Here is a 144,179-nt window from a genome sequence, read left to right as displayed (position 1 = left end):
ATGCAATGGTGTGTCGAGTTTGCGTAGCAGGGACAAATTTGTACATGTAAGTAACAGAGACCCATCAGATCTTTTCTACATTTGTAATGAATAATCATCACCAATCCCTTTAAAATGATAACTCTCGTAATGTTGCAACTCATGTGGAGGTACAGGTATTTCATAAAAATCATTCATAAAAATAAAATTACAGTAAGATGAGCTGACAAAATAAAATCTAAATCTCTTTGCTTTCCCCAGGTCTCAGAGACAGAAACCAAGTTCTAGTTCCAGAACTACACTCTCAGATGTCAGTATTTTAAGGGTTCTTCGGTTGTCCCTTTCCACAGATGGTTCTACATGGAACCCAAAGGAGTTCTACCTGGAACCAAAAAGGGTTATATTTGGAACCAAAAAGGGTTCTCCTATGGGGACAGCTGAAGAACCCTTTTGGAACAACTTTTCTAAGAGTGTAGTGATGTGTACAGTACTTTCCTTTCCTGGGATGGCATGCATTTCCTGTGATCGCTGTGCTTTCTGGTGATAATTGACATAAGGACACATGATGCTGTCCTAAAATGGACACCATACAGTAACCATATGTACACAGGACACCACTTATTGAGCTAATAATTGTACATAAAATATATTTGAATGTTTTTGTACTGTTTAACAGATACTCAATGGCAAGTGTATTATGAGACTTTGAAAGAAATATCAGAAAATGTCATTCATATCATTTATTTATTTTCAAAAACATTTTTAAATAGCTTGACAATGTTGCATTTTATACGTGTACATAGGGATTTTATAGGAATGTTATCTTTGATGTATTTTATATGTAAAATAAATGTACTTCTTAGCACAAATTATTTCCGCCAGCAAGAAATGAAGCAATATTAGCAGTACGGTATTTGGAAATCTGAACGTCCTGTAACTGAGATATTGAGTTATATTGAGTTATAGGATGACTAACGTGGTTTTGATATATTGGTCACAGATAAAGCCCTGATAAGAGATGATTAAGTAGAGATCTTTGACAAACTGTTCTGGGGATACAACAGTAACCCTGATTGATTAAGTTGGTGGAGGTTAGTATGGGGTATTTCCAGTATTTCCAGGTGGCAAGACCTCAATGGATCCAAAAGAGCACTTTCATTGTGGTTATAATAGTGATAAGAGATGAGGACTGATGAGTGTCTCAACGTTTACGTACCCTAAAGCCACTGATCCATTTGCCTGGTTTGGATCCCACATATTGTTCTAGAAATGCCATTGTGAATCCTACACAGTAGATATATATGTCATGAAGGTAAAAAAATATATAAACATTTTCAGATGAGGTGAATAACTCTCAAACAGTGATGCAGATAAGCAGAGTATGTTTGGTTTGATTTTGATTTATTAGGATCCCCATCAAAAATACATTACAGACAAAATACATTACAATGTTCATACGTTTAAAAACATGAATATGTAGTGTGTGTGTGTGTGTGTGCATCTATCAGTTGCACATACATGTCAGTACAGTACATACACACAACAAGTAGGTCACATGGGGTTTATCATTTTACATTTTGAGATGATGCTTCATTCTTTTGCTAAAGAAATTCATCAATGAATTCAAAGTTCCCGTTGCGTGTCTTGTGGTGTAGAAGCCATTGTTAGTAAGAAGAAGAACTGAAGAAGTACAGTATAAACTTGGCACAGACCATGAAGGAATCATCATCCTGATCTCTGTTAATGATTAGATACACTGAGTGTTCCATGACATAGAATGACCAGGTGGATCTAGGTGAAAACTACTAAACCTTATTGATGTCACCTGTTAAATCCACTTCAATCAGTGTCGATGATTGGGGAGGAGACAAGTTGAATAAGGATTTTTAAGCCTTGAGACAATTGAGACATGGATTGTGTACTGTATGTGTGCCATTCAGAGGGTGAATGGGCAAGACAAAATATTTAAGTGCCTTTGAATGGGGTATGGTAGTAGGTGCCAGGCGTACCTGTTTGTGTGTCAAGAACTGCAAAAACATTTCACACTCAACAGTTTCCCGTGTGTATCAAGAATGGTCCACCGCCCAAAGAACATCCAGCCAACTTGACACAACTGTGGGAAACATTGGAGCATCCCTGTGGAATGCTTTCGACACCTTGTAGAAAGGGAAAGGGGGATACCTAGTCAAACATGCCCTGAAGAATTGAGGCTGTTCTGAGGGCAAAAAGTGTTCCTAATGTTTTGTAAACTCAGTGTATGACTTTAATTTTCCAAGACAAATTTCCTCTTAGGGATAATAAAGCTTATCATATCCTATAAGATGAAGTGACAGTAGATCTCAGACCGTCTTTGGACTTTATACTGTAAAAAATGAAATTCAGTCCATATTATCTGCCTTATCAGGTCATTCAATTGGAGATGAAGTCTGCTGGATGTTTTTATTGAGTACATTAGTCATATGGATACTCCCCTCAGTAAAACAACCTTGGAGTTTAAGGACAGTTTGTTCGGGGACCTTTCATGTAACTGGCAGTAGGAGTTCTGATTCTGAAGAAATGGAATTGAAGAAGTGAAACTGGATCAATTGTAGTCTCCTATTTTTCTATTCTTAAAGTAAATTAAATATAATGATCTGATAAACCTAAAAGAGAAGAGCGGCAAACTATAGATAGTTTACATTCAATCCTACAGGAAATGGATGATTTGAAGTGTGTGTTCCTAAAGTCACTGGAATATCAAGCCAGTGTTTATCAATAATGTACAGCAAAATTTGCAACAAAGTGGAAGTTGTTTGTATATTCTATCACATAGTACTGTAATACAGTGTCCATAGCCGTGGGAAGTAGGGGTGCTAGGTGGTTAAATTACATACATTTGTGTCGTTGCAATAAAAAATCAAATAAAAAAATCCCGTTGCATTATTGATCTAAATGACATGGGATTGGAGTCGGGGAGAGAAAAACATGGGTTTTTATATACGGGCAAACAAAGAGGTGCAATAGGTTTGCACTCAAAAATATGTCGTATGACGCTTACTTCATTATTCAATGTGTTGTTTTTTTTTACTGCATCAGGGATAGCAGAACAGAATGAAACGAAACACTTGCGAACTGGTTTAATTAACCTTCACAAAAGTTTGGACAGTCTAGATTGCAGCAATTACCAAGAAAGGCTACCGTACCCAACAAATTACTAATGATATTTGCAATATGCTAATGATATTTATTTTACTAAAGGCCTACTTATAACCTATCTTAAACTAAATATGGAGCACACAATTAAAAAGACTGGCCCGAACTTAATTTAGCCAACAAAAATGTCTCAATAGAATGAAACAAAACACGTTTTGCATATTTAAAGAACTGGTTTAGAATAATAAATAGGCTACATTAATAACAATAATGTACAATAATAATAATGATTAAAAAACAGAATTAAAAAACAATTTTGGACTGACCAATGTAGATATTTTCAAATCCATGCAACTTAAAAGTGACTTATCACAACATTTCCAGTTAAAATCTTTTGGACATCAGAGCAACGTTGAGGTTATCTTATTTGGGTCAGAAAAGGATATTCATATGATAGGTAAGATATACAAAACCTTGTAGAGAGCATATCCAACTGACAATCTCCTAGAAAAAAATATCACCTATTGGAATCAAGACTTAAAAATAACTGATGTTGACACAAGATGGAGGGAATGTTGGAGCATAACTACCGAAAATACAGTTAACAAAAATGTACGCAGAATCCAGTATAAACTAATTCACAAATTCTACAGCACAACGGCAGTCATATCTTAGGTGTAAAACTAAAAATAAGTCAATAATCCATGTGTCACGCCAGCTTTGGCTCCCCCTCCTGTACAGCTCAGGCGTTCTGCGTCGCCGAATCTGCTGCTGGCAAACGCCCTACACTCCTCAACCCCAGACTTGCCTCATCATCATTACACACATCTGGTTCCAATCCTCACTCTATCCCTGTATATATACTCCCTCTGTCATTTGTCTTTGTCGGTCATTGTAAATGTTGCTTGTTTTCCTGAGAGGAATCGCTACTACTATTTCCTGAGCACTTTATTATTTTGCACTTTGGGTTTCATCCCGCTTTTATACACTGCTCAAAAAAATAAAGGGAACACTTAAACAACACAATGTAACTCCAAGTCAATCACACTTCTGTGAAATCAAACTGTCCACTTAGGAAGCAACACTGATTGACAATACATTTCACATGCTGTTGTGCAAATGGAATAGACAAAAGGTGGAAATTATAGGCAATTAGCAAGACACCCCCAATAAAGGAGTGATTCTGCAGGTGGTGACCACAGACCACTTCTCAGTTCCTATGCTTCCTGGCTGATGTTTTGGTCACTTTTGAATGCTGGCGGTGCTCTCACTCTAGTGGTAGCATGAGACGGAGTCTACAACCCACACAAGTGGCTCAGGTAGTGCAGCTCATCCAGGATGGCACATCAATGCGAGCTGTGGCAAGAAGGTTTGCTGTGTCTGTCAGCGTAGTGTCCAGAGCATGGAGGCGCTACCAGGAGACAGGCCAGTACATCAGGAGATGTGGAGGAGGCCGTAGGAGGGCAACAACCCAGCAGCAGGACCGCTACCTCCGCCTTTGAGCAGGAGGAGCACTGCCAGAGCCCTGCAAAATGACCTCCAGCAGGCCACAAATGTGCATGTGTCAGCATATGGTCTCTGAGGCTCTGAGGATCTCATCTCGGTACCTAATGGCAGTCAGGCTACCTCTGGCGAGCACATGGAGGGCTGTGCGGCCCCACAAAGAAATGCCACCCCACACCATGACTGACCCACCGCCAAACCGGTCATGCTGGAGGACGTTGCAGGCAGCAGAACGTTCTCCACGGCGTCTCCAGACTCTGTCACGTCTGTCACAGGTGCTCATGTGCTCAGTGTGAACCTGCTTTCATCTGTGAAGAGCACAGGGCGCCAGTGGCGAGTTTGCCAATCTTGGTGTTCTCTGGCAAATGCCAAACGTCCTGCACGGTGTTGGGCTGTAAGCACAACCCCCACCTGTGGACGTCGGGCCCTCATACCACCCTCATGGAGTCTTTTTCTGACCGTTTGAGCAGACACATGCACATTTGTGGCCTGCTGGAGGTCATTTTGCAGGGCTCTGGCAGTGCTCCTCCTGCTCAAAGGCGGAGGTAGCGGTCCTGCTGCTGGGTTGTTGCCCTCCTACGGCCTCCTCCACATCTCCTGATGTACTGGCCTGTCTCCTGGTAGCGCCTCCATGCTCTGGACACTACGCTGACAGACACAGCAAACCTTCTTGCCACAGCTCGCATTGATGTGCCATCCTGGATGAGCTGCACTACCTGAGCCACTTGTGTGGGTTGTAGACTCCGTCTCATGCTACCACTAGAGTGAGAGCACCGCCAGCATTCAAAAGTGACCAAAACATCAGCCAGGAAGCATAGGAACTGAGAAGTGGTCTGTGGTCACCACCTGCAGAATCACTCCTTTAGTGGGGGTGTCTTGCTAATTGCCTATAATTTCCACCTTTTGTCTATTCCATTTGCACAACAGCATGTGAAATGTATTGTCAATCAGTGTTGCTTCCTAAGTAGACAGTTTGATTTCACAGAAGTGTGATTGACTTGGAGTTACATTGTGTTGTTTAAGTGTTCCCTTTATTTTTTTGAGCAGTGTATATATAGTGCGTTAATAAACTCAGAAGTTCTAAACTTGCGGCTGCCTACCCCTCTCTACATTTGTGACACCATGCTTTCAGGGAATGCTATCAAGTCAAAATATTATGGGTGACGCTAGAAAGTTGGCTGTCAGAAGTATTACAATGTAAATGTCCCTTTAATCAGTCGGTCTGCAAATTTCAAGACATGGCATACGAGGTGTTGTGAGATACACAATCGTCTGATACACAACCTCTTCTCATCACTTTGGGTAGAGCAGACATTTCCCTATATTTGTGTTAGCTGCATGTGTGAAATAACTCCACCAGTCCTATTTATGATAACATTTGAAAAGATTATAACTTTTTAAAATTGTTATCAAAAAGTAATGTTTTTCTTTATCAGCTTCATGTACTTTGATGATGTGATGAAGACGTCCATGTTCTTCCGCACTTCATTACGCCATGCTACTGGAGAAACAGCCAGATCATTCAAAGGACATTCAGAAGATAAAGCAGGAACCTCAAGCATAACATATTACTTAACAATATGTAGCGTCAATGACACATTAGGGAATTGTGTGTACAGTCGTGGCCAAAAGTTCTGAGAATGACACAAATATTAATTTCCACAAAGTTTGCTGCTTCAGTGTCTGTAGATATTTTTGTCAGATGTTACTATGGAATACTGACGTATAATTACAAGCATTTCATAAGTGTCAAAGGCTTTTATTGACAATTACATGAAGTTGATGCAAAGAGTCAATATTTGCAGTGTTGACCCTTCTTTTTCAAGACCTCTGCAATCCGCCCTGGCATGCTGTCAATTAACTTCTGGGCCACATCCTGACTGATGGCAGCCCATTCTTGCATAATCAATGCTTGGAGTTTGTCAGAATTTGTGGGTTTTTGTTTGTCCACCCGCCTCTTGAGGATTGACCACAAGTTCTCAATGGGATTAAGGTCTGGGGAGTTTCCTGGCCATGGACCCAAAATATCGATGTTTTGTTCCCCGAGCCACTTATTTATCACTTTTTCCTTATGGCAAGGTGCTCCATCATGCTGGAAAAGGCATTGTTCGTCACCAAATTGTTCCTGGATGGTTGGGAGAAGTTGCTTTCGGTGGATGTGTTGGTACCATTCTTTATTCATGGCTGTGTTCTTAGGCAAAATTGTGAGTGAGCCCACTCCCTTGGCTGAGAAGCAACCCCACACATGAATAGTCTCAGGATGCTTTACTGTTGGCATGACACAGGACTGATGGTAGCGCTCACCTTGTCTTCTCCGGACAAGCTTTTTTCCGGATGCCCCAAGCAATCGGAAAGGTGATTCATCAGAGAAAATGACTTTACCCCAGTCCTCAGCAGCCCAATCCCTGTACCTTTTGCAGAATATCAGTCTGTCCCTGATGTTTTTCCTGGAGAGAAGTGGCTTCTTTGCTGCGCTTCTTGACACCAGGCCATCCTCCAAAAGTCTTCGCCTCACTGTGCGTGCAGATGCACTCACACCTGCCTGCTGCCATTCTTGAGCAAGCTCTGTACTGGTGGTGCCCCGATCCCGCAGCTGAATCAACTTTAGGAGACGGTCCTGGCGCTTGCTGGACTTTCTTGGGCGCCCTGAAGCCTTCTTCACTACAATTTAACTGCTCTCCTTGAAGTTCTTGATGATCCGATAAATGGTTGATTTAGGTGCAATCTTACTGGCAGCAATATCCTTGCCTGTGAAGCCCTTTTTGTGCAAAGCAATGATGACTGCACGTGTTTCCTTGCAGGTAACCATGTTTGACAGAGGAAGAACGATGATTCCAAGGACCACCCTCCTTTTGAAGCTTCCAGTCTGTTAATCAAACTCAATCAGCATGACAGAGTGATCTCCAGCCTTGTCCTCGTCAACACTCACACCTGTGTTTAACGAGAGAATCACTGACATGATGTCAGCTGGTCCTTTTGTGGCAGGGCTGAAATGCAGTGGAAATGTTTTTTTGGGGATTCAGTTCATTTGCATGGCAAAGAGGGACTTTGCAATTCATTGCAATTCATCTGATCACTCTTCATAACATTCTGGAGTATATGCAAATTGCCATCATACAAACTGAGGCAGCAGACTGTGAAAATTAATATTTGTGTTGTTCTCAAAACTTTTGGCCACGACTGTACACAAAGGTCTTAGTGTCACACTATGTTCAGACTCTTTGTCATTCAGGTAACAGACTGAAGGGTCTGGAGATGTCAGAGCTCATAGTTTGTTGCCCCCGAAGCAATTTAATGTAATTAGAGGCATATAGGTAGATCTTAATGGTTAATAATGACAAGTAATAATCAAAGACTAATGTGCTAATGTAGTGAGTAATGATTGGACTGGCTTGTAACCCAAGATCTCATAAAGGATAGGCTAAATATGCACGACATGCTTGATATGATGATGTGCTGATATTGGACTGCTAATACCTGTATACACGCCTTTTGTATGTTTTCTTCTATACCGAATAAAAATAAAACGCAACATGCAACAATTTCAAATATTTTGCTGAGTTACAGTTCATATAAGGAAATCAATCCATTTAAAATTTAAATAAATAAATTAGGCCCTAATCTATGGATTTCACATGACTAGGCAGGGGCGCAGCCATGGGTGGGCCTGGGAGGGCACAGGTCCACCCACTTGGGAGCCATGCCGACCCACTAGGGAGCCAGGCCCATCCAATTAGAATGAGTTTTTCCCCACAAAAGGGCTTTATTACGGCAGAATTACTCCTTCGTGGTTTGCAGTTGTGAAGCCGGTTGGAAGTACTGCCAACTTCTCTAAAAGGATGTTGACGGCGGCTTATTGAAGAGAAATTAACATTAAATTCTCTGACAACAGCTCTGGTGGACATTCCTGCAGTCAACATGCCAATTGTATGCTCCCTCAAAACTTGAGACATCTGTGGCATTGTGTTGTATGACAAAACTGCACATTTTGAAGTGGCCTTTTACTGTCCCCAGCACAAGGTACACCTGTGTAATGATCAAGCGGTTTCATCAGTTTCTTGATATGCCACACCTGTCAAGTGAATGGATTATCTTCGTAAAGGAGAAATGCTCACTAACAGTGATGTCAACAAATTTTTGAGAAATAAGCTTTTTGTACGTATGGAATATTTCTGGGATCTTTTATTTCAACTCATTAAACACATTACATGTTGCGTTAAAATTTTTGTTCATTGTAAATACCAGACACACATGTAGTTTTACTACTCTTGATAAATTCAAACCTGTATAATCCACTTGTTTACTCGGTTATATAGTTGAAGTCGGAAGTTTACATACACTTTGGTTGGAGTCATTTAAACTCGTTTATCAACCACTCCACAAATTTCTTGTTAACAAACTATCGTTTTGGCAGGTCGGTTAGGACATCTACCTTGTGCATGACACAAGTAATTTTTCCAACAATTGTTTACAGACAAATTATTTCACTTATAATTCACTGTATCACAATTCAGGTGGGTCAGAAGTTTACATACACTAAGTTGACTGTGCCTTTAAACAGCTTGGAAAATTCCAGAAAATTATGTCATGGCTTTAGAAGCTTCTGATAGGCTAATTGACATAATTTGAGTCAATTGGAGGTGTAGCTGTGGATCTATTTCAAGGCCTACCTTCAAACTCAGTGCCTCTTTGATTGACATCATGGGAAAATCAAAAGAGATCAGCCAAGACCTCAGAAAAAGAATCGTAGACCTCTACAAGTCTGGTTCATCCTTAGGAGCAATTTCCAAAAGCCTTAAGGTACCACGTTCATCTGTACAAACAACAGTATGCAAGTATAAACACCATGGGACCACGCAGCCATCATACCGCTCAGGAAGGAGACGCGTTCTGTCTCCTAGAGATGAACGTACTTTGGTGCGAAAAGTGCAAATCAATCCCAGAACAACAGCAAAGGACCTTGTGAAGATGCTGGAGGAAACAGGTACAAAAGTATTTATATCCACAGTAAAACGAGTCCTATATGGACATAACCTGAAAGGCTGCTCAGCAAGGAAGAAGCCACTGCTCCAAAACCGCCATAAAAAAAGCCAGACTACGGTTTGCAACTGTACATGGCGTCATGAAGTTGGCCTATTTGGGTATAGCAAGCCCCATCCCCCTCTACCTGCCTCCCCCTTGCCTCCTTCAACTAGGCTGCTGTGGTCAGAGAAAGGTCGTAAATTCCTGAGGAGAAGACCCTGCCACATGGCCACACAGTATAAGAGGCAGAGTAAGCTTTCATAGAAAACAAAGGAATTTCTTCCACCTCACAGAACTTGAGGTATGAACAAATTTCATGTTCCGGAGAAAGTATAAAAGATCGGTGAAGAATCCAGCTTCGAACTGGTCCGTTTGTTACAACTTGGGGAAGCTCATGGGAGACGGTGTGGCCACATTACCATAACGCTGTTTATATAATAGCCTCAGATATGAGGTTTACATCTAATTGTTGTATAAGATGAATGAGTGAGTATGATACTGTTTACACAATTTTACAATGTGATTTTGGACTGTTTAATGAAGGAAACTCCAATTCCCTTTTGAGTTGAACTAAATCAGAGGGCCGCCCCTGAGCCCAGTTAGGGTCAGGCATCCTGGGACAGCCCTTTTTCGGCCTTCCGAATAAAACCCCCACTCGGGTTTTCTATCACCAGACCATGTTTCTCTCAATCACGGGAGTACAAAGGATGCAGACCATTGCTGAATCTTTTAACCATACCACGTGGTTAAACTCTTAGACTATCGATACCGACAAAATAATAACAAGTCTTTGATATTAATTACTAGTCTGCAGCTAGAAATTCAGTATCATTGAACATGAAGAACAACAACCGCCGAAACATCCATTCTACAACAACACGAATGAATGTCACTCTGAACTATCCACTCTAACCTACGACAGAGAGAGAGAGAGAGGACGGAAACTCTCCAACAGAAACTAACTTTTCAACAGCGATCAAGATGACACACTGAGCGTAAATATATATATTGATTGCAATTGTTCCCGAATGAGTGAGTGTTCATGTGCAAAGGATTAGCATTTCAATTGTTATAATTATTAACTCTGTAGTGACTTCTCAGTCGACCCCCACTTCCCTTTGGTCTAACAAGCCGCCATGCCGGTCTAGCCCACTAGGGCACATTCTCCTATCATTTCTTGTAACCATATTTACTTTGTTTGTTTGTTTATGCATTTCTGTGAATTACTTAGTTAGTAATAAATAAATGATTTAAGAAAATTGATGTATGGATGACTCATAGTGAAGACTGGGTTCGTGCAGATAACCAACAGCTTACGACGTTTGGAATGAGACTAACGTGAGATAAAGTAAATAATTCATTAATTAAGAAGACTATGGATCAGATATGAAAATATCTGAAAAGTTATTTTAGGAAATGATAACTTTGTGATCTGAATATTTTCCTTGGTGCCCCGACTTCCTAGTTAATTACGGTTACATGATTAATCAGTCTAATCGCGTAATACTAATTTACAGAGAATCTTTGATAAAACTAAGTCTTCAATTTAATGATAGTAAAGACACGACAATGGGGACAAAGATCTTACTTTTTGGAGAAATGTCCTCTGGTCTGATGAAACAAAAATAGAACTGTTTGGCCATAATGACCATCATTATGTTTTGAGGAAAAAGGGAAGCTTGCAAGCCGAAGAACACCATCCCAACCGTGAAGCACGGGGGTGGCAGCATCATGTTGTGGGGGTGCTTTGCTGCAGGAGGGACTGGTGCATTTCACAAAATAGATGGCATCATGAGAGAGGAAAATGATGTGGATATATTGAAGCAACATCTCAAGACATCAGTCAGTAAAGCTTGGTCGCAAATGGGTCTTCCAAATGGACAATGACCCCAAGCATACTTCCAAAGTTGTGGAAAAATGGCTTAAGGACGACAAAGTCAAGGTATTGGAGTGGCCATCACAAAGCCCTGACCTCAATCCTATAGAAAATTTGTGGGCAGAACTGAAAAAGCGTGTGCGAGCAAGAAGGCCTACAAGTGGGCCTCCCAGGTGGCGCAGTAGTCTAAGGCACTGCATCGCAGAGATTCTGGGTTCGAGCCCAGGCTCTGTCGCAGCAGACCGCTACCGGGAGGCCCATGGGGCGAGGCACAATTGGCCCAGCGTCGTCCGGGTTAGGGAGGGTTTGGCCGGCAGGGATATCCTTGTCTCGTCGCGCACTCGCGACTCCTGTGGCGGGCCGGGCGCAGTGCACGCTGACCAGGTCGCCAGGTGTACGGTGTTTCCTCCGACACATTGGTGCGGCTGGCTTCCAGGTTGGATGTGCATTGTGTCAAGAAGCAGTGCGGCTAGGTTGTGTTTAGGAGGACGCATGGCTCTCGACCGTCACCTCTCCCGAGGCCGTATGGGAGTTGCAGCGATGAGACAAGACTGTAACTACTACCAATTGGACACCATGACATTGGGGAGAAAAAAGGGGTAAAAAAATGTATATAAAAAAAGAAGGCCTACAAACCTGACTCCGTTACACCAGCTCTGGAGGAATGGGCCAAAAGGAATGGGCCAAAATTCACCCAACTTATTGTGGCAAGCTTGTGGAAGGCTACCTGAAGTGTTTGACCCAAGTTAAACAATTTAAAGGCAATGCTACCAAATACTAATTGAGTGTATGTAAACTTCTGACCCACTGGAAATGTGATGAAAGAAAGAAAAGCTGAAATAAATCATTCTCTCTACTATTATTCTGACATTTCACATTCTTAAAATAAAGTGGTGATCCTAACTAACCTAAGACCGGGAACTTTTACTAGGATTAAATGTCAGGAATTGTGAAAAACTGAGTTTAAATGTATTTGGCTAAGGTGTATGTAAACTTCCGACTTCACCTGTAACTCTGCTGGATTTCTCAGTGGAAAGGTACAAAACGATACAGTGAACTTCAGTTAAGGAGCGTTGGGCCAGTAACTGAAAGGTTGTAGGATTGAATCACCGAGCTGACAAAGTAAAATCCCTAATTTCTCTGTCAATGTCTGATCCCTTGGCTGTGGCCCCACTCTCGGTGGGAGTGTAATATGCAAAAAATCTATTTCACACCTGTGCAGGTTACCCACTTGTACATACAGTGAAACAGGACTATATAAGCAGCCCCTAATTACTAACTTTTGATTGAACAAAAGAGTCTGTCTGTGAATGAAGTCATCTGCAGGTATCCAACATGAATTGGAAGTTCTATCCTCTGGCTGGGGACAAGCTTGATAACAGGGTCTACTCTCCTGCGAACCGGGAGTCATGGAACTTCGGGAGGGAAGATCTGACAGAGAACACATTATTTTAGCAATAATAAGGTTCCCAAATTATCTTTTGTCCAAGGTCAAAGTGATGCAAACAAGTATGCTGTAATGGTCGATTTGAAACCCAAAACCTGTTACTTTTTGTCATATAGCTCTCTTATCCAGATTGACTTACAGTAGTGAGTGCATACATTTTAATACTAGTCCCCCATTGGAATCAAACCCCCAACCCTGGTGTTGCAAGCACCATGCTCTACCAACAGAGCCACCCTCTTATAGGCTGATTCCAGATGTTTTATGTTTATTAATAATGTGAAGACCAATCAGTGTCAAGTATTGGTGTCAACATGAGCCAGCACCCCTGTGGAATGCTTGACACCTTGTAGAGTTCATGCCATGAGAAATTGAGGCTGTTCTGAGGGCAAAGGGGGGTACACTCAATATTAGGAAGGTGTTCCTAATGTTTTTTTACACTCAGTGTATACTTGTGTAGCAAAGCCATTTTTTTATGAACACACAATAAAGTTGCTTATTTTCAAATAGCCTCAACAATCCTTGGAATCAACAAAGCAAATAGTCCACAGCAAAACACTACTAGTAGCTTGATATAATTTTAGTAGCAAAATAATCCCCTGAAGCATTTGCTAGGGAGGGTGACATCAAATTGCACACCGCAACACAGTTGATAAGTCATAAATGTGAAATACTTTTTAATAAAGTAATCTTGGTGTTTTGTCCTTGACATAATTACAGGGCCACCCCTCTCAAAATGTATTTATTTTCTCCCAGCAGCTATATTCATTTATCGCACATAACTAGGGCCATGTTTAGGCCAATCATTGGATTTTAAAATGTTATTTTAAGCCTTTTCCAGAAATGAGAATTAGAAGGAAAAAATTACGCATTGTCTGAAGGATGGTGCTGGACCATCTGACATAAAAATGGGGAAGTTTGATGAAAAAGCTTTAAATAAAGTTTCAAATCCAGGTCATGTGATAAACCAAAACACAGGGCTCCCTACACAAACAATGTCAAATGTTAGATTATACACCGCCCCCTATTGATATGGATGAAACAGTTTCCATAACTAATAATATTGAGAACATTTTTTGATTTAACTTGGTTAGAAAATATTTATTGAGACGTCATCAAACCAAAAATGTTCAAGATACAATGTCCATTAGAGACCAATACAGGAGCGATTCAAATGTATCACTGCTCATTTGACAGCCCAAAAGGTTCATATCAATAAAAGTGAACAGCTACATACATACATTCACCATAGACTAGTCTCTTAAGTGTTTCCATAGAAATGACAGTCATACAGAACCCAGAGACTCATGTTCACATTATTCAAACCAGTGAAGAGGAATAGGGACAAGTCAAACAATGCCCCTGACTTTGTGGGGTGTTGAGTTTACTGATAATAAGGGCGGTAGCGGGACTGATCGGGGTGATGGGGTCCAGGCATCTGGCCCTGAGGTGGAGGGCCCTGCATCCTTGGAGGAGGAGGCCCTCTAGGGGCAGGCCACATCCCAGGGCTCAGACCCCCTTGCTGGTTAAAAGGGGGACTAAGTGTGCCCTGGTCCTCAGGGAACTGCTGCATTGGGTTAGGGTTGTAGTGGTGGGGAGGGGGGGCGTTGACTGGAGGACCACCGTGTTGAGGTGGGGGGCCTGGAGGAGGGTGGTTCATGTAGGGGGGCATCTGACCCATGATGTGTCCTGGAGGGGGGGTAATGGGAGGGGGTGCGTTGGACATAGGCGGGGGAGGGCCGGCCTGGTTGTACACCATGTGGGGTGTCCCAGAGCCCTGGGGTGGGTGCTGCATGGGGTGGTTGATGGGTGGAGGGGGAGGAGGCGGAGGGCCATAGTGCTGTTGCGGTGGCGCCATCATGTGGTGGGGGTGGGACACTACAGGCTGACCAGGGTAGTCAGGGTGGTGGTGTGGGGGTGGAGCAGGGCCCGGGCCAGGAGGGAGAGGGTCACGGGAGGAAGAGGTGGAGGAAGAACCGGAGTCATCCTGGATTGGCACGGTGATGAGGTTGCTGCGTGCTCGTGTAGTTACCGTGGCGATGCGGAAGGTCTCCTGGGAAAGAGGAGGTGCATCATGGGAAGCCGGTGGTGGCTGACCGTAGGGGTCATGACCCCCGTGTTGGAGGGAGGGCGGGAGATGCCCTTGGGTCTTGGGCAGGTGAGGCGGGGGCACACGGAAACGGTCAGGCACCTCTGTGGATGGGGGAAGGTGCAGGGCGTCCTGGCGGCTTGCCAAGGCCTTGGCTGCCCTCATGTGGCGGTGGTTGATGTGGGCCTGCAGGTCACGCTGGGAAAGGTAGGTGCGCTTGCAGCCTTGCACGATGCTGCACATGTAGAGGGAGCCCCGCAGACACTGTTCGATGCGCTGGACCGGGTCTGTGCAGCTGAAGAGCTGCATACTAAACAACACAAAGGTTTAGTTAGTAAGTGCAGTCAGCAATCACACATAGATAGTATATTTTTATTTTATTTATTTAACCAGGCAAGTCAGTTATGAACAAATTATATTTTACAATGACGGCCTACCCCGGCCAAAACCTAACCCGGACGACACTGGGCCAATTGTGCGCTACCCTATGGGACTCCCAATCACGGCCGGTTGTGATACAGCCTGGAATCAAACTAGTGTCTGTAGTGACGCCTCTAGCACTGAGATGCAGCGCCTTAGACCGCTGCGCCACTCAGGAGCCCTGCATATGGACAGTTGAATACACTAGTGCAGCGATTCTCAACTGGTGGGACATTTTGAATGGGGAAACATTTCCTGCCAATTGTGTAGAAAATAGGTTCATTACGCAAGGATTTGATCAACACAGTGTACACTAGTGGCACCTAATGGTCAAAAGAATTTAGAACAGACAAATTGGTATACATGACATCACACACGCCTTCACGCTTGGTCTTCTACCAAAACCAATCAGGTGGTTGTTCGACAAAACGAAGTGCCGGACGTCATTGATCACGTGCTTCTGATAAAGTGATACAAGCCTAGGCACACTGTTTAGAAGCAAACTGCTTATCGATTTCGATGCATGCCCCGGGGCTCCGGTATCAAAATTAACATCACTAGGCGCGGCTGTCTTGATTAAAGAAAATGTATAAACACTCCAGTCAGAACTTAAACAATTACAACCAGTTAGAACGTGTGTAGAAATAATAATGAACCTACCTTTTTATTTTATTTTATTTGTATTTTTTTTAAATCTTTTTTCTATTTTTGTTCAATCACCGTATTTTTTATATCGCTATTAGCAGAGCTATTTTGCGGATCTGGTTGATTTTGTGGTCTCAAACCAGTGAGCTCACTAACATTCTTTGTCAATAATACATTTTTCCCATATTCTTGATAATGAAAAATGTGGGAATGTCTTTCCCTTGTCATATAATTTCTACCTTTACTATCAATACAGCATTCAAGATATTTTTCCAGGTTGCATTTGGGATATTTTTGTTTCACAATGCGAATATTGTGTTGCGAATGAGACAACCTGGTTCAATTTGGGTCCAGAGGCAAAACCAGTTGAGAACCACTGCACTAGTGGGTAGGTTAAAAATAAAAGTCAAGAGCTTACCCTGGGCACATCTTGTCTCCCTTCTTCTCGTGGAGCAAAGCACACTCATAACAGAACACATGTTTGCATGGAATCTGGTGAGTAAATACAGATAATAACATAAGCTGCTGCACTCATAGCCTCTTACTATAAAAACATTTTAAGAGACACATAACACACTATGTAAAACGTGATCGAAGAGACATACCATGCGTCCATAGATCCTTATGGGCAGACCACACTTGTCACAAAAGTGTGCTGGAATGTCATCCTTTTCACCTATCAAATTCAACTGTGGGGGAAAGACCAAGAGGTCTATGACACAGTAATGATGTAGGTGGAATGCATTTTTCCCACCAACGATAGATATTGAAACACTACCTTAAAGTCCCAAAACATTTGCTGGGGGAACCTCCGTTGACTTGCAAACACATCCCCAGCCTTGGTACCACAGTCGAACCTCTCCTCTTGCTTGAAGCTAAAACTCTCTAGAAACACAGATATGTTGCCTTACAGTAGTTCCATATGAAAGCTTGCTTCTATGACCTAGCAACAGGTTTCCCTATCCCAAACCTAGCCCATGGGAATTAAAACTGAGAAAATGAGAAAGCACTTGTGGCTGGCTAACCTTCATCCCCAGCCTGGGGTTTGGAGGGCTGCCTGCCCATGGGTCTTTGTGTCCGGGGAGCAGGTTTGCTCCTGATGGTTGGTTTGGAGATGAGTTTGATGGGGATGCGTCTGCGGACATCAGGGCCCCCAAGACTCCCCGAGCCGTCCGTGCCTTGCAGGTCATTGTCTGTGGGGGAACGATGGATCATTCAAAACGTCAGTGACCTGAGTCAGTCATTAGCTACCAAGCAAACATTTACATGATACTTGCTACTAGCAATGACACTATAAGTTGACAATCCTTAGGTGATCAAAACCATGATAAATAGTTTAGTAAAGCGCTAGTGTTTCATTTTAGCCAACGCTAACACTGCCTGGAGTTGCAGAAATTGATGGAGAATGCAGACCTTAGCTAACACTTAGTCTAAGCTACAAACATCGCATTATTTATTCTGAATATTTTGTGAAGGTTAGAGTACTGTCCTGACAATTTAAGTTATTAGCTTTGCAATGGCAGATCAACTCCAACCGTCACTTTATTCTAAAAAGTATAGCTAGCTAGCTATTACTGTAGCAACACAGATCTGCGGAAACTAATGTTAGCAATATAACGTTATTAGCAATTTAGCTAGCAGTGGGCTGGCAACGAGAGGTTGCTACAAGGCCTCAATTTGTGTACTTTAAACACTCCACTGATAATACTTGTAAAGTATAATTGAACATGAATAAGTTTACAAATTAAATCTATTTCGCTGTGTATCAAGTTAAATCTACTGATACACAAATAAAACTAAAATACAGCTGAAACTGGAGAGTAATTTGTCGCTTACCACTTTGGTCCATAATTCACCGCAATGCTGTATGGGAAGGTATAATAAAGGGGGAGGAGTTGAGTTCAACCACCCATCAGTGGTGGTTTCCTCTAGTTATTACAGCCACAAAGTCAAAATAGACTATATCGTAAATATGAATGAAAACAGAAATGTGCTTTCTGGGTTAGGCATAAGGTTAGCAGTGTGGTTAGGTTTAAAATCAGATTTTAAGAAGGTCAATTGTAGAAATGGGCGGGTTTTATGACTTTGTGGCTGTGGTAACTGGTGACGACCCCTCAGGTAAAGAACGAGAGTTCAACCAAAGACAGTACAATATGAAGATAGGCAGAAACTGCTTCTCTAATAGAAATCCCCGAGCACGCTTGTCGGCGATGTCATTGTGACGTTGGCTAGCTAAAGGCTGCGTTTCAAACTCATTAAAGACACACCCTCGCTTTATGCCCTTGGGGGAATCCCCGCGGACATATTTGTTGTCGGTTCAAATGATAAACCCTCAGCTCTCGTTTTTAATGGAGTTTGCGAGTGTACAATTATGTTCACTTCGGGCCTGAAACGCCACATAATTCAAATCGCGATGATTTTACATCCTCATTGACAATATAGAGTCAACATACAAGTGTAAATAAGTTTGAAATTGTGCTACTAATGCACAAACACATCTCGTAAAAGTAATGATGTTTTTATTTGGTTAGCTTTTGAAAATTGTAGATTTTATTTTTTTTCCTTCTTCAGAAATAACAGGCTAACATTAGTTAGCTAATTAATTTGCTAGCTATCATACAGTAGGTGTATATTAATAATTATATAGTTAATATTAGTAGACATGCAATCATAATTGACTAGCCATATAAAGCACCCAAAAGCGACCGGTGGCTGAAAACACAACCATTGAGTGACGGATTTCTGGGCGGTCCATTTAAAATGAATTCCTTCCTCCCCCTTTTTCAATTTTTTATTACATTTTAATTAATTCATTCCTCCCTCGCACTGCAAATGTAAACTCGTCAGACATCATAATACGTCATCGGCTTTTAAGTGTTTGGAATGCAGCCAAACTCATGTGCAGAAACAAACTGCCAACTCAAAGGCACTCCTTCAATATTAAGTCGTTTTTGACGAAAATGAAAACGTGTCAGTTTTTGACTTTGTCGAGGTTGTAGTTATAACATCTTTAGCTACTAAAGACATTGGCTCAAATGAAGATTTTAAGAAAATTGACAACTAAGGAAGATTTTTTCACTTCTATTGACTTCTCAAACCACAAACCCCGACCTGGTCTGTTTAGCAAGCGTTCACGAAAGTCACCTGATGTTGCATCTCTGGGTTTAAAAACTCTGTGGTTCAATGCAGCGTCTCCTTTCTTCGTGTGACTTTTCCGGGAAGACTAGACGCTTCGTTGTGTATTGCTGCTTTTCACAGTTCGGAAAGTGCATTGCACATTTGTTCACAAATGGTCACATTTGATGTCGAGAGTCTATATACCAGCATTCCCCATGTTGGCATCACTAGCACACTATTTGGGAGACAGAGATACTAACGAATATCCACCAACAAACTTTATTCTAGAGCCGGCTGAATATGTTTTGACGTATAACTATTTCAGGTTTGATGATGAATACTCCCTCCAAACGAATGGAACATCGATGAGCTCCACATTCGCTCCGAGCTATGCTAACCTTTATGTGGGTATTTTTGAAGAACGTTTTGTTAATAATGAAAACGAAAATCCATTTTTGAATTAAGGTCCTGAAGTGGTATCGATATATTGACTACATTTTTTACATATTGGAAGGAACGGAAAAAGAGCTGTCAGGTTTTATGGCACTACTCAATGACATTGACCCCAATCTCAAATTCACGATTGAATGTGACATTCAACGTGTTCATTACTTCGAAATGTGGATTGAGAAATCAAATGGAACCCTGTTTACAACTCTGTATAGAAAAGAAACGGACGGTAATACTCTATTACAGGGGGACAGCTTCCATCCCGAGCCATTAAAAAGAGGACTTCCAAGAAGCCAGTTTTTCAGACTGCGCCGTATATGCCACTCCAACGAGGATTATCTAGAAAAAGCAGCGGAGATGCGCATTAGGTTTCTTAGAGGCTATTCGCCACAATGTGTGGACGAAGCTCTTAATTTGGCATTGGGAAAAACAGGAGATGAACTTCTACAAAAAAATACCCGCTAAAGAACACTCCGTAATGTTCACATCCACATATACTTTGAACTCGCGAAAAGTGGGAGATGTGGTCAAAAAACACTGGCATATTTTATTTACATTATTAAATGTTCATGTGGGCTCTTCTCTGTCGGGAAAACCTCTCGAGAATTAGTGAGCATTAAAGTTCAATCAGGAGAAACGAAAGGGATTATCCCTTTTTATTGACCTAAAGCATGACATTTCTACCTTTAGATTTTGTGGCATAGAGAAAGTAAAGATATCAGACAGGGGAGGTGATAATAATACTTTGAGTAAAAGAGAATGTTTTGGGATTTTAACCCTCCAGACATTATTTCCTAAAGGACTTAATGATGAAATGCTTATGTATGCTATGTTGTGAATTTGAACATGAATTATGTCCCTATTTAAGATTACTCTGATGTTTTTCGTACGATGTACCCAATGATTAATGAAAACTTGCTATGTCCTCATTGTGGTTTTACAGACGTGTTTAATACGTCTTATTTAGACACTATTCGGATATTTATTAAATGCATATTGTTATATTTGGTAGCGCTTATTTGTTTTTCCTTCGCCTCCAACCTCTTTCGATGCGTGGAACGGATGTGGGTGGGGCTAGGTCTACATAAAGGTGCTACATTTTTTTTATTTATTCACAAAATCTCTGACGAGGTGGTGAGGCCGATACGTAAGCTTATTTAAGATCAGTGATACTATCAAGAGCAGTGTGCGGTTTCCTTTTTTCTTCATCTTGTTCAACTGTTGCCATGCACCTGCAAAAAAGATTGCTCAGATGTGCGAGTGCCCTTTGAATTTTAAAAATTTGTTCACAAAAAAAAGGATATGGGGGAAAAAGGAAAATGCACCATCATCTAACCAGATACTGTATATATCCGTTTTTGGTCTCCAGAGTGGCTCAGCGTCTAAGGCACTGCATCTCAGTGCAAGAGGCTGTCACTAGAGTCCCTGGTTTGACATCCGGCCATGATTGGTAGTCCCATAGGGCGGCGCACAATTGGCCCAGCGTCGTCTGGGTTTGGCCGGGGTAGGCCTTCATTGTAAGTAAGAATTTGTTCTTAACTGACTTGCCTACTTAAATAAACATTTTAAAAATACCACTATCCCCAACACACCCCACCATCCCTTCCCACTACTTTGGCTGTAACCCCTTCTCTCAAAACCCCCTTTAGTTCTTCTGCACTAAAATCTTTGACACCCAAAAACATCTCTGCTGCTGCTACTACGAGTTCAATCTTCTGGAATTTTCTTTTCATCTGTGCAGTACAATTAATGACCATAGCAATAAACACCAAGAAGCCACCTTAGTAAAGCACAAACTGTTCGGGTCACTTTGTATTGGCCTACTACTAACAGGGATCCTCTCAGGCTTCCTCACCCTTTGCTCTCCATCCTCTACTTTCATCACTGCCTCAGCAACTGACACTTTGTGCAGTGCTCTCACCCTGGAAACATCAACCTGTCTCACTTGCATAGGACATTTCTGATCCCAAGCAACATGGCCACCCCCCAATTGAAGCATTCCACCTTTTCCACCAAACCTACACACTCTCCCATGCCCTCCTACACACTTCGGAATCTCCCTCCTACGTACTGCTGCAACATAACCATAAACTTGGCACCTGAAACACCATAGTGGGTTTGAAACAAAAGCTCTCACGGATGTAACACAAATGTGGAAAAAGTCAAGGTGTGTGAATGCATAAAAACTTAGAAGGACAGGCAGGGTCTCCTCAGGCTTGCGCTTGCCACCGGGTCTGCAACAGTCGATCCACCTCAACACTACCCCAGTTATCACTCCTTTCAGCAGGGCTCTACTCCGGAGAGCAAAGCAGGACACAGCTCTCATCCCGAGTCGCATAGCGCAGCCTCTCCCTCTGGGCAGCAGACACACCAAAAATCTACTCAAGTCCACTTATGGATACTTTGACTGAATTGACAAGAACCAACTCCTTCTTCACACAGCCTGATACCACAAACGGGTCGGCCAAAAGGCATGGATCTACTTTCTCCAAGAATTGTACTCCCACTGGGCTAGAGTCATCTCGGCCATTTTCCTGATCATTAGGGTGAGGCTCGGAAGCCTTCACATCACCTGTCGGTGTAGGTTCTTCCTTTTCACTTCTGTCAGGTTCAATTTCTGAGAGTTCACCATCTGTTGACTGCTCAGGGTTTTCAGGCGCGTAATTATCTCTTCTGTACTTGACTCAAAGGAGAAAGTCCTGTGCTTGTATTTCGCAGATGTTGGTTTGGGTTTGAACCTCATGCTCTTCTTTCAGCCTCGCTTCATCTCGCCATGCGCCATGAATTCCATCTTCCGCATTTCATCCCAGCATCTAACAAGTATAATAAAATATGCAAATATAACAAATATAATAAAGTCAATATCTTTATCATACATACTAACTGAGTTGCAAATGTAACACATTGTGTTTGTGCAGAAAAATGTATGTTTGTGCTGGAGTGTGTGGTCAATCACAGTTTACATTAGCTCTACATGTATAAAGGGAAACAAACTGATTAACATAAATCCACCTACCTAACTGTACTATTAAGAACATATAAAAGAGCCCTACTAACTTCTAACAGACCCTTCCCCATCCTTTCCAAATTCGTCCAACCTCAATGACAAACCAGGCATGCCAACCAGATGTAATGACGCGTTCAATGTACAATGTCCTAGACACAACTGAGCAAACACCACCTCTTCCTTCATTATCAGACCTTTGAATCTTGGTCTGTCTACCTTTTTGGCGCAAGGACTTCAGAGAGAGACGAGGAATAAACTATAAATCTTTGCATCTGTTCCCTGTCGAGACTGTTGATTTATCAAACAATATAATTTCCATTATTACATTATGATTGGGATGAACAGTTTATATTAAAAAAAAAGTATATATTCACCAGGTCCTGGCTGCATGCATGAGGAATTGTATGTCTGTCTACTACAGTTTTCAATACATTGGGACCAGGTTGGGGCTTAATTGGATTGTTGACAACAAGCTGCATATTAATGTAAATAATCACAAATATATATGACATTTCCTGTCTGCGACATTACTGTCTAGGATAGTGGACCTAATGGTCTTGGCCTGCTCCTTTGATAAGGCCTTTTTCCACTAGATTAGACTAGAGGTCTTCGATAATTCCATCAAAAGACAATCAAGTGATTTACCACTAATTACCAGTTGAATACAGAAATGACCATGCATCATCTGCACTGTGCATGGAATAACTTTTATTTTTCATGTATGCCTACAGATCTAATACAATGTTCAGTAGGTGGCAGCATGCACCTTAAAGTCTGTGGTTTAAAAGCGGGTGGTTTGATTAAATAAGATAATGATAATGGACCTTTTTACACAGTTTCTTGACTGTGTCCAGTTTGCTAATAATCACAGAAATTCAAGTTAGACTGTCAAGGAGTATGTACTTTAACATGACTCACTGAACAAAAATATAAACACAACATGTAAATTGTTAGTCCCAAAATGTGTTTACATTCCTGTTAGTGAGCATTTTTCCTTTGCCAAGATAATCCATCCACCTGTGTAACGGTTGTCGTCGGTGGAAGGAGAGGACCAAAGCGCAGCGTGGTTAGTGTTCATCTTATTTAATAATAAACCAAAACTGAACACTTCAAATACAAAACAACAAAGTGAAAACCGAAACAGTTCTATCTGGTGCAGACACACAAAGACTGAAAACAACCACCCACAAAACCCAACAGAAAACAGCCTACCTAAATATGGTTCCCAATCAGGGACAACGATTGACAGCTGCCTCTGATTGAGAACCATATCAGGCCAAACACAGAAAACCATTACAGAAATAGAAAACATAGATTACCCACCCAACTCACGCCCTGACCACACTAAAACAAAGAAAATACAAAAAAACTATGGTCAGAACGTGACAGTACCTCCAAGGTGCGGACTCCGGCCGAAAAACCTGAACCTATAGGGGAGGGTCTGGGTGGGCATCTCTCCGCGGTGGCAGCTCTGGCGCAGGACGTGGACCCCACTCCACCATAGTCTTTGTCCGCTTTAGTGGCCTCCTAGGAACGGCGACCCTAGCCGCCGACCTTGGCCTGGGAACCCAACTAAAGGGCCCCACTGGACTGAGGGGCGCCTCCGGACTGAGGGGCGGCTCTGGACTGAAGGGCGGCTCCGGACTGAAGGGCGGCTCCGGGCAGACGGGCGGCTCCGGACAGACGGGCGGCTCTGGCGGCTCAGGACAGACGGGCGGCTCTGGCGGCTCAGGACAGACGGGCGGCTCTGGCGGCTCAGGACAGACGGGCGGCTCTGGCGGCGCTGGACAGACGGGCGGCTCTGGCGGCGCTGGACAGACGGGCGGCTCTGGCGGCGCTGGACAGACGGGCGGCTCTGGCGGCGCTGGACAGACGGGCGGCTCTGGCGGCGCTGGACAGACGGGCGGCTCTGGCGGCGCTGGACAGACGGGCGGCTCAGGCGGCGCTGGACAGACAGTAGGCCACAGCAGGCCTGGTGCGTGGTGCCGGAACTGGTGGTACCGGGCTGGGGACACGCACCTCTGGGCGAGTGCGGGGAGCAGGGACAGGGAGTACTGGACCCTGGAGACGCACTGGATGCCTGGTGCGTGGTACCGGCACTGATGGTACCGGGCTGAGGACACGCACTTCAGGGCGAGTGCGGGGAGCAGGAACAGGGAGTACAGGGCTCTGGAGACGCACAGGAAGCCTGGTGCGTGGTGTTGGCACTGGTGGTACTGGACTGGTGCGAGGGGCTGCCACAGGCGGACTGGTGCGTGGAGAAGGCACCGGATAGACCGGACTGTGGAGGCGCACTACAGGTCTTGAGCACCGAGCCTGCCCAACCCTACCTGGCTGAATGCTCCCCGTAGCCAGGCCAGTGCGGCCAGGTGGAATAGCCCGCACTGGGCTGTGCTGGCGAACCGGGGACACCATGCGTAGGGCTGGTGCCATGTACACCGGCCCGAGGAGACGCACTGGAGACCAGATGCGTAGAGCCGGCTTCATGGCACCTGGCTCGATGCCCACTCTAGCCCGGCCGATACAAGGTGCTGCTATGTACCGCACCGGGCTATGCCTGCCTACCGGGGACACCGTGCGCATCTCTGCATAACACGGTGCCTGCCCGGTCGCTCTCTCTCCACGGTAAGCACGGGGAGTTGGCTCAGGTCTCCTACCTGGCTTAGCCACACTCCCTGTGTGCCCCCCCCAATAATTTTTTTGGGGCTGCCTCTCTGGCTTCCATCCGCTCTTTCTTGATCGCCGTGCCAACTCCATTCTCCGGTAACCCTCCTCACATTGTTCCATAGAATCCCAGGCGGGCTCCGGCACTCTCCCTGGGTCGACCGACCACCTCTCTATTTCGTCCCAAGTTGTAAAATAGTCCTGCGATCGCTGCTGCCCGATACCACGCTGCTTGGTCCTTTTTTGGTGGGTGGTTCTGTAACGGTTGTCGTCGGTGGAAGGAGAGGACCAAAGCACAGCGTGGTTAGTGTTCATCTTATTTAATAATAAACCAAAACTGAACACTTCAAATACAAAACAACAAAGTGAAAACCGAAACAGTTCTATCTGGTGCAGACACACAAAGACTGAAAACAACCACCCACAAAACCCAACAGAAAACAGCCTACCTAAATATGGTTCCCAATCAGGGACAACGATTGACAGCTGCCTCTGATTGAGAACCATATCAGGCCAAACACAGAAAACCAACACAGAAATAGAAAACATAGATTACCCACCCAACTCACGCCCTGACCACACTAAAACAAAGAAAATACAAAAAACTATGGTCAGAACGTGACAACCTGACAGGTATGGCATATTAATTAATTAACTACATCCAATGGAGTTTTAGAGAATTTGGCAGTATGTCCAACCAGCTTCACAACCGCAGACCACGTGTATTGCGTCGTGTGGGCGAGCGGTTTGCTAATGTCAACATTGTGAACAGAGTGCCCCATGGTGGCGGTGGGGTTATGGTATGGGCAGGCATAAGCATGATAATGCACGGGGCGGCAGGTAGCATAGTGGTTAGAGTGTTGGAATAGTAACCGAAAGGTTGCAAGAACGAATCCCTGAGCTGACAAGGTAAAAATTGTGGGACAACATTCCACAAGCCACAATCAACAGTCTGATCAACTTTATGCGAAGGAAATGTGTTGCGCTGCATGAGGCAAATGGTGGTCACACCAGATACTAACTGGTTTTCTGATCCACGCCCCTACCTCTAAAAAAAAAAGTTCTCTGTGACCAACGGGTGCATATCTGTATTCCCAGATGTGAAATCCATAGATTAGGGCCTAATGAATTTATTTAAATTGACTGATTTCCTGATATGAATTGTAACTCAGTAAAATCTTTGAAATAGTTGCATTAATATTTTTGATCAGTATACTTTAAAATGACTAAAACCAACTCGAAACTGTGTAGAAAATGATAATGGACCTTTTTTATACAGTTTATTGAATGTGTCCAGCTCCCTAATAATTATGGAAATTAAAGGTAGACAAGGTATTCCAAAAACGATGGATAGAGGACTATATTTTGCAAATGTAGATGGTGAGGCACAGTAACATTACCAATTTTCAGTGCGGCCCTCCGGACCTAGTTGGAGACCGAATGTGGCCGCGGGGCAAAATTTGTTTGACACCCCGGCCATAGAAGAAGTCAATGCGCACCCCCCTGCGCGCCTCCGCGAGAATATTCGCCATTTTGATTCGGAAATATGACCGAGTTTTTCCTGCTTTGCATGCTTGAGCTGGGAAGAGGCTAGCTTATGAATTTATGTACTGTAGAAGATATAAATATATATTACGCGTAATAATATTGAATATACAAGGTACAAATGTGAGGGCTGTCCGTTGCCACGCCACAAGAGACAAATATCCGTGTTACCAGGTTGACAGATACTTTGCTCATACTGCTCGTCAGACTGACCCATCAAAACAAATCACGTTTGGCTAGTTCGCTAACTAACGTTAGCTATTAGCTAACGAAGGTAGGTAGCGTAGCCATACAGACGAGTGGATTGCAAACTTTGAACAAAACGGTAAGTTTCTCAGGACCAACGTTGGCTAGCTAAAACTGGTGAGTTATAATTGTGCTTGGCGACTTTAACTACCTGGTTAAGCTATCAGTACCTAGTTAGCTAAAGAGGGTTAGCTAGCTTTTGCCATTTTAGCCAGCTAAAGTTATGCTGATGTTAGTTAACGTTAGATGCTAGTTATCGGACTCCGAAAGAAACTAACGCCGACAACTAGCCCTGTAACTAACTAGCGACAAAGTTGATGATAATTTGCTCAACTCCTTGTGCTAACGCTAACTAAATTGTATGGCAACGTTAAGTTAGCTATGTTAGCTAACTACCTGGATAACTAGCGGCTCAGGATTCTCTACGCCTTTAACTGTGTCGAATCCCTCTGGTTTAGCCAATCTATTTTGCTAACTGAATTCGGTAGTTATCTCGCTTGCTAATGTGTCCTAGCTAGCTAACGTTAATACTAACTGACGTTAGCTGCTGTTAAGACATTCGACGATAGCAAGACCAAAAAGAGAAGTGAAGTTCGTTCAAGATAATGTTTCGGTTGCAAGAAAGGTTAACTACCTAACATGTTACTTCCTACATTCGTGAAGAAATACTTGTTGCGGAAAATTCCACACCGTTGTAAAATTATAGTTGTCTAGAAGCAAATCGACGGTCTTGGAATTTCTATCCATTGAACAAACAAACTCAACCCCGTTTCCAACTGCAGGGCAAGGGTTTGGCACTGGCAGCGTTACCTTATAAATAATCAGATGTCAAATCTCCAAGTAGTGAATAGAAGTAGCCAGCAAGTACTACTGTAGTGACTTGAAGTAAACAGAAATGTGAGCTTCCAACACTCAGCAGTTGATGTGCATTTCTTGCCTAGGCCACCACCATATAATTTTACAGTTCTACAGAGCACTTGTTCCTGCATTGTCAGACAAGGAGGGATAGTAGACCCTAAATGGTTCCTCATCTTGCAAATTTATTTTCAGAGAAATTATCAACATGTAAAAGTAGAATTTTGGGGGGTTGCTGTGAATAAAACAATATAAAAAATAATATATACATGTTTAGCTGAGACAATACTACAAATAATAATATACACTTTGACAACTGTAGCAATGTATACAATGTCCATTGGAGAGTGGGCGGCAGGGTAAGTATACTGTCCACATCTAAATAATGGAAGTGGGGAGAACAGGCTGAGGTCCTTGATAGGCTTACAGACAACAAAATGGTCATGTTCGTAAAAGCAATTATCCAAAACCAACCACATCTTGAATCCTAGGTATAAGGTGGCAACAAGAAAGAGCATCTTAAATACTTTTGTTAGCAACTCATGGAGAAGCACACCTGCAGGTGCTGAGCAGTGCAGGCAACTGAGACCGATAAGCACCTAATTAGGAAATGGGAGAGCCTGGCTATGTCCCAATTATCTTCAATAGCCTCCTTTCCCTATCAACTCTCCTTCATAACCACTGATCGTAGTAGACTTAATTAGTTTCCACCATCTTGCTTTTGCCTATCTAATTAGTGGTCATGAATGTGAAGAGCCAAGGAAAGGAAGCCATCTAAGGTTTGTGACAAAGCCTGCCCTCTGATTGCTCTCTCTATGCCACATTCACGTGCTATCAGAAATTCCTAGTTCCGACTGGGGAAGTTTCACTTAAACGACCCTCCAAATCTGAATTACAAGTGGGAAACTGGAGAAAATTGTTGTGACGTTATTGACATCTATAACCTTATGAATATGGATGATGTAGCTAGATTGACCATATTCTCAATGTTAAGCAAGCTAGCAAACTATTATTATTAGCAACGTTAGCTAGCTTATCAAGATAACAAATCTTGTTGGTTGACGAATTGTTCCATGCATGAAACAGCCGTATATCCGACATCACAACTAAGAAATAGGAGGTTCCGACGAGCATGTGAACGAACACAGCGTTACTACTCTGCCCCATAAGCCACTTGCTTTGCTTAATGACAGGCTACTGTTAGGTCATAGCATCCAGTTGATTGCTCTTCAACCATTGTTCCTCTTTTCATCATTTATTATATTAGCCTAGTGGACTGTTTTGTTGAAGATGCCCCTGGGGAGTTCTATTTTAGATGAGAAGTCAAGTTTTTTAGCTTTTTCCTGTGTAGCGTTCACGGGGGAGCACTCTAGGGGTTATTGTTGCACTAGTGTGCTCTGTGTAAATGTATGCCAGATGGACGCTCCCACACGTGCAGGATTGTCCAAATAAGAGGAAAAAGTAGGAAACACTTTGATTTCCTTTTTCAGACCCATTCTTGTGTTGTGTGGGCGGCCAGCCAGTGTTGTATTGCACAGGCCAGCACATTTGTCTTTTGTTGACTAAGCAAGTTAGTTTGACTTTGTCCCTTCTAACATGCCTGAATAATGGTCTTGATAGGCTAGTTAGTGTGTTTATTATAGCAACCATAGACAACAGATTATTCTAAACTATTCTCATTTCCTGTCTGTAGTTGTGGTTGCCTAGGCTATAGCTTATAGCTAGGTTGTTTAGTGTGAGATGCTGACGTCAAGAACAGTGAAGTAGCTAGAGCTAACCACAACCTTTTCACATTAGTGATGTATGCGTGAGGGTCCAGGAAAGGGTAGTGTGCACTAGATGCATTTACTATAGCATATATTTTAAAACATACAGGTAATAATATTAATTGTAGTAGCTAGGCAGCAAACCCTGGTAGTCAGCCCAGTGTTCATACATTAGACTTAAGACAAAATACTCATGAATTTGACTAATTGGTAGCCTATGCAAGCCTATAATCCATTTAAAAATGCTTGTCTCATTTCATAAAGCATTTGCATAGGCCTAACAAGACCCGAAGCATGTATCTGGAATTTTGTTTAAGATTTTCCAGCCTGCATCTTAGTTGATGGCATGCCCATTTTTCTGTGTGAGCCTGTCCATTGTTGGCCTAAATACCATTCACTACTGTCTTCAAGTAATTAAGTTAGCTGGAGTTCTTTTATTGTTTGTGTGCTTGACAACACAACACTAAGGGTTGCACATTTCACCGTTGTTAGGCTGATATATAACGTTAGTCTAGGCCTTGTTCTCTTTTTTTATAAGCCACAAGGCAAGTCAGGGCAGGCTGTTTGCACATCAGTTCATTGTCTCATTCATAAAACTGAGAGCAAAGAATTCTATAGAAGCAGGTTGACTTAGGGTTCAGCTACCCTAGGCTAAGATTTCAAAAGTCAAACCCCGCTACAGCTTTCTCACTAGCAGTCTACTAACTAGAAGGCTAGGTCATGACCCTATAACTAATGGCAGCCAGACAAACGTCTTTCTTGAAAAGCTCTGTTCAGAATCCTCCTTGTGATGTCGAGTAAATCTGATGCAACACATGCATCTTGTGTTTAAAGATGACTATGTAAATAATACTGCTGCTGACTAATAATAGATGACTTTGCGATCTGATGCAAGGTCCTATGTGAATTTAATTATAAATTATTGTAACCCCCATCCCCTTGTCTCTCTCAGGTTATGGTGAGCCTTTCAGTGTGTTGTGTACTAAGGATGCCCGTGTTCTAAGAGGAGACCCATGCTGATAAATGCCAGGCCTCGCCACGCTCTCTGCTGTCTGCACAAACACAAATGCCTGCCTGTCTGAGGGAGGTCTGATTAAAGATACCCACATTTAATCTGCTGGTAAGCACAATTACTGGATGTTACATCTCAAATGATATCTGTAATGAGTTTGTTGTTCATGTGTGGACCGAGTCAGTGACTGTGTTTGATGTTTTTAGATGTTCCTGCTTCATTGTTTTCATCTGTGTTTCTTTGTGTATTTCCCCTGTTACTCTCCCCACCATGCATGAACCTCAGCTCTTTTAATCTCCTCCTTTTTCTTCCTCATTCATTTATTAGATTTCTTTTAATCTCAAAGCGCTTCAAAATCAAAAAACAAGCAATATCATGAGTAGCCTAGCTATAGTTGGCTAGGTCAACCAATACGTCATCATCATGAGTAGCCTAACTCTAGTTGGCTAGTTCAAACAATAGAGGCCAAGTCTTTAAGTGCATGCATCCTTTAAAGATGGAGAGGGACAGTTCATGGATTGCTCAGAGGAATGTAGTCAGGGAGATGGTGATGATCTTGTAGAGGGCTACATAACCACCAGAAATGTGCAGCAAAACTCAATGTTATAAAAACGGGTGATTAAAAAAAGAAATAAATTAAAACCAATATTTAAAGGAGCTCTCTGCTTAGTATGCTACAAGGGCGCCGTGCCAACATTGCGTCCCTCTCTCTCTCTGACTCTCTCCTTCCTTCTAGGGCTGTGCCCCCTGTCCAAGCGGCCACCATGTTCTGGAAGTTTGACCTGCACACCACGTCCCACATCGACCAGCTGCTGGACCGGGAGGACGTGACTTTGCGGGAGCTCATGGAGGAGGATGATGTCCTGCAGGAGTGCAAGGCCCAGAACCGCCGGCTGCTGCTCTTCCTCTCCCAGGACCACTGCATGACAGAGCTGGTCAACCTCATCACCACAGAGCCCCCTGCTGACCTAGAGGAGAAGAGCCGCTTTAAGTGAGAGAAAAGGGTCACCCCAGGGGGAAGAGGGATGTGTATTGAGCGGCCACATTCAGCCCATGTATACTATGTCATTATTGTAAGAGAATCGGTGCTTAACAAAGAATAGTTTTAAATAAATATTCAAATACACCCTATGCTTAAGCCATCACGGACTGACCTTTCCTCTAAAGACCAGTTGTACAAAATGAAAGGGGCTTGTCCTTAACATGCTCTGACATGGCCTGGGTTCTATTCTCAGTGGATAAGTACCAACTGCCAAGTTTCAACCTAAGACCAGCCTGCATACACTCTATTACGTTCTTTGTTTTCCTGTGATTCTCAATGTCAAACAAACGGAGAGATCCTTGTCTAGAGCAAAAGAGCTTGTGGCTGTGGGGTCTAGTCTTCGCCTTGTAACCGAGAGGTTGAGTTCAAATCCAGTTATGTCTGCGGAGTTGTCATCTGCAGAGTTGGTTGAAGGGCAGCTGCGATGATTGGAGGAGGTTAAAGGGTCCGGTGCACCATGGCCACTTGATATTTAAATACAGATTTTGCCTATAAAAACTAAAGCCTTGTTCACATTGGCAGTTTGAAGTGACTCATCATACTTTTTTTGCATATCTGTTTCGAATCTGTTCTTTTTCTTGCAGTGTGAACAGCCAGAAAGCACAAGGAAGCAGATATTTCAAGCCACATTACAAACCACATTCGTAGGTGGTTTGAAATTGGATACAAATCCGATTCATGGCCATGCAACTTGTATGAACAGTCAATTCTGACTTATTTACCCTCAAATAGTTTACTGTTATTTGGCATATCTTGTCGCTTGCTAGCTACTCAGTTTTGCTAGCTGTTTTGACAAGAACAGGTGGTAGCTATCTAGCTTGTTAATTGTTTAGAAATGAGTGAATGTGCTAGAAAGCTAGCTAGTTGAGTGCTGTGGCTTGCTACAAAGGACTCGTTTTGAAAGTTGTATCATGTTATCCTTTGAGGCTTTAAAATTGTTATTTTAAGACTTCTAACATTCAAAGCAGCTGGGACACATCCATGGGCAACATTGTGCTCACCTTAGCTTGATGCATAACTTTGAGTGCTAGGAAGCACGAACACCACCACCAATCAACCTATACCACTGTGCACACACCCATTGTTACTAACTAGTGAGCTAATGACTGTCTGAACACACACCAGATTTGGTCACTTGTAACTTGCTGTTTGTTTGGACAGTCAGTATTCCAAAACTGATTTGAGCATTAAGGCCTGCAGTGTCCACTTTTTGGGGTTTTATGTCCCATAATCACCAATGTTCAGTGTTATGGAGGGGGGGTTTATTCCATCTGCTCATCACTCCCTTCCAACATCACTGCCCTCCATTTTTTTGTGGCAGCCACTCCCCAAGAACATGAATAAAACCACCAGAGTTAGAGTTGAACCCATAACCATCAGAGGAAAGGTTCTTACCCCAGAGCCATAACTCCTTCACACTAAAAAGGCATATGTTTGACATTGAGAAAGCACAACCAGTTCGATTTGAACCCATAGCCATCAGTATGGGTTCTTACCCTAGAGCCACAACACCTTCACAGTTCATACGTGCTTCTGCATATGATTGACATTGAGAATTGTGAAAGCACAAACAAACACAACCAGTTAGCTTTAACCCCACTACCATCAGTTTGAGGCAAGGTTCTTACTCCAGAGCCACTGACTACTTCACTACACATGTTCTCTTTACACAGTTGAGGTTGAGTCGAACAAACAAGCACAACCAGCTAGATTCAAACCTTTTACCCAATGCTTAAGGCAATGGTCTTACCTCATACTCCCCCAAAAATACAGTTCTCTTTGAATATTTGATGTTAAGAATTGTTTAAACAATAACACAGCCTGCTAGATTTGAACCCACAAATGTAGACATGTGAAGCCAGGTTGTTACCTCTCACCCACTGTCTCCTCCAGAATGTGACATTTCTTTTAAAATGTTAAATATAAAAGTTGGGATTCAATCCCTATATAATAGGCATTGTGGCTTTTTAAAGGCAATTTCCATTGAGCAGACATTACATTATTGCATCTCCGTGCAAGAGGCGTCACTACAGTCCCTGGTTTGAATCCAGGCTGTATCACATCCGGCCGTGATTGGGAGTCCCATAGGGCGGTGCATAATTGCCCCAGCGTCCGGGTTTGGCTGGGGTAGGCAGTCATTGTAAATAAGAATTTGTTCTTAACTGACTTACCTAGTTAGATAAAGGTTACCGTGAATGGGATCTCTGCAAAAATGGGAACATAGCCTTTAAAAGCCACAATGCCTATAACTCGTAATTGGATTGAATCCTGAATTTAGTGGGAGCCTAGATACGTTTTTGAAGGCTTTTCTATGATTGAAGACTGATAATTGACAGTAGAAACACTGTTTTGAACTCACAATGTCATGAACTGGGAACAGAACTACCAGTGCCATGATGGATGCCTTTAAATGAGTTAATGTTTTTAGGTTGCTCCTTCTAATGTAACAGAAGAGTACAACAGGTGGCGTTGGGTTTGAAACATGCCCAGAGATCATGGCTCCTATTACATTACTATTCTAATTCCTAATTGTATGCATGCCCTCTTGTGGACAACATCTCACCCTCTAAAGTAGCTTACAAGACACAAAGAACACCAAATAGGCCCTGTTTCCCAAAAGCATCTTAAGGCTGAGTTAGGATAGGATCCTATGGTTCTAACGAAGAACTTAGCCATAAGATACTTTTGGGAAACTGGGCCCTGGTCTTGATTGGGTCTGTTAACATAGCATACACAATGTGGTCTTCAGCATACTCAGTCCAATAAACATGAATTCAGAATTGACAATGAACGTTGTCAGAATATTTCCAAACATCATACAAGTAATATTTCAAGAATTAATACAGACTACAACTCCCTCCCACAGGTTCCCTAACATCGCTTGTGAGCTCTTGACATCAGACGTGTCCCTCATCAACGACAAGTTGGGCGGGGACGAGTCACTCCTGGAGACTCTCTACCACTTCCTGGAGCAGGACCCGCCCCTCAACCCGCTACTAGCCAGCTTCTTCAGCAAGACCATCGGCAACCTCATCGCAAGGAAAACAGAACAGGTAACCTCAATGCCCAAGAAGTTATAAAGGTGGATAAAGAAAGTGTAAGGACCTACCTGGAGCTCACCAAACGTCTTTTGCTCCAGGTAATCTCCTTCCTGAGGAAAAAGGATGGCTTCATCGGCCTGGTGCTGAAACACATTGACGCTTCCGCCATGATGGACCTGCTGCTTCGCCTCATCAGCTGTGTGGAGCCTGCCCCCTTGAGACAAGAGGTCCTCAATGTAAGCTGCCACTGTCTGCCAGCCATTCCTGTTCTCATAAATGTTGTGTTCAATTAGAAATATAATTTCTCAACGTCTTGTATTTCTCTCATTCGTTCCCTGTCATACTTTCTCTTTCCTCATCTCAGTGGCTGAGCGAAGAGAAGCTGATTCAGAGACTCACAGAGCTCATCCATACAGGCAAAGACGAGGAAGTGAGTTATAGACCTTAGTCTGATATTGCAGTATTCTCCTGGACAAGGCATGGCAGTTGATATTAACTATCTGGTCAGAAGTATGAATCCTGATTTGCATGAATCTTTATTTCTTTTCAGAGACAATCAAATGCGTCTCAGACGCTTTGTGACATCATCCGCCTTAGTCGAGACCAGGCCAATCAGATGCAGGAGAATGTCGAGACCGACCCCTTATTGGCTGTTCTAGAGTCGCGGGAGAGCGTAGCGGGGCTCCTGAAGACCATGTTTGAGGGGGAGAGGAGTGAGGCCTCCATTGTTAACGGAACTCAAGTGCTACTTACCTTACTGGAGACCAGGAGGTCCGGGTGAGTGGAACAACTATTCTATCTCATATGTACTCTCCCTCCCTCATATCTCTTTCCATTGCCATCTTAAAAGGATATGATAGATTTAAGCAATATGGTAATCCACCTTGCCTTCCGATAGGCTGTCTGGATTTATCAACACAAATGCTTAAGGCAGGGGCTAGAGGTTGTTCCTAGACAGGGACCATCTCTCCAGCATGTGAACACCCTCGTTCTCTCTCTCCGTCAGGTTGGAGGGGCTGATGGATCTCTATTCTCAGGGATATGAAAGGTCTTACACTGTCAACAGCAGTATTCTACATGCCATTGAGCCCCATCTAAAGGACTTCCAGCAGCTTCTCCTGAATCCCCCCAAGGTAAGACCGTATGGCTGTGGCTGATCAATTTTCAGTGTTCAGTGGGTACGAGAGACTGTCATGAAACATACAAATAATACTTTTTTTTTTATTATGTTGGAGGCCAACAGACTGCAAAAAAATTCCGGGCATAATTTTATACAAACTGTTCAGGGGGTTTACCAACCATTAACACACAATTGAATCAACTTGTTCTTCCTGTATACGATGGACTGTTTAGTAATTGAATTGAACTGAACATGGTGGGTGTTTGTGTGTAGAAAAGTGCAATACTGACGACCGTTGGCCTTCTGGAGGAGCCGCTGGGGAACGCCCGCCTTCACGTGGCCCGGCTGGTGGCCGCCCTGCTGCAGACCAGCGCCCCCAGTGTCTGTCAGGAGCTCTGCAAGCTCACCACCATGGACCAGCTACTGGTGTGTCTGCACCGCCGGGTCTCATCAACTTGTCATTATCTCTCACTCTTTCGCATTCATTCATTTGTTCACTCTGGCACTTTTATTTTATTCACCTCTCCTTTCTGTCGTTCACATTCTTGTTCTGTCCATCGGTCACAACGGTTCTCTCGCTCTTTGCTCTCCACAGGACCTGTTCTTCAAGTACTCATGGAATAACTTCTTGCACTTCCAAGTGGAGCTGTGTGTGGCGTCCATCCTGAACCACTCTGTCCCAGAGGAGCGGCCCATCCCGGGCCTCCAGAACCACGAGGAGAAGCCCCCAGCAGGCCCAGAGAACCAGGGGGAGGCAGGAGGTGAAGCTGGGGAGCCAGCCAAGGCCAGTGACTCAGTGGAGGAGACCACCCTTCACAACACCCTGGTGGCACATGTAGGTGACTTAGACAGACACAGAGCTACCATGTGCAGTAATAGCCAGGTGTAAAACATTTTATTTGCTTATGAGCCCTTCCCTACTATGCAGAGTTTACAACAAAAAAATAGTAACATAAGAGAAATAAAATCAATGTGCAGAGGTTCAAGGTATTTGAGGTAGACTGTCTGTACATAAAGGCAGGGTGAAGTGACTAGGCATCAGGATATGAACAGAGTAACAGCAGCAAATTATGAGTGTTAAAATGGGTGTGGGTTTTGTCAATGTAGTGCAGGGGTATTCAACTCTTACCCTACGAAGTCTGGAGCCTGCTGGTTTTCTGTTCTACCGGATTATTAATTGCACCCACCTGGTGTCCCAGGTCTAAATCAGTCCCTGATTAGAGGGGAACAATGAAAAAACAGTGGAACTGGCTTTGAGGTACAGAGTTGAGTTTGAGGGGTCTAGTGAGTGTGCGTAGAGTCAGTGCAGATAGTTTGGGTACCTTTAATTGACTATTTAGGGGGTAGAAGCCGTCTCGGAGCCTGTTGGTCCGAGAGTGTTAAACGCAAGTTGTTTTTATATTGTCTCTGAAATTATGACTTCCTCAGCTCTTCCAGAAGTGTCGGTTGGTACAGAGGATCCTGGACGCCTGGGAGGAGAACGATCAAATACAGTAAGACATGTCAGACACTCAAATCTGGGGAACAACTGCTTTTGCTATTGTCCAGTATTGTTTCACTACAATGGTGGTATCTAACATGATAGTAGTGTCTGTTAGAGGCCATTAACCGGTGTGTGGTTTTGTCTCTCAGGGCGGAGGGCGGCGCTAGGAGAGGTAACATGGGTCACCTGACCAGGATGGCCAACATGGTGGTACAGAACCTAGAGAAAGGACCAGTCCAGTCCCAGATCAGTGACCTCATCAAAGGTATGTGTGTTTTCTTGAGCTGCCAGATTAACACTTATGTATTCAGCAAAGAATGTTACTCTGCCTGGGTGAGTGCTTAGTTAGAACTGGTCTGTGATATTGCAGAGTTGCCAGAGGACTGCAGAGGACGCTGGGAGAGCTTTGTGGATGAGACTCTGAGAGAGACCAACAGGAGAAACACAGTGGAACTGGTATCAACCATCTCTGTGTCTCTCCAACACACAAATAGACACTTCTTGCTCAATCACACAAGCATTCCCTTCTATACATTCTGTCATTTCCTCACTCTAATTCTCTGTCTGTCCTGTGTGTCTCAGGTGAGCACCCATAACCTGCACTCCTCCAGTGAAGATGATGATATGGAGAGTCCCTTCCCCAACGATCTGTCACTCCAACAGGTAGGAAGCCACAGCGCCACATTTGTCTGCCCATGAGGAAAGATAATTATTTTGAAAGGACTAATTTATTTTTCCCCCCCCAGGCTTTCTCAGACTATCAGATCCAGCAGATGACTGCCAACTTTGTGGATCAGTTTGGGTTCAACGATGAGGAGTTCAGTGAGCATGATGAAAACATCAAGTGAGTTTAGTTATCCGTTCCAATAACCAGAAATCAGCTTTGAAACAGACTGTACAGCAGTTTGCTATGACAAAGACCTGAGGGGGCTAACAGCTGCTATTTTGTTTCCTTCCTTTCCTAAGTGCCACATTTGACCGGATTGCAGAAATAAACTTCAATCTAGATGCTGATGATAATAGTGTAAGTTGTATTGTTCTGTAATGTCTACCAGCTTCATTGTGTGTGTAGTGAAAGTTAAATGTTTACATGCGTTTCCCTCTCCCTGTGTTGAATGCAGGCCAACGCTACTGCCTTTGAGGCCTGCTGTAAAGAGAGGATACGTCAGTTTGATGATGCTGAAGAGGAGGAGGACATTTGGGAGGAGAAGGAGATTAACTATGCAACACAAGTCAAATCCAGAACAAGGTTGGTAAAAATTCAAGATCCAAAAACAAAGTAGGGGATGTTATGTCAATGTGCAGCTCTCTCGATTTCTTTTTCTCATCAAACCGCTCTTCTCTTTCTCTCCCGTGTGTGTGTGTCAGGTTTGGGGTGTCCCACACCTCAGAGAGCAGTCTGGAGAACGGGGGTCGGGAGCGGGACCGCGGGTCGGGTTCTGACGAGGACGACGACTCCATACAGAGCGCCTCAGATCCAGGCAGCCTGGAGGAGAGCAAGGACAACACTCCCAGTACTCCTGGCAATCAATCAGCTACTTGTAAACTATGCTTATTACCCATTTTTACTCAACCAATTAGACAATCATGAATTGTCTCCACTTTGCGAAAACCATTATTGTAGACTTTTTCCTCTTACCATGTTATCATGTGAAGGTCCAAGCTGGACAGCGCGTTTCGGGGAAGCTGGGGGTAACTCGTCCTCTCCGGGTCCTGCAGGCTGGGATTCCCCAGGGGGGAGTGGAGGAGACAAACAGGAGGCAGGTTGGGCCAACTTCACGGAGTTCCAACCTTTCAGCAGGTGGGAACCAAACGCTCTCCATACAATTTTATATACATTTGATGTTAGTGTCTGGGATATTGTAACTGGTCAATTTATCATGTTTTTAGTAAGCCCTTTTAAATCACCAACATAAGACGTTTTTCATTGTGTGACATACCTAGTGGTGTGTTGTCAGTTCTCGTTACCTGAAGCTTACCTCCTCTCCCTGCAGCCCAGAGGCTGGCCCCAGATGCAGCTCTCCTGTAGGCAGCAGTGACACAGACAAACAAGTCAAACTGGGTCTGGACAAGAGTGGTGAGTGTGGGATGGGAGGTTTCAGCCACCTGACATTTGACCTAGCTCCCGCTTGTGGAGACAGTCACTATTGCATTGAGAACAATAAAACATTTTACAAGGCTTTCATTACCTAATGCACAAGCCAAAGCGATAAAGTGATTGTGTGTCCAGGTGCGAGCCCCTCTCCCGGTGGTGAGTGGCCAGTGGGTGAGGGTAGGAAGGCTCCCCTCGTAGCCTCAGATAGCAGCTCCGACAGCGAGGACGATGACAAGACTGCCGCCGCCGCTGCCGCCACGGAAACCACCAGCTCAGACGCCAACAAGAAAGCTGAAGTCAAAAGGTTGGTTTAACAAGAGTTAGACAGTCAATGCTAAATCATTTTCTGTTGAAGTCCACTCAAGCCTTAGTACCCATGTAAATAAACATCTATATTTGAAACCTAACTACCACATTGAAGTAATTATACACTGGACTTGAACTGAAATTACTGGATTCAGAGTTTGGAAATCCAGGGAGCTTCCCATGAACTATGAACGTACTTTACTGGAGAGGAAGAATCACTAGCATAAAAAATAAAATAAAAAGTGTGAGTGGTGTAGCTACCAAAATATAGTTGAACAACACTTCACCTGTTTATTTTCTACACACACTTCTGTTGAAGACTGACTAACAAGCAACCTTTCCTCTGCTACAGTGAGGAGAACCCCATCCCTCTGGAAAAACTGTCCCTCACAGACACTCTCAAGTCCCCCCCAAAGGCACAGCTTGCAGCAGACACACCGCCAGCCTCGGCCCCCACCCCTCAGACAGACAAGTAGGTGCCAGCCCGTGTGTGTACAAATAATGCATGCTTGCACGTATACAACACATGCATGTGTAGAGATCCCAGGCAAAAAAATATTCTAGCAACCCGGTTTCCTTTTCTAAGCCAGAGCCAAGACACATCTGGATGTTGAACAATAGCATTGCGCGCCTGTAGAAGTATTTACTGAGAAGGAGAGGTGGTCTGCAATGTAGGATTATGTTATCACCCTCTCACTTTGTCGCCCATCTTCTCTCTCCCCTTCTATACACCATCTTCTACCCCCCTCCAGAGAGAATCCACCCCAGTGCTCAGAGATGCCAGCAGTCAACGGGCCTGTCTGAGTGGCAGACAGTCCTAAACCCCAGACTGGTGTGACAGACTGTGCCATTTCCAGGGAGACCACCCCCTCCCAAATAACCTCACTGCAACCTACAGTGTTTTTAATGAATCACGCTGCCATGTTATTGGACCTGGACACTGCCAATCAACACCAATAATGGGGAAACGGGACATGTAAAAGCAACCAATCATCCCAACCAACAGGCAGAACAGTGTAGAGGAAATTGTCTTCAAAGCCTTTTCTGATGTTGCACATAAATACGTGTGGTTTTATTGTAGCAGTGATCTCTTTTAAACAACCGAAATCTGAAAGGAGTAAAGTTTTTTTCTGAAGGATTTGTTCTCGTACTCTTTTCAAACGGTTGGACCTGAGTAGTAAGGAGCAGATAGCACAGGTTAACTTAACGAAATGATGCCTCAACAATAAATACCTTACTGAAAGTTTTCCTTGAGCTTAAAAGGCACTTATGCAGCCATTTTTACTGTACATTATAGGACAATGTTAAGTGTTCTACCCTCAGCTCTGATAGCCATCTTGTCTCGCTCTCAGATCAAGGTTTTTACCAAACCTGTTGTTTTTTTTGTCATGGAAAAACATCTATTCTTGTACCTCACCAGTTCTGAATGTTTTAAAGTGTCCAAGGAAAAGGGTGGGTCAAACACAGTTCTATAGTATTAGTCTTCTGATCATGTGCAATAATGACAATTAGCCATTTTATTTAAATCAACTTTTAGTGTTGTTGAAAGGAAGACTCATTCGGTATAGTTATGGGCCAACTAATTTGGATAAACTGAACAAGGTTTTGATTTGTTATGTTACTGCATGTATAACCGGTTCTCCGTTGACCTAGCTAGTGAGCTGATTGTATTTGACTTTGTTATTGCTATCCCCCTTAAAATCAACCAAACATGATCTACCTATATTCAAATATCTACATTTTAAAGTAAATTTTACAAGCAATCTTGATCACTGTGTTAATGTTCCATTTTTCCTAAACACTTACAGGGCAGGAACTGCCTTTGCACCAGATGGGGTGAAACACGATTTGAGAGGGTCAACGTTGGGTTCTGCTAAATACTTGACCTCTAGTGCAGTGGTTCCCAACCAGGGTATACTTAACTCATGACACCATAGGTCTACTGGTAAAATTCACATGGGAGGGTACTCTGGGCAGAGCAAAATTCAGGTGGTACAGCAACCGAAAAAGGTTAAGAACCACTGCAGTAGTGTACTTAATCATTTGACAATTAGTGTGTCGTTGTCCACATGAATAGCAAAGTACTTAAATGCATCCTTCCTTTGAGATTTCACTGATCCAACCGAATTGGCTGGATGACAACCATAGTCCTTTCACTCATGTATGGTTACCTTCAGGCAGAGGGGAAGGATTTTGGTTCCCCCCAACACACTCCTTTTGGGACTGTGGCCAGAATGGAGGTGAGTCAAAATGCCAACTTATTTAAAGTGTGGAACAAATTATTATGCTTTGTTAACAGGTTAATTGTCATAGCTTTGGCTTGTGATTCATCCTTAACTTACTTGTGAAAGCATCAGCTTTCCTCACTCTCATATCTCCATCATTTTGTGAACATCAGTATGTCACCGACAGTTATCTTGCTTTGGTTAAGTTTAGGGTTGAATGGTGAAATGAGTAGATTCTAACTTGTGTTTCTCCTGCCAAGTCTAACGACAGTGGCTTCAGGAAGGCTATATAAAGAGTTCAGAATGGTGATCCCTGCCCACTAACTACTCCCAACAGGGTGGGGCCCCTCTGGACACAACCATCCAGCACATGCATAGATACAGAATTAATAGATTGATCATAACCCTCTATTCTTCAGACTGGTGCTATGTCTTTGTACTCATGTAGTGCTAAAATTGAGAGCTTCATAACTGATCAGAGATTATCACCCAAAGCAACTGATCTGTTAATCTTGGACTAAATAAAGACTCGAGAAGAAAGAGACAAACCTACACCAAAACAGTGACGTTTAAACCCACAGTGTTTTTGTTTTAATTCTAAAAAATATATTACATGATTGACAGACCCAGCTCAAGGAAATTTCTAATTAGAGAAAAAAAACTAAATAAATAAGGTTATATTGTACTGATTAACGTTGTGGATATAATCTACCCAAATCAGGAGAGATAAGTAGACTGCAGTAAATGGGGTGAGCTGGGTTTTAAGTGTGTGAGGTGGGTGGGTGTGACATTAACACCCCACCTGTGCAGCTAAGCAACTTAATGAGATTCCATAACTCTATTCCAGAAAACCCACCTTAACTAGGGAGGCTAGTTCTTGCTCATACAAACACACCAATTTCCACTCTGCTTAGGGATTGATATTGGGGAAGGACAACAATGTAAAAAAAGAAGACATTGAGGATTTACTTATACAACACATTTTCCAAAAAGTAGTAGCATTAGTCACGTTAACACAGAAAAACAAATGGCACATTGGATTCCTAATTTTAAAAAGTGGTAATTGAGGAACTTTTCTTACCGAGGACACAAAGTTAAATAAATTACTACCATAAACGTTACATACAAATCTGAGTAGTATATACAAAGAGTTAGACACAAATCTACTGTTCAAGACAGCAGTATAACCATATTTTACACAGCAATGTGTTTAAACGAGGAGTATGTGTCCGTTTTCGTAACTTGGGGGCTCAAAATGAGGGCTAAACGATACTGCTCTGTAGCGTAAAAAAACGAACAAGTGACTTAATTGCAATCTCACAAATTCCAGCTAAACATATTCTCTACAAGACATTGACTCCTATGTACAGGCTTAAGAACAGAATGTACCAGCCTCTAGCTAAAAACACTGGTTTAGACAGAGGAGCAGCGGCGAGAAAGTTGGGACTCGCTGAAGTATTACTGTTCAGAAGCCAAGCTGTGACTCACAGACCACCAAACAAAGGCTGAGTAAGGTAAACAGCACAGAGAGTGATATCTTATGCTCAGACACATGCTTTTGAAACGCTATTAATTGGCTGTAATTATTGTTGGAAATTCTAATGTATTATTCTAAGTGCCTTGATCACTAACGCCCCCCTCTGGTTAAGAACTGTATTACATGGATATTTTTTTTTACTTGTTTAGAGCATATTCCAATCCAACTGTCTAATACGTGTCACATGTTAAAATCCACTGGCACTTGTATAACTGATACCATTTGTCCAACATTAAACCTGACCATAGAAACAGAGGGGGGGGGGGGGTCGTATCCAGGAAGTCTGTCATGTTAGTCAGATCCAGTCTCAGCACTGCCATGTAAACAGACCAGAACATCACCTTTGAACTTTGTTTTATAATTTTGTGCATAAATTAATCTTCACAAAAACATGTTCCTTCAGCATCCCTTAACATTCTGAACTGTAATAGTGGTTATTTGTTTTTGATAAATATAGAGGAAGAACTTTAGCTTCTTGTGTAAACACTAATATTGTTCTGCAGACAGACTCCCGAACCGGCGGATTTAGAATCTCCAACTGCCATTCTCCTGGTTTGATCACGAGGGCTAATATCACCAGCTGCTCTGGGGGTGATAACTAGGAGGACTGATATATCTCTGACACAATTGAGTGACCCAAAAATTAAACAGATAAGCTGTAAAAAAAAAAAAAAAAATAGAACTCCTTCATAAACCGTTGAGAGGGCTCCCTTGGTGGTGTGTCCAGGGAATAAGAGACAGAGGAGAGGGGATCTGTGAGTGTCCAACTCCTCACGGGTAAGACTCAGCTACATCAGGCAGTGACAGGGGAGGCTTCAGCGTCAGCTAGCAGGTGACCATGACGACTATTCTGTGTTCTGTTCTTAAAGGAAACACTCCAATTAACTACAGACAGGATCCTCTGCATGGCTGGATAATGTAGTTCATCATTACTTCCTCCCTGGAGTGTTAAGTTGTGTGGAGGGATGGGTGGGTCTGGCTACATCTGCATGCACCAGTTAGATTAGTCTGGTGAGAAACTGTCCATCTTCAAGCTCACACAACAAACTACATCATGCTTTGTTTCTTTTAGCTCCATTTTGCATAGACATCCAGCACAAATAGTGGTTGTACTACCAAGGTGACAGGCTGCAGCCAGCAACACGGTGAAACAAAAGCGAGTGGTCATTACTTAATTTTCATTTTATAACAACACTGAAACATGACATCATCAGTTCGACACTGAACGGCGCTCAACTGTGGAAAGGACCCTCCCACATCTGTCTCAATTCCTCCTTCTGGAGAGGAACTCCTGTGATTGGCCAGCAGAGATGTCCATCGGGTGCCTCAGCACTGCTCATTGGTTCCTGTTATGGTGGAGCCGTGCATCTCTCTAGGCATCAGAGAGGCAGCTCTGAATACTGTCCATCCACAGCTGTGCGTTGGGGCTGTCCTGCGCACAGAAGTTATACACTCTTTTGGTCGTCTTGAGCTGCCGTAGAAAGAGAACGAGAGAGGTTAAGACTGTTTGACCATTCTTGATTGTCATTTAGCAAACACATTCACTGATCATAACATGTCACAATACACACTCATAAAAAATATCGCTCTGGTAACTCACATCGAAAAAGGCTTTCTCCTCTATGTTTTTGGGCGCTCCCATGGTGGGCGTGCCTGGAATGACGGACTCCACCTCTGCCAGCTCAATCACCCCCTTACACTCCTTGTCCTGCCTGGTCTCATAGTATCTCAGCTAGAGAGAGAGAGAGATCATTATCATCACCACCACAGTAACAATCAGTATCATGGTCCACCTCCCTCCTCTTACCTGATGTTTGGTCTTGTCCAGCACAAACCAGCGGGGTTTCCATGGCTTCAGCAACGCGCCTTTCTTAAACAGGATGCCCTCAAAACTCCTGGGAGCCAAAGGTAGAAGAAACCCAGTCAGCCACTTTTGTAACAATGAGGGGTAATGTGTTGCTGGGGCAGTGATAAGGGAATGGGTACAGACCTGTTCTCACTCTCCGTGCTCTGGAACTGGCTGTATAGGGTGCTGGTGCTGGGGCGCCCGGCCACAGGGGTGGAGGTGGTGCTGGTCTCACGGTCCATGGCCAGGTTAATGGAGGAGCCCACTCCACTCTCCGGAAGGTACACCCCCTGAGACCGCCGCTGGTGACTCAGGTTGGACGACATCAGCAAGGAGCTGTTGAACGACGGCTGAAAGAGCGAGAGAACGGAGGAAGAGCAAGAGCAAGAAAATACAGGGGGATATCCTCTGATTAGATTAGGGAGGGCTAATCTATTCAATAAAACATAAATAGTTCCCACAAGAGGTCAGTAGAACACATTACTATAAATCTACAATAAGTTATTTTCCAAAAAGTCTAAGTGTCTAAGTTTGTTTGTCAGAAGGATGGCATCCTAATAGCCAGTGAAACCCTAGGCTAGCTTCTGGTTGTCCAGCGTTTCTCACCCTGTTCTCCAGCTTGGCCTCGGCCCGTTGGTTGGCCTTGATCTTGTCCCAAGTGTCCTTCCATTTCTCTGGTGGCAACCCCAACTCAGCCTCCAGACTCTGCAGGTCCTAGGACAGAATACACAGAGCAAGTCAGATTCATCTATAAGCATTTATACAACAAGTTATGGTTATACAGGGACTACTGCAATATACTGATGGTACGTAATGTGTAAGTCATCTCCACTAACCTGCAGCAGTTTGGTGATGGCGTCGGGTACCACTCGGCTGCGGCTGTCGTAGCAGGGCCAGACGATGTGTCGCTGGGATTTGGGGGTGGTGGTGTCTGGTTTGTCAGGCACCTCCTCAGCCAGCCTCTCCTGCCGGCCCCTCTGCACCAGCTCCCAGTCGTAAGACGGGCCCTCAGACAGCGTCTCCTCTGTGTAGAAGTCCCACACCTTCAGGTTGGAGATGAAGCTGTACGGCCGCAGCACCTGGGGAAAAGAAAACAGTAAAAACACAGAGGGAGTTTGCTAGTAAATGACCACATGGATTTATTTTTGTTACCACAAAATGTGCATGTAATTGAAAGTAATAATTCTAACTTCAAGATCGACTAGTAAATCTTAGGTCAAGCCTAAGATCGTAAAACCAAACCTCCACTTGATTAGAAAATGTATGATAGCCACGTAAACTTCCCCACCAGGGGGCAGACTAATGTAACCCAGTAGTGTTCCAGGCTCACTCACCTCCTCATCCTCTGGTGAGAACATGTAGTTGAAGAAGATGGGTGTTTTCTTGTTGAGCCGGTCGATGTAATCCCACACTGATTTACACACCTGCGGGTTCTTCCTCTCCCCCTTCTCCTCGTACAGAACCCCTTAACACAGACGAAAGTTTCATCAACTCACTGAACCCAATCACTCAAATACCCAAACGTGTACTGAAATAATCTACTTCTAAGAATTCAGATAGTATCTATGGGGTCTGGAGTTTCTCCTAACCATGTAACCTGAATCTGGAGGCCATCTGATAAGGTAAAACTCCTGCCCTTATCTGTAGAACGGAGAAAAGGCTCACCGAGCTCGATACGTTCGTAGTCCGAGTCGAGCAGGAAAGTTCTGAAGCGGTTGGACACGTAGTGGTAGGCCAGGAACTTCAGGTAGTACTGACTGAACTCAAACTCCATGGGGAACTGCAGGTGGATCTGAAGGGGGACAGGATTTAAGGTAACACGTCAGTTGCCCTTCCTGTGTTTACTGCTCAACTTCTTGATCAAACATTCACTGGCCCTTCCTCAATTGGATTTGCGCAGCTCCTGCGTCCTCTTTCGCTTCCTTTAGAAAAAGGTCAAAGGTCATCGAGGAGAAACGGCGAGGAGACGGAACATGGATGAAAATGCGCTTGTATGAAATGAGGCTCTCCTCTCACGCGTCATCGGGCGAATTACGTGATAAAACAAAATATAGCTAGTTGTGCAAGACATTTTAGATAGAAGTAGCATATTGTTTTTAAACGTGTATATACTTTTCTCCTCCGAATAAACAAAAGCTGATTCAATCGGGGTGTGGCAGATTTCAGAACTCTTCCGCGAAGAACTCAGGTAGGATGCATTTGGAAAGTATTCCTACCCCTGGACTTTTTCCAGATTTAGTTACAGCCTTATTCTAAAATTGATTAAATCGTTTCTCAATCTACACACAATAACCCATAACTACAAAGTAAAAACAGGTTTTAAGAAATGTTTGCAAATGTATAAAAATAAAAAACTGAAATACCACATTTACATAAGTATTCAGTCCCTTTACTTAGTACTTTGTTTAAGCACTGTTGGCTGCGATTACAGGCTTGAGTCTTCTTGGGTATGACACTACAAGCTTGGCACACCTGTATTTGGGGAGTTTCTTCCATACTTCTCTGCAGATCCTCTCAAGCTGTCAGGTTGGATGGGGCGCGTCACTGCTCAGCTATTTTCAGGTCTCTCCAGAGATGTTCGATTGGGTTCAAGTCCGAGCTCTGGCTGGGCCACTCAAGGACATTGAAAGACCTGTCCCGAAGCCACTCCTGCGTTGTCTTGGCTATCTGCTTCGGGTTGTTGTCCTGTTGGAATGTGAACCTTGGCCCCAGTCTGAGGTCCTGAGCGCTCTGGAGCAGGTTTTCATCAAGGATCTCTCTGTACTTTGCTCCGTTCATCTTTCCCTCAATTCTGACTAGTCTTCCTTTCCCTGCTGCTGAAAAACGCTGCCACCCATGCTTCACCGAGGGGATGGTGCCAGGTTTCCTCCAGACATGACAGGATGCACCGGAGCTCAATTTCAAGGGCCTGATTCCCTTTTTTTTTCCTCCTACCCCCCCAATGTCAATCTTGTCTCATCGCTGCAACTCTCCAATGGGCTCGGGAGAGGCGAAGGTGGAGTCATGTGTCCTCCGAAACATGACCTGCCTAACCGCGCTCCTTAACACCAGCCAGCTTAACCCGGAAGCCAGCCGCACGCACCAATGTGTCGGAGAAGACACGTTAAATTGGCAACCAGTCAGCCTCCACAAGGAGTCGCTAGGGTGCGATGAGCCAAGTAAAGTCCCCCCGGCCAAACCCTACCCTAACGACGCTGGGTCAATTGTGTGCCGTCCTGTGGGATTCCCGGGCCACGGCCAGTTGTGGCACAGACCGGGAATGAACCCGGGTCTGTACTAACGCTTCTAGCACGGCGCCACTCAGGAGGCCCAGGGTCTGAATACTTATGTAAATAAGGTATGTTTTTTATTTTTAATACATTCGCAAAAATTTCTAAAAACCTGTTTTCACTTTGTCATTATGAGGCATTGTGTGTAGATAGATTTTTTTAAACATCCTCAATTTTAGAATAAGTAAAGTAAAAAGTGAAGGCCTGAATACTTTCCGAATGCACTGTAGGACTATCCTCGATCAAAGGTGGCTTTCGAGGAGGGGAGGAAACTCTTCCATTTGCCTACCCTTCAAATTGATATTCAAATTGATATGCTCCTGGACCACTCGACCATTTAGGACAGACTTTTGCCCAAATGAGAAAAGGCCACAGAGTCAGCAGACTGCACTCTCTCAAACAAATGTTTGGATGAAGGGGAAAGGAGGAAGACCTGTTAAAACTTAAATTCTCTGTTCTAGCACATCCATATAACAGGATGGTCGGACATAGCGTACTCATCTGATTACATTCAGGAAATATTTGATCCAGGTTAATAGCTCTTGGCTGAGCTTTGTAACATAGTTTACATGAAGAAGACTATTTAAGGACAGTCTAGGCAGAGAGAGACAAAGGATCCTAGTGAGATATGGGTCATAGGCAGAGAGAGACAAAGGCTCCTAGTGAGATATGGGTCATTCTAACAATTAGGTGCCTTTTGAGTAGTGTAACTTAGTGGGGGGGAAAAAACGTTTTTATTTCACCTAATTTTAACATTGTTATATAGAGCACATGTTCAACTCAACAACAAAAAAATATATAAATCCCCATCAAGAGGTTAACTAAAGAAATGACAATAGAAAATCTTGAATCATCCATAAATCCCCTTGTGACAGGGGAAATGGAAGATTGTTGTGTGAAACAGGGAGGGGCAACAATGCAAGCTTCACCAATAAATTGTTTAAACATTTCTAGCCCGTCTTTGTATGGGTAACAGGGTTGACGTGTTCTGCTCGACCCACTCAGTTACCACAAAACACCAGAAAATGGCCAAAAAGAGTAGAACCAGCTCATCGGCTTTTACTCCATGATTTGACTATTAGATGTTTCCTTTGAATGAATTCACCATATTAAAAAGAGAGTTCACGTATTTGTAAAATATTGAAATATATAAAGGCACTCATAAGAACGACAACCCATATACACTGAGTGTACAAAATATTAGGAACACCTGCTCTTTCCATGACTGACCAGGTGAAAGCTACGATCCCTTATTGGTGTCACCTGTTAAATTGATGCTGTTCTGAGTGCAAAACGGCAAGCAACTCAATATTAGGAAGGTGTTCCCAATGTTTTGTACACAGTGTATTTCCCTGTGTGTGTAATAATAACACTACTGACAGTAACAGGGGGTTAAATAGAGCAAGCCATTGTGAAGCTGGGATCATAAATACAGACAGGACTATTGAAACCCTCTGCCAGAGACGCATCATACATGCGAGTCCACATCACTGGCTGGGGAAAAAAAGAAATTCACTGTCACACTCAGGTAAACACACACACATGTTTACTCAGACACACAGATGCACACCAATACAGATAAATAGCAGAATCCAGATGATATGGGTAAAGTAGCTGACATGTAAACACCCAGTTAGACAAACACACACTTTACTGTCACACCTGCAACCCACCCCCACACGTACATACCTGGTGCACGCAGTCGAGAAACTGCAGGAACACAGGTGTGAAGCCGCTGCTCTGGCTCGCCAGGGTCTGGGCGCCACGATGACTGAACCTGTGGCCAAACGACAACCACTCCTTCTCCACCAGCAGGCGGAAGCCATCGAAGGTCCGGTAGTACGGGTCTGACAGAAGCTGGACCAGAGACACCACCTAGAGAGAGACCGAGAATCAGTGTGACAGTCAGATAGACAGGATGATTGTAATTTACAGGTTACCTAAACAGCGGAATGAGGAGACAGATCCATAGCACAGGCAGAGACAGGGTTGAGACCATGGAGAGACGATGCATCACATGTATGTACAAGTTGACCTACAGTAGCTGTGAGGTGTGTGTTTGCATTGTGAGTATGTTTAGTGAGTACGTGTGTTATACCTGAGTAGTGACGTCCCAGCCGTCCTCCAGACTGACCATGACTGACGAGCCCGTGTCTAACAACTCTACCACCAGGACAGACACCTGCAGAACTCTGTGGAGCTGGACACACACGTCATGATTAGCACACAAATCATATGCAGAGTCAGGATAAACATACAAAAACAAAATGCATCCATAGGTCTCTCTATTGCACAATACATACACTTTTACAGTTGCACACGCTAACACACACACACACTGTATGAATGACAGCATTACCAGGCACATCCATTCGGACTCTTCCAGGCAGCGGTGGAAAGTCATGCTGGGTTCAGAGGTGGCTGAGCTGGGAACACAGGCCTTCATCAACTTCTTAAAGCTGTTCTTCACCTGACGCACGTCACACACCTCGATGGGCACCACCTCCCACTGCTGGAACGAGTCCTGCTTCCCACCCTGATGACATGGGACAAACAGGGGTCAAGGTTTGTCCTGAAGACAAACAATGTATACGAAATTCTTCAGTCTGGTTTTAGACCCCATCATAGCACTGAGACTCTGCACTTGTGAAGGTGGTAAATGACCTTTTAATGGCGTCAGACCGAGGATCTGCATCTGTCCTCGTGCTCCTAGACCTTAGTGCTGCTTTTGATAACATCGATCACCACATTCTTTTGGAGAGATTGGAAACCCGAATTGGTCTACATGGACAAGTTCTGGCCTGGTTTAGATCTTATCTGTCTGAAAGATATCAGTTTGTCTCTGTGGATGGTTTGTCCTCTGACAAATCAACTGTAAATTTCAGTGTTCCTCAAGGTTCCGTTTTAGGACCACAAATGTTTTCACTATATATTTTACCTCTTGGTGATGTCATTCGGAAACATAATGTCAACTTTCACTGCTATGCAGATGTACATTTCGATGAAACATGGTGAAGCCCCAGAATTGCCCTCGCTGGAAGCCTGTGTTTCAGACATAAGGAAGTGGATGGCTGCAAATGTTCTACTTTTAAACTCGGACAAAACAGAGATGCTTGTTCTAGGTCCCAAGAAACAAAGAGATCTTCATTTGAAGGACCCCGGCGTTACTCTGGACCCTGATCTCTCTTTTGACAAACATATCAAGACTGTTTCAAGGACAGCTTTTTTTCCATCTAAGTAACATTACAAAAATCAGAAACGTTCTGTCCAAAAATGACGCAGAAAAATGAATCCATACTTTTGTCACGTCTAGGTTAGACTACTGCAATGCTCTACTTTCCGGCTACCCGGATAAAGCACTAAATAAACTTCCGTTAGTGCTAAACACGGCTGCTAGAATCTTGACTAGAACCAAAAAATTGTATCATATTACTCCAGTGCTAGCCTCTCTGCAAGGGCTGATTTCAAGGTTTACTGCTAACCTACAAAGCATTACATGGGCTTGCTCCTACCCATCTTTCCGATTTGGTCCTGCCGTACATACCTACACGTACGCTACGGTCACAACACGCAGGCCTCCTTACTGTCCCTAGAATTTCTAAGTAAACAGCTGGAGGCAGGGCTTTCCCCAAAAGAGCTCCATTTTTATGAAATGGTCTGCCTACACATGTGGGAGACGCAGACTCGGTCTCAACCTTTAAGTCTTTATTGAAGACTCATCTCTTCAGTAGGTTCTATGATTGAGTGTAGTCTGGCCCAGGAGTGTGAAGGTGAACGGAAAGGCACTGGAGCAACGAACCGCCCTTGCTGTCTCTGCCTGGCCAGTTCCCCTCTCTCCACTGGGATTATCTGCCTCTAACCCTATTACAGGGGCTGAGTCATTGGCTTACTGGTGCTCTTCCATGCCGTCCCTAGGAGGGGTGCGTCACTTGAGTGGGTTGAGTCACTGACGTGATCTTCCTGTCCGGGTTGGCGCCCCCCCTGGGTTGTGCCGTGGCGAAGATCTTTGTGGGCTATACTCGGCCTCGTCTCAGGATGGTAAGTTGGTGGTTGAAGATATCCCTCTAGTGGTGTGGGGGCTGTGCTTTGGCAAAGTGGGTGGGGTTTATCCTGCCTGTTTGGCCCTGTCCGGGGGTATCGTCGGATGGGGCCACGGTGTCTCCTGACCCCTCCTGTCTCAGTCTCCAGTATTTATGCTGCAGTAGTTTATCTGTCGGGGGGCTAGAGTCAGTCTGTTATATCTGGAGTATTTCTCCTGTCTTATCCGGTGTCCTGTGTGAATTTAAGTATGCTCTCTCTAATTCTCTCCCTCTCTCTCGGAGGACCTGAGCCCTAGGACCATGCCTCAGGACTACCTGGCCTGATGACTCCTTGCTGTCACCAGTCCACCTGGCCGTGCTGCTGCTCCAGTTTCAACTGTTCTGCCTGCGGGTATGGAACCCTGACCTGTTCACCAGACGTGCTACCTGTTCCAGACCTGGTGTTTTCAACTCTCTAGAGACAGCAGGAGCAGTAGAGATACTCTGAATGATTAGCTATGAAAAGCCAACTGACATTTACTCCTGAGGTGCTGACCTGTTGCACCATCGACAACCACTGTGATTATTATTATTTGACCCTGCTGGTCATCTATGAAAATCTTGGCCATGTTCTGTTATAATCTCCACCTGGCACAGCCAGAAGAGGACTGGCCACCCCTCATAGCCTGGTTCCTCTCTAGGTTTCTTCCTAGGTTCTGGTCTTTCTAGGGAGTTTTTCCTAGGCACCGTGCTTCTACACCTGCATTGCTTTCTGTTTGCTGTTTTAGGCTGGGTTTCTGTACAGCACTTTGAGATATCAGCTGATGTAAGAAGGACTTTTTTTTATTATTATTTTTTTATTATTTTTTTAGGGGTGGATCAGCTTAATATTGCGGAAAGAATGTTGCTTCCAATGTAATTGTCTGCATCATTTCCAATCCCCCATATTTTTTGGGGTAAATATATATATCCATACACGTATGCATACATATACACATACCTATATAGACATACATACTTTTTTAAAGAATATACCTTTATTATTATTCCCCGCAAACCCTACCACCGATCCCCCAATTGGAGTAAACTGATAAACATTTCTGTTTTTACCTTCAATTTATACATCTTATACACATTTTACAGACACAGTCTACTTTATAATAGTTCTCTCTTGTTTGTTCTTAGTCCTTCCTCTATTTCTGTTGTCCATCCAGTTTGATTTCCACTTGTAACTGTGCTATTTCACAAAAGCTCCGCACCTATACACATTTCACAGATCCCGTATTAGGGCATACGGGATCTGTGAAATGTGTATAGGTGCGGAGCTTTTGTTTATCTTGTTATTAGTCCCACCCTTCAGCTCCACTCAACCCTTCCCATCTATCTTCCAACATCATCCATTTCGGATTTTTATTTGCCATATATTTTTCAACTGTGCGGTGATGCTTCACAAAAGATTTGAATCTTCCTATTCTCATAGCTTCCACAGATTGTAAATTAAAAATAAACATTTTTGCTAAAATAATTATTATATTATTGATTGATTGACTATGGCTTTTCAAATCCCCCAGTATTGCTATCTGTAGCGTTAGTTCTACGCAAATGTTGCAATTCTTCAGCCATTCCTGGACCTGTGACCAAAAACGAGCTACATACGGACAATACCAAAATAAATGATCTAATGACTCTGCCTCCTCACAGCAGAATCTGCAGAGCTGGGAAGATTGTATCCCCCATATATATAACATTCTATTAGTTGCAAGAATTTTGTACAGTAATTTAAATTGAAAAATTCGAAGTTTTGAATCCGGCGTTGTTTTGCGTATCAATTCATAAACCATGTGCCATGGAATGGGTACATCGAAAATCTCTTCCCAACTATTTTGCAATTTATATGGCACAGCTGTCAGTTTTTTGGTCCTTAAATTAAATTGGTATATGTTTTTATTTATCACACTTTTCTTTAACCATTTATGTTCTTTAATATAGGGCCGACATACAAGTTCCTTACTTTTTTCCCCTTCTACTTGCCTCTTCCATTTTTGTGGTAATGCTGCAATTGGTTGTAATTTTGGGTAGAGCAGACATTTCCATATGTCTGTGTTAGCTGCATGTGTGACATTACTCCACCAGTCCTATTTATGATATCATTCACAAAAATTATACCTTTTTTAAACATTTCTTCGATAAATACAGTTTTTTTTATCAATTACTATATTTGAATTTAACCACAAGATTTGTTGTACTATTTGTTCCGTCCTTTCAGGTGGATTAAACTGAAATTGCAACCAACTTTCTAAGGCTTGTTTAAAAAATAAAGATATTTTGGAGATTATTTCCTTTTCAAACAACCGAAAGTGAGCAGGTGTAATCTGAATAAAGGGAAAAAGGCCCTTCTTGAACATAGGATGAGACATTCGTACCAATTTACTAGAGAACCAGTTTGGATTTAAGTATAACTTTTGTATGACTGATGCCTTTAGTGAGAGGTCTAATGCTTTAATATTTAATCATTTCTGCCCTCCGAATTCATATTCGTTATATAAATAGGCCCTTTTAATTTTATCTGGCTTTTGTAAGAAGGACTTTATAAATACATTTGATTGATTGATTGAAAGTTCAATGACACCAAGACCTCCAAAGACTTCTGGGATATTGAGTCAATCAATACTAAATAAGTAGACAGTCTAGTGTAGTATTGTGTATTGGCAGTTACTTTGAGCTGTGTCTTGTCTCCGATGATGTAGAGGTAGGCCCTCTGCTGTCGGAGGAACAGGGCCTCGCTGGGGCCCCCGTTGGGCTGGGGAGACTCCTTACTGGACAGCCTGTTCCCCACTTCTGGGTTGTAGGCACTCAGACGCCCACTACCCCGGATACTGCCCCACTTCCCTAGAGCACACACACACAGGGAGAGGTTATAGAGGGGGTTATCACACACAGATACAGTATGCACTCTCCAAGTTTGCCATTATCAACACACACAAGCCATTTATGCAGTGGCAGTGGCACATACATTCATTGTACTCTATTCCACTAGACTAACTGAAAGCCATGCTGATAAAAAAGTACCCCAAGGTATAAATAATTGAACAACTATAGTAAGATTGATCTATTATGCTAAATAGGCTATATGTGAAAATGATGCTCCAAACCAAACAACGCTGGGAAAACATGAGTCATCAGACCACTCACAGCACACAGTAGTAATCAAACACAGAACAGAAACATGGACAAACAGGACGATCTGCAGCAGTGTGTGTAGAGTCGACAGCCCACTAGAAAAGCATGCAAACAGATGCCTTGAAAGAAGAAGAGATTGGACAACAAAAAGTTAGTCCTGAGAGCGAGAAGGAGAGCGAGAGACACACACTAGGACATCACAGGGAAAGAGGGACCGACGGGCGGGGACGCCAGCCAACGCAGACAGACTGACGTCACTGTTAAGAGTCCTGATTGGTTAGATTGGGGAGACAGGGAGCCAGGGGTCGGTGCATACTGTACCTCCAGGGGGGTTTCTGGCCTTGCCTGAAACTCTGGGCTGAGAGAGGGAGATGACCCTCGCCCTTTGACCCAGAGCTGAGGTCAAATGACACAGAGATGATGCCCGTTAACCAACACCATAGGAGGAGAAGGTTTCACACAGTCATACACACACACACAGGCCCAAATATGGATACACTATGGAGATTGGTTATTATTAAGGTAACAACCACCATTCCTCTTTTGGGTTAGTTCCAGTGAATGTTCCTTGGCAGGTACTTGTAGGGCAAGCCACAATACAATCCCAAACCAAACCTAGAAATATAAGGCATTCCTTGTAAAGGAAGTTTCTGTGAACTAATTGACGAAAGTAACACAACCACATGCACAGTAAAACCACAATCTCACCTCCGCGGCTGAAGGTTCCAGGTACGTCCTCCTTGCCTCCCATCACCTGTTTCATCAGAGCTCCGATCTTAGGCTGCCTCAGCTTATCTGACGAGTCTGGAGATAGACACAAGCAAAGGGTCACAAACTCTGGCTTAAGAGTGTGTGTGTGTTTCAGGGTTTCCGATGCGAAAATGTGGAGCTGGACATTTGATTGACAGCATTTTAAATTTACCGGACCTATATGCATTGGGTGTGTAACCTGATTAGGGCATCCACCCACAGTGCTCAGAATGACTGAAATCACATTTAGATTACGATAATGCACTTAACAGCACATGCAACTCGAGGATGCAACGGCTCCCGTCCTTCCGAAGCGCACTTTGAAGATGTCAGAATAACTGTCCACATTTACTTTTCCTCAGCGAAGACCAGTAACGAGCAGGAAAATCACTAGCCTGTGTCCCCCATTGTAGAAAAGTTGAGCTATTCTATTGGGTCAGCTTGTCGTTCTGTGCCAGAAATAAATTGCCTATTCCAAACAGACTCTGGGACATTTGGGGAACGATAGATTCCAAATTCATATAACCAGTACATCAAAATTTGTTTAAAAAGCATTGAGGCTCATGCACAGATCAGAACATTTAGCTTAACATGTTGATAAACTATTATTTAATCACATCATAAGCGCAGCAATGTGCACGCGGCAGTTATAGGCTACACGCTAATGTTAGTTCCATAATGCAATTAGCGGGAAAACACCGTTGTCAAAAGCACACTGCACATGCAAGCAGATTCATGTGAGATGAAAACATCCATTAGAAATGTAGAAAGATCGGAGATCTAAAGATGCAACAACTAGCATGGATTGCTAATATGATTAGGATTGTGTTTTTGGCTACTGGACAATGAAAGACAGTTGATTTGAAAACCAATTTTTAAAAAATGGAACATTTGGCTACTTGTTTCATTGGCATATGGAAATCTTTAGAAAATAAATGCCTCCACGTTTATAGAAACAGATTTTGGCTCAGCTACATTGAAGCAAGGTAAGACGTGCCTCATAATATGAAGTAAAACGTTAAGGTTTCACACAATTAAGTATATATGTTTTCAAAATGTATTCCATCTCCATCTCACATTCTAAAGTGGTGTGTGACCTGCTGAATCATGCCTACCGTTGCCTAAGCACTTGAATGGTGCTTCAATTACCAGTTGAGAAATAAAGTAGCTTTTTTTAATGGTGACTTAACACGCGAACGTATTTAGAATTGTTGTGCAATGATTGGGCTTATAAAAGCACATTTCACACCAGCAGCAACAGGAGCTGTAGCAGCAGCTCTCGCACCATTTTACAGATTTTCCCCCCAAAAAGTGTGTGTGATAAATAAGAAACATTTCGACTAACGAAAATACACACAAGCCAATTTAATTCCACTAAATTATGCAAATTAAACTATAGACCGATAAGCATGACCGGTCAAATGTATTTCCATCGACTGGTATTTCCAGCTATGAATAGGCTAAAAAGCATTATTTTGAAATGGGATTATTTTATTTCTTGGGGGACAATTGGCCAGTGTCAATTTTATTGGATTTTCATTTTAAAAAATTGGGCCAAAAGCTGGATTTTAGCAGGCTAACAGAAACCCTGATGTGTGTGTGTCCTACCTGAGGTGCTCATGTGAGTGGAGGTGAAGCCGCCAAGTGTGTTCCTGCCACTGGGCTCACAGTAGGAGGGCATGGAGCTGATGATCGCCTGCATGTACTTCTCCTGCTCCAGGCTGGTCGAGTCGGCCTGGGAGGGGCCTGGGGAAGGATCACAACTGTCAATCACCACTGGTTTTTGCAGCTTTGCATGCTGGGTATAAAATGCTGAAGACTAAAAAATGCTGCTCAAGCTGTAAGGAGCATGAGCTGTGCATTGTGCATTTCTATGCATCTAAAGTGTTGGTCTATTTGCTCATTGTTTCTGATGAGTTGAGACTTTCTCGATCACATTCTTATACTTTCACATAACATTGCTACTGATATAGGTGGTTTGGCGTGTTTTATTATTCCCAAACAAAGCCCAACATCCCCAGTCATTCCCTTAAAGACACCATCTAACTAACTTTTAGTGTGTGTCGTACCGGCACTGGGGGCATTGGGGGACTTGAAGAAGCCCACCACTCCCTTAGCATGGAGGCCTGCAGAGCGCAGCAGCACAGCCTTGGTACGAGAGTTCCTCCAGCACACCACAGGGAAACGGTTCTGTCTGTAACAGCGGGAGATGCGCTGGATGGTGGAGTCTGGGATGCTCTGGGGCACGATCAACAGGCCGGGGTAACTGGTAACACAGAGAGAGAGAGAGAGAGAGAGAGAGAGAGAGAGAGAGAGAGAGAGAGAGAGAGAGAGAGAGAGAGAGAGAGAGAGAGAGAGACCAGAGCAGAGGGAGTTAGGGTTGAGATGACATTCTGTTCATGTCACTGGAGAATGTCATGACCACAAGATAATGTCATGTGTTAAAATATAGTTTGCTCATTGGCCCACTCTGCATATCAAGTCACATCAAAGTAAAATGACTGAATGTTTATTTATATAAATGTAAAACGAAGAGTGTCGAAGTGGTGTGTTTTTAGGGAGTCCCACATGAGATTTGACCGTGAACCCGTCGTAAAAACATATTCTATCTGCGGTTGGACCGTGAACTTACCTCCTGCAGACGGTGTACATGCGGTTGACGGTGGAGATGCGGAAGGGCTCGTTCTTGGAGCGCGTCAGGCTGTTACTGAGCGTGCCCAGTCCTAGCCGCTGATAGTCACGGCAACAGGCGCGCTCCACCACGTTGCTCATGGTCTGTCTGTCCGAGGAGCGGATGGTGGAAGACAGGGTGAGGGAGCCCTGGTCCAACTCCTCTGAGACTGTAGCAGACACACAGACAGTCAGAGACAGTGTACACTGGCCAACTACCTCAGATCAAACACTGTAGAGACCATTCAACAGCAACTCAAGACTTTTACATAAGACATGTATTTATGTCAATGGGAGTGCGTGGATCTTAAGTCAAAATGCCGCCCTAAACCTTGACGTTGCTGCTTGAGTTGTCAACACCATGTCCTACCGGAGATCTCATCCTCGTCCAGCTCTGACTGCAGGCTGCTCCTGTTCTCCCAGGTGGGAGGTGAGTACTTCTTCCGGGTCACATACTGTCGACCGATCGTCCTCTTCGCACTCTTCACCAGGTTTTTGGAAAGTGTTCTTAGGAAGGGTGGAGGGGTGAGGAAGTGAGAGGAGGAGGAGAGAGAGACATAAAAAAGGGTTCACAACATAGTTAACTTCAGTTAAAGCAAAACTTAATGACGTCTACTTCCTGGGTCATATTCATTTGGGCACACCATAGCAAAACACTTTGCAACGGAAAATGAAAACAAGTGTTTCTTATTGAACAAGTTTAGATTGTACCTCCCTGTTTTGGCCCGTTTGCTTCCATTTCATGTCAAGTGAATACAACCCTGGTTATAAATTTAAAAGGTACAAAACCACTGAGTGGTACTTAGAAGTTTAAATAACCGGTCAATTAAATCCAAGGCACATCCCTAATGCAGACTCGGCGGTAGTCTGTATGCATAATTAAAGCTAATGAACGCATTAAAAGACTGATAGTTGAGCTTGCTCACTGCTGCAGGGGGGTTGAGCCCGCATTGTCGTGAGGTTAATATCAGTGAATGAATGGAGTCTTTTAGTGGCGTGACGACTCTGGGAGGAGATGGAAACACCAGGGACAAACACGGAGGAGCAGTCACTGTTTCCACTGCTGCATTATTCAACAGATAGAAGCCAGCTCTCAGAGAGCTCATACTCTTTTCATACCCCACATGAGAGAAAAAAGGAAGGAGTGACGGGGGGGAGAAATACACACAGACAGAGTGAGAGAGCGACAGAGAGAGAGGGAGAAATGGAGAGAGTGGGGGATGATAAAGTAAAAGGGAACTCTGGGGGTCTACTGGCAGTGACAGTGGACAGAATAGAGTGTAGGGTGTGAAGTTGCATTCCTCTGTACTAACCCTGCCTGGAATAAGTCCGTGTGCAGCAAGCAGAACTAAACAATCTGCATGCTATATGGCCCATTGGTGGTTACACAAGAACAAGGGTTCACACTCACTGAAGCACTTACACTCGCAAGCAAAAAGTCTATAAATCCTGTTTATTTAATACATCACACCAAACACTGACTTTAAATCAGAGACCGTCAGATAAAAATGCCCAAGGTTTTAATATATTCTTTAAACTGTCAGGACAGCTATGAAATGTAGGGCAATAATGTGGACTACTATATCTCCAGAGGCTGCTGCTTGGGGCAGGCCATATATTCAGCTCACATTACAGTGCTGGGGTGTCATCTGTGACCCACATCCTTTAGTGAGTAAGAGCTTTTTAAATGGATGTTCTGTACTTGACCTGGAGGATGTGAGAGGTGTGAAACGTCTTGCAGATTTACACTTTCTCATTACTCTGACTGACTGATGATAAAACTGGAGCGGTACTGACGTTTTATACAACGCTGATGTGTGTTGAAATGTGTTTGGCGTGTGTATGCTCTTCCTGTTTCCTTTTAGTGTTGTTTTGGTTCTTGTGGTTGACGTGCGTGTGCGTTATATCGGTCTTGTCTTACTTTATTGACTGGTTCTTGTCCTTGGTCTTGTGTTCGACCAACGTCTTGCCGCTCTGGCCCACGGTGAAGGCGAAGGTTCCCTGGACGTGCTGTGGGTAGCGGAGCTTGTGCATGTGCTTCCGGAACACCTCGGCCAGGTCCGACGCCACCTCCTCATCAAACGCTATCTTCAGCAGCTACAGGAGAAGGAGAGAGATAGGAGGAGTGTCAGAAAAACACAAATTAATGAGTGTTCTGTCAAATTTTAAATGGAGAGCGTTACGATGCAGAATGAGTGTGTGGAGGGGGGGGTAGCTGGGTTGAGGGAGGAGAAGCTATGAAGGCCTAGGGGCCTGGTGTTTAGGCAGTAGGGTGATGGATACGAGGGTGGCAGGAAGGAGGGTAGAGGTGTACCTGGAAAGTGCAGGAGCGTAGCTGAAGACCCTCCTGTATGAACTGGTCCATGGACAGACTGACAGAGATCCTCTTCTCCTTAGTCAGGGAGGCGATGGGGAACGACCGAGTCACCACCTGCTCACCCACTGCACAGCAACAACACTCAGGGTTAGAGAGAAAGTGTGTGTGCATGTGTGTATTACTGCTAACATGTTTACTGCTAGCATGTTTGTGTTTACAACACCCTCTTACCCAGCGGGTCGTTGGGCGTGCCCTTGAAGATGAGGCGGTAGGTGGTGAGGAAGATGGCCCCCTCGGCAGGGAGGAGGGGTGGACCCCCCAAGGCCCCCGTGGCCTCCTCCCGGCCGTCTGAGATCAGGTGCACCCGCATGCCGTCCATCACCAGCTCCTCTCCCGCCAGAAGAATGGGCCTCAGAAGCTTGGGCTGCAGCACGGGGACAGGGAGGAGTGAAGGAGAGGAAAGGAAAGGGGGAAGAGATTGTGAACAAGAAGAGAGAGGGAGGGCAGAGGAAGATAAGGAAGAGGCAGATGTGGGGTAAAGAAACGAGAAGAGTTGATAATTGATGGAAGGAGAAGAGTACGCAGATTGAGTAGAGGCACAAGGTAGGTAAGGATGAGGGGGGGAGACAGTTGCTAGTGCTTTATGTCCAACAGAACTCAAATATATAAGCCATCCTTACATTGGTGGTTCTATATTTCAAATCAAATTCACCACAACAAATGGCACATGTCAATCCAGATCGCATGCTGAAGCACAAATGTATCACACGATTTGAAAACGGAGATATCAAAATGGAGACATTTGATTGCAATTTGTTAATGTTACAAAACATAAACGGTTTGCCTAAATCTCAATTGGCTGGTGGGATCTTGGCAAAGACATCCCTGATGCTCAACAAGTAAAACAAGTTGGATATGAAACTATTCAAATCTCTTAAGACTAGTATAATATAAACTGCAATTTTGAGTGGTTTAGGGCTTTCCCCTTCAAAAGAGGTAACATGTTTACAACCATTTGTATATTTTCTAAAAAATTTCTCACAAAATCATCTCACAGCATTCTTGGATGTATAGAGAGGTATTCAAAGTATGAAGAGCGGCAGGTCCAGTTTCTGTTAAAGACCAATTGAACATCTGGCTCAGAGCATGACATAATTTCCTGTGCCCAGCGACGCTGGAGAGGCCTACGCTGGGGCAACTACACCAAACAGAGCAGCTCAACTCATAATAGAACATTTGTTAAGGCACTCGTTTTGTAACCCATTTCATAATCTGTTGTGCAACTCAGCCCTGGGTCCAGCTCATTGGGAGAGGATTTAACTGGAATTCATATGACATGAACGCTCATGCAGAAAAAAAAAAGAGCATTCTGGGAGGTGGGATCAGGTCAAATGTGATGCGCTCTCTGATGTATTATAAGATGGGATAAACACAGAAAACGCACAAAAGGTGAGATCCAATTGGACTGATATCTGATACAGGGCATCCCTGAGCTCTTGGTTGATGCATATGCTAGGACAATGCTTAGATGCAATTAACACAACAGACATGCCGAGCCAAGCTACTATCCCTCTCCAACTGCTGGCAGAAAACTCCACAGAACAACCAGAGCAAACTGCACCCTTCTGTCTGAAGGCACAAGAGTCAGTGACGCAGGCTATAGAGAACTACAACCCCCAGCATGCACTGCGCAGGCTGTAGTCATCTACCAGGTTCACGTTCAGTAGGCACCAACGGGAGAAAATGTACTGAAACAGGAAATCCACGTTCTTGTTCGTATTGGACAAAGTTAGGAAGTACCTCCTTTTCAAAACATTTTCTCCCATTTTAGTTCTAAATGAACGAGACCCCGGCTTCTGAGAGGGGAACTACATCAACCCAGCATGCACGGCTCAGGCGTAGTAGTGCGAGTCACACATGGTGCTGTCGCTGGGACAGACGTACCTGCCGTGGGCGTGGCACTGTGACACTGAGCAGGGATTGGTGGAGAGGGGGTTGAGCGGGGCTGGCCTGGGGCGGGGCTCTGCGTGGCTTTTGTCCAGCGTAATGTAAAATAAGGAATTGGTTACCTTTTGGATCGGTGGCAGTCGCTTACTCTCCCTGTGGACTGCATCCAGCGTCTCGATGTGCATCTGAACGATGTCTGTGGAACAACACAGGAGGGAGAGAGAAACTGATTAAAACTATCTCCTAACACACAATTTGAACTCTAGAAAACCTGGGTCATATTCATTAGGGAACACAGTAGCAAAACGCTTTGCAAAGGAAAACTAAAACAAGTGTTTCTTATTGGACAAGTTCAGGGAATCCCTCCCCGTCAGTCCGTTTTCTTCCATTTAGTGCCTAATGAATACAACCCTGATCTGTCAAGGAAAGTTCACAACATGAGCACCGAAAACACAAAATGGAGATTCCTACCTGGTATCATGGTGTGTAGTGCCTTGAGGTGCTCGTTGGTCACCCCACTCTCGTTACACACTTTGTCTACGAAGCGGTTGATAAATCGCACCACAGAGTTGGCCACGTCAGAGCTCTCAGCGTCCTCAAAGCCGCTCTCTGTGTCGTAGCTCTCCGCCATGCTGCCAGCAATGCTAAATAAAAACAACAAAGGCATCTTAGGAACGACCAATATGAGCTTGAACTTCAAAGTTAAAGTCTTATCCCTAGGCATAAGTTTGTTGCTGGTTCCACTGTAAGATGTTACAAAGCTGCCCAACGTTTGACAAGCTGTTTTGAACATGTCTAGGGTTTCTGTTAGTGATTAAGCTGTTGGGTGTGTTTGTCTGTTGTCGAGTGTGTTTTTGTGTGTGTGTGCGTCCCCCACCTGTTGGTGTACCTGTTGGTGACGTAGCTGTTGCTAACACTCTCCACATCCCCTATCCCGGACCTGTTGAGCAGGCGGTTCTTGCTGGTGTCCAGGGGCAGCAGCAGGTAGGACATGCGGTTGGCGTAGTGGATGGCCTGGCTGAACACCGTGCTCTCCTCCTTCTGCACGCGCTCACTCTGCTGCTCCTTGCTGAGCGTGGGCCACAGCCTGCTCTGCTCTGACGCCAGCTCCAGAGCACCCAGCAGCTCCTGACCTCCTGCTGCTGGACCAGACTCCTGCTGACCGTGAGACTGGGGGGGTGGAAGAGGAAAGGTCAGATGGGGTCAATGTAAGGATGTACTCCAAGGACTGAGTACTATTATCAAGGAAAAGGCCTCGGTTATGTTTTTATTGCTGTGTTTGACACTAATACACAGGAGCATTAGCTTAAAAAAGGTCCTGCTTGTTCTGCTTGTTGTGTAATTGTAGGGTCTGTTCTTACAGAGGTGGACAGCTCCCCCCCGTCTGCCTCCAGATACAGGGCTCTGATGTGGTTCTGGACATCACTGTAGAACATGGCCTCCCAGAACTGCATGTTAGTCCACACCATGTGCTCCTGCACACAGCTGTAGGCAAACTGGGTGATGCCCGCGCCTAGTTTCTGCCAGACACAAACACACAAGGCCACACAGAAGCTTTAGAAACAGACCATTTTAAGCGCTACGAGGACAATGATTTGTTTCTTTTGTGTTGAATAAGGATTGTTTGTTTTTGTGACTTACTCTGCAGAAGGCCGTGACCAGGGGAAGGAGGATGGCTGCAATACCGTGTTCATCCATGTGAGAGCAGTCCTGAGTAGGAGAATAGAGGTCAACATCGCCATACTCACAATGTCAGTCATGCAAACGCCACCGATTAGGCTCCATTATTCAGTGTATGATCTTATGAAAATATAAAGGCCTCCATTGCAGTGTAAAAATAAGTAGCATTGCACTGTTTAGAAAAAGTCCCAAGGAGTTAAAGTTATTGCTTTCAGAACTCCTTCAATACAGCCGTTCTATGTACTGAACCCAACTGTGTGCTGCGGTCTACAATAGAACTTTGTGAATAAGAGAGATGTTTCTGTGGCGTCGGCATGTACCTGTAAGGTGCAGTTCATCATGCGGACGATGTAGTCAAACTGCTGGTCGTCCAGCACAGCTCGGTTCTGCAGGACGTGCTGGTTGAGCTCCTGGGTCAGACACACCCTGGCCGCCCGGCCCTTCAGCGCCCGCAGTACCGCTGGCATCAGCTGGGGGGGGAGCAGCAGACACAGGACAACAATATTAGGAGATGGCAACTTTAGGAAGATATTTATGGTTAGGTGTTATGTGCAGGTACTTCATTTTGCTTTTATAAAAAAAGATATGTTTTCAAAAGATGAAAAGTCACTATCATGTAGGTCAAACCTCTAAACTAGCTATGAATTAGAGGTCGACCGATTATGATTTTTCATTGCCGATACCGATTATTGGAGGACCAAAAAAATATGACAATTACAACAATACTGAATGAACAATGAACACTTATTTTAACTTAATATAATACATCAATAAAATCAATTTAGTCTCAAATAAATAATAAAACATATTCAATTTGGTTTAAATAATGCAAAAACAAAGTGTTGAGAAGAAAGTAAAAGTGCAATATGTGCCATGTAAAAAAGCTAACGTTTAAGTTCCTTGCTCAGAACATGAGAACATATGAAAGCTGGTGGTTCCTTTTAACATGAGTCTTCAATATTCCCAGGTAAGAAGTTTTAGGTTGTAGTTATTATAGGACTATTTCTCCCTATACCATTTTGTATTTCATATACCTTTGACTATTGGATGTTCTAATAAGTACTTTAGTATTGTCAGCCTAATCTCGGGAGTTGACAGGCTTGAAGTCATAAACAGCGCAATGCTTGAAGCATTGCGAAGAGCTGCTGGCAAACGCAGTAAAGTGCTGTTTGAATGAATGCTTACGAGCCTGCTGCTGCCTACCACCGCTCAGTCAGACTGCTCTATCAAATCATAGACTTAATTATAATATAATAACACAGAGAAATACGAGCCTTAGGTCATTAATATGGTAAAATCCGGAAACTATCATTTTGAAAACAAAACGTTTATTCTTTCAGTGAAATACGGAACCGTTCCGTATTTTATCTAACGGGTGGAATCCATAAGTCTAAATATTGCTGTTACATTGCACAACCTTCAATGTTGTCATAATTACGTAAAATTCTGGCAAATTAGTTCGCAACGAGCCAGGCGGCCCAAACTGTAGCATATACCCTGACTCTGCATGCAATGAACGCAAGAGAAGTGACACAATTTCCCTAGTTTAATATTGCCCGCTAACATGAATTTCTTTTAACTTCTTCTTAATAGGGGGTGCTATTTTCACTTTGGGAAAAAATCGTGCCCAAATTAAACTGCCTCGTACTCTGTTCTAGATCATACAATATGCATATTATTATTACTATTGGATAGAAAACACTCTGAAGTTTCTAAAACTGTTTGAATTATATCTGTGAGTAAAACAGAACTCATTTGGCAGCAAACTTCCAAACAGGAAGTGAAAATTCTGAAAATGGGGCTCTCAGGGCCTGCCTATTCAACTGGCTTATATTTATGGATCTGTATGCACTTCATACGCCTTCCACTAGATGTCAACAGGCAGTAGAATGTTGAATGGGGTGTCTAGCTTGATGTGAGACCGAATGAGAGCTTTTGGAGTGACAGGTCCGCTCTTTTGTCAGTATTCAACTGCGAACCAGGGAACCTCACATTGTCTTCTGAAATGCGTTCGGTATACACGACGAAATGCTCCGGCTCTGATTTTATTGGATACATATGAGAAAAACATCATAAAGTAGGATTTTTCAACCGAGTTTGGACCAGTTTATTCGACGTTTATTGGGACTTTTGGAATTTTTCGTTCCATGCGCAAAGATTTCTTGGACATGTGCCCTCCACATGGCTAGCCAAAGTTGCTTCATTTGCTGTACAACATGTATTTTTTAGTAAAGTTTATGATGAGTTCTTTGGTTAGATTACGTGACTGTCCAAAATATCTCCGGACAATTTGGTGCATCATGGCTACGTATTCACAATGTAAAACCAGGATTTGTACCTCTAAATATGCACATTTTCGAACAAAACATAAATGTATTGTATAACATGATGTTATAAGACTGTCATCTGATGAAGTTGTTCAAGGTTAGTGATTAATTTTCTCTCTATTTGTGGGTTTTGTGAAAGCTATGTTGGCGGTGAATAAATGGCATTGTGTGTTTGGCTATTGTGGTGAGCTAATATAAATATATATTGTGTTTTCGCTGTAAAACATTTTAAAAATCGGAAATGATGGCTGGATTCACAAGATGTTTATCTTTCATTTGCTGTATTGGACTTGTGATTTCATGAAATTATATTATAACCCTGTCACGTTAGGCTAGGCTATGCTAGTCAGCTTTTTTGATGAGGATGATCCCGGATCGGGGAGAGAGAAGCGGTAGAGGTTAACTAAATATGCAGGTTTGAAAAAATATATACTTCTGTGTATTGATTTTGAGAAAGGCATTGATGTTTATGGTTAGGTACATTCGTGCAACGATTGTGCTTTTTTCGCAAGTGCACTTTTGTTAAATCATCCCCCGTCTGGCGAAGTTGGCTGTCTTTGTTAGGAAGAAATAGTCTTCACACAGTTCGCAATGAGCCAGGCGGCCCAAACTGCTGCATATACCGACTCTGTTGCACAGAACACAAGAGAGGTGACAATTTCCCTAGTTAAAAGAAATTCATGTTAGCAGGCAATATTAACTAAATATGCAGGTTTAAAAATATATACTTGTGTATTGATTTAAAGAAAGGCGTTGATGTTTATGGTTAGGTACACATTGGTGCAACGACAGTGCTTTTTTCCGCAAATGCGCTTGTTAAATCACCCGTTTGGCGAAGTAGGCTGTGATTCAATGATAAATTAACAGGCACCGCATCGATTATATGCAACGCAGGACAAGCTAGATAAACTAGTAATATCATCAACCATGTGTAGTTAACTAGTGATTATGTTAAGATTTGTTTTTTATAAGTTACGTTTAATGCTAGCTAGCACCTTACCTTGGCTCCTTGCGGAACTCGCATAACAGGTAGTCAGCCTGCCACGCAGTCTCCTCGTGGAGTGCAATGTAATCAGCCATGATCGGTGTTCAAAAATGGCGATTACCGATTGTTATGAAAACTTGAAATCGGCCCTAATTAATCGGCCATTCCAATTAATCGGTCGACCTCTACTATGAATCAGCTATAAATTGTTAACAGTTTCAAACAACTTATCATTCTAAAATGGCAGAGCACGGAGATGCTGTTGTGGCCTTGTCTCTCACCTTCTTGGCCTCCAGCATCTTGTTGTCAAATATGTAGGTAATGCAGTTCCTGACCACCTCCAGCCTGCGAGCGCTGTTAGCCAGGACATGACCATGCCTGTCCACAATGTCTCCTGGAGGAACACCACGAATCAGTGGTTATTACATCACACTCATCAGTCTACACTGAAGCTACACTGAATCCATCTCAATTAAACCCATGCTGAGAAATAGATGGGTCACACAGAGGTCGTCCTAACACAGTGGACTGTCGGGTGGACTGGAGGACTGTCGGGTGGACTGTTGGGTGGACCCGACACACTCATCAGTCTACACTGAAGCTACACTGAATCCAGCTCAATTAAACCCATGCTGAGACATAGGATGACCTCTATGTGACCCATCTAACACAGTGGACTGTCTGGAAGCTTGTCGGGTGGCCTGTATCAGCCTCTTTACACCAGACATCAAGCCAATCCATCAGACACAATCTCATGTTGGCATCTCTGCTAACTTCTAACCCACAACCCAATAGGAATGTCTGCATCAGTCTTTCAACCGTCCATTCACTCCACTACTTAATCCCACCATCTCATGCCTATGCCGCTCAGCCCACACTATCCTTTCCCGCCCAGCCTGGCACACTCACCCAGTGGGGGTCCGGAGGGCACCATGCCATTGAGCTCGGGCTTCACCACGGGCGGGGCGGTTTTGAGCTTGGCGGCGGCGTGGTCGATGAAGAGCTGGACTGTGACGTCGTCCAGCGGAGGGAAGATGGCCAAGTTCTTGGGGTCATTGTGACCAGGGCTCTCAGCTGGCCGCTGCACCTTATGCATGGCCACGGCAGGGTATGGGTTCTCCTGATGGGGGGGAGAATAAAAGGTGAGCGACCATAAAGGTGTAGGGGGAGAAAGGGCAAAGAAAAGAGGTAAGTGGTCGCCTGTTATTTTAGTTACTACATTACATACAGATGGAGGATCTTAATTTGACCTATATTGTCACAGCAACAGGATTTGAACGCTTAGTCCATAATGTTACTTCATCGGTGGTTAGGCTATTAGCTGGCCAAAAATAGGCTACATGAAAAGTGCAATCGGACAATTCCATGTCAGCATGGCCCAAAAATATTTTTGGTATGTCAGATTGTTCATAGAAACTTTATTGGGAGGAAGGATGGTTGATACTCTTTGTACATTGTAACACAAACCATTTCGAGAAAATAATGAAAGTGAAAATTTCAGTCCCTTTTCAAACCTGTACATGTCTCCCCTGTAAGACCCAATGATCCGTGGACCGTATATGGATACAGATAACCTCTTGGTGTCATTATACTCCTTATAGTGTTCTCTAAAATATGGAATATCGATAATTTCTGAAATACAATTTTACACAATTTATTCAAAATTTTTAGACATCGTTTAAAACAATTTACTCCACAAGCAATTTTACCTCCCAAAAAATTAGGCACTGAACAAATTTCAGGTCTGCTGAGCACAAACGTTGTGTAAATTCTGTGCAACTTCTGGCACGCGTTTACTGTGAACACTTAGGCTGTACCCGCTTTAAGTTACAGTTTTAACAGTGGCCAAGTAAGCTACTGTGGCTATTTGATCATATGTAGGCCTATCAGAGTGGCCTACCATTAAAAAAAACTATGGAGAAAATGCATCCCATAACATTTTAACATGGAAATAGCTGTTCTATCATTCAGCCAACAATAGCAGCTAATGTGTGGTGTTCAATGTAGGCCTACATTCCATGAGACTTTTGAAAAAAACATGTAGGGATTTCCATTAACCTGTTTATGCACTTGTCCTTCAGACAAGGAGGTGACTGAAAATGTCGTGTTTGATACAAAATAAAATGTATTATTATTCCCATACCATTATTACACAGAATAAAGACAAATTATGCTACCCTCTGCCTTAGCTAATTCAAGCCTCTCAAAACACAACACTGCCCCTTTAAGAAAAAAAGCTCTTCACCTGACTTGCTTTTCAAAGATGGCTAGAAATGCACACATTTTGTGCTCTTGTAGGAAGCAACCACTCCCCCATTGCTGACTAGAAATGTGCTAATAACTCACTTAATAGCCAAGAATATGAACAAATGTACACACCTGGACACAAGCGTATCTGCTCACAACCACTCATGCTGTAAACACAGTCCAGTTCAAAGGGAACAGCACAGATCCATATATGGCAATGATCTATTTCCATATAGGGATACTGCAGCTCTGATTGGTTATGGCGCACCAGTCTGTGTAGAGTATGGGCCTGACTTGTTGATAGTGTTAACTAAAAGGGGAAACCAGGAAGTTGACTGAAGTTCAATCTCTTGCTTCTCTGCGCGAGCTGATATTTATTCTGCGCGGCAGTCCCGGGAAGCTGCGCACCTGCGCACGAGCGGAGCATAGAGGGAACATTGTCTACAAGTACATCAAATTTCCAGAGTGGGCTCTCTGCTAATTTTAAAGTTATGATACATTTTATGAGCACCACCAACACAGTGAATGGGAAAATAAATTCCCTCTGCTGGTGATTTGCTAAATGTGCAATCCTACATGGGGCTGTGATTGGTTAATGACCTATTATGTCAATCGCTATGTACAAAATGGATCATTTCTTCAAAAGCAGCAGAGAGACCACACTGGAAACTTGCCGTGTTTTAAGAGTATAGTTCCAAACAATGTCTTAAAATAAACAAAATCAAAAAGGATACTTTTGAGATATGAATAGTAGTTTTAATGTTAAATAAATTAATGTTTTTTTTTTTTTTTCAGAATCAAGACATACCCCATATTTTAGAGCACACTATAAGGAGTATAATGACACCAATAATGACACCAAGATGTTCACAGATCATAGGGTCTTACAGGAGGCAGGTTTAGGTCTAAAACGGGCCTAAAACGGCTACTTTCATCATGATTTTCAAAAAAAACTATCTGTGATACCAAAAATATTATTGGGCCATGCTGGCGTGAAAATCAGCCTATACTGTTAAAATAACCACGTTTGTTTGGGTTTTCAGTGAATTTGACATAAATCACAAACCTCATAAGCATAAATTCTCAACAACAAAAGGGTGATAAGATTATGATCCTACATCTGTAAATAAAATCAATAAATATGTTTTTCTTTTTTTTTTATGGACAACATACGTTTTTGAAGAGCTGCTCGGCTAGCTCCTTGATATGGTTCATGACTTTGTGAGGACTGCACTCCTCCTGGCGAATACGCTCCACCTGATTGGCTATCAGCTGTAGACACAGGAAAAGAAAAACAGGAAGTTAGAATGCTTTATCCTTCACATCTTTACCACTGATTGGGAAGGTGTGTGTGTGGGTGTGGGGGGGGGATACTCACGTCATCGAACAGGTCTGTGGGTCTGTAAGGCGGCCCTCTCTCCGATATGAACCCAGCGAACGCCATACCGTCCAAAACCTTCATCAGGAAGTCATCCTCGGTCAGAGCCCTCTGGCCCAGGAACGCAGCCTGGAGGAACACACACACACTCTCATCAGTCCTGAGATTCTTGTTCCACTCTTCCTTTCTAAGTGTTAGACTCAAAACAGACAGTTCGCAGGTCTGTTTAGAGCTAAATGTTTTTCTCCTCCAGGCAGACATTAAAGTGATATATTCCATTGTGTTCATAAAGACCGTAGTTAGTTGCAGGCTTGTATGAACACAACGTAATATATCACCTTAGGAATTAAGTTCAGAGAGGTAGAAGGTGATGTGTACCTTATGGAAGCGGATGACTGGTTCAGGGTGGATCCGGATGATGTGCAAACACCAGCGATAGCCATGGAACAGCTGGCCGAACAGCCACAGAAACACCGCCCGGATCTCCTTATCCTGCAAAACACAGACAGGGAATTATAACATACTGAGGGATAAGTATGGGACAGCTGGACAGTAAGCCTGGGAAAGCTCAGAAATCCAGAGATCTTGCTGCAGCATTGCCCCAAACAAAGGGACAGGGACTCTCACATTTACATTTGAGTCATTTAGCAGACGTTCTTATCCAGAGCGACGTACAGTAGTGAGTGCAACTTGATTCATATTTTTTTTCCAAACACACCTTCCGCCGAGGATAGAAGGGCTCTACATTACCTGGATCTTGAGTGTGGAGGGTTGTGTGGAGGAAGGGGGGAAGGCATGGTCAGCTATCTCCAGCTCTGGGTCCAACACCTACAAACGCAACAAGATGGCAGGAATCACATTACAATAACATGGACAGAAATATCATCTAACAGCCTTCTCATTACATCCGTTTAGTTCATCAATATTATTCAGTACATAATCCTACAGCAGCTGCTGGTATATTTTGGCTTTCGGACACTGCTTCATCGGGTACCATAAATTACAATATGCTGTCAGAAGCTTTTAAGAAGATGAGAATTCTAGGAAGCCCCTCTCATAAATGAGACATGTGGCTTCAGACTAAGCAGCAAATACCCATTAACTAAATTAGCTGCAGCATCTCCTATTCACAGTCCTATTTATATTTGGGGATGGTGAGGTGAATTAATTCAGCTAATCGCTGAGAGCAGCAGAGTACCTGATAAGCCCACACCCAACGGTTGCTGCCCAACTATCTCTAGAAGCATCACAGCAACAACCTTCACCCACCACCCCCACTGCACTCCACCAACCCCCACCACCCACATAACTTTTCCAGATGATTAAACAAATTAATTATCCTTCCAGTTGCAAAAGCTATCGCTTTTCACGCTCTGCAATTATCCTCTCTGTGCTGGTCTGGGTGAAGGTCACTTAGACTCAGGCCTGTTATGTTACGTGAGCCGGCTGGGAGGCGGAGGCGGAGGCTGGGACTGGGGAAATGTGTCCCTCCCTGACAGCGCAGGTCAGACCCCATCCAGACTGACAGGGCCATGGGTCCTGGGGCTGGCGCCGCACAGACTGAGTGCAGACAGACAAATGCAGGGTGGAATGGACCCCACGATCACACACACGCACACTGTGCTTCATTGGTCTCATTCCAGCCATGCAGGGTCACCGGGCCAGCACTACAAGTCTCTATGGCCCACACAGGTTAGGACAGAGGGGGACAAGGGGAAGAAAAGAAAGGAGGAAAGAACAGAGGGAAGAAGGAGAGGCCTGTATATTGTATTGTAGAATGGTCAGGTCCCATCACAGGACTGGTTGTTCTGAGATGGAAGAATTTTACAGTCCCTATTACTTACCAGAGCAGGTATTAGCTGGTACCTAGCTCTTTCTACTGTGTTGTTCATCAAACACCAAGGAATGTTTAAACATGGTAATGACGGTCAATGGAAAAGTATACCGGTTTAGGAGCAGCTCCTTTTCAATGTAACTCTGACCAAGAGGACACAATAACAGCCTAACCCAGTCTCATTCTCTCTTTTGCCTTTTCTTGCTTTCCCTCTCCCTCACTTATGTCCCTCCCTCCTCTCCAGTCTAGCCGTAACAGATTGGCTAGTAACCGTGCAGATTGAGTATGGCTCATGTTTCATGCCCTCCAGCCAATAGAGATCATAGAGACCGGCCTGAGATAAAGCCCATTGGCCTCAGACAGACAGCCTTGGAGAGTTACAAAAGCATAAACACTGTATACTGTCACATGTACTAAGATATAATTCACCTAGGACGTGTGTCAGAAAACAACCCAAATTGGATTTCATTTATAACAGTTAAGAAAAGTGCCAAAAAACTAATGAAGTATGCATTTTGAGAAGTTCCGCGCAATGTCTGTCTGGCAATATTCTGAGCAATCTACGCAAGTCCATATCAAATGTTCCTTCATATTACAACATACAACTTGACTCTTATCCTGATAAAGAAATGAGGGGAGGAAGACATTTTTATCGAGCGAATAATATGTTCCCAAATATTTCTCATGTGGGACAGCATGTCAGATTCTATAATTCATCTTCTCCCTCTGGTCCAACTCTGATAACACAAACACACACTGTTTGGGCTGTGGGAATCAATGCCAATGTCATACAGGCAAACAAACTCCTCTTTTGGCTGCAGATTGTAGTATCATTTCATTAATTGAAGATGGGAAGATCCATTTCATAATTCTTTATCGGACTACTGTGTATTACAGTAAACTCTGCACATTACAGTAAACTCTGCACATTACAGTAAACTCTGCACATTACAGTAAACTCTGCACGTGGCAACTCATACCAATTGTGAAACTAAAAACAGACATATCCTCATGAACAGTTCATGACTGCATTGTTTTTATAGTTGTGACTCATGGGTAATTTCAATATTGAAAAATATTATATTGTTTTATAGGGGTGTGTAATGGTAGTTCCGATATCTTACAATGGTAGTTCCGATATCTTACAATCCGATATCTTACAATTTAAGATTGTAATTTCCCACAAACACATGATTGTTTACAATATCAACGAGAATCATTCAATAAATCAAATCTGCCACCATTTGTTTGTTGTAGCTATTGATGGGAAAGCTATGGCATGGCTCTCCTCTACTCCACATAGGAACAAATGCTTAAGCCAGCCGGAAGATACCAACGATAGGCAGGCCCAGTCAGGAAATCAGATTTGTTTTACATAACATGGATCTTATCTGAACAAGAGGAATTTCCAAGACTGTGCTGGCAGTGAGAAGCTCGATTACAATAAGGAACTTGATCTTATTTAGAAAAGGAGTTGGTTCAGAAGTAGTAAATCAACATCTCAATGTGGTGCTGTGGTTAAACCACTATAGGTGTACATGGTTCAGAGTAATGCATAGTGGGAGTCCCTGTGTTGCATTAATGTGCTGTACTGGTATTGGTGACTGATGTAGCTGTATGAAGTGAAGGTGTCGAAGTCTGAAGGGTGTTGCGATGGGGTGTGAGTGTTGTCGTCATGGTGGTTACCATGGAGAGGGCGGTCTGGGTCTGCTGCAAGAGGGGGTCAGGGAGCAAGGAGATGTGGACACACTCCGGGATGGTCACCGTGCCTCCGTCCAGGTCAGCGATGATCACGTCCAACTGTAGAACAACACACACAGACGGCTCAGTCAGTGCGATATCTTTGATTGATCTTGTAAGAGATCACTGTACATGAGGCTAAGTGTGCTGATTGATAACAGTAGTGACTGACAGAGCCACAGACACACACAAACGCTTGTCAACAGCTGTTCATTACAGCACTTTACCTACTGCAGCAGTGAAATGTACCTTTCAGCAGGTACATTTTAAGGGGTGAGAAGCGATAACCTCTCACCCCTTATACTCCATCATCAAATCGATCTATCAGAGCCATGTGACAGTTTCGTGTACTATATTATACAGACAGGCGGTCTGTTGTTAAAGTCATTACATAACAAAGCATGGCGAGGGACCACATGTAGTTTAACACACACTAACCTAGACCTCAGAAACATGCCACTATAATGACTGTCTTTTCATAGTCCTAGTCCCAATCTGAAATGTATTTAGTGCCTAGCCCACTACTGCTATTTTACCTGCCTTCATTCTAAAATGTACCTTGTTTTTATTGAATATCCTTTTGTATTATTTTTTCCTCAGAGCTTTGAGATAACTGATGAAAAGCGATATACAAAATAAATGTATTATTAGTATTATTCATCTTAATCATTAGTTTCTCCTTAATAACAAAGGAAACACTTTCAAAGTCTTCCAACATTCCACTGAATATAGAATGAAGATATTTAATTTACATGTCAGGTATATTGCTAATGTGCCTTGGCATGGGTTACAAAGACCGTTGTGTTAGTACTGAGAGATATTTAAGCTAAAAGAGGTTTCAGATGGCTAAAACACAGCAGGTCTGGGTTGTTGAGTGAGATTAATTATAGATAAGGAAGGAAGGCCAGAGAACTGACAAACGCATATCTAGTAATCAAGATCGTACTACAGGCTGTCAAAGTATGGGGGGGCAACACAGAATGAAGACGGTCTTTACTGGCATCAGATAGGCTTTACAGATGCATACACTGACGGAATATATAAACATTACATCGAAAATCAATCAAAAGAAGTATTGTAGATTGGAACATACGGTCATGCTACCCACAAGTTCCTGGGTCTCGGAACGGAAGAAAGAATTGACCCCGATGATGAAAGGCGTGGGCGTGCTCAGCACCTCCAGGAGTTTTCCCGGCAGGATGGGGACGTACGTAAAACTGACGGGAGGGAAAACAAGAGGACATCAGATTTACAAGCAATCAGATTAGGAGATGATATGATAAGTGTGAGGAAATCATAAAATTCCCAAAACAGACCAATATCTTGTTAATCAAATCCCTGTAAATTCCCTATATTAAAGACATCTATGAACCTATTTACAATGAAAAACACACACACACCTGTATTTGAGGGGGAACATGATGGCCAGTAGTGCTCTGCAGGCGTCTGTTAGTCTCTGGTAGCTGCTGGACAGGAACAGGATTTTGTGTTCCGTCAGAGCAGCACAGAACAGATACAGGACGTTCACTATACCTGAGAGAAACAACATAACAGAGGTACAGTATTCACTTTACCTGCAGGGAAAGACCGACTGCGTGGATTGTAAAGATCAAACGTATCTTCGAACAAATGATCAAGCATGCAGGCATGAAGACTGATATCTACACACAATACCCCAAAAATGACCGAGCAAAAACAGGCTGTTCAAATTTTTTGATAATTTATACAAAATAAAAAACAAATACCTTATTTACACAAGTACTCAGACCCTTTACTATGAGACTCAAAATTGAGCTCAGGCGCATCCTGTTTCCATGGATCATCCTTGAGATATTTCTACAACTTGGTGTCCACCTGTGGTAAATTCAATTGATTGGACATGATTTAGGGCGGCAGGTAGCCTGGTGGTTAGAGCGTTGGGTCAGTAACCGAAACGTTACTAGATCGAATCCCCGAGCTGACAAGGTAAAAAAAACTGTCGTTCTGCCCCTGAACAAGGCAGTTAACCCACTGTTCCTAGGACGTCATTGGAAATAAGAATGTTTTCTTAACTGACTTGCCTAGTTAAATAAAGGTTAAATAAAATTACAAATTGGGAAAGGCACACACCTGACAGTGCATGTCAGAGCAAAAACCAAGCCATGAGGTTGAAGGAATTATACTTAGATCTCAGACGGGATTGTGTCGAGGCACAGATCTGGGGAAGGGTACCAAAAAATGTCTGCTGCATTGAAGGTCCCCAAGAACACAGTGACCCCAATCATTCTTAAATGAAATACGTTTGGAACCACCAAGACCCTTCCTAGACCTGGCAGCAAGGCAAAACTGAGCAATCGGGAGGGGCGGGGGCTGATGGTCACTGACAGAGCTCCAGAGTCCCTCTGTGGAGATGGGAGAACCTTCCAGAAGGACAACCATCTCTGCAGCACCTCACCAATAAGGCCTTTATGGTAGAGTGGCCAGACATAAGCCACTCCTCAGGAAAAGGCACATGACAGCCCGCTTGGAGTTTGAAAAAAGGCACCTAAAGGACTCTGACCATGAGAAACAAGATTCTCTGGTCTGATGAAACCAAGATTGAACTCTTTGGCCTGAATAACAAGCGTCACGTCTGGAGGAAACCTGGCACCATCCCTTCGGTGAAGCATGGTGGTGGCAGCATCATGCTGTGGGGATGTTTTTCAGTGGCAGGGACTGGGAGACAAGTCAGGATCGAGGCAAAGATGAACGGAGTAAAGTACAGAGAGATCATTGATGAAAATCTGCTCCAGAGCACTCAGGATCTGACTGGGGCGAAGGTTAAACTTCCAACAGGACAACGACCCTAAGGAGACAGCCAAGACAATGCAGGAGTGGCTTCGGGACAAGTCTCTAAATGTCGTTGAGTGGCCCAGCCAGAGCCCGGACGAACATCTCAGGAGAGACGTGAAAATAGCTGTGCAGTGACACTCCCCATCCAACCTGACAGAGCTTGAGAGGATCTACAGAGAAGAATGGGAGAAACTCCACAAATACAGGTGTGCCAAGCTTGTAGTGTCATTCCCAAGAAGACTTGAGGCTGTAATCGCTGCCAAAGTTGCTTCAACAAAGTACTGAGTAAAGGGTCTGAATACTTACACAAATGAGATATTACATTTACATATTTTTTGGGGCCAGAATTTCTGAAAAGCTGTTTTTGCTGTGTCATTATGGGGTATTGTGTGTAGATTGATGAGGGGAAAAAATGATTAAATACATTTTTGAATGAGGCTGTAATGTAACAAAATGTGGAAAAAGTAAAGGGTTCTGAATACTTTCCAAATGCACTGTGTGTGTGTGTGTGAGAGATATATATATATATATATAGTTTTGGGTCACTTAGAAATGTCCTTGTTTTTGAAAGAAAAGCACATTTTTTGTCCATTAAAATAACATCAAATTGATCAGCTGTAAATGACTATTGTAGCTGTAAACGTCAACAGTGAAGAGGCGACTCCAGGATGCTGGCAGAGTTCCTCTGTCCAGTGTCTGTGTTCTTTTGCACATCTTAATCTTTTATTTTTATTAGCCAGTCTGAGATATTGCTTTTTCTTTGCATCTCTGCCTAGAAAGCAAGCATCACGAAGTCGCCTCTTCACTGCATTGAGACTGGTGTTTTGCGGGTACTATTTAATGAAGCTGCCAGTTGAGGACTCGTGAGGCTGTTTCTCAACTAGACACTCTAATGTACTTGTCCTCTTGCTCAGTTGTGCACCGGGGCCTCCCACTCTTTCTATTCTGGTTAGAGACAGTTTGCGCTGTTCTGTGAAGGGAGTAGTTCACTGCGTTGTACGAGATCTTCAGTTTCTTGGTCATTTCTCGCATGGAATAGCCTTAATTTCTCAGAACAAGAATAGACTGACAAGTTTCAGAAGACATTATTTTGTTTCCGGCCATTTTGAGCCTGTAATCGAACCCACAAACGCTGATGCTCCAGATACTCAACTAGTCTAAAAAAAGGCCAGTTTTATTGCTTCTTTAAATCAGCACCCCAGTTTTTAGCTGTGCTAACATTATTGGAAAAGGGTTTTCTAATGATCAATTAGCCTTATAAAATAATAAATTTGGATTAGCTAACACAACGTGCCATTGGAACACAGGAGTGATGGTTGCTGATAATGGGCCTCCGTACGCCTATGTAGATATTCAACGTTTCTAGCTACAATACGGTAGTCATTTACAACATTAGCAATGCCTACACTGTATATCTGATCAATTTGATGTTATTTTAATGGCCCCCCAAAAAATAGCTTTTCTTTCAAAAACAAGGACATTTCTAAGTGACCCCAAACTTTTGAACGGTAGTATAGACATATACACACACTTCTGCCTTTTCCACTAACTCATATCAAATATAGGAATGTGATTTGCGTTCATTAAGCAATTCAACAATTGGTGAAGGTATTCTCTCAAAGGAACATTGGACTTTGATTGGTCCATATCACTGATCATAAAGTGCCCCATCGGTCCAGGGCTGAATAAACTGCATTGTGATTTGCCGTACCAAGCTGTCTAAAGAGATGGGCTACGCTGCTGCCGCTGACAGGGAGGGAGTCGTTGATAGGAGTCTGGATGACCTGTCGATCACCCGCACCCAATGTTATAGTCCTCTAGAGAGACAAAGAGAGAGAAAAAGAGAGAAAGAGGGACGCATGGAAAAAGAGAACAGATCATGTGAACGCCCTTTCTTGGAAAAAAGGGGATTAGCAACAATCAGCACAATCACAAAGGTATCGAGGAGAGGAGAAATCACAGATGGGGAGAATCACAGGGGTTTAGCAGGTACATTAGAACTCCACAGTAACCGGCCATTCACAGCTGAACAGGAGAGAACTGACCTATGCTGATCTGAGAAACCCATAGAAATGGGCCTTTATGGGAGTCAAATACCAATGACATGCCAGATTGTCCATTCAGAGACATTTCCATTGTGTTTTGAGTATGGAAAGGGCAGAGTTCATACGTTTGAAGGATTTCAGGGGGTCTTAACATTTGAAATGTCTTTTTGGTTTAGTGTCTTATTGGTTTAGTGTTACTGGATAGTTCTTACGGCCATGTGACGCAGAAGGGAAGTGAAAGAGAATGATTGATTTTTGTTGTTGATTGTAACATTCATGAAACATCTGATCTTAGCCATGTAAACTTCACATTGCAGCGCATTCATTACATTTATAGCTCAAGAGAGTTGTAGTAGTTGTTGTAAGATATAAATTGCCATAATTTGTAAGTGTGATCTTTATGTTGCATGAAATTTCAATGACTGTTTTGGATTTTTAAACATTCGCAAGACCGAAAAAGCCTGTTAGCCGACATGAGTTAAGGCATAATTTGCACAGCATGATTAGCACAGTGAGTCTTGCCTGCAAATGAAGACAGATTGCAAAAAGTTGCATACAGGACAGGTAGCACAAGGTCAAAGAAGGCATCCAATACATCACATAGAAACACAACCACAGCAGCCTCTAGGACAGACATCACATAGTAATAGTAATACAGAGGCTGTATACCACATTTGACAAGTAGGAATTAAAATTATTTTAAGTACAGAAATTCAGCGAAAATACAGGCGTTTCAAATAAACTCCAGAAGCAGGAACCTACTGCAGCCAAATCTTCATCTCAAAGTACATAAAATACAGGGCCCAGGTATATCTGTGTATAGCTGAGAAGGAAAGGTCGGCGTTTGCTCATGCGCTCTACAGCAGCAGCAGCAATGAGAACACAGTGACCCAACTGTTGATCACCATTTTCACAGTCACTCATCTGGTCAACAACAAATTAGATATCGTAGAATTTTTCCAGGCTACCAATAACAGATTGTAAAAGGATCAGCCATTGGGTAACAGATTGAGCCTTATCAAAGTGATTTGATTGGTTTTCCCTTGAGAGGTCTACATTTTGGCTGGCAGAGGAGGAGAGGAGGATGGGCTGAGAGAGGTATGTGAGTTACAAAGTCATAGGAGGATCCTGACAGAATTAGGGAAAGCTAGGAGCCGATTGGTTGAAAGGAGAATAAAGTAGTCAGGCGGCGTACCAAGCTCTCCTCTCTCTCCTCCTGGCCCGGCTACACAAGTCCAGCAACACACACACACACGAGAGAGAGAGAGAGAGAGAGAGAGAGAGAGAGAGAAATACACCATAGGAGAACACACGAATTAGAGACAACAGGATCCAAACAAAAACATGGCAAAACAATAACAAAACATTAACATTACAAATATACTCAGACGGTAACAGCGTGGCATTATGACATGAGAGGGCAGCAAAATGAACATAAGGCACAGAGTCAAACCAGCTGTCAACTTAGGTGAAATAAAATGGAAGCATCCACAGCTACATACAGTTGAAGTCAGAAGTTTACATACACTTTGGTTGGAGTCATTAAAACTCGTTTTTCAACCACTCCACACATTTCTTGTTAACAAACTATCGTTTTGACAAGTCGGTTAGGACATCTACCTTGTGCATGACACAAGTAATTTTTCCAACAATTGTTTACAGACAAACTATTTCACTTATAATTCACTGTATCACAATTCAGGTGGGTCAGAAGTTTACATACACTAAGTTGAATGTGCCTTTAAACAGCTTGGAAAATTCCAGAAAATTATGTCATGGCTTTAGAAGCTTCTGATAAGCTAATTGACATCATTTGAGTCAATTGGAGGTGTACCTGTGGATGTATTTCAAGGCCTACCTTCAAACTCAGTGCCTCTTTGCTTGACATCATGGGAACATCAAAAGAAATCAGCCAAGACCTCAGAAAAAAAATTGTAGACCTCCACAAGTCTGGTTCATCCTTGGGACCAATTTCCAAAAGCCTGAAGGTGCTACGTTCATGTGTACAAACAATAGTACGCAATTATAAACACCATGGGACCACGCAGCCGTCATACCGCTCAGGAAGGAGACGCGTTCTGTCTCCTAGAGATGAACGTACTTTAGGGCGAAAAGTGCAAATCAATCCCAGAACAACAGCAAAGGACCTTGTGAAGATGGAGGAAACAGGAACAAAATTATCTATATCCACAGTAAAACGGGTCCTATATCGACATAACCTGAAGGCCGCTCAGCAAGGAAGAAGCCACTGCTCCAAAACCACCATAAAAAGCCAGACTACAGTTTCCAACTGCACATGGGGACAAAGATTGACCTTTTTGGAGCAATGTCCTTTGGTCTGATGAAGCGAAAATAGAACTGTTTGGCCATAATGACCATCATTATGTTTGGAGGAAAAAGGGGGAGGCTTGCAAGCCGAAGAACACCATCCCAACCATGAAGCATGCAGGTGGAAGCATCATGTTGTGGGTGTGCTTTGCTGTTGCACTTCACAAAAAAGATGGCATCATGAGGTAGGAAAAGTATGTGGATATACTGAAGCAACATCTCAAGACATCAGTCAGGAAGTTAAAGCTTGGTCGCAAATGGGTCTTCCAAATGGACAATGACCCCAAGCATACTTCCAAAGTTATGACAAAATGGCTTAAGGACAACAAAGTCAAGGTATTGGAGTGGGCATCACAAAGCCCTGACGTCAATCCTATAGAACATTTGTGGGCAGAACTGAAAAAGCGTGTGCGAGCAAGGAGGCCTACAATCCTGAGTCAGTTACACCAGCTCTGTCAGGAGGAACGGGTCAAAATTCACCCAACTTATTGTGGGAGGCTTGTGGAAGGCTACCCGAAACGTTTGACCCAAGTCAAACAATTTGAAGGCAATGCTAGCAAATACTAATTGAGTGTATGTAAACTTCTGACCCACTGGGAATATGATGAAAGAAATAAGAGCTGAAATAAATCACTCTACTATTATTCTGACATTTCACTTCTTTAAAATAAAGTGGTGATCCTAACTAACCTAAGACAGGGAATTTTTACTAGGATTAAATGTCAGGAATTGTGAAAAACTGAGTTTAAATGTATTTGGCTAAGGTGTATGTAAACTTCCGACTTCAACTGTACATCGAACTCATCGTCTGACTAATTCACATGTTGGTGACCACGGGGTGAAATAACTTTGGACTGAAATGTTATACTTGTGTAACATTGTAAATTTTCAGTAAAGTTACTTTAAAAAAGGGACATTTGCTTAGTTAATGTTTTACAGTTAATATTTCAGGAAATTAAGTTATTTATGGAGCTTGGCCCATTGACAGAACATCCTTGGGCTGGTTAACAGGAAGACATTGTAAAGACTAGACAGACAGTAATTTACAATTATCTATTCAATCACTCATACAGATGGGCAGACGTGCGCACACACAAACATTCAGGGAGGTTCCATATCAGACTCGTACAGTGGGGCAAAAAAGTATTTAGTCAGCCACCCATTGTGCAAGTTCTCCCACTTAAAAAGATGAGAGGCCTGTAATTTTCATCATAGGTACACTTCAACTATGCCAGACAAAATGAGAAGGGAAAAAAATCCAGAAAATCACATTGTAGGATTTTTAATGAATTTATTTGCAAATTATGGTGGAAAATAAGGATTTTTTTCCCTCATTTTGTCTGTCATAGTTGAAGTGTACTAATGATGAAAATTACAGACCTCTCTCATCTTTTTAAGTGGGAGAAATTGCACAATTGGTGGCTGACTAAATACTTTTTTGCCCCACTGTATATATTCCAGTGTACAGTATTGGGGCTAAAGGTTGCTACTCTGTATGTCAGGAGTGCGTATCTGACAGTTGAGATGATTGCTAGTTCCAGTAGTAAAGTGGATATGTTGCAATGCATGTTGGGATGACAGTGGTTGATGTGGCATGACTGGGGAGAGTCCGAGCAAGTCCAGACCTGAGTCTAATAAAAAGGCATGTGTGATTAGAAGTTTGACATTTGATAGTATCAAACCTGCTATTACACCGTAACAAACACCTTGCATAGCTTTTCATGTACTGTTATAAGCTCAACAAAAAAAAGGAACGTCCTCTCACTGTCAACTGCCCTTTATTTTCAGCAAACTTAACATGTGGAAATATTTGTATGAACATAACAAGATTCAACAACAGACAAACTGAACAAGTTCCACAGACATGTGACTAACAGAAATTGAATAATGTGTCCCAAACAAAGGGGGAGGTCAAAATCAAAAGTAACAGTCATTATCTGGTGTGGCCACCAGCTGCATTTAGTACTGCAGTGCATCTCCTCCTCATGGACTACACCAGATTTACCAGTTCTTGCTGTGAGATGTTACACCACTCTTCCACCAAGGCACCTGCAAGTTCCCGGACATTTCTGGGGGGAATGGCCCTAGCCCTCACCCTCCGATCCAACAGGTCCCAGATGTGCTCAATGGGATTGAGATCCGGGCTCTTCGCTGGCCATGGCAGAACACTCACATTCCTGTCTTGCAGGAAATCACACACAGAACGAGCAGTATGGCTGGTGGCATTGTCATGCTGGGGGGTCATGTTAGGATGAGCCTGCAGGAAGGGTATCACATGAGGGAGGATGTCTTCCTTGTAACGCACAGTGTTGAGATGGACTGAGCTCGTTGTCATTGCAGGCAGATGATGCTGTGACACACCGCCCCAGACAATGATGGACCCTCCACCTCCAAATCGATCCCGCTCCAGAGTATAGGCCTCAATGTAACGCTCATTCCTTCGACGATAAACGCGAATCCGACCATCACCCCTGGTGAGACAAAACCGCGACTCGTCAGTGAAGAGCACATTTTGCCAGTCCTGTCTGGTCCAGCGACGGTGGGTTTGTGCCCATAGGCAACGTTGTTGCCGGTGATGTCTGGTGAGGACCTGCCTTACAACAGGCCTACAAGCTATCAGTCCAGCCTCTCTCAGCCTATTGCGGACAGTCTGAGCACTGATGGAGGGATTGTGCGTTCCTGGTGTAACTCGGGCAGTTGTTCTTGCCATCCTGTACCTGTCCCGCAGGTGTGATGTTCGGATGTACCGATCCTGTGGAGGTGTTGTTACACGTGGTCTGCCACTGCGAGGACGATCAGCTGTCCGTGCTGTCTCCCTGTAGCGCTGTCTTAGGTGTCTCACAGTACGGACATTGCAATTTATTGCCCTGGCCACATCTGCAGTCCTCATGCCTCCTTGCAGCATGCCTAAGGCACGTTCACGCAGATGAGCAGGGGCATCTTTCTTTTGGTGATTTTCAGAGTCATCAGAAAGGCCTCTTTAGTGTCCTAAATTTTCATAACTGTGACCTTAATTGCCTACCGTCTGTAAGCTGTTAGTGTCTTAACGACCGTTCCACAGGTGCATGTTCATTAATTGTTTATGGTTCATTGAACAAGCATGGGAAACAGCGTATAAACCCTTTACAATGAAGATCTGTGAAGCTATTTGGATTTTTACAAATTATCTTTGAAAGACAGGGTCCTGAAAAAGGGACGTTTCTTTTTTGATGAGTTTATTACAGAACGCTCTGTGCTATACTATCCAATGCATGAAGGTCTCTGAGTATGTGTAAGTCAAGTGTATGTTTGTTTTTGTTTGCAAGATCTGCGCGTGTATGTGTCTGTGTTAACGCTGTTTAGTCCTCTCTCTCATTCAGACCACAGCACTGCCTGCTATGAGGCCATCTGGTGCCCCATATGGTCACCCTCAGAGAACCAGTGTGTGTGTGTGTGTGTGTGTGTGTGTGTGTGTGTGTGTGTGTGTGTGTGTGTGTGTGTGTGTGTTCCTCATCAAGTGAAAAGTCTACGCACTTCTATAACAGATCAACAATGGTGAACACGTCAGATCGATCCATGACAAACAACGGCACACAGAATAAAAACAATTCATTCATTTATAAAAGGTCTCAAAAATGATCAAAATGACTGACAGGTTAATGTAGCATGGAATATGCAGCATTGGTAGGCCACAAAACCCACAAAAGCAGATTAGTGCAAACTGCAAACCACTGAGTGAATATTAATCAGCATGGTTTGAGATGATTACAGGAAATACAAAAGACTTTTTAGAATCTTCATGTTTATCTAAATAGATAAAAATCACAATGAGGCAAGCGGATTGGTAAGAAGCTGCCGGAAGGTGATGTTACCTGGTCCTGAAAGCAGCCCAGTAGCCAGTCACAGGCTAGGGCCTGAGGAACCGAAAGATTTAAACTACATACTGGGGACTCATTTATCTGTAACACACAGGAGGAACCAATGTACAGCGGGGTTCAATGGCATGTTACACAAGGGAACAAAATGTACAGAAATGTACGTATAGGCCCAATATACTAGTAGTACTGTATGTTACACTGCTTCATGCTGTAGCATCATTGAATTAGTTTGAGACAAACAGTACGTTTAAATTGTGCACATAGGGCGAATACAAGAGCAAAGTAGATATTCCTATACATAGTGTGTAGCAGTGGAGGCTGCTGAGGGGAGGACGGCTCATAATAATGGCTGGAACGGAGCAAATGGAATGGCATCAAACACATGGAAAACATGTGTTTGATACCATTCCACTAATTCCGCTCAAGCCATTACCACAAGCATGGCATCCCAAATTAAGGTGCCGCCAACCTTCTGTGGTGTGTAGGTTACTATGCGGGCCATCTCCTCTGTGCTGAGGACACGGCATTGACTCGGCACTGTGGGTTAGCATAGCACACTCGCTAATGCTAAGCTACAACGCTAACCGGTTGATTAAGCTAATGTGCTAGCAGTCTGCTTCGGCAAACATGCTAAGCTAATATGCTAGCAGGTTGGATGGGGCTAACAAGCTAATAGGCTAGCTGGTTTGGAGGGTTGCACAGCCCAGGAGAATATGTACAAGTCGGTATGCATGCAGAAGGTGTGTTTACCTGAGAACCACCAGCCACGGGGATGACGCAGGTGAGGAGGTTTCCGATCACTGTTTCCAAGGGAACACTGAGGCTGTCCACATGCACGGTGTAGATGAGCCCCAAACAGTTCTGCACAGGGGAGGCACCCAGTCAGAAGACAAGAACAACCTTTCCTTGACTTGTAGTGAAATGACAAATGAGGTTTGTGGGTGAATAACACATCTACTACTTAAAGCAAAATACAGCCAAATCAAGCCTAGATTTGTTTCAAACACACTTCGTTGTAACAAGAAACAGAGATGAGAAGTGCAATGGGAGTATCGGACAGGGACATGCAGTATTGTTTTGAGGTGCGTTGTACCCTGAAGACCTCTGTGTGGTCCAGACGGGACACCAGCACCAGGCTCTTGGGGGCAAAGACCTGGGCCGGCTGGACCAGCCCTGGGACTTCGTCCTCATCCACCTCACTAGCCTCAGCTTTCTGTAGCTACACACACAGAAAGAGACAGAATATCATACAGTGTACAGAACGTAGCCTACCTTGTGCAAATGTTCTATAGATGTATCATTAAAGATCAAATGTCATATCAGACGTCACGTACAACTTGGAACATTTATAAATCGTTATCTGTTTCTCATATGATCAGATCGTCTCATTTCCACAACTTTGTTGCCAGCGTAAAATGTAGGGATAAACACTTGCTATACAGTACAGCTATAAGGATACTGTTATTGGTTCATAATGACATTGGCTCAGTGTGTGAGGAGTAGTGTGGCCAGCGGGAATCTTCTCTTTCTCCTCCAGTCTCTCACCTGTGGGTTGTCCAGGCCCTCCCAGAACGTGAAACAGGCACAGTAGTGACGTTCTGAGTTGATGTCGGTCAGAACCGACACAAAGAACGACGGACGCTCCCTCTCTGGAACTAACTGCCATCCGTTAGGCTGACAGAACTGAGAGAGAAAAGGAGATGGTGAGAAAGAGGAGGAGGGAGAGGGTGAGATCGACAGAAAATGAGTCAATGGGCGCAGGGGTCGAGAAAGAAGGGAAGAAGGAGGGAAAAGGGAATGAGGTGAAAGGGATAGAAGGAGAGGAGGGAGAGATAGATGAGGAAGCACGAGAGAGAGCGATGACAGGAGAGGAACATACAGTATTAGTGGGCCGTAACCCAGTGTGGTATGTCACATGTCCCTACTCTGCATCTCTGTGACTCACCTCTGATCTCTAGCCTATCATTTAGTTATTTTCCACTGCTAGGCTACACCAAGTTAAGAAAACGTTCCACGTGTCAGAAATGATTAACTTTACACCCTTATTTTGGATCGGGGTGAGAAATAGGCTAGAAGCAAACCAAGGAATAACCATTGTTCTGTAGGCATTCATCTTGTAAAACATAATGAACATTTAGGAATTCTTCAATACTGACTCGAGCAAAACATATTAGACAATAATGAGGTAATCAATACTGGAATAAGGGTTATTTGGGAGACATTAAATACACATTAACAGTAAATTATTCAGGGTTATGTTGATCCCTTCACGATGCAGCCTTTCTTCAGGTACGGATGATGCATGTAGCATCGGGTAAATATGTAGGCTATTGTGCATTTGTTTGTGTGCGAGTTATGTTAGTTACATACCAGTTCGATGCCTTGTGGAAAGGGATTGTCCTCCCAGTCTTTCTCAGGAAAGCGCTGGAGAATGTGACCTTGGCCCTCACTGCCCCCTAGAAAAAGAGAGAGGAAATAGAGTGACAAAGGTCAGGTCGGAACTCTTGATCAGAGAGCCGAGTTATCTGTCAGGGCCTAGTCCACTACTGTAGGGCTGGGGATTGCCAGGGACCTCACCATAAGATATTATTACAATACTTAGGTGCCGGTACGATATGTATTGCGATTCTCACAATTCTATATGTATTGCAATTCGATACTGCGACTTCATGTTCCAAACATATTTCTCACTATATTGGTGCACAGAGACAAGAGAGCGCATGAGATGAGTTGGAAACTAAGGTGCTGAAAATATGTTAACTCACTGTACCTCTCTAGGGTACGTGAGACGTTAGCGTCCCACCTCTACAACAGCCAGTGAAACTGCAGGGCGCCAAATTCAAATACAGAAATACTCATTATAAAAATTCAGAAAACAAAACATATTTTACATAGGTTTAAAGATTAACTTCTTGTGAATCCAACCACGGTGTCAGATTTAAAAAAGGCTTTACAGCGAAAGCATACATTACGATTATTTGAGAACATAGCCCAGTAGACAAATCATTACAAACAGTAACCAGCCAAGTAGAAGAGTTACACAAGTCAGAAATAGAGATAAAATTAATCCCTTACCTTTGATGATCTTCATATGGTTGCACTCAGAAGACATTCATTTACTCAATAAATGTTCCTTTTGTTCAATAAAGTCTCGTTATATACAAAAACCTCAGTTTTGTTTGCGTGTTTTCTTCAGTAATCCACAGGCTCAAACGCAGTCACAACAGGCAGACAAAAAATCCAAATTGTATCCGTAAAGTTCATAGAAACATGTCAAACGATGTTTATATTCAATCCTCAGGTTGTTTTTAGCCTAAATAATGGATAATATTTCAACCGGACAATAACGTTGTCAATATAAAAGGTAAACATGAAAGGCACTCTCTCGGTCGCGAGCATGAAAAAGCACTGTGACACGGCAGGGTCCACTCATTCAGACTGCTCTTACTCCCTCATTTTTCAGAATACAAGCCTGAAACAATTTCTAAAGACTGTTGACATCTAGTGGAAGGCATAGGAACTGCAATTTAGTCCTAAGTCAATGGATACTGTAATGGCATTGAATAGAATACTACAAAACAAAATCCTACTTCTTGAATGGATTTTTCTCAGGTTTTCACCTGCCAAATCAGTTCTGTTATACTCACAGACACTATTTTAAACTTTGGAGTGTTTTCTATTCAAATCTACCAGTTATATGCATATCATATCTTCTGGGCCCGAGAAGCAGGCAGTTTAATTTGGGCATGCTTTTCATCCAAAATTCTGAATGCTGCCCCCCACCCTAGAGAAGGAAAACATTTAAAATAAAATAATAATAATAAAAAATTAAAGAGGCGGTACCCTGGCGCCGCTACAGCCGATTAGCGCTAATGCTTATTTTTACAAATTGATACTTCGAGTCAGCTATAGTCCACTGATTTGACAAGCACGCACACACACACACACACACACACACACACACACACACACACACACACACACACACACACACACACACACACACACACACACACACACACACACACACACACACACACATATTTACTCTACTTTGTTCATGTGTTTCAGTTAATGTCATGACCAAAAACACACACTGCTCTAAATGTCATAACCCTCTGAAGTCATCAGTGGTGTTATGTGGACTGTGTCATGTGCATTCCATAGGAAGTGCACCCCTATTGATAAAACTAACACAAATGTATGGTTGTATTGGACATGAGACATGTACTTCTGTCTCTCTCCTAGTTGGGCAGGATATCAACCCTGATAACATGATCCTTAACCCATTAGATATTAATGAAGCGAATGGGAAATATGATTGTGTTGATTCAGATTTAAATTCCTGAAATTTACCAGAAGTGGCTAATACAGGTATACTTCATACTGATATTTCTGACCACTTTCCAATTTTCCACTTCTCGTTGGCAACTGGAAATGAACAGATGGGAATGATTAGAAGCATTACATGTAGAATATTTAACTCAAGTAATTGTGAGCGATTTAAGATGTTGATTGATGATATTTCATAGGAAAATGTTTATAAATCAGGCCGATGTGGAGTCTGCTTACCAGACGTTTCTCACATCTTTTATTTCACCACTGCTTTCCCTTAGTTAAACCACGTAAGAGAGCAGCAGAAAGGTTCTGGAAACCTTCGTTTTACAACCGGTCTCAAACAATCCTTAGTTAAAAAACAAAACTTAGTTGTATAAAAAGTTTCACACAAATCCCTCCCTTGAATTCTGCAAATTACAAAAAGTATATGAACAAATGTACTCACCTACTTTAGATATCCCCCCAAAATATATATTTTACTAACAAATTCCAAGAATCCTTAAATAATATTTAGTCAACTTGGAAAATCATCAATCAACTGTTGAATAAGAAAAAGGCATCTACAACTATCCCATCTAAATGTATTGTTGGAAATAAGACCTATAGTGATCCTGCTGTTATTTCATGTTACTTGAATCACTTTGTGAATGTGGGTGCCTCTTTGGTGAAATCCATGTCTTCCTTGATCACTGAGGCTCCAACTTATACCTTCACCAAATCTACGCAAACTGGTATTGTTCCTAAAGATTTGATAATTGGCAAAGTTATCCCACTCTATAAATCTGGGGATCCAAGATCTTTTACAAATTATCACCCAAAATCCTAGAAAAATTGGTGTATAAGAGAATGTTGAAACATTTCAAATCAACACTGTATTCTATATGATCAATATGGTTTTCGTAAAAACTATTCCAAAGATATGTCTCTTCTGCATCTTGTGGATAAAATATTTACAGCCCTTAACAATTAACAGGCTCGTCATCTTTCTAGATTTAGCCAAAGCATTTGACATGGTTGATCATGAAAAATTACTTCCTAAATTGCATTACATTTTTCATGATTATACATATAATTGGTTATATAGTTATGTTTATGATCGATAATAATTTGTTTACGCAAATAGCTGTGCATCTACCAGGGCCAAGATATCCTGTGGTGTCCCACAGGGTTTGAAAATTGGACCTTTGTTATTCCTAATCTATATTAATGACCTTGCTGATGTGTCTTCTACCGTACTTCCCATTCTCTTCACTGGTGATACCAATTTGATTTTATCACATAAGAATTTTGATTCAATAATTCATGAAGCCAACTCAGGCACGGCAACATTTCCTGAATGCTTCCAGATAATTTGTTTATCTTTAAATGTAAAAAAAATATATATTTTTTAAATCTAACTTTATAGTATTCACTATTAAGAATAAGAAATCTTGTATAAAAAAAATGTATACAATAATTTTAAAAAGCCAGAATCGCAATTGGTGGGAATGAAATGGAATAAGTTACATCCACTAGATACCTCTGAGTTCTAATTGATGAAAAGTTATCCTGAAAGATCATATTCAATTTGTCTACAGCAAAGTGATGAAATCTGTTGGGATCATCAGAATTGCTTCCTACCTCTTTACTATAGCTTAATTTACCCAGATCTAATTTACTGTAATATTGTCTGGGCCCGTATTTAATAGGGATGCACAACATAAAATCGGTGAGCGTATTGGAATAGGCTGATAATAGATAAAAATGCCAACGTCGGCATCGGCCCGATGTCTAGTTTAACTCCGATGTGCAAAACCGATGTCAAAGCTGACATGCATACCTTTATAACGTAAGTAGATGACGTAATGATGCCACAAAAAATACAGAGCTACACAGAACAAAAGCAGAAAAATACTAAACGCACACTTCCAACAACTAAACAAGTTCAAGTCGAGCAGTCATTTGAAAGAGTAAGAACATTTCAGCAAGACAACTCAAAGGCGAAACAATCAACCGTGCTCTGTCGTGGATGATGTTGGCTTTCGCCGACAGGTCGATCCCCGGTACACACTATTTTTCAGATGTTGCCCTACCGGAGTTACACAGTATTGTTGAAACACACATCCACATCCACTGCTATTAGCGTCACGACTGACATTGGACCAGCGATGTCAGCCCCATGAGCATTATGAGTCAACGAGGATTTGGCACCAATAGAGATGGCAGCTTCAGTTCTCGTCCGTAGGAAACTGTGCAGTATTTTGTTTATGTATTATTTCTTAAATTGTTAAGAAATACTTCCCGACATACAGCAGGGAAGAACTATTGGATATCAGAGAGACGTCAACTTACCAGCACTACGACTAGGAATACGACATTCCCGAAGCGGATCCTTTGTCTGCACCTCCCAGGGCATTTGAACTGATTCCAGAGGCCGACCCAAAACAATGCCACCAGAGAAGAGGGACCCGGAGCGATCTTCTAGTGAAGCTTCTGAGGCGCGCACACCACCCACCGCTTCAGAGTATATTACTCGCTAATGTCCAGTCCCTAGTTAACAAAGTCGACGAAATCAGGGCAAGAGTTGCTTTCCAAAGAGATGTCCGGGATTGTAACATACTCTGTTTCGCGGAAACATGGCTAGCTTGGGATAGGCTGTCGGAGTCGGTATAGCCAACGTGATTTTCAGTGCAACGCGCCGACAGGAATAAAAATCTCTCCGGTAAGAATAAGAATGGGGCTGTATGTTTAATGATAAACGACTAATGGTGTAATCGTAACAACATACAGGAACTCAAGTAATTTTGTTCACCTGACCTAGAATTCCTCACAATCAAATGCCGACCGTATTATCTCCCAAGAGAACTCTCCTTGGTTATTGTCACAGCCGTGTATATCCCCCCTCAAGCAAATACAAAGACGGCCCTCAAGGAACTTCACTGGACTTTATGCAAACTGGAAACCCTATATCCTGAGACTGCATTTATTGGAGCTGGGTATTTTAACAAAGCTAAAGTCTATCAGCATATCGAAGGCAGAACACGGACGAGTAACACACTCCACCATTGCTACTCTAACTTCCGCGAGGCCCTCCCCCGCCCTCCATTTGGCAAATCTGACCATGACTCCATCTTGTTGCTCCCTTCCTATAGGCAGAAATTAAAACAGGAAGTGCCCATGCTTAGGTCTCTCCAACGCTGGTCTGACCAATCGGATTCCACGCTTCAAGATTGAAGCAATCACATGGACTGGGATTTGTTCCAGGTAGCCTCAGAGAACAACACTGACGTATACGCTGACTCGGTGAGCGAGTTCATAAGGAAACGTATAGGAGATGTTGTACCCACTGACTATTAAAACCTTCCCTAAGCAGAAACCGTGGATGGATGGCAGCATTCGCACTAAACTGAAAGCACGGTCCACCGCATTTAATCATGGCAAGGCGACTGGGAATATGGCCGAATACAAACAGTGTAGTTATCCCCTCCGTAAGGCAATCAATCAAACAATCAAAGTGTCAGTATAGAGACAAGGTCGAGTCGCAATTCAACAGCTCAAACACGAGACGTATGTGGCAGGGTCTACAGACAATCACGGATGACAAACAGAATACCAGCCCTGTCGCGGACGTTGACGTCTTGCTTCCAGACAAACTAAACACCTTCTTTGCCCGCTTTGAGGCTAATACAGTGCCACCGATGCAACCCACTACCAAAGACTGTGGGCTCTCCTTCCCAATGGCCGACGTGAGTAAAACATTTAAAAGTGTTAATCCTCTCAAGGCTGCCGGCCCAGAAGGCATCCCTAGCTGCGTCCTCAGAGCATATGTAGACCAGCTGGCTGGTGTGTTTACGGACACATTCAATCAATCCCTATCCCAGGCCGCTGTCCCCACATGCTTCAAGATGGCGCCCATTATTCCTGTTCCCAAGAAAGCAAAGGTAACTGAACTAAATGACTACCGCCCCGTTTGTGACCCTGGGTCTCAAACACACCCTGTTCAATTGGGTCCTGGACTTCCTGACGGGCCACCCCCAGGTGGTGAAGTTAGGAAACATCTCTACTCCGCTGATCCTCAACACTAGGGCCCCACAAGTGTGCGTTCTCAGCCCCCTCCTGTACTCCCTGTTCACCCACGACTGCGTGGCATGCACACCTCCAACTCAATCATCAAGTTTACAGACAACAACAGTGGTAGGCCTGATGACCAACAACGACGAGACAGCCTACAGGGAGGTGGTGAGGGCTCTCGGAGTGTTGTGTCAGGAAAATAACCTATCACTCAATGTCAGCAAAATAAAAGAGATGATCGTGGACTTCAGGAAACAGCAAAGGGAGCACCCCCCTATCCACATCGACGGGACAGCAATACAGAAGGTGGAAAGTTCCTCTGTGTACATATCACCAACAAACTGAAATGGTCCACGCACACAGACAGTGTGGTGAAGAAGGCGCAATAGTGCCTGTTCAACCTCAGGAGGCTGGGTCATGATCATTAAGGACAACCACCCGAGCCACTGCCTACCATCCAGAAGGTGAAGTCAGTACAGGTGCATCAAACCTGGGACCGAGAGATTGAAGAACAGCTTCTTTCTCAAGGCCATCAAATTGTTAAACAGCCATTACTAGCACAGAGAGGCGGCTGCCTACTTAGACTTGATATCATTGGCCACTTTAATAAATGGAACACTAGTCACTTTAATAACACCACTTTAACTTCTTGAGGGCAGGGGGCAGCTTTTTCACTTTCGGGAAAAATAGCATGCCAAAATTCAACTGCTTGCTACTCATCCCCAGAATATAAGATATGCATATTATTAGTAGATTTGGATAGAAAACACTCTGAAGTTTCTAAAACTGTTTGAATCATGTCTGTGAGAATAACAGAACTTATGTAGCAGGCAAAACCCTGAGGACAAACCATTCAGAATTTGTATTTTTTTGATGTCACTGTCTTTTCAATTCGTTTTTTAAGAGACACCAGATTTTTAAAGGACTTGCTTGCAGTTCCTACCGCTTCCACTGGATGTCACCAGTCCTTGGAAATCGGTTGAGGTTATTCCTTTGTGTACTGAAGAAGTAGGGCTATCGTAAATGAGGGTCACATGAAGTAAATGTTTGGAGAGAGTCATGTTATGAAAAAAGTTGCGTCAGTTTGGTTTCGTTTTGTATTGAACACAGATCATCCCGTCTTCAAATTGATCGATTATTAACGTTTAAAAATACCTAACATTGTATGACAAAAGTAGTTTGAAATGTTTTGGTAAATTTTGATATATTTTGTAGTGACTTGGCGAAAGTTGGAAGCTGTGTTTTTCTGGATGAAACGGTCCAAATAAATTGACATTTTGGATATATATCGACGGAATTAATCGAACAAAAGGACCATTTGTGATGTTTATGGGACATATTGGAGTGCCAACAAAATAATTTCGTCAAAGGTAAGGCATGATTTATATTTTATTTCTGCGTTTTGTGTCGTGCTTGCAGTGTTGAAATATGCTACTCTGTTTGTTTACTGATGTGCTGTCATCAGATAATAGCATCTTATGCTTTCGCCGAAAAGCTTTTTTGAAATCTGACATGTTGGCTGGATTCACAACGAGTGTAGCTTTAATTTGGTATCTTACATGTGTAATTTAATGAAAGTTTGATTTTTATATCATGTTATTTGAATATGGCTCGCTGTATTTTCCCTGGCTATTGGCCGGTGTGCGTCCCACCTGCCCCAGAGAAGTTAAGAATGTTTACATATCTCGAATTACTCATCTCATGTATATACTGTATCCTACACTATGTATTCTATACTATTGCATCTTAGCCGCTCTGTCACTGCTCATCCATATATTTCTATATTCTCATCCCATTCCTTTACTAGATTGTGTGCATTTGGTTTTGTTGTGAAAATGTTGATATTACTTGTTAAATACTGCTGCACTGTCGGATCTAGAAGCATAAGCATTTCGCTACACTCACAACAAGATCTGCTAACCATGTGTATGTGACAAATAAAATTTGATTTCGAACTGAAGAAAGCCGTACTGCATGCTCAAAAATGTGCTGGTTCTCATACAGCTGCTGCCATTTGAGAACATGTTTGAAACATGAACACTCCTAGTTCCATTCGAACAACTGACTCGAGAAATCAGCTCAACTGCGTCTGCAGCAGACGTGATACCCTCTGTCATGGCATTGAAATGCCTGCTCAATGAAACTGCCAACGCAGACCGTGGAGTTAAAACTTACAAAACTACTCGAGGCTGTGAACAAGCGATTCGGTGGTATTCTCTCTAAGCCTCTTTACTGTGTCGCCACCATGCTCGATGCTAGGTACAAGGAATGCTACTTCGATGCAGAAAATAAACAGGGTTTACGTGAAATGTTACATACACAGCTGGACAAGATGGAAACGGACACAATGACAGTGCGCACCGAGGAAGAGATGCCACGGACAGACAGAGCTGAAACTTCACTGCTTGACATGCATGATGAAATCCTGGTTGAGAATGAAACGACTGAATAAATGAACAACGAAACAGCACAGCAAGTAAGTGAAAGGAATAGGTTTTGATTATGTTTTACTGGTAAATGGGGACATTCGTAAATGCCAACCAAATAACTTTTTGGTCAGTGTGGTGTGTGTGCGTAACCTTTATTTAAGTAGTCAGTTAAAGAACAAATTCTTACAATGACAGCCTACCCCAACCAAACCCGGACGATGCTGGGCCAATTGTGAGCCGCCCTATGGGACTCCTAATCACGGCCAGATGCGATACAGCCTTGATTCAAACCAGGGACTGTAGTGACGCCTCTTGCACTGAGACGCAGTGCCTTAGACCACTGCGTCCATGTGTGTGTTAACTATTTAACTGCACTAGAATGCTTAAAAGGGCAGCAAAAAAATAATAATATTGGTAATCGTTTTTTTGGCATGGAAAATATTGGATATCGGTATCGGCCAAAAATGTAATATCAGTGCATCCCTAGTATTTACATTTTAGTCATTTAGAAGACGCTCTTATCCAGAGCAGTAGTGAGTGGATACATTTTCATATTTCTTTCCATACTGGTACCCCCGTGGGAATCGAACCCATAACCCTGCCGTTGTAAGCGCCATGCTCTACCAACTGAGCCACATGGGACTGTACATATGCCTCATATCTACACAAATTACTCATCATACAAAATACATTTCCAAGACTAGCCACCTCCTCTAATTACCTGGCTCCATCCACCGGTTGACCAACCAGTGCCCCCACACAGTGGCTAACCGGGCTATCTGCATTGTGTCCCACCCACCAACCCCTCTTTTACACTATTGCTACTCTCTGTTCATCATATATGCATAGTCACTTTAACCATATCTACATGTACATACTACCTCAATCAGGCTGACTAACCAGTGTCTGTATGTAACCTCGCTACTTTTATAGCCTGACTACTGTATATAGCCTGTCTTTTTACTGTTGTTTAATTTCTTTACCTACCTATTGTTCACCTAATACCTTTTTTGCACTATTGGTTAGAGCCTGTAAGTAAGCATTTCACTGTAAGGTCTACTTGTTGTATTCAGCGCACGTGACAAATAAACTTTGATTTGATCTGCACCTTTGTTTAACTTCACTAGGGTAGGGGGCAGCATTCGGAATTTTGGATGAAAAGCGTGCCCAATTTAAACTGCCTGCTACTCAGCCATAAAAGCTAGAATATGCATATAATTAGTATATTTGCATAGAAAACACTCTGACGTTTATAAAACTGTTTGAATGATGTCTGAGTTTAACAGAACTCATATGGCAGGCAAAAACCTGAGAAAAAATCCAACCCGGAAGTGGGAAATCTGAGGTCTGTAGGTTTTCAAGTCATTGCCTATCGAATATAGTGTCTATGGGGTCATATTGCACTTCCTAAGGCTTCCACTAGATGTCAACAGTCTTTAGAACCTTGTTTGATGCTTCTACTGTGAAGGAGGGGGGAATGGGAGCTGAATGAGTCAGAGGTCTGCCAGAGTGGCATGAGCTGACCACGCGCGTTCACGTGAGCGTTAGCTTGCGTTCCATTGCATTTCTACAGACAAAGGAATTCTCCGGTTGGAACATTATTGAAGATCTATGATAAAAACATCCTAAAGATTGAATCTATACTTCGTTTGACATGTTTCTACGAACTGTAATATGACTTGTCGTCTGAACTTTCACCCGGACTTGCCCGCGCCTCCCGAGTTTGGATTGTGTACTAAACGCGCGAACAAAAAGGAGGTATTTGGACATAAATGATGGACTTTATCGAACAAATCAAACATTTCTTGTGGAACTGGGATTCCTGGGAGTGCATTCTGATGAAGATCATCAAAGGTAAGTGAATATTTATAATGCTATTTCTGGCTTCTGTTGACTCCACAACATGACGGATATCTGTATGGCTTGGTTTTGTGTCTGAGCGCTGTACTCCGATTATTACATGGTGTGCTTTTTTCGTAAAGTTTTTTTTAAATCTGACACAGCGGTTGCATTAAGGAGAAGTGGATCTAAACTTCCATGCATAACAGTTGTATCTTTTAGCAATGTTTATTTTGAGTATTTCTGTAAATTGATGTGGCTCAAATCACCGGATGTTTTGGAACTACTGAACGCGCCAATGTAAACTGAGATTTTTGGATATAAATATGAACTTTACCGAACAAAACATACATGTATTGTGTAACATGAAGTCCTATGAGTGTCATCTGATGAAGATCATCAAAGGTTAGTGATTCATTTTATCTCTATTTCTGCTTTTTGTGACTCCTCCCTTTGCCTGGAAAAATAGCTGTTTTTCTGTGAATAGGTGCTAACCTAACATAATCATTTGGTGTGCTTTCGTCGTAAAGCCTTTTTGAAATCGGACACTGTGGCTGGATTTACAACAAGTGTATCTTTAAAATGGTGTAAAACACTTGTATGTTTGAGGAATATTAATTATGGGATTTCTGTTGTTTTGAATTTGGCGCCCTGCACTTTCACTGGCTGTTGACGAGGTGGGACGCACATACCCAAGTGAGGTTAAGAAACTCATACCTCCCAGACAATTTACCGAAACCCTTCAATGGATTCTGCCAGGTTAATTCTGAAATCCATCTATATAGCAAGACACTTCGATAACCTTCACCCTCCCAACTGTCACACCTCACATAGCCAATTCTCTATCAGATACAGAGGTACCATACTCTGGAATTCTTATCTTCACATTGCCAAAACATCATCATCCCTCAATAACTTCAAGGCAAGACTGGGGATGAACCAAACTACTCAGTAATCTCCTCCATATAGCCCAACTCTCACACACACATTTAAACAAAACATATACTGTTTATAATGTTTTGTGATAGCTGATCAGTTCATTTGTACTTTTACGATTAGTGGGTTTTGTTATCCGTTTTAACAAACCTTTTCTATTTTTGTACTTGTTTTTGTATATAGTTTGTTTGTGGTGTGGGTTTTACAGTATATAAGACCCTTGGGCTTCCAACCACACTACACAGTTTATATATTTATATCTGTTTTGTTGTTGTTTATCACTTATTTTCTTTGGTGCAAATAAATTAAACCAAAAAGTATAGTGATATGTAACTATCGATCCCCCCCCCCCCATCACGACTTTACTGTCAGTTTGTCGTAAAGAAAAATATGAGCTCAATGCCACAAACTGTTACTTCATGACACAGTTATTGTTGACACGGTGGTTTAGGTACCCCCAGTCTAAGGGCTCAGACACACCAACAGCGTTTGCTGGCCGAGAGTGCTTCACCTCTGCATGTAATTTGCAAATTGAGCGTGCACAGATTTCACATGTACTGTAGATTCACATGAAAATGTCGGCAGACAGACATCTGAAGCGGGTGTTCCCTTAAACAAAGCGCGCTGAACGATCGGCAGACGAACGCTGGATCCACATTCGTGTAACGTGTGCGAGCCTTAATCCTGGCCTTGAGGGATCATGAACCAGAAGGGACTGGCCTTGTTCCAGGCTGCCTCACTAATAGGCAAACACTTTCTTGGCACAACGCTCTTGCGATTATTCCCAAACACAGTATGATTTCTCTTCAGACTTCAGCTAAGACGTCAGTGCTGCTTGTCTTAGCGGAATGACAAAAGCCTTCTTATGTAACCTCTACAAATCACTATGTTAACCATCATTTGAGCTTCTCTGTCCAGACAGTCGTCTTCACACAGAATTCACTTTGTCACAGCATGAGACGAGTCACTGAAAGACACATTATTCCCAAAGTAAAGAAGGAAGAGAGAGTTTGTGGTTGAATGCTGCGTCAGTCTGAGAGAATAATTTATCCCGGGGAACAAAACCAAGAGCCCGGTAAGCCCAGTCACAATACAAACAACAACTATAGGGCAGGCAGGCCTGCAGGCAGGCAGCTCCCAAAACCAAACACACAGATGGGAAGGAAATAGCCTACTCATCGTCTCTTCTGCACGCTCTCCTTCTCCCCTTCACCCATCTCCTCTTACTCATCTCACCTTTGCTACCATCCCCGTCTCGCTCTCCCTTTCTCGTGAGAAGATGGGAGTCATGAGACAGTGAGTTCCATTCAGTAGACCAGCTGTCCTTCATTCCTGTTCACTTTTTTTTTTTTTAACGTTCTGGTGTCAAAAACACAATGACCAGTCAAACACAGAGCTGCAGGAATGCAGGCAGCCAGCCTTTCATATTACATGTACTCTCTCATTCGTTTAAAACACCACTCAAGTTCTTTCTACATTTTCAACTTTATCGCACTGCTGTTTATTAATTTAGACCTACTTCGTGCTGCATTAAGTGATGTGCAGGCAGCATATAAAGTGAGGGGATGGCTAGTGGTAGATTATCAATAGTACCTCTGGCTAAATTATCCATACTAGAATACCACTTACAATTGCATATACAATACATTCCTTCATTTCAAGTAGTATGCTAGTGTGGACATTGGAACGTATTGTTTCAGTGGCAGCCAGGTGGTGGTGGTGTGTTTTCTACATGTACTCAGAGGACCTCCTCAGTGGTGGACTGTAAACTGTGACAGAAGAGAGGAGCTCATAACTTCCTTAAGGTTTGGCTCTGAACTTCAGCATGTAGCACAGGTAGGTGTGTGTGTGTGTCTATCTCACAGAATATAGTCCTCATGCATTTTGTGTGTGTGTAAGTGCACGTAGTATATGTTAAATGGGTTAATCTGTGCAATAAGAGCTTGTGAGACCAACAATCGGTCGAAGGTAGAATATTTGACAGTACCTGCCTGTTGCTACATGCACGTGGCCTGGCCAGTGTTCACACATCTGTGTTTGCAATGCAATTAGTCCAGGGCTGGGCAATATGGCCTAAAAATCATATCTTGATTTTTTTTAAACGTATGGGCGATTCACAATATACACTGAGTGTACACAATAGTAAAAACACCTAATATTGAGTCCCCCCCCCCCTCTGAACAGCCTCAATTTGTCAGGGAATGGAGTCTACAAGGTGTCGAAAGCGTTCCACAGGGACGCTGGCCCATGTTGACTCCAATGCTTCCCACAGTTGTGTCAAGTAGGCAGCGTGGTCCACCACCCAAAGGACATTCTTGATATACACGGGAAAATGTTGAGCATGAAAAACCCAGCAGTGTTGCAGTTCTTAACACAAACCGGTGCGCCTGGCACCTACTACCATACCCCGTTCAAAAGGCACTTATGTTTTGTCTTACCCATTCACCCTCTGAATGGCACACACACACACACACACACACACAATCCATGTCTCAATTGTCTCAAGGCTTAAAAAGTATTCTTTAACCTGTCTCCTCCCCTTCATCTACACTGATTGAAGTAGATTTAACAAGTGACATCAATAAGGGATCATAGCTTTCACCTGGATTCACCTGGTCAGTCTATGTCATGGAAAGAACAGGTGTTCATAATGTTTTGTAAACCGTGTATAGAGGCCTCCCGTGGTCTAAGGCACTGCATTGTAGTGCTTGTGGCATCACTACAGACCCGGGTTCTATCCCCGGCTGTGTCAGAGCCGGCCGTGACCTGGAGACCCATGATTTGGATTTCCTTGTACCATCGCGCTCTAGCAACTCCTTGTGGCGGGCCGGGTGCCTGATCTTGGTGGCAAGCTGGCCTTCCACAACCAAAAAAAACTCACAAATAATGTCATTATTTTATCAAAATTGTTTAAACATGTTTTTTTTGCAATAGTCACTGATCTGGCTTTCAAGTCTATGAAAATGCACTTGTTACTAATTTAACCAGAACCATGCATAATGTACATTCACTAATAATGACCAACTTTTTGTAGTAGGCATTATAGATAATTATGTCTCAAACAATCTCTCAACACAAGCCCACGTGTTAGTGAGTAGCCAGCTTATCTTTATATATAAAGTCTTGCAAACTTGGATCTATTTGCTAGCTAACAAGGTTACAGTTGATTTGTTATGAACATACCCTTCTGTCCATCTCCAAATGTTTGAACAGTCCACTTTGTTCAGATGTTGAAATAAAGTGGCCTACCTTATTTCTCAGAATGAGAACGAGTTGCCAATTCCTAATATAATCGTTTTTTTATCCTCATGCATATTTAAAAAACACAGACTAGGCAGATGGTATAACAGTCTATGGCTAAAATGCTGCTTGCGGTACCCGCGTGAGACAGAAACTGAGCATTCATTTTCCAGAATCAGAAACTCCCGTTTTAGTAGGGTCTGCTTTTCAAGCAATTAGAGGGGTTGTCGTCTTTTATAGTAAAATAGTGTCTAAATGTGTTTCAGTGTCCATATGACTGATTCTGTTCGACAAAACCTCAAATGCAAACAGCCAGTGGAGGATCTCAAAAGCAAATAGCCTTGTTGTTAGAGGATCTTTCATCTTTGTTGTTGTGAGTGGCAGAGTGAGGGGGAGGGGCTTGGTGTGTAAATAGAAAGGCGCACAGTCAGAGCAGAAGGAGTGAAGGAAACAAGACCAAAAAGACAACGTGAACAAGCGGACATACGCGTACCTAAAAGCAAGAAGAAAATTATAATACTCGATCTTGCGATACAGACATTTGCAAGATCGCGCTTAAAACAAACTCAGATGAATTAGATATATGAGTCAATCGTAACGTGGTACGTAGACAGTGACACATCACCTATGTGAATTCTGGTGGTGCTACTTTTTGACTGCAACACCAGTGTTACACTAATGCAGACATCCTGATGGTATACTAGGGAAATTGTATTTACATAGCTAGGGCTTCCTTGGCCCCAAGTCAGAGCAGATCCACTGAGGCCATGGCCCAGTGAGTCCCAGGAGCCGGGCTGTTTTTGGCCCAGTGAGTCCCAGGAGCCAGGCTTTTGGCCCAGCGAGTCCCAGGAAGCGGGAGGTTTTTGGCCCAGTGAGTCCCAGGAGCCGGACTGTTTTTAGCCCAGTGAGTCCCAGGAGCCAGGCTGTTTTTAGCCCAGTGAGTCCCAGGAGCCGGGCTGTTTTTGGTTAAACACCACGGTAATCTTGAGGTGGGCACACAAAAGTCTGAGGCTTTTTAGTAAAACACCAGTGGAAATCTTCAGTGGAAATGGAGTAACTGGGCCCAGGAGTAACATTTCCCCTCCATACAAACCCCCTTTACTGTTATAAATAAATGAAATGATAACACCACAACAAACTTACAGTAACCTAGAATTACCTTTGATAATAATAACGTTTCACAATAGACTGCAGTTACCATAACAGACAGTCAGGTACACACCCTGGCAGAATGAGTCCTCTGCCACTAGGTTGAGATATGCTATCAGCCTTGGGCAGTGATTGGGGTGGATAGAGAAAAATCTAAATTGTATTTGTCACATGCTTCGTAAACAGGTGTCGACTAACAGTGAAATGCTTCCTTACGGGCCCTTCCCAACAATGCAGAGAAACAAGAAAAATAGTAGAAAAATAGTAACAGAAGGAATAAAGCCACAATCTGCAATATTAAAGCTGATCTACCCCCCATTAAAAAAACACAAGGAATAAATACACAATGAATAACGTTAACTTGGCTATATAGCAGAGATAAGAGTGCTGGTTTATGGCACTGAGTACAAAGCCAGGGTGCAGGACATCCTGCATCTGGTAAAGGTGATATTACCAAGCAGAGCTGAGGGAAGGAGTCTGCCTTAAGGCACAGACACAATGCAAGTGTTTGCCGGGTCGAGAGTACTTAGCACTTATGAACAAAGTGGCGGCTATTATTTGCAAAACGGACAGTAATGGCAGCAGTCAGATGCCCAGGCGGGTGGTCCCTTAAACACACTGTGTAGTCAGCAAGCAAACATTTGTGGCAGCCAAACAGCACACCACACTTCGGTGTGATGTGTTTTCTTAGGCGCTTTTCAGACAGCTAACAGAATGTCACCTAGTAGCTAGCTGGCTACAGCAGGCCACTGTGTTTAGGCCAATGAGGTGCTAGCTAGATAGCCAACCTGACATACTGTATAGCTAAGATAAATATCATCAGCTAGCTAACTTCTTTTAGCTTGTTATCTTGATGTGTTTTTCATTGTAAATTAAAAACACATGCTGCAAATGCATGTGTAGATAACAGGCATGGAGGAGGTTGAACGGATTTGCCTCTACAGCTGTCAGAAAGGGAGAGAGTAGTCTACTAGCTAGTTAGATTTTACGGGAGGTCATTATTTCCCCTAGAGGGGAAAATTATGAAGACCGACAGAGTCAACAGGAACCACAACAGGCTGCTGAGGGGAGAACGGAGCTAATGAAATGGCATCAAACACCTGCAAACCATGTGTTTGATGTATGGTAGCATTCCACCCATTCTGCTCCAGTCATTACCACGAGCCCAACCTCCCCAATTAAGGTGCCACCAACCTCCTGTGATAGCAACATAATAGTCAGGGCTGTCAGCCATAGGCCCACAGTATGATGGCATTAGTGGCCTTATGGGCATGTGCAACGCGCCCTTGTCATTGTACATCTGAAGCATAGAAAAGCTAAACACACATTGTTTGCATATTGTTAATTAAGGTCCCCCCGAAATTCTCCTGCCGACACCGCGTCTGGTGGAAAGTACACTGTTAGTCAGTAGCACACATTCCTACACTCACATTCTGTCAGTGTACCTGAGTCATCCTACCCATCACTTCCAGTGTCTCTCCTCCTCCTTTCCATCATACTCTCTCTTCTTATTTCCCTTCCCCACTCTCCCTCAACCTATCAGAGACCATGTGATGAATTGTCAGTGGCTGTGTGCTCAGCCAGCCACCTGGAACGGGACACTCAAGCTGACTTTCCTTTACTCCCTGAGTGCTGATGGGGGAATACTAAAGTCTCACTCCGGTTCCAACATTCCCAGGTGCCATTCCAGGATATTTATGTTGCCGAGTCAGCGAAACAGAACAGGCTCTTAGGATTTCCATTAATACATGGCATGGAGGACCGACCACACACACACGTTTAGGGATGCTTATAGTGTTTCAGAGGTATTGCTAATGGATCTCCTCTCTGCTGCTGGTTCTGTCTCTGTGGGATATCACCGCTTTTAAACACTTTACAACACTCAAGTCATTGGCTCCTTCACTTCCACCTAAAAAAATATTTTTTTAAAGAGGCCTTTCACTTTAGTATTGCATAGAGAATCATGGAAGAGCAGGTATGCACACACCCACTGCACAAAAACAAACCACTGTTCAAATAAACATGGTTGTCATAACAATAGTCTCTATGTACTGGACAACAGAGCTTACCATGACAATATACACTACCGTTCAAAACATTTGGGTCACTTAGAAATGTCCTTGTTTTTGAAAGAAAAGCACATTTTTAGTCCATTAAAAAAACATCAAATTGATCAGAAATACAGTGTAGACATTGTTATGGTTGTAATTGACTCTTGTAGCTGGAAACAGCTGATTTTTAAAACGGAATATCTACATAGGTAGATATTCGGTGCACAACTGCGCAAGAGGACAAGTACATTAGCGTGTCTAGTTTTAGAAACAGACACCTCAAGTCCTCAACTGGCAGCTTCATCCCGGAGTCGCCTCTTCACGTTTGAGGTTGAGACTGGTGTTTTGCGGGTACTACACTGCTCAAAAAAATAAAGGGAACACTAAAATAACACATCCTAGATCTGAATGAATGAAATATTCTTATTAAATTCTTTTTTCTTTACATAGTTGAATGTGCTGACAACAAAATCACACAAAAATTATCAATGGAAATCAAATTTATCAACCCATGGAGGTCTGGATTTGGAGTCACACTCAAAATTAAAGTGGAAAACCACACTACAGGCTGATCCAACTTTGATGTAATGTCCTTAATAACTTCTTGCCACTATAGGGGGTGCTGTTTCGCATTAGCATAATTTGCTCTCCAGATTAAACTGCCTAGTACTCAATTCTTGCTCGTACAATATGCATATTATTGTTATTATTGGATAGAAAACACTCTCTAGTTTCTATAGCCGTTTGAATTATGTCTCTGAGTGGAACAGAACTCATTCTACAGCACTTTTCCTCCCAGTGTGTGAAATTTCAGAAATCTTGGCCTCTGGTTCCAGATCAGTTTTAAAGTCCCTGTAAATCCTATGAGGATACAAACACTGCCCACGCCTTCCTCTAGATGTCAGTAAGTGGTGACAATTTGAATGGAGTCGATTGCGCAATCAGTGCCTGTATAAAACGGCAAAGACCGGATGTACCGTCCCTTTGCTCCCTGCGCCTGACGCAGGATGGACGTTGGACCTCCTCTCTTTCCAAGCTTTGGTTTAGCCACTTATATATCGCCGGTCATGTTTTTACTCGTTATTGGTGTTAAAAACATCATAAGGTAGTTAATTTAAACCGTTTTATAGCAATTTATATCCGTTTAGTGCGATTTTGAGGCAGTTCTATGTGACGCCCATCCAAGAGCTGGGCACGTTTCGGGGTCCCGGTCGAACGTTAGTGGGCATTTCGACGGACAGAGGACATCTTTCGACCAAAAGAAGATTAGACCCAAGAAAGGATACATTGCCCAAGATTCTGATGGAAGATCACCTCATAGTAAGAAATATTTAAGATGATAAATCGTTGTTCTGTCGAAAAATTTTAAACGCATATTCCGCCATTTTGTTTGGTATAGCTTCGCTTGGCGAACCCTGTATTGCACAGTAAGGATAATTTTAGAAATGTAATTCAGCGATTGCATTAAGAACTAATTTGTCTTTCGATAGCTGTCCAACTTATATTTTTTTAGTCAAGTTTATGAATAGTTATCCATGAGACAAGATCACTGTGAAAGATGGCGTCCGACATTTTCAGGCTAGTTTTGCTAGTATTGTCATTGTATAACCACGGTTGTTTGTGGCTAAATATGCACATTTTCGAACAAACTCTATATGTATGTTGTAATATGATGTTACAGGAGTGTCATCGGAAGAATTCTGAGAAGGTTAGTGAAAAAATTAATATATTTTGGCGATGATAACGATATCGCTCTCTTTGGCTTGAATCAATGGTCGGGTAACGTTTGCATATGTGGTATGCTAATATAACGATGTATTGTGTTTTCGCTGTAAAACACTTAGAAAATCTGAAATATTGTCTGAATTCACAAGATCTGTGTCTTTCCATTGCTGTGAGTTGTGTATTTTTAAGAAATGTTTTATGATTAGTAATTAGGTAATACACGTTGCTCTGTGTATTTATTCTAGTCGAGTTGTGATGGTGGGTGCAATTGTAAACTAGGATTTATACCTGAAATATGCACATTTTTCTAACAAAACCTATCCTATACAATAAATATGTTATCAGACTGTCATCTGATGAGGTTTTTTCTTGGTTAGTGGCTATCAATATCTTTATTTGGCCGAATTGGTGATAGCACCTGATGGAGTAAGAAACTGATGGAGTTAGGAAAGTGCTGTCTTTTGCTAACGTGGTTAGCTAATAGATTTACATATTTTGTCTTCCCTGTAAAACATTTTAAAAATCTGAAATGGTGGCTTTATTCACAAGATCTGTATCTTTCATTTGGTGTCTTGGACTTGTGATTTAATGATATTTAGATGCTACTATTTAATTGTGACGCTATGCTAGCGATGCTAATCAGTGTGGGGGGGGTGGGGGGTGATCCCGGATCCGGGGTTGAGGTTCGGTAAAGGTTAAAACAAGTCAAAATGAGGCTCAGTAGTGTGTGTGTGGCCTCCACGTGCCTGTATGACCTCCCTACAACGCCTGGGCATGCTCCTGATGAGGTGGCGAATGGTCTCCTGAGGGATCTCCTCCCAGACCTGGACTAAAGCATCCGCCAACTCCTGGACAGTCTGTGGTGCAACGTGGCGTTGGTGGATGGAGCGAGACATGATGTCCCAGATGTGCTCAATTGGATTCATGTCTGGGGAACGGGCGGGCCAGTCCATAGCATCAATGCCTTCCTCTTGCAGGAACTGCTGACACACTCCAGCCACATGAGGTCTAGCATTGTCTTGCATTAGGAGGAACCCAGGGCCAACCGCACCAGCATATGGTCTCACAAGGGATATGAGGATCTCATCTCGGTACCTAATGGCAGTCAGGCTACCTCTGGCGAGCACATGGAGGGCTGTGCGGCCCCCCAAAGAAATGCCACCCCACACCATGACTGACCCACCGCCAAACCGGTCATGCTGGAGGATGTTGCAGGCAGCAGAACGTTCTCCACGGCGTCTCCAGACTCTGTCACGTCTGTCACATGTGCTCAGTGTGAACCTGCTTTCATCTGTGAAGAGCACAGGGCGCCAGTGGCGAATTTGCCAATCTTGGTGTTCTCTGGCAAATGCCAAACGTCCTGCACGGTGTTGGGCTGTAAGCACAACCCCCACCTGTGGACGTCGGGCCCTCATACCACCCTCATGGAGTCTGTTTCTGACCGTTTGAGCAGACATATGCACATTTGTGGCCTGCTGGAGGTCATTTTGCAGGGCTCTGGCAGTGCTCCTCCTTGCACAACGACGGAGGTAGCGGTCCTGCTGCTGGGTTGTTGCCCTCCTACGGCCTCCTCCACGTCTCCTGATGTACTGGCCTGTCTCCTGGTAGCGCCTCCATGCTCTGGACACTACGCTGACAGACACAGCAAACCTTCTTGCCACAGCTCGCATTGATGTGCCATCCTGGATGAGCTGCACTACCTGAGCCACTTGTGTGGGTTGTAGACTCCGTCTCATGCTACCACTAGAGTGAAAGCACCGCCAGCATTCAAAAGTGACCAAAACATCAGCCAGGAAGCATAGGAACTGAGAAGTGGTCTGTGGTCACCACCTGCAGAACCACTCCTTTATTGGGGGTGTCTTGCTAATTGCCTATAATTTCCACCTGTTGTCTATTCCATTTGCACAACAGCATGTGAAATGTATTGTCAATCAGTGTTGCTTCCTAAGTGGACAGTTTGATTTTACAGAAGTGTGATTGACTTGGAGTTACATTGTGTTGTTTAAGTGTTCCCTTTATTTTTTTGAGCAGTGTATTTAACGAAGCTGCCAGTTGAGGACTTGTGAGGTGTCTGTTTCTAAAACTAGACACTCTAATGTACTTGTCCTCTTGCTCAGTTGTGCACCGGGCCTCTCACTCTTTCCATTCTGGTTAGAGACAGTTTGCGCTGTTCTGTGAAGGGAGTAGTACACAGCGTTGTACGAGATCTTCAGTTTCTTGCCAATTTCTCGCATGGAATAGCCTTCATTTCTCAGAAGAAGAATAGACTGACGAGTTACAGAAGAAAGTACTTTGTTGCTGGCCATTTTGAGCCTGTAATCGAACCCACAAACGCTGATGCTCCAGATACTCAACTAGTCTAAAGAAGGTCAGTTTTATTGCTTCTTTAATCAGAACAACAATTTTCAGCTGTGATAACATAATTGCAAAAGGGTTTTCTAATGATCAATTAGCCTTTTAAAACGATAAACTTGGATTAGCTAACACAACGTGCCATTGGAACACAGGAGTGATGGTTGCTGATAATGGGCCTCTGTATGCCTATGTAGATATTCCATAAAAATCTGCTGTTTCCAGCTACAATAGTCATTTACAACATTAACAATGTCGACACTATTTCTGATCAATTTGATGTAATTTTAATAGACACATTTTTTGCTTTTCTTTCAAAAACAAGGACATTTCTAAGTGACCCCAAACTTTTGAACGGTAGTGTACATAACCAGGAAACAATAGGCAGGCAACTGTCTGCAAGTCTAAAACATTCAAAGGGACCTGGTCCCTAGAAAGTTCTGTGCTACAAAGGTGTACCAGGCTTGGCCAGCACAGGGTGGCACCGGGTACTAGAGCAATGTCAATGACGGTCAGATAAATGATTAAACATTACTGTTTGCCTTACAGTGACAACCAGCAGTTGAAACAATAGTGTTTTCGGTAAAAATACGCGGGATGGGGCTGAAAAAATGCAACCGCTCTCAATTTCATAGACAGAGATATGGATGCAAGGACTGACCATCTGTGATATCAACATTATAGTTACAACCATGTTGAGGCTATATAGTGTTTAACTTTGTTTACAAACATTGGCATAAAACCAGCTTATATTTGGGGTTCTGATGGGGTATGACAGTTTAACTAAGTTTGAGGCTTTTATAAGTTACATTCTTCAAGAATCAATTGGTACTAGTGCCATGTAAGAAAGCTAATGTTTAAGTTCCTTGCTCAGAACATGAGAACATATGAAAGCTGGTGGTTTCTTTTAACATGAGTCTTCAATATTCCCAGGTAAGGAGTTTTAGGTTGTAGTTATTATAGGAATTATAGGACTATTTCTCTCTATACGATTTGTATTTCATATACCTTTGACTATTGGATGTTCTTATAGGCACTTTTGTATTGCCAGTGTAACAGTATAGCTTCCGTGTCCTCTCCTCGTTCCTACCTGGGCTCGAACCAGGAACACATCGACAACAGCCACCCTTGAAGCAGCGTTACCCATGCAGAGCAAGGGGAACAACTACTCCAAGTCTCAGACCGAGTGATGTTTGAAACGCTATTAGCGCGCACCCCACTAACTAGCTAGCCATTTCACATCAGTTACACCAGCCTAATCTCGGGAGTTGATAGGCTTGAAGTCATAAACAGCTCAATGCTTGAAGCATTGCGAAGAGCTGCTGGCAATACGCACAAAAGTGCTGTTTGAATTAATGCTTACGAGCTAGCTGCTGCCTACCACCACTCAGTCAGACTGCTCTATCAAATCATAGACTTAATTATAATATAATAACACAGAGAAATACGAGACTTAGGTCATTAATACGGTCAAATCCGGAAACTATCATCATCTCAAAAACAAAAACGTTTATTCTTTCAGTGAAATACGGAACCGTTCCGTATTTTATCTAACGGGTGGCATCCATAAGTCTAAATATTCCTGTTACATTGCACAACCTTCAATGTTATGTCATAATTATGTAAAAGTCTGGCAAATTAGTTTGCAACGAGCCAGGCGGCCCAAACTGTTGCATATACCCTGACTCTGCGTGCAATGAACGCAAGAGAAGTGACACAATTTCACCTTGTTAATATTGCCCACTAACCTGGATTTCTTTTAGCTAAATATGCAGGTTTAAAAATATATACTTCTGTGTATTGATTTTAAGAAAGTCATTGATGTTTATGGTTAGGTACATTCATGCAACGATTGTGCTTTTTTCGCAAATGCGCTTTGTTAAATCATCCCCCGTTTGGCGAAGTTGGCTGTCTTTGTTAGGAAGAAATAGTTCTCAAACAGTTTGCAACTAGCCAGGCGGCCCAAACTGCTGCATATACCCTGACTCAAGAGAAGTGACAATTTTCCTAGTTAAATGAATGTATGAAAACTTTGAATCGGCCCTAATTAATCGGCCATTCCGATGAATCGGTCGACCTCTAGTACTAAGTATATCATTCATTTATTAATCAAAAAATGTAGCAACTGCAGATTACCCCTTTAAAGTGGCTGTTGCTATTGGTTTTGGCATTTACCTATGATTTTGCAACTGTTGTTCTCAAAACCTACATTTTTGGTGAGCGGTGGCACAAGTAGGAGCCCTTGCATAAGCCTTAGTTAATTCTCCCTGTAGGTGAAAGTTGAACCATTTAGAGTATGGTTGATGGGAAAAGAACAGGCCCTAGGCCTTAGGCCCTGGAGGCACTATCAACATTTACAGAGAGGGTGCTAACTGCAAACACAAACAAAATGATGATTTGAAATATGAATCATAGCTACAGTTCTGGAGAGGCAGTTGGCAGCAGCATGTCAACATTAAAGTTAGGCCTATGCCTGGTGAACTTTTAACATGCAGATATTTTCATGAGTGAGGTTTGCAGGCCATTGATCAGTAGGTCCCCCCTGCGAGAGGCCCAGTGACACAGTGGAGGTGCAGTGAAACTATAAGCAGGCAATGTTTATTTTGGTCCGTGGTCACAAGGTGAGGAAGTTAGCGGATGTTAGGTGTTGACCGGGTGGTTCTGCTCTTCCAGAGAAGAGGAAATGTCTCAGACAGTATTGTAGCGCTTCCCCTAGCATCACAAGGTAGAAGTAGCCACTAGACAGTACTGTAATGCTTCCCCTAGCATCACAAGGTAGAAGTAGCCACTCGACACCTGACGTGTTGGTAGCAGCCCTGACCATAGTTCTAAGTTCTTTAGACCTCACCCTTAGAAAGAAAGCTGACATGGAGATCGCCTGTATAGAGACCATAGTAACCTGAGTTCTCATTCCTGGTGCTAACTCCAGGGTACCCACAGGGACTGTGCAGGCTTTTGTTCCAGCATTGCACTAACACAACTGATTAAACTAATCATCAAAAGCCCAGTTGATTCATTGAATCAGGTCTGTTACAGGCAGGAACTCTCAAAACTGGGCTCTTGGGCCTAAATTAGATACGGTGAGAGACCCTGATTGTCTTGGCTCAGGCACAACTATGTGAGCTTATCAACAGTGAAACCTCAGCAGAGTGAGTCTGGGCCAACGTGGACAGTCAGGTAGACTAGACTTTAGTTGTCTCCTGGGTGACGAAGTAACAGAGTCTGATGTAAGAGCAGGGTTTCCTTGCAGAGCATTCAGACTGGAGCGTGACTGGAATGTGAACTGAGCCGGGCAACGTGAGGGAATGTCAGACACACTACTATCAGCGGGACCTGCTGTTGGGTAAAAACTACTGGAGGTGGAGAAAGAGAGGAAGGGGGTAGAAAGGTGGAGAAAGGTGAAAGGTAAGAAACTGGTGAAGCAGGGTCAGAGTTGAAGTTGGGAAGGGGTCCTATGCTGACAAGGTGCTGAGATGGCGGCCTTAGATCAGGGTTTCCCAAACTCGGTCCTGGGGCCCTAGCACCACACAGCTGAGTCAATTAATCAAAGCTTGATGATGAGTTGGTTATTTGAATCAGCTGTGTAGTGCTAGGGCAAAAGCCAAAATGTGCAAGGGGGGGGGCCTAGGACTGAGTTTGGGAAACCCTGTCTTAGATGACCATAGAGCCAGTGACAAACACCGAGTGATCTTGGAGGATATACAGTTGGAATAGTGACTGGCTGTAGACTGAAAATGATAATGGTCTTGGATGGAGAGTTAAGGGTATTACTGCACTATTGGAGCTAGGAACGTAAGCATTTCGCTACACCCGCGATAACATCTACTAAATGTGATTGACCAATCAAATTAGATTTGATGGCAGGCTGATAACGGCTCTCTGTGTGTGTTGTGTTCTTGGCATCAGAACAGACAACAACTTCTCGCTTTCGTCTCCAAACCACCATGATATGACAGCTGGTTACCATGGTTACTGCAACTGACAGGTTAAATTAGCACACTGTCTGCATGGTGACAGGAGAGGAGCTGCTCTGGTGCCTGCCTTCACATTACATCCCTTATCCTTAGCACATAGGTCATTATTTTTATCTAATCTTCATAGTTTCACCATGATCAAATATGTTTCTACCTGATAAAAAAAAAGACAGCAGGACACTAACAAGGTTAGCGTGACATGGTTACTGCACTGTGCAGCTCTGCATTTTTCAGGCTCCTGAGGCCAAACCACACATGGCCAGAGAAGTGGATCCATTACAGGCCCGATGCACAATGCACTCTTTCTCCCTCGCACACAGTATACTCAACACACATAAACACCATGATATCATTTTCAAGCCTATCACCACACCCACTCACACTGTCCTCTCTCTATGCTGCACACACACACGGTGTTGATGTCTAATATGAATGAGTGTGAGTCACTCTCTCTGATTAAAAGCAGCAGTACAGGCCCAGACCTCTACTTGGCTCAGAGACACTGGATGGGATGCAATGTGACTGGTCACTGGAGAGTATGGCAATAAATAAATAGAATCCAAATGTCTAACGTTTCATTTTCAGAACTTGAAAATAGTAGACAGCAGGAAAAAATATTATCACTAGGCAAAAAAAGATTAACCCAATCCATTTTAAAGTGGTCTCTAGTAGCAACCAACACTGGCTTGCAGACAGACCAAAAGGGGGAAACCGCCATTGCCATGGTGAACATGAGGGTCATTTTCTTTGTGCAAAAAAACTCTTCAACAAACACATCCTTCCTGCTAAACTTATAGCCCCCTCCCCAAACCAAAAACACAGCCTTTCAATGAGAGGAAATACTAAACTCTGAGAAAGAGAAAGAGAGAAAGAGCAAGAGCAAGAGAAAGAGAAAGAGAAAGAAAGAGAAAAAGAGAGAAAGAGCGAGAGAGAGAGGCTGTGTCCCAAATGGCACCCTATGTAGGCAACCCAAAATGTACGTCCTGGTCAAAAGTAGTGCACTACATAGTACATGGTACCATTCAGACAAGAGAGATGTGGCCAACAAGTCTTCGCTTTAACTTCTCCCTTTTTGTTTTGCAGCAAAAAAAGGTCACTGTTCACCTCCAAATATGGTCGACGAATAAACATACTTTTAAAAAAATGTACTCAGTTCCTTTGCAGTCGTCTGCGCTTGTCTCTGCGGTCTGTTTCCTTCTCCTCCTACTCTACTACTTTCTGGCAATGTCCACCCACACATACACGTGTGAACTTTCCAATGAATCTAAGCACTGTGAAGTCAGAGGTCAGACTTTTTTTCTAATACCAAACTGCCTGTTCTGTATCAGACTAGAGGTCGACCGATTATGATTTTTCAACGCCGATACCGATTATTGGAGGACAAAAAAAGCCGATACCGATTAATCGGCAGATTTTTTATTTTAATTATCATACACACACACACACACACATATATTTTTGTAATAATGACAACTGCAACATTACTGAATGAACAATGAACACTTATTTTAACTTAATATAATACATAAATACACACACACACAGCTCTGAAGTGACAATGATACTGAAGAGTCTGCTTAGGAGACAAATACTCTCAAATGTTTGAATAAAAATAGAGTTTAAGTTACCTGTGATGAATGTTGAAAACAAAAAACTGTCATTTCTATATGCAGGAAATCCTATTTTAATAATGGGCATGGTAAGAATTGACGACCAAAGTGCAAGTCATAATTCCCATGACACCTTCTAGCAAAATCTGAAAAGCGGTTCCTTCATTTATTCCATAGGATATTTTTAGATTCACTTAAAATAAGGTCTGTTTCATGTAGGCTTACACCACCTTGCCAATTTTATAACTGTGTAGATATCCATTGGACAAGGTAACTCTGATTGGCTAAATATAAGCGAAGATAAAAAAAAATTGTAGAGTGGATTTATGAAAATATGTTGACAAACGTTACCTTATCCTAGTGAGATTTACACGGGTATCAAAACGTTGAGGCGGTTTAAGCCTGCACGAAACACAGACCTTATTTGAAGTAGATCAAGACATTCTCTATGGAAGACATGAACGGTAAAATAACGAAGGAACCCCTGTCAAGTTCAGCCGCAAGTTATTACAGGAATTATAACGCGTCGACTATTTCTCTCTAAACCATATACCTTTGACTAATCCGGAAACTATCCCCTCGAAAACAAAACGTTTATTCCGTTCCGTATTTTATCTAACGGGTGGCATCCCGAGTCTAAATATTCCTGTTACATTGCACAACCTTCAATGTTGTCATAATTACGAAAAATTCTGGCAAATTAGTTCGCAAAGAGCCAGGCGGCCCAAACTGTTGCATATACCCTGACTCTGCGTGCAAAGAACGCAAGAGAAATGACAATTTCACCTGGTTAATATTGCCTGCTAACCTGGATTTCTTTTAGCTAAATATGCAGGTTTAAAAAATATATACTTGTGTATTGATTTTAAGAAAGGCATTGATGTTTATGGTTAAGTACATATTGGAGCAATGACAGTCATTGATTGATTGTTTTTTATAAGATAAGTTTAATGCTAGCTAGCAATTTACCTTAGCTTACTGCATTCGCGGCACAGGCAGGCTCCTCGTGGAGTGCAATGTAATCAGTGTTAGAGCATTGGACTAGTTAACTGTAAGGTTGCAAGATTGGATCCCCCGAGCTGACAAGGTTAAAAATCTGTCGTTCTGCCCCTGAACGAGGCAGAACGTTCCTAGGCCGTCATTGAAAATAAGAATGTGTTCTTAACTGACTTGCCTAGTTAAATAAAGAGTGAATAAAGGTGTAAAAAAATAAATAATAATAATAATAATAATTTGGCAAATCGGCGCCCAAAAATACCGATTTCCGATTGTTATGAAAACTTGAAATTGGCCCCGATTAATCGGCCATTCCGATTAATCGGTCGACCTCTATATCAGACCTCTCCATTTCATCCCCTGTCTTTTCTACATTACCAGTATGGAAATACAGCAGCCTACAGTATCTACCTGCCCTGCCTCAAAGCCCTTAGTGCCCTGGTCTAGAAAGAGTGTTTTGGCTTTCACTTATCTTGGACGGGGTCAGGTTTGGGGAGAACTGATCTTGCAACAGTTCTTAAGCATCACATTCCTTGTGGAGCATGGCACACACACACATTGAACTACTCACGCACAACACACTCCTGGCCAGCCAGCAGCAGCAGCACAGTCTGTTAGGTGACAAGCTACTAAACTAGAGTTGCCCAGATATCACATTTACATCACAGCTGTATGCAGACAGACTAGGGGGGGAAAGGATGCACATATCTCCAACTTTAATCAGTGACACTCTTCAGCATGTTAGCACAGTGCTATGCTAACGGCAATAGCATACAGTTCTTTGGCCTGAAGTGGTCAGTGACTTCTAGAGCAGGGATCATCAACTAGGCTAGGGCGGAATACCGTATATACCCTATACCAAGGTATTTTGAAAAAGTGACGGGATGGATTTTCAATGTCTTTGAAGTTTAATAAATTTAAATATTTATTGGTGCGGTCTTTAAAACTTCAGGCTAGGGTCTATTTTTCCTCCACTTCCTGTCTGACTGACGTGCCCATAGTAAACTGTTTGTTACTCAGGCCCAGAAGCCAGAATATGCATATAAATCGCACCATTGGATATAAAACACTTTGAAGTTTGTAGAAATGTTACAATAATGTATGAGACTATAACACAATTGATATGGTAGGATAAAACCCCCCCCCCCAAAAAAAACAGAATTTTATTTAGTTTTTTTAAGAGCCCATGCTCTTTCATTGGAAAGCTATGGGTCCTATGCAATTCCAGCTCCCAGATTGCAATTCCTATGGCTTCCACTAGATGTCAATAGTCTTTGTTCAAGGTTTCAGGCTTGTTTCTTCCCAAACAAGGAAGAATTTTGAGTTTTGGTACAGGGAGTCAGAGTTGGAAATCAGTCTTGTGCGCGCCGACAAAGAGGATGCGCACTTGCTAATTTAGCTTTTCTATTGAACATACTTCTTTTAGTATGAAATATTATAGTTTAATTACATTTTAGGGTACCTGAGGACTAAATATAAATGTATTTTGACTTGTTTTAACTTCTTATGGCTTGGGGGCAGTATTTAGACATCTGGATGAGAAGCGTGCCCAAAGTAAACTGCCTGTTACTCAGGCCCAGAAGCTAGGATATGCATATAATGCATATGGTAGATTTGGATAGAAAACACTCTAAAGTTTCCAAAACTGTTAAAATAATGTCTGTGAGTATAACAGAACTGATATGGTAGGCAAAAACCTGAAGAAAATCCATCCAGGAAGTGGGATCTTTTCAATTGAATGCCTATAGAGTATCTAATGGGTTAGGACCCAGATTGCAGTTCCTATGGCTTCGACTAGATGTCAACAGTCTTTAGACATTGTTTCAGGCTTGTTTTCTGAAAAATCAAGAAGAATGAGACCTTTCTGTCAGTGGACTGAGGAAGAATGCAGAGCTGGTTTGCGCGCATGACCGAGTGTGCGCCCTTCGTTGTTTTTCCTTTCTATTGAATACGCTATTGTCCGGTTGAAATATTATAGAATATTTAGACAATTGACAACCTGAGGATTAATTATAAACATCGTTTGACATGTTTCGACGAACTTTACCGGTACTATTAGGATGTATTCGTCTGCATGTTTTGACCGCCTTTGAGCCAGTGGATTACTGAACAAAACGCACCAACAATACTGAGTTTTTGGTATATAAAGAGGGACTTTATCAACACAACTAACATTTGTGTAGCTGGGACTCGTGACTGCAACCATATGAAGATCTTCAAAGGTAAGTGATTAATTTTATCGCTATTTCTGACTTTTGTAATTCCTTTACTTGGTTGTAAAATGTTTGTATGCTTTTGTAAGTGGGGCGCTGTCCTCAGATAATCGCATGGTATGCTTTCGCCGTAAAGCCTTTTTGAAATCTGACAAAGCGGCTGGATTAACAAGAAGTTAATCTTTAAACCGATGTATAACACTTGTATTTTTTATGAATGTTTATTATGACTATTTCTGTATTTTGAATTTGGCGCTCTGCAATTTCACCAGATGTTGTCGAGGTGGGTCGCTAGCAGAACGCCTGCGCCAGAGAGGTTAACAAAGTTTAGCGGTATCTTTTTGGATTCCTTTCTCTGCATGTTGAACGAGTGGATTACTCAAATCCATGGCGCCAACTAAACAGACCTTTTGGGATATAAATTAGAATTTTATCTAACAAAACGACCGTGCATGTTGTAGCTGGGACCCGTGGCATTGCAAATCAGAGGAAGATTTTCAAAAAGTAAGTAAATATTTCATCGCCATTTGTGATTTTACGAAGCCTGTGCTGGTTGAAAAATACTTTGATGTGGGCCGCCGTCCTCAAACAATCGCATTGGCATGCTTTCACTGTAAAGCCTATTGTAAATCGGACAAAGCAGTTAGATTAACAAGAATCTAAGCTTTTAACCGATATAAGACACTTGTATGTACCAAGATGTTTAATACCCATAAAAATGATTATTTATTTGAATTGTGCGCCCTCCAATTTCCCCAGAAGTTGTCGACAGGTGTTCCGCTCACAGGACGCCTAGCCCTAAATTAACAGAGAACAGAGCGACTATGGGGAGATCTGTTACACAGGGCATTGACCACGGAGATTGACCACAACAGACAGAAGGCCTATGGCTTAATGACCATGCAGTAGTCTCCCAATGAGTGGGACAGGGGTGGGTGGCTCAGAAAATTCAAACAATAGATTTACAGCAATCAAACCCCTCTCCCTACACTTCACTTAAAGCAAGTCAACTGAGGGATAGAAGATTCACTCACTAGGGCTAGGAATTGCCAGGGACCTCACGATACGATATTATCACTAAATAGGTGCCGATGCGATATGTATTGCAATTCTCACAATTCTATTGTATTGAGGTCTACGATGTGAAGTCGTTTGTGGTGACGAAGGGCACGATATAGCATCCATAACAATATTGCGATATGTAACTATAGGGCTGGGCGATATGGCAAATAAATGATCAAGATATCTATATATTTTTTCATTCGATAACGATAATTAGCGTTGGGCCAGTAACCGAAAGGATGCAAGATCGAATCCCTGAGCTGACAAGGTAAAAATCTGTCCTCTACCCCTGAACAAGGCAGTTAACCCACTGTTCCCCGATAGGCCGTCATTGTAAATAAGAAGTTGTTCTTAACTAACTTGCCTAGTTAAATAAAGGTTACATTGTTTTATAATTATTTGAGTTACACATAAAATTATACTTTAAAGGAAAATTGTTCCATGTTTGCGGCCAGGGAGCACATACCCGGGGTCAATTAAATTTATAAGCATCTTGAAACCTTCCTTTTCGACTGTGCTGATTGGTAGCATGTCCAATGCGATGCATAATAGCATTTGTGATGTCTTTGTCTTTTCGATGTTTGCTTGTAGGGCATAAACGCTGTAAGTGTTGATTGCTTCGGGCAAACATCCCTAGATTGGCTGGTGCTTGAGGGGCGTTTATAAATACCATGGCGCAAACTCAAACTTCCTGCATGTTCCAAAGAGTGATTTTGCTTCAGATGTTGAAAAAGGTTTGTCATATTACCAGACTTCGTAGCCACCTGTCTACGGCACAATTTGCACCGAACATTGCTCTGCTCTCTGTCGGACTTCAAAAAACATAACCACTTCCAAATTACTGAAACAGTTTAACCCTTTTAAATCGATAATTTCTTCATTGGAAGCTGTTTTTTTTCTCCATGGCTATCACTGCCACTGTTTTCGCCTACATCACCCATTTTTCGTGGTTAATAGTGGCTACTCCATCACTCGAGGTGCTAAGTGGTTTTTTGTGGGCATATACCTATCCACGTGCATAGTCACTTCTCTCATCATTACCGCTTACATTACATGGGGACGTGCAAATTCACGAGCATCATGCTCTCTCCCTCCTCTGTGTAAAGAAATTTGACTGCAACCAAACGCAGCACACACAAATTGTACCAGGAGGCAAGAAAGAAAAGACTGCATTTCCCTGTCATCGCTCGCTTTGTGACTGACAGGCGCCTATCCTATCAATAGATCACTAGAAGATGCAGATCTTTCATTCTAGCAGGCGATGGTTTGACGGACCAGAGAATTGAAACTTAAATGAAAAAGTAGCCTACTTAATACAGAGCCAACAGTAAACAGGTCGTCCCCCACGAATGATGCAACGGCCCCTTTCGGGACAATCCTTGTAATTTGGTAAATGACAAATCTCTATGGCATGATGCATCATTCATTAGGTACTAGTCTGGAAAATATTGCGTCGAGAGACCTTTGTCCATAGATGCCACATATCAAGTTAGGTGCAGATCAGTCATTAGGTGCCAGAAGAGTAGTGTTTTAAGTGTTTTACAAGAAATTCTGAACCATAATGGCGGACCTTATGGGACATTGGGATAAATTTGTTCCTTGTGAGGAGAAGGACATCTGTACCAAATTTCATGACTTTAGGTCCAACAGGGTGTGACCTTTCAAAGTTTGCATTTTCAATATCGTTATAGCGCCACCATCTGGCAAATGAGTTTAATTTTGTAAATGCCATATCTCTATGGAAAGACGCATCATTCACCAAGTTTCGTCAAAATCGTGTCAACGCTGTCAGCTATCACGTGTGACTAACGTACGGACAAACGCACAAACAGACGGCTGAAAATGAGTCTGTAACCGGCTGATTAGCCGACGGCCGGCGCTACTGGAAAATGCTGCCTAGTACAGACAGGTACAGAGACACAGACAAAAGAGACAGTGGACCACACTTTGAGGAACACATACATTTGCATACTAATAGACAATCATATCTGGAGTGACCTACAAGGACGGGTGCATACTAAAAACAGCAGGGTGGGGGGTGAACACACAGTAATAATATGGAACCCAGAAATCAAACAGCTTTCCCTGGGAGAGGGAAGGGGGTGGGGTTGACAACTGTTAAACACCTTTTTTTTTTTTTTATGTAATCATCCATTCACCAGAGATGAATAACCATCCAATCAGGAGCAACCTTTTCCTGCCCAGGACCAATCAGCATTGCTTCCTCTGTTCCTTTCAACGAATCAGATGCTGTGTGCGGGATTAGGCCAAACACAGTGGGACACCAGATTATAATTCCTTTCTTTGATGGCAACGATGAAGGGGGGGGGGGGGGGGGGGGGGTCTTGATCATAGATAAACTGTACTGGCCTAACAGACAATCTAGTACCACCGCTGATATACCCTGGGGGGGATTGGAACGATTACTCCTCTAATCCCAGGCTGACTGGGAACAGGATTGCCCCAGTCCTGCCCTGAGGGGGTAACGGCAGGAGGAGAGGAAGGGTGAGGGGGATAAATTCTCCAAATTCCATGGAAGACCATCAAAGCAAAGCAGGGCTGGGAATTGCCAGGGACCTGACGATAGAATAGTATCACAATATTTAGGTGCCAATACAATATGTAATGCGATTCTAAACAATTGACTCCCTATTTAAAAAGAAGATTGAGAACAAGCTATGAAGGAAAAATACTGGAGTATTGGTGCAGGTACAGCCTACTAGCGCAAAAATAATATTGTGAAATTTGAAAAGCAATACGATGTATCGTCAAATAATTTCCCAATATTTTTATTTTATTTCACCTTTATTTAACCAGGTAGGCTAGTTGAGAACAAGTTCTCATTTGCAACTGCAACCTGGCAATATGTATATATGCAATATGTAACTGTATCCATTTTTATCCCCATCACTAGCTTCTAGAAGTGGGTCACTGAGGTCAGGCTGCAGGGCCCTGGGGCACTCGTCTGCCTCCTGAATAAGGAGCATTCATTACAGCAGACAGACAGCGATGAAACAGTCACACGCACACACAGCCCCGGGCTGGGGCAGGGACATAAACAAAAGTCCTTCACTAGAAGAGCAGTAGGCTTACATCCAGGTCAGAGCAGGGACCAGAGAGTCACTTTACATCATGTCTGCAGGGAGAGAAGTATCCGGCACAAGCCCTGAGAGACACCAGACCAGCCAGTATTCAGTATAGCTTCACACTGAGACAAGCAGTGTCCGTTTACAGCCTAACAGACAGGGAAGCAGTAACGTTACCAAGATACCATGGCATGACGAGTCCCATGGTAGAGACATTCCGACACACACACACACACACACACACACAGAGCTCTGTCCCCCTTCCAGCAGCACCCCCGTCCCCTATGAAAGACAGATTGTGAAGTCTATTTCTGGAGGTCCTGAGTGGCTGCACCCTGGCCTGCTCTAGAACCAGGGAGGAAGTGGTAGCCCACAGATCGAGACGAGAGGAGTGCTGGCAAGATCCTAGCACTCCTCTCTCTCTCGTGTCCTTTTCCGCTGCATTGGTTGTTGTGGTGTTTCAGTCTCACTCTGGCGGTCTCTAAATGTAAAGCTAATTCAAATCGTCCAGCAAAACATAGGCATATCTATGCACCTGACCTAAAGAAGCAGTGGGTGAATCTCCTGGCTGTCAATGACAAGAATGCTGCTCACTTGTCGCTGATAGGTATTTCGTTTTATAATGAATTGGACAACACTACAGTAGGTGGCATTCTTCATGCTTCTCTCCTCTATACAGATCTGTGTACCTCTAGCTGGGCTGCATGCTGTTGTAAAGGGAGCGGAGTCACAGTGCTGAGCTCTGGTCCAGGCTCTCTCACTGTGCCAGAGTTGTCACTCCTGGGTGAAAAACAACTGCTGTGCATTCTGTCTAGTCCCCCACTGCTGCATACACAAACAGTAACACTCCTCCAACTGCCTGGGAGGGAGGTAGAAAAGGGGTCAGAACAGAGAGCAGTGTGTGTTGCGGCTGATCATGGAATGAGGCCCTTGGCTTCTACAAAATTACATACAGCTCCGCACCCACATGAGAACACCCCCCAGTTTTCATAGAACACAGACACACAACAGAGGGACAATCTGGATTCTCGCTCTAAACATATCTCCCAAGAGTCCTCCCTCCTATTTCCTGTTTGGGCCGGGAGTCCCGCGGACGGAGTATCCGATTCGCCGCAGTGTTCTCAGCACAAAAGGGGACGGCTGTCAAAACAGAGCTACACAAGAAACCCCAGTCAGGCTGACCACACCCTGGCCATCTTGGCTCCCCATGTGAAGTCTATCTGATCATGAGAGTTTGGGTTGAGCACAACTATCAGGCTACCTGACACCTTAGTGACTAATGGGGTGTGTGAATGGGAGCTGTTGGCAGTGGTCATCAGGGCAGGGGCGTGCCCTACAACCACAACATTGACTGTAAACAGTACAGTAGCAAAACCTGCCCCACAGGGTGCAGAGAGGTTTTGTTTCTCTGGATATCCTCTTCTAATAATTCAACTGATGAATGCTTTACGTTGTACACTGTCAACTCTAATTCTAAGCGTGGTCACATACAATTAAAATAATGGGTGTATGCAGGTAAAAGCTTTTCTCCATCACTGAATGTTATGTTGATGATGTAATCACCCAGGAAGCATCTTCTCTAGAAATACAGTGATGTTTCAACAACTCAGACGGTGGAAGTAACTTGCAAACACAGATGCGCTCACACACCCAACCTGTTAGTCAGCAGTTGTGAAACATTCCAGGACTGTGTAAATGTGTGTCAGTCAAAACACAGATGAAGCCACACCTCCACACCTGTGCTTTCAGGACATGGCAGGACAACAGCTCTGTCAAAATGTCAGAGAGCACCAAGCTTTCTCTGGTATGCGAGAATGATGTCAGAAGACAATGTCATTGCCCCTGGGAGCATGCATCAGCCTAATAGAATAAAGAGTATCAAACTGGAGTATCGATCTGATTGCAGAAGAGTGGATATCCTCTTTAGGTAATGAGTATGGGGTCAGTGTTCAGGAACAGGGGGTAAGACTAAAATAAGCTAGTGTTGCTGAAAAGTAAAATGCATACTTTAAAGAATAAAATGTCAGATGCATATGTTGCAGCAAGTTATTTACTATGCATGTATATATTAGGCATTGGGCTGCTGTAAAAGGGTTTCAACGACAGACAAATCATAATCCCTGAGTCTTGTTTCTTTATTGGGTACGGAGGCCTCGTTTCTCCTTGATCACCTCAGCGCTTGGGGTTTTACTGTCTGCTTCCCAGATGCTTTACAGGCCTAGTCTGCATTCAGCAGCAAGAACAGCAGGGTAGATACAGGAAGGAGAGACATTCTGCAGTCAATTCTGCAACGTCCACATCATAACATCCTGCCACTCAACCTTGCAGGGATTGGCCCCCTTCAAAGACAGACATGCATTAAATGTATGCAAAGAAAAACAAAATGTTCATTGTCCAACCTCAATTTTCCAACCAAGAAATAAGTACACAAGCCAGTTATTGCTTGATTTTAGACGCAGAGGACTTGTCATGCTACTATGTTAATGCATGCTCCATCTAAATAAGTCATTAACAGAATCCATTCTATAAATAAAAGACGTTACAAGTTTCCAAATAGCTTAATATATTAATCGGATAAAGCGGCTTTAATATTTCATGGTTTACAGGCCATTATACCGCACAGATCTAGGACACCGCACAAACCGGGGGGAGCGTCAGATAACAGTCCCAAACGCTCAGCGCCCGAAACAACACAACAGGAAGAAAACTGAGCATCTACTGGGCTCCGTTCCGGCCGCTCTGGTTCAAGTGGCTTGGGGAGGGGCAAAGGCATTCTAGGTTAGTCCACAAACAAAAAGAGACCGAGAAAACAACCAACAATACTTTCATTTCTAAACCATACGTTAGTTGTTCACAAGCATTGGCAGTAAAAATAGTACGCTTATCAAGCAAAGATCTGTTTTGCTTCTCAGAATGACCAACTGGTCCTTTTAATTTCGACCTCATCATGTAAAATCTCGACACGAATGTGTGACGTTTGCTTTACTAGCTCATTCGTGTTAGCTTGGCGAGAGGTGACAGAAAATGGTTTGCTTTAGTTAAACAAGTTGATTTAATAAATCCGTATTAACTAGAGGTCTACTCTAACCAACGCCGCCAACACGTCGTTAGCTAGCAAGCTAACAAGAATCCTTCACCAAGCTAGTTAGCTTGCAATTTCACTTCAGTTATTCGTTAGCTAGATATGACTATGAAAATGACGAATGACAGCAAAAAAAAATGGAATGCAGACATTCACTCAAACTCTTTCCTCGTGGTTTGAAATGACACCAGACGAGAGGCCTTTGACATCCGCGATTTGTAGTTCAGTGCCCTGCCGTATAAGACACCCCACAGCTGTGGGACGCCGTTTTGTCCCGGCCCGTCCCAGCCTCCCTTTCCTCCGCCTCCTCCTGTTTACTAGGGCTGAACCGCGGCTAATACGCCAGCATTAGCTAGCTAGCACTTAAGAAAATAGCTAGCCCAAAACTCACCTCTCTTATCGAGGTCGTAACCGACCACCACGAAGTAGTCGGCGAGCCTGGCCATCTCGGAGTTCACGGAGACAGGCCTTTATTGCGGTATCCTTTCCCTTTACCGTCGATATTCCATTCAGATTCTGTTGGCGAAAGACACATCACGGGCAACAGAAGCATCCTTCCTGCTGTATCCTGCCGCCATACTGTCAGTATGCCTTGCGCTGACAGCGAAGTGTGATGAGTCTGCGCACTGGGTTACAGGGAGGGGCGCAGGGCAAGAATGTCCCACGACGTCCCATTAATGAATGTAGTTGAGTGTAGCTCTCTTGCAAAAAAACTATAACCACTATTGCCTAGAAATGCAACGCGTTGCTAACTAGATGCTGACAATTATCTTACTGAAAACATGCAATATTTGCGGTAGAATGATTCTGAACAATTAGTGTATTTAGCATGCATCAATAACATCTTGGCTACAGGGCATGGTACTTGGGAAACCTTATGTAGTCTACCAATGCACATCAACATATCAAATAAACACGTTAAAACAAGTCTTTGACAGCCCAAGTTGACTTTTTACAGTGAACATGACAACACTGTATCATAACCTTTCTGTGCACTCACTGTCAATCTTTTGGTTATCTAAACTAGAGACCATATCTTCCTCATATCTGTCACAAGTGTTCCCCAGCCCACATGTCATTGCTGAAATTACTCTGGAATCAGAGGGTCTGCCAGAACTGATCAGAGGACAGCCCACAGGAATGCCTGCTTTCGCAGTGTGTGTGTGTGGTCAAAACAGATGGTAGCCCATATAGTTGAAATGTAATCTTGGCCTATACAGAAAATAATCGGTATTAAATAGGATTTAAACATTTTCAGTTTTACGCAGTATGCTTGTATGAGAGAGAGAGATTAAATAGAACATCACCTCTGTGTGCAGTTGAATAGCCAGTGTGATCCTAACCACAAGCGTCACTCGCATTGTCTCCTCATGATCGCCTGAACAGAACTAAAGTACCTGTTACATAATACATTCATACCCATGTCAAATTCCAGAGTAAAACTGCAGAGCACTTGACATTGTTACATGACATTTATCCATCCTCTGAAACAGAGGCCCAGTTTCGTGCAGCCTGCTGTCCTTGGCTGCTGGCACCTTAACGCCACTGAGAAAATTCCAACACTTCCTGCACTGTGACCTTTGACTCAAAGTACTTAACACGCCAGGATTAAAAACCAGGCATGGCTCTTAAGCATTTTTGTCTTTTGTTTTTGTTTTTGTTTTGTATAGCCTTCTCTCTTACTGCACTTGGTATCCCCCCTTGACTTAGAATGATAGACTGTCACTGTGGGTGGTTGGCAAAAAAAATGTATGTCAAGAAACACCCCCTATACCTTCCCCCTTCAGTGAGCACAGTGTCAACCCGATAGCATATACTGTAGATAAATCATTGTTGACAATAGAGTGATGCTATTTCCCTATGCCTGTAGTGAGTCAGGTCAAGGCGGATGGTCTATGCTTCTTACAGCTGACGGGACACATGGCCTTGAACTTCACTTGACAAACTGCCAGTAGGAAGGAGGGAGGGAAACACACAAGATCCATCTCCTTGGCTCTCCTGGTTGAGCACTAGGCTGTAAGGTAGCAATATTCACTGCCCTGTTAACTGCAGTAACCCTGCTGGTGCTTAAATAAAGGTGTTGTAGATACAGAGAGACCTGAGAGAACGACCTAGAGCCTTCTGGCCTTAGTGGATACACTGATCAAGTTCCCCCACAATGCCTTGAGAAAGACAAATCAAATCATATTAAATTGTATTTGTCACCTGTTTGTATTGTGCCAAATACAACAGGTGTAGACCTTACAGTGAAATGCTTACTTACATTCCCTTAACCAACAATGCAGTTTTAAGAAAAATAAGTGGTAAGTAAAAAATAGATAAGTAAAACATTTGAAATTAAAATAACAAATAATTAAAGAGCAGCAGCAAGTAACAATAGCGGGGCTATATACAGAGGGTACCAGTACAGAGTCAATGTGCGGGGGTACCGGTTAGTCGAGGTAATTGAGGTAATATGTACATGTAGGTAGAGGTAAAGTGACTATGCATGGATAATAAACAGTAGCAGCAGCGTAAAAATGGGGGTGGGAACAATGCAAATAGTCTAGGTAGCCATTTGATTAGCTGTTCAGGAGTCTTTTGGCTTGGGGGTAGAAGCTGTTAAGAAGTATTTTGGACCTAGACTTAGCGCTCCGGTACCGCTTGCCGTGCGGTAGCAGAGAGAACAATCTATGACTAGGGTGGCTGGAGTCTGACAATTTTTAGGGCCTTCCTCTGACAATGCCTGGTATAGAGGTCCTGGATGGCAGGAAGCTTGGCCCAGTGATGTACTGGGCCGTAGGCACTACCCTCTGTTGTGCCTTGCGGTCGGAAGCCGAGCAGTTGCCATACCAGGCAGTGATGTAACCAGTCAGGATGCTCTCGATGGTGCAGCTGTAGAACTTTTTGAGGATCTGAAAGCCCATTCAAAATGGTCCAAATTTTCAATCTCCTGAGGGGAATAGGCTTTGTCGTGCCCTCTTCACGACTGTCTTGGTGTGTTTGGACCATGATAGTTTGTTGGTGATGTGGACATCAAGGAACTTGAAGCTCTCAACCTGCTCCACTACAGCCCCGTCGATGAGAATGGTGGCGTGCTCGGTCCTCCTTTTCCTGTAATCCAAACTAATGAAGTCGTCCGTTGCAGCTGTTTCATCTCCACATCCAGTTCCAGTTCCCCTCTGAAGACGACCCAGCCCAGCGCTGCTGACATTCTGGTCCTTCTCACCGCTCATGTGTGTCTCCCCTGTTAGGAGCATCCATGCCCTGGGTAGACATAGCACAGATAGCAATATCTCAGATTGGTATACATACACTGTTATTAAGTTGTGTGTTGATAATATTACTAAGCAAAATTATTAAGTTAATATTTTGAGTTACACTTGAAAGCTCCATTAGCGTGTGAAAACTGACTTTTAAGCAGAGCGAATTGGCTACAGTATTTGTTCCTGATCTCAGTTCCTACATCGATTACTATTGTCAAACAGAGAAAAAGACAGAGACAGAAACCGCGACAGAGAGGGCCAGCTCCTCCTGTCACTGATTCTCTGTAAGTCATGACACACAGCCCACTCAAAACACAAAGAGAAGAACTGTCAGGCCGGATGAGACGAGTCACCTGACTTCCTGCCAACAAACCAACAGACAGGAAGTGGGTTGAAGGCCTCTTGCAAATCATAGCTCTCGTGGGGCGTCAAGCGTTCAATTGCTCATCCTCTGAGATAAAGCAAGCGTGAAAATGTCCTTAATGAGAACAAGAAGAGTAGCAATCAAAAAGTTTCACTTCCCCAAGTGTCTCAAACTGTACTGTATCTGACAATAGAAGTGAAAAGGGGAACTGTTTTATGATTTGCTGGTAGTCTGGTAAAGGTCAAATCTGGTCTATATATACTGCAGTGCTGCCACTGTGGAATGAAGAGAGATAGTTCAGGATGTCAATCCAACTGACGTCTATAGTGCTGCAATAATACAGAATGTTTCCTCTCAAGGAGGCAGATACCATCTAAGCATACATAAACACAATAGTAATTGAGCCTATGATGTTAATCTGCCGTGGGAATTTACTCTTTCAGAAAACAAACCAAATGCAAGTGTTGGACAGACTGAGGCCTGTATGAAGAGGTCATTGGACCAGTCTGTGGTTGATAGGAGAGGCCCTGACCCAGGCGGCAAGGCTCAGCCTCCTCACTACTTCCCTGGGGTCAGAGATCCACAGAGTCCCCATGGTACCCAGGTGCCTGGATCACGCACACACCCGCAGGCGATGGGAAATGTAGCAAAGGGCTTTGTGTACAGTAAACTCTATATTCCTGCTCTGTAACTATTAGTGTTTTCACTCATAACATAGAAAAAGCTTCAAGGCTGGTAGAGATGTCAGAGATCTCTCTCCTGAGCTCTCTGGTGCAAGAACTCTTCTGTTCATTTATTTACAGTGAATTAGAGGTCACATGAATTTACTGTATATAAAAAAATATTATAAGCAAGTTGTATTTAGAAAATTCCTGTCCATTCAAGGCATTGAAAGAAACTTAACACCTGCCCATGGTCGTTGCCAGGTCTGTAAGTAAATGTATTAATGAACCAAGCATGCCTCTGAGAGAATGCATGAGGTAGGTTAACTGCAGTAGGTTTAACCTTATTTTATTCTACACTGAGTATACCAAAAATTAGGAACACCTTCCTAATATTGAGTTGCCCTTTTGTCCTCAGAACAGCCTAAATTTGTCTGGGCATGGACTCTACAAGGTGTCGAAAGCATTCCACAGGGATGCTGGCCCATGTTGACTCTAATGCTTCCCACAGTTGTGTCAAATTGGCTGGATGTCCTTTGGGTGGTGGACCATTCTTGATACACACAGGAAACTTGAGTGTGAAAAACCCAGCAGCGTTGCAGTTCTTGACACAAATCGGTGTGCCTAGCACCTACTATCGTAACCCGTTCAAAGGCACTTAATTGTTTTGTCTTGCCCATTCACCCTCTGAATGGCTGCCACGGCTGTCTTCCTCTTCTTCCTCTGAAGAGGTGTAGCAAGGATCAGACCAATACGCAGCGTGGTAGGTGTCCGTGTTTTAATATAGAAAACTGACCATGAACACAAATACAAAAACGTGAACAAACCGAAACAGTCCCGTGTGGCACAAACACTGACACAGGAAACAATCACCCACAAAATACCCAAAGAACATGGCTGCCTAAATATGGTTCCCAATCAGAGACAACGATAAACACCTGCCTCTAATCTAGGCAACCATAGACTTACATAAACACCTATAATGAACACAACCCCATAACTCTACAAAAAAAACCTAGACAGTACAAACACCCTAGACGAGACAAAAACACACAAACCACCCTCGTCACACCCTGACCTAACCAAAATAATAAGGAGAACAAAGATAACTAAGGCCAGGGCGTGACAATGGCAGACACACATAATCCATGTCGCAATTGTCTCAAGGCTTAATAATCTTCTTTAACCTGTCTCCTCCCCTTTATACTTAACAGGTGACATCAATAAGGGATTATAGGTTTCACCTGGATTCACCTGGTCAGTCTATATCATGGAAAGAGCAGGTGTTCTTAATGTTTTGTAAACTCAGTGTACATAGCCATGATACTATCATCAATCTTTTATTTGTTTGGCTATTTGATACTGTGATCTCCTGTTCTCCTGCCGCCAGTTAAAAAGGGCCCAGTCAGGCGCTGTCAGTTCTGGAAGCACCACTATTGTCTGCCTCCACTGTCCCGTCTAGCAACAAGCACCCCCTCTGTGCTAACATCTTTCACCACACAGAGGAGTGATCCCTCATTTGCCCATGAAATGGGCACACTGGGCAAAACCCTAACTCAATCAGGCCATCTCCTCCAACCCCCGTCACCTTCGGCCCCTCGCTGGTAACAAGAGCCATGCAAACAAACTTGACTGTGAGCTGTCAGAGAGACAACTAGCCACGCAAACAATCTTGGTTGTGCCCCAATCCCCTACAAACTAGCGATGTAAACAAATTTGATTGGGGGAGCCACTGTGCCTGTGAGCACACAGGGGAGACGGAGATGCTCATCCCAATGGGAAAGACCATGTCTCCAAAATGATTTCTCACAGAGGATTTAATGGTGCCTCAGACTTGGGGTTCAAGATTCTGCTTGACACTACAAAAAGTCCTAATTTGATCATGTTTGTTTTCTTGTGTTTTAAAAAATGCTGACAAATTATGTTTATCTTCTATCTGGGACATAATCTGGTCTGTCCCCAGCCCCATTGGAGGTCAAAGCCTTTGTGTTTGGCAAAGCTCCACTGGGCTCAGCTATGTGTGCCTCTGCAGCTGGCCTCAGTAACTGTCCTCTGCTGTAGAACATTCGACTGATAGGAGGTTCACTAGGGGGCAGCAATTGTAAGATAACCAGACACAGTGAGGTTCCTGGTACTGTGCAGACGCTCACAAACAGTGAACTGCACTGTAACTATTCCTACTTTATTGACTCTGTCAGGGTACTGACACAGAACCCCTCCACAGGTTTCTTGGGCTCAGTGCTAGTAAATAACACTCAACCTGTCTTCATCATAAGGGAGGTTTCTGAGTCAAAGGTGAACAAGGTGATTAGCTCACTAAAGAACTCTAAAGCCAAAGATGTGTTTGGGCTGGACTCTACCTTTCTTAAAAACTACAGAGTCACTCATTGGCCCCATTACTAAGGTCACCAATACATCTATTGGTCTTGGGGTGTTTCCAAGGGTATGGTAGTCAGCCATAATAACGACCATCTTTAAATCGGGCGACCCTGCTGAGTGAGTAACTACAGGCCCATTAGTATACTTCCTGTGGTGTCAAAGGTTGTTGAAAAGTGTGTAGCAGAACAACTGATTGCCCACCTCAACAACAGCCCCTTCACATTACACTCCATGCAGTTTGGCTTCAGAGAGAAACACTCCACAGAAATGGCCAACTGCTTTCTTCTGGAAAATGTGAAGTCCAAGATGGACAAAGGGGGCGTTGTTGGGGCTGTGTTTCTGGACCTAAGGAAGGCTTTTGATACTGTTAACCATGAGATTCTCATCACAAAATTGTCCAAGTTCAACTTTTCCCCCGATGCCTTGAGATGGATGAAATCATACCTTGAAGGCAGAACTCAGTGTGTCAGAGTGAGCAATGAGCTGTCGCCCACTCTTAGCTATGATGTGGGCGTGCCCCAAGGGTCAATACTGGGGCCCCTCCTGTTCAGCCTGTACATTAATGATCTGCCTTCTGTCTGTACTGGGTCTGAAGTTCAAATGTATGCAGATGATACAGTGATATATGTACATGCAAAGAGCAAACAACAAGCTGCACAAGAACTCACTACTGTAATGGTCCAGGTTACAAAGTGGCTCAGTGACTCGTGTTTGCATCTCAATGTGAAAAAAACTGTTTCCATGTTCTTCACAAAGAGGGCAACAGATGCTACTGAGCCAGATGTCTATGTGTCAGGGGAGAAGCTCCAGGTGGTATCTGATTTTAAGTACCTTGGCATCATACTTGATTCCAACTTCTCTTTTAAAAAGCATGTGAAAAAGGTAATTCAGATAACCAAATTCAACCTAGCTAATTTCCGATTTATAAGAAATTGTTTGACTACAGAGGAATCAAAACTGTACTTCAAATCTATGATACTCCCCCACTTAACATACTGCTTGACTAGTTGGGCCCAAGCTTGCTGTACAACATTAAAACCTATTCAGTCTGTCTACAAACAGGCTCTCAAAGTGCTTGATAGGAAGGAAGCCCAATAGCCATCATCACTGTTACATCCTCAGAAAGCATGAGCTCCTGAGTTGGGAAAATCTTGTACAATACACCGACGCATGTCTTGTATTCAAGATCCTAAATGGCCTGGCTCCCCCTCCACTCAGTATTTTTGTTAAACAGAAAACCCAAACATATGGCAGCAGATCCACAAGGTCTGCCATGAGAGGTGACTGTATAGTTCCCTTAAGGAAAAGCACCTTTAGTAAATCCGCTTTCTCTGTGAGAGCTTCCCATGTCTGGAATACACGCCATCAGACACACATAATTGCACCACATATCACACTTTCACAAAATGCATGAAGACATGGCTAAAGGTCAATCAGATTTGTGAACATAATCCCTAGCTGTGTATTGTCGCTTTCCATGTTGTCTGTTGTCTGTAGCTTGTGAGGTGTGGAAACACTTTGTTGCTTTTATGAATTTTGTCTTGCTGCTTTTTGTTCTATGTTGCTCTGTCTGTATGCTACGTCTTGCGTGTCCTATGTTGCTCTGTCTGTATGCTATGTCTTGCTTGTCCTATGTTGCTCTGTGTGTGCTCACTGCTCAATGATTGTCTATATTGTAATTGTTTTTAATAACCTGCCCAGGGACTGCGGTTGAAAATTAGCCGGCTGGCTAAAACCTGACACGTTGATTAATGTGCACTGTCCCTGTAAAAATAAAATAAAATAAACTCAAACTAAGTGAAATGACAGAAAAAGCAGGAAGTAAATTAATATATGAGTAAATTGATGGATGAATGAATAGATGCACATGGAATTTTTGGAAGATGGAATAAAGTAGAAATTAATATTTGAGAAATCATTCTTGAGTTATGATCGTTGCTGTGTAAGGAAGAAAAGCAGGTATTGGGTAAAACACTAATTGAATCAAAGTTGTTTCCTCGTCATTTCAATGAAATTATGTTGACCCAACGTGGAATAGACGTTGAATTGATGTCTGTGCCTAGTGGGTTGGGTTATACTGTAACTTTTTGCAGTACATACGGAAAAGGAAGTACTATATCCGTAGAATTTTTTTTTAGGGATCTATCAAGAGGTTTTCTCAGAAACAGGGGGGAACTTTTGGACTCTGGGAAACTCCATAAATCTTCCCCCAGCCCACAGGTGTTGTTTGTTTGTGTGCACATCTTCTCCGCCAATTGAATGCACATTACTGGTACTAAAATGATTAAGCTGTTTCGCAACGAAGCCACCTACTTTGAGAGAAATGATCAGAACACTTCAGCTCTGTAATTTATTTATGTGGTGCTTCCTGTTCAGAAACCATAAGCAGACATATCCCCTGACCCCCCTGTGTACACAACATTAGATAGCACAGATGATTTCTACACAGATTATGGTGTGTAATATGTTCTGTTTTGCCCTGGGGAGTCTCTGTTTATAAGGGCTCCAATGAAATCATAGTAAAACATTTTGCAATTTCAGAACGTTTACACAGCCAATCAGCCAGTCTGTGACCCCAAAAATGTCACATCGGCTGAGACAAGAAGAGAGGAGGTTGAGCAGTACCACTCTTGAATGGGTTGAGACCTACTTGTTGGGGAGGGAACAAGTGGTAGAGGGAAATGGTTTTCCCTCCGAGGCTACCCATAAACTGTGGCGTGCCACAGGGGAGCATGCTAGGGCCTCTGTTATTCCTGCTGTACATTAATGATATAAAGGATGCTTACTCATGTAACCTGTTTCTGTATGAAGAGGATTCTGCACTCCTGGTGTCTCACAAAAACCAAACCACACTGCAGAGTATACTGAATGCAGAGCTCACTAACATCAATGCATGGCTCATAGACAACAAGCTATCTCTGCATCTCGGCAAAACAGAAGCAATTCTGTTGGGGTCTAAATTGAAACTTAGCAAGTCCTCAGGCATCAGGGTACAGCTAGCAAGAGAGGTACTCACAGCCAAAACAGTAGGCAATTACTTAGAATGTACACTAGATGGCAACATCGGAGGGGGAGTATGGCCACTAAGGTACGTGGTAAGAAAGGGCTAGCTAATGCACTCATTTTGACTATGCTAGTGTAAAGGGTTAGAACCGTCGACCTATTTTGAACGCATGCTTGTTGGTCTGCCTGCGCCAAGTGTGTGTGATTGTTATTTAAGGGTGTGACCTTTTGTATAAAACCCTTCCTGTTTGTGTCATTCAGGGGATCCCCTCACTATGTCCTGGTTGGCTAGCCTTGGGAGGGTGGAAGCGGTGATGGTGGTTTTTAATAAAGTATGAGAAATAGGAATTATTGTACATGTAGTGTGTTTATAGAGCATTGTGATGTTCTGACCCTAATGAATGAGACATGTAATTCTCCTACTCTGTAGATGGCAATTCAAATTTGGAAGGTGAAATCCTGGTTATTGGATAGTGTGCCTCTGTGAGAATTCCCTCCAAGCCCATTGATGATGACTAAATAACGTTCCTTTGTGTATAGTATGGATATGTTGTGTTTTTATGACTAAATAACCAATTTGCCTGCCATTTTGCCTGCTTGTTTTTTATCCTGGTACATGCCAAACTTTCTACGTGCTATCATAAAAATGAGGACCACAATGGAAATAAGTTGTAGACTTTTTGGTGTTTAACCTCGATGATTCTTAACCAAGTGCATAATTTTGTATGTGTACCTTGTTTTAAATGATATGTATATATATATAAAAAGAAAGCAGCGTCGCACAATCACAGATCCATGTCCTTTGATCGCTTGACCACGACATTGTTTCGACAGGACATCATGGCGCTCTGTCGGTCCATTTCAAAGCCAGAGTGAGTAAAAGTTGGAGGATCTTTTCAAGCACAGTGTGTGCTGCATAGAACTATTACTCATGGGCACTAATTGCCACATTATTACACAACCAGTAACGCCAGTGCATGATTGAGAGATCAAACCAGGCGGTAACCCCTCTGTTCATCAGTACACTGAGGGCACTGCTTCACAGGCCTGATGTCACATGATGCCTGCTCATTGTTACATAAATGGGTCAAAATCCTGGTAGAGCTGTCCAGCTTTGATATCCAATACATCCTAACCTCAGTTTGAATCAATCAGTTACCAATTCAGATACCTGTAATGCATTGCGGAATCCTTGCGGTTAATATTAATCTCTTGGTTTTGCAAGGGTGAAGTTATATACTATTGGACTTTTTGTCTCTTAAAAAAAAACTTGATTGGGAACTCACCTTTGGTCAAATTTTAATTGCCATCTACAGAGTAGGAGAATTACATGTCTCATTCATTAGGGTCAGAACATCACAATGCTCTATGTAGCTATAATGTCATGTTTATAACATGCTTATGGATGGGTAATGTATGATATAATGTACATTTTTACCAAACACTGTAACAGGCTAGACCTGTCTGATGCCTTTTGAGGTTAAGAAGAAGGTGAATTGACTTCCTGATTGGTTTACTGTGTCATTGTTATGATCCCCCTGGGAAAATAACACCAAACCAGAGATTATAATAGATTATAGGGAGTGGATCCTTTAACTTCAGCCCAGGCTGGATTAGGCTGCTAGTGGCTATTACCTGTGTGGGCACTGATACTAATGTTATTATAATGATTATGAGAGACTAATGGAGGACTTCAAAGCCTTCAACACTGCTGGAATACACACAGTGACAACAGTGGAGGGTGAGAAACTGGGAAATTGGCAGCAGTCAGACGATTTGGCGAGAAATGAACATTGCTTTAAAACACAATTCATAACAGAGAGAGAGGGGGGGGGGGTTCAAAATGTGGAAAACTGTCTGACTAATTTAACAGACAAGATGTATGTGATTCTTCAGGGGTGCTCTGTTTCAGACCTATAATCCCTATATTTACTTTCCCCACTCTATAGTTTATATTAACCCAAGCTGAAGCTCAAGGGGCTCTCCTAAACTGGGAAAGACACTCAACATTTGGTCTGTTTTCTCTGAAATGATGGTTGCGTAACTACATAACTCTCATCTGTGTTTTGTGTGAATCAGGTATGTACATTATGACTATGCAGCCTAATTAATAAAACATGTCACAAACAGGATAGTGCGCAGGTGTTCATGCTTGCTAAGCTCAGAGACAATACAGACTCGCCCACTTTCCCAACGGACACTGAGTGGAATATGACTCGTGTGAGTCCATTTTAGGATATACGAGTCTAAACACGTGACTGACACATCTACAACACCGTAGTAAGGTTACTAAACACAAATGACAACATCCTCATTGTATACAGGGAGAAAATGTCCTAAACAAATTAGCTGTATGTGATCTGTATAGCACTGGAGGCATCAATCTGTATGATAGCCACTGTAACCACTCATTATCATAGGTCACATGGTACTCTTTGTGAGGTCATACTTCCTTATAGTTCTGGAAAATGTATAATAAATAAATGTTTGTGGCATAATCAGGAAGCAATCTAATGTATCAATAGCACATTGGGCAGTACTTAGAATGTGTAGCCATGGGTGTGTCTGTCCAAAATTCAGAGGAATCTGAAAGAGAACTATCTATACGTATCCCTCAGGCTCACTTAGTGTTGAAGGCAAAGATAAGAGAGAAGGGAAAGGGAGGGGGTGAAAAACACATGATAGAGGTCTGAGAAAATAAATTTGAGAATATGCCACCGTTTGTTTGTATGGCATATAGTATGGGAAATTGTTAATAAAAGAACGTTTGGATCAATGGTTGGTTAAGGATTAGTATGGATCTTTCTTAAAATCGATCTTAAATATGAATATCTATAACTAAGTTCTTGCAAGGTCTTTGACCAGTCAAGAACCATCATCATTTTGGCATTTCAGTTGGCATTTGCCACCAAAACCAACAACAGCATAGTTGTAAATAGCACACTTCAACATGCACACATCCATATCATTTAGTGAATGAAGAATAAATTATCCGACCAAACCACGGAGCCTATCAGGTACACCGGTGCAGAATGAGTCCCGCCCACTCAATATTTATACGCACAATGTCATCTCGCTCAACTTCAGAAGTTGAATCTGAGAACTTCATCTTGACCAACACTTGTTAGATCCGTGTAGACCTACGAGAATATTCTGAAAATCCTCATATACGTAAGATATTACTAACATTCATAAAATGTACTATTTTATATAAGTTATTATAGCTATATTTTGAAATGCAATATAATTTTTGTGTAAAATATGAAAAATGGGTGTAGCTGGATATATTTTTAAAAACGTTTTCTTTAGTGCTTGAGGTTTCTTTATGCATAGCTTTCAATTGGCCACACATAGAGTGGTTCGTACACTTTGTACACATGATTAGGCTACTGAATAGTGAGTGAATAATGCACTTGCAGGTGTCCCACAGGCACTCTTGAATATTTGTTGCAAAATAACTGTATTTCTTGCATATTTCTATAATATAACCTAATCAATATCCTGATCAAATTATACAATTGTATTTACTTTTCTTAACTTTTTTTATTCTCTGTTTATCACAGGATTATTTGACTGTCTCACGCATTGTTGCCTGGATATCAGTACTAGCCTAAATACCAAAACATTTTGGAATTTATTCTTCCCCGGGAGTTGAACATCGTCCAGGTGGTTTGGGAACACCCTCCTTCCCAAGGGGTGTGTGTGAGAACTCGTCCCGAGATGCGTTCACTTCTGCCGGTTACTGTGTATTGCATCAGCCTACTCTCCCTCCAGCAGCTCCTGGCTCTCCCGGTCGCAGACCGTCTAGAGCGAAACAGGTAAAAAGAAAGACCTTACATGACCTTCCTATATTGAACGTGCGTTCCAGTTCCTTCTCTTTCACTTTCTAAGAGTGGTCCTTTCTGGAAGTGATGATTATTGAACAGAAATGTTCTTGTGGAGAGAACATTGGATATATAAAAGCTCGTGCTATTTCAATAGGAAGTCTAATTCAAATATAGGCTACATGTAGTCTTATTTTATTCCAGGATTCGGAAAATACAGTGATGGATGAGATGCATTATTATGAAATTGGTTATTCTCGAATGTCCAACGACTTTGCCGGTGTTTGGTGAATTGACGTACACCTTTTTTTAGCCTACTGTTTTTTTAAATGAAATCACACTGTCCAACCACAAACCGATGAACCACTTAATAAATAATGTCACTGTTAATTGCATAAAGTACTCTGAAGTGTTTGTTCAGTCAAGGTGTTGTGTCGGGGAGATAACGGATAGAGAGTAGTCCTGGCCGGCAAGGTCAGAGCAAGACAGACGTGATACACGGAACGTGCGCTCCCGCTTGGATAACCAGGGGACTCTGTAGTTATGATATGACAATGTGGAAACGTTTGAGGGGAATCCCTGTTATTAGAATGGATTGAGAGTTCATCCATGCTCGCTTTGCGCAGTCTGGTTTGCACTGCTCTCTCCATTGGGCTAGGTCTGTTATGGGATTTAAACACTTGTGTTGACTTAAAGTGCATGATAGTGTAGGATAACGAGTGCTATCTTATCCATGACCACTATGTTGAAAAATGGGCACCATGACGAAATTATGCATTTATTCCATCTGCATAATAAAGCGTACTCTTCAGAATGTGTGTTCTTATATGATGCAACTGAATTTAGTCCAAAAACTCAAAACTTAACTAATGGGACAGAGGACAATACGACCGTCATTGCATCATATTTGTACACACTGCGCTACAAACACAAACTGAAGCGCAGGTTAGGCGCGTTATTACACACTGTTAAGTATTTGATTGATATATTACCCATGTAGATACATGTTACATCAAATATGGCAGTATTCATGAAAGACTTCCGTACAGTTCGTAGTAGGTCCCTAAACGAAAGTGCTAGCTACTTGCGTCAGTGTTCAAAGTCAAGGTTTATTGCGCCAAACTATCTACTTTATCTTATTGACATATGACTATATTTTGGAATGCAACAGATATATGGTTGTGTGTTTGTCTTACAAATTAGGTTTGGTTTTAGTAGTTTGAGGTCACATGAGGTCACATTCCTAACACAGCAGTATATATGACCTCATGTGGGACATATGATAGCAGAGGTGGAAAAAACAGTCCTCCTCGTGTTGGCATTTGCTGAATTCCCCGAATTGTTTGCCATTGGCTACTGTACTGTAATACTGTAATGAGTGGCACTTGTATTTTCCCACTCTGCTATTCTTCTGTGTGTGACATGGTAGTAAAATCCCAAGATCACAGGGAATTGGTCAATAATACCCATTTCCTATTTCATTGGGTGGGCAGACGTGCCTGTTCAAAGTGAAGGAGAAGTGCACTAGTGAAGACTCCAGTCTCTGGTGTGTTTTAGTGCAGTGAGAGCTATAGCAGAGGGTAGAGTCAGTGTCTGCATGCCCTCTTCTGGTGGGAGACTGACAGGAACCTGGACTCTATCAATGAGAGAAACCAATTAAAACACATGATTACCTTCACCAAGAGCCATGCCTTTACATAGAAATCTGGGATGTTCAAAGCTAAAAGAGGAACATTTTCACCTGTTAGTCATTTTTTGGGGCAAATGTAGTAAGCCACTTGGTTGTATCTAGATGTTCCTCTAATGTGGGTTAGCGCTGACAGGTTCCAAAAAATGTCCATGAGTTGTGTTGTTGGCCTGGTAACTCAGACATGATCAACCAAGGGATCTGGAGATGATCATTTGTTGAGACTTATTCATATTGTTACTAGGTCAGTGACACCACTGTTATTTTGCTTTATACATTGCCTTCGGAAAGTATTCAGACCCCTCGACCTTTTCAACATTTTGTTAGGTTACAGCCTTATTCTAAAATGTATTAAATCGTTTTTTCCCCCTCATTAATCTACACACAATACCCCATAATGACAAAGCAAAAATTGTAATTTTTGCAAATTTATAAAAAATGGAAATATCACATTTACATAAGTATTCAGACCCTTTACTCAGTACTTTGTTGAAGCACCTTTGGCAGCGATTACAGCCTCGAGTCTTCTTGGGTATGACGCTACAAGCTTGGCACACCTGTATTTGGGGAGTTTCTCCCATTTTTCTATACAGATCATCTCAAGCTCTGTCAGGTTGGATGGGAAGCATTGCTGCACAGCTATTTTCAGGTCTGTAACGGCTTTCTTCCTGGGATGAAGGAGAGGACCAAAATGCAGCGCAGTTAGTGTTCAACATGTTTAATTAAACAATAAACAATGAACATTAACAAATAACAAAATAACAAACGTGAAAGCCGAGACAGTCCTATCTGGTGCAGAACACAAACACAGAGACAGGAAACAACCACCCACAATCCCCAACACAAAACAAGCCACCTTTATATGATTCTCAATCAGGGACAACGATTGACAGCTGTCTCTGATTGAGAACCATATTAGGCTGAACACAGAAACAGACGAACTAGACACACAACATAGAATACCCACCCCAACTCACGCCCTGACCAACTAAACACATACAAAACAACAGAAAACAGGTCAGGAACGTGACAAGGTCTCTCCAGAGATGTTAGATCGGGTTCAAATCCGGGCTCTGCCTAGGCCACTCAAGAACATTCAGAGACTTGTCCCGAAGCTACTCCTGCATTGTCTTTTCCATTTTTTAAAACCTTTATTTAACTCGGCAAGTCAGTTAAGAACAAATTCTTATTTTCAATGACGGCCTAGGAACAGTGGGTTAACTGCCCTGTTCAGTGGCAGAACGACAGATTTTTACCTTGTCAGCTCTGGGATTTGATCTGTCAACGTTTCGGTTACTAGTCCAACCTTTCGGTTACTAGTCCAACGCTCTAACCACTAGGCTACCTGCCGACCCTTGGCTGTCTCCTTAGGGTCGTTGTCCTGTAGGAAGGTGAAACTTCGCCCCAGTCTGAGATCCTGAGTGCTCTGGAGCAGGTTTTCATCAAGGATCTCTCTGTACTTTGCTCCGTTCATTTTTGCCTCGATTCTGACTTGTCTCCCTGTCCCTGCCGCTGAAAAACATCCCCACAGCATGAAGCTGCCATCACCATGCTTCACCGTAGGGATGGTGCCAGGTTTCCTCCAGACGTGACGCTTGGCATTGAGGCCAAAGAGTTCAATCTATGTTACATCAAATCAAATCAAATTTATTTATATAGCCCTTCGTACATCAGCTGATATCTCAAAGTGCTGTACAGAAACCCAGCCTAAAACCCCAAACAGCAAGCAATGCAGGTGAAGAAGCACGGTGGCTAGGAAAAACTCCCTAGAAAGGCCAAAACCTAGGAATAAACCTAGAGAGGAACCAGGCTATGAGGGGTGGCCAGTCCTCTTCTGGCTGTGCCGGGTGGAGATTATAACAGAACATGGCCAAGATGTTCAAATGTTCATAAATGACCAGCATGGTCAAATAATAATAATCACAGTAGTTGTCAAGGGTGCAGCAAGTCAGCACCTCAGGAGTAAATGTCAGTTGGCTTTTCATAGCCGATCATTAAAAGTATCTCTACCGCTCTTGCGGTCTCTAGAGAG

The 144,179-nt window shown here is 43.0% G+C and overlaps 5 protein-coding genes across 5 annotated transcripts in view; 3 read left to right on the top strand and 2 right to left on the bottom strand.

Moving 5' to 3' along the window:
* LOC120049090 (chloride anion exchanger-like) overlaps positions 1-857 on the top strand; it is a 16,253-nt gene extending 15,396 nt beyond the window's left edge. The window contains exons 20-21 of the mRNA XM_038995333.1: positions 1-46; positions 241-857. The exon at positions 1-46 is cut by the window's left edge and continues 32 nt beyond it. Coding sequence (XP_038851261.1) covers positions 1-46; positions 241-267 — 73 coding nt within the window. The 3' untranslated portion in view covers positions 268-857. The remainder of the gene's footprint in view (positions 47-240) is intronic.
* Positions 858-13,608: 12,751 nt separating this feature from the next.
* LOC120049927 (E3 ubiquitin-protein ligase Hakai-like) lies at positions 13,609-18,057 on the bottom strand. The gene is made up of 6 exons (XM_038996435.1): positions 17,947-18,057; positions 17,136-17,303; positions 16,889-16,995; positions 16,716-16,799; positions 16,529-16,602; positions 13,609-15,355 (listed from the first exon to the last, which is right to left on the bottom strand). Exons 1-6 carry the CDS (start codon positions 17,957-17,959, stop codon positions 14,341-14,343), a joined length of 1,461 nt encoding a protein of 486 aa, XP_038852363.1. The 5' UTR covers positions 17,960-18,057; the 3' UTR covers positions 13,609-14,340.
* An 8,813-nt stretch (positions 18,058-26,870) lies between these two features.
* On the top strand, positions 26,871-41,628 carry LOC120049926 (serine/threonine-protein phosphatase 6 regulatory subunit 2-like). Its single transcript, XM_038996434.1, has 23 exons — positions 26,871-27,218; positions 30,713-30,880; positions 31,509-31,763; positions 34,681-34,867; positions 34,954-35,091; positions 35,220-35,285; positions 35,406-35,632; positions 35,862-35,988; positions 36,249-36,401; positions 36,571-36,810; positions 37,404-37,468; positions 37,608-37,723; positions 37,829-37,914; positions 38,041-38,121; positions 38,205-38,302; positions 38,425-38,482; positions 38,580-38,707; positions 38,827-38,999; positions 39,115-39,259; positions 39,453-39,535; positions 39,689-39,857; positions 40,212-40,331; positions 40,612-41,628. The coding sequence occupies exons 3-23, from the start codon at positions 31,537-31,539 to the stop codon at positions 40,661-40,663; spliced, it is 2,739 nt and encodes a 912-aa protein (XP_038852362.1). The 5' UTR covers positions 26,871-27,218; positions 30,713-30,880; positions 31,509-31,536; the 3' UTR covers positions 40,664-41,628.
* A 1,019-nt stretch (positions 41,629-42,647) lies between these two features.
* sbf1 (SET binding factor 1) lies at positions 42,648-127,556 on the bottom strand. Its single transcript, XM_038996433.1, has 43 exons — positions 127,375-127,556; positions 89,222-89,307; positions 88,397-88,534; positions 87,945-88,070; positions 87,602-87,712; positions 86,846-86,932; positions 80,333-80,438; positions 77,211-77,343; positions 76,904-77,027; positions 75,757-75,870; positions 72,987-73,064; positions 72,615-72,728; positions 72,237-72,365; positions 72,032-72,130; positions 69,521-69,731; positions 68,893-69,005; positions 65,620-65,769; positions 65,261-65,329; positions 64,981-65,139; positions 64,509-64,789; positions 64,091-64,263; positions 63,742-63,815; positions 61,904-62,096; positions 61,670-61,797; positions 61,277-61,452; positions 59,726-59,862; positions 59,318-59,525; positions 58,755-58,951; positions 58,294-58,431; positions 56,644-56,739; positions 56,257-56,331; positions 55,472-55,644; positions 51,096-51,272; positions 50,835-50,936; positions 50,426-50,611; positions 47,133-47,259; positions 46,802-46,932; positions 46,304-46,546; positions 46,074-46,181; positions 45,612-45,817; positions 45,429-45,516; positions 45,222-45,353; positions 42,648-45,092 (listed from the first exon to the last, which is right to left on the bottom strand). Exons 1-43 carry the CDS (start codon positions 127,427-127,429, stop codon positions 44,994-44,996), a joined length of 5,850 nt encoding a protein of 1,949 aa, XP_038852361.1. The 5' UTR covers positions 127,430-127,556; the 3' UTR covers positions 42,648-44,993.
* Positions 127,557-139,725: 12,169 nt separating this feature from the next.
* Positions 139,726-144,179, top strand: part of adm2a (adrenomedullin 2a) — an 18,605-nt gene continuing 14,151 nt past the window's right edge. Inside the window, exons 1-2 of the mRNA XM_038996432.1 lie at positions 139,726-139,807; positions 140,200-140,454. Coding sequence (XP_038852360.1) covers positions 140,357-140,454 — 98 coding nt within the window. The 5' untranslated portion in view covers positions 139,726-139,807; positions 140,200-140,356. The remainder of the gene's footprint in view (positions 139,808-140,199; positions 140,455-144,179) is intronic.

The sequence above is a fragment of the Salvelinus namaycush genome, chromosome 6, assembly GCF_016432855.1.
Source record: "Salvelinus namaycush isolate Seneca chromosome 6, SaNama_1.0, whole genome shotgun sequence".
NCBI lineage: Eukaryota > Metazoa > Chordata > Actinopteri > Salmoniformes > Salmonidae > Salvelinus > Salvelinus namaycush.
Note: the sequence above shows the minus strand (reverse complement) of the source record. Positions and strands in the feature narration are given on the sequence as shown.

Excerpts from the sequence above, each read along its gene's own strand:
- LOC120049927 (XM_038996435.1), bottom strand. Across the intron at positions 16,603-16,715 it reads TAAGGATCTATGGACGCATG|ATTCCATGCAAACATGTGTT; the intron begins GTATGTCTCTTC and ends TTTACTCACCAG. Across the intron at positions 15,356-16,528 it reads GGAGACAAGATGTGCCCAGG|TATGCAGCTCTTCAGCTGCA; the intron begins GTAAGCTCTTGA and ends TGTGTTGTTTAG.
- LOC120049926 (XM_038996434.1), top strand. The coding sequence starts at position 31,537 with ATGTTCTGGAAGTTTGACCTGCACACCACGTCCCACATCGACCAGCTG. Across the intron at positions 35,633-35,861 it reads CTGGAGACCAGGAGGTCCGG|GTTGGAGGGGCTGATGGATC; the intron begins GTGAGTGGAACA and ends TCTCTCCGTCAG. Across the intron at positions 39,000-39,114 it reads TGGCAATCAATCAGCTACTT|GTCCAAGCTGGACAGCGCGT; the intron begins GTAAACTATGCT and ends TATCATGTGAAG.
- sbf1 (XM_038996433.1), bottom strand. The coding sequence starts at position 127,429 with ATGGCCAGGCTCGCCGACTACTTCGTGGTGGTCGGTTACGACCTCGAT. Across the intron at positions 72,366-72,614 it reads CAGTCATCCGCTTCCATAAG|GCTGCGTTCCTGGGCCAGAG; the intron begins GTACACATCACC and ends GTGTTCCTCCAG. Across the intron at positions 62,097-63,741 it reads GACTGCCACCGATCCAAAAG|CCCAAGCTTCTGAGGCCCAT; the intron begins GTAACCAATTCC and ends CCCGTGCTGCAG.